The 124494-nt window shown below is 43.5% G+C and overlaps 2 protein-coding genes across 4 annotated transcripts; both read left to right on the top strand.

The window, feature by feature from the left end:
- The first annotated feature begins 11040 nt into the window (after positions 1–11040).
- Positions 11041–110760, top strand: ttc7a (tetratricopeptide repeat domain 7A). 3 transcript variants are annotated; one of them, XM_060925601.1, is made up of 20 exons: positions 11041–11326; positions 28613–28776; positions 29252–29420; positions 37243–37373; positions 37575–37699; positions 51328–51406; positions 51529–51698; positions 66749–66812; positions 67283–67420; positions 69905–69988; positions 79984–80088; positions 80619–80736; positions 80857–80914; positions 81052–81124; positions 85681–85841; positions 89864–89980; positions 90067–90173; positions 90295–90429; positions 99097–99299; positions 110074–110760. In XM_060925601.1, exons 1-20 carry the CDS (start codon positions 11056–11058, stop codon positions 110290–110292), a joined length of 2691 nt encoding a protein of 896 aa, XP_060781584.1. In that variant the 5' UTR covers positions 11041–11055; the 3' UTR covers positions 110293–110760. The 3 variants fall into 3 exon arrangements, with proteins under 3 accessions (XP_060781584.1, XP_060781585.1, XP_060781586.1); XM_060925602.1 differs by lacking the exon at positions 110074–110760 and having other exon boundaries at positions 90067–90198; positions 99097–99200; XM_060925603.1 differs by lacking the exons at positions 11041–11326; positions 28613–28776; positions 29252–29420; positions 37243–37373; positions 37575–37699 and adding an exon at positions 42299–42648.
- Positions 38143–42255, top strand: LOC132889279 (uncharacterized). The gene is made up of 2 exons (XM_060925605.1): positions 38143–39360; positions 42170–42255. Exon 1 carries the CDS (start codon positions 38315–38317, stop codon positions 39188–39190), a length of 876 nt encoding a protein of 291 aa, XP_060781588.1. The 5' UTR covers positions 38143–38314; the 3' UTR covers positions 39191–39360; positions 42170–42255.
- Positions 110761–124494: the final 13734 nt, after the last annotated feature.

The following is a 124494-nucleotide window of genomic DNA, read 5'->3' as shown; positions in this document are numbered from 1 at the left end:
GAAAACGAGACTGCGAAATCTCTTTTCTGCCGCCTGGAGGTTCAGTTTTCAGTGTTGTAGTAGTGTAGAAGCTTGTACGTTCGGTTCCCAAAACCTGTAGTTCACTAAATAGTTCCCTGTAGTACCCATAATATAGCAAGCTGTTTGTAATTTTAAACCAGTTGGCAATATTTTTAAACAGGCTTCTAAATGGCATGTAAGATATTCATATCACATCATGATCTGAATTTATAAATTATTCTTTTGCCAGATTATTTTTGACGAATATGTGAATTTGAGTTCAACACATTTTGCAAAAGTGCAAGGAAACTGTTAGTCCTAATCTGTCCACAAGGTGGCACTAATATCAAAAATAACACCAATAACTTTGTTTTAGTGCATGCAGAGAGAACTTGGCTTTTGGAGGCAGGCTTTTGTAGATATTTCCAGAGAGAAGCACAAAGATGCAATATAGCACCTAATATCTGTCCATGTGATACTGTCCACCCTGATCCTTCTTCTTATCTTACCTAATTTAATTACCTTAAGCCCTGTAATTATCCTCGTTAAGAAACCCATGGAAAGCTGTGCTACAAACACACATCGTAGAAGTCTGGCATTTCTTTTAGTAAATGTAAACAAGCTGATGTTTAATACCCTGGGTGAAGTGGGTAGATCTGAGTTCATTAAGGTAATTAATCTATACTCAGTGGCCATTTGATTAGATACACCTAACGTACACCTTCGTTTGTTGGTGAATATTTCAGGGCCACGCCACCTATGATCAGGGGTACAGTCAGTATCTTTGGATCTACAGCAAAAATAAAATACGGTGTGCATTTTAAGTGCCACTATGACAGTGTGAAGCTCCTAAACTCTGTATATGCTTTCTAAAAGTTTCCAAAAAACTTTTTGGTTCTCCAAAATGTAGACATTAGGGATGACATTATTTCATCTCCACTATTCTGTTGGAATGAAAACATTAAAGATGTCCAACAGAGTGTGACTCCACTGGCACTGGTCGTCTATCAAGCCTCACTTTAAATTGGCATATGATCCAATATTTTTTTGAATAAATACATTTTATAAATTTCATGTGTGATGGAAACACCTGAGGAAAAAAATGGCAAGAAGCTCACACGTCCTGCATTCATCATGAGTGTTTTATCATGGAAGGAAAAGCAAGAAGAAGAATCAAATGTTTTGATTGGTGATGACGAAATAAGATTTCAGTAGCAGTGAATAGACATTTGTTATTAAATACTGTGTATAAATATATTGAACAACCATGCTACAGTCAATGAGATCACTTTTTTCCCTTTCTGATATTTGATATGAATATTAAGGAAAGCTCTTGACCTGTATCTGCATGATTTGATCCACGAATGGCTGAACTGATAACTGTGAATAAGCAGATGTACGGGTGCACCTAATAAAGTGGCCAGTGAGTGCAGGGGAGAACAGAGTAAGTTGTCCTGTGGGAAAGTTGTCACACTGAGGCACTAACTTAAAAATGAAATAACTGCTTTGTGTGACTTAATGTAGTGAGGCCAATTCCCTGTATTCATGTAGTCAGAATTACTCTAATCGAAGGTGAGCAAAATGTTCTCAATTTTGTTCATTAAAATGTTCAAAACAATGGTCAGTGTTTTGGTGAAATCTGGGGACCTCCTCACTGACTTGAAAGGAGAGCTGGATTGTTCTTGTCTGCATAAAGTCCTTGTCCCCCTTACAAAAGTTGAACATGATAATGGTCATACGTATGCGGCTCTCGCCCCACCTCAATTCTTTCTAGTTGTACTTGGTTTTGAATTTGAAATGTAAACAAGTAGAACATGACGCTGATGGGTAGGGATGCCTCCTCCACCAACAAGTCTGAACTTTTGTGACCTAAGCCCTTCTGGATCAGTTCCAAACTCTAATCAGTTAATCTTCTGGTTACAATTATATAATTCTCCATAAATCCTGCAAACGTTCAACCACTTGTTGAGATTGTTGTTAATGAGAATCTCGAATAGACACCGACAAGTCAAAAGCATAATTCCTCCATCACCTATTGGCAGATATATAAAAAATAACTACAGTGGTGCTTGAAAGTTTGTGAACCCTATAGAATTTTCTATTTCTGCATGAACATGACCTAAAACCTCATCAGATTTTCACACAAGTCCTAAAAGTAGATAAAGAGAACCCAGTTAAACAAATGAGACAAAAATATTGTACTTGGTCATTTATTTATTTAGGAAAATGATCCAATATTGCATATCTGGGCGGCACGGTGGTGTAGTGGTTAGCGCTGTCGCCTCACAGCAAGAAGGTCCTGGGTTCGAACCCCGGGTCCGGCGAGGGCCTTTCTGTGTGGAGTTTGCATGTTCTCCCCGTGTCCGCGTGGGTTTCCTCCGGGTGCTCCGGTTTCCCCCACAGTCCAAAGACATGCAGGTTAGGTTAACTGGTGACTCTAAATTGACTGTAGGTGTGAATGTGAGTGTGAATGGTTGTCTGTGTCTATGTGTCAGCCCTGTGATGACCTGGCGACTTGTCCAGGGTGTACCCTGCCTTTCGCCCGTAGTCAGCTGGGATAGGCTCCAGCTTGCCTGCGACCCTGTAGAAGGATAAAGCGGCTAGAGATAATGAGATGAGATGAGATTGCATATCTGGGGGCGGCATGCTGGTGTAGTGGTTAGCGCTGTCGCCTCACAGCAAGAAGGTCCAGGTTCGAGCCCCGTGGCCGGCGAGGGTCTTTCTGTGTGGAGTTTGCATGTTCTCCCCGTGTCTGCATGGGTTTCCTCCGGGTGCTCCGGTTTCCCCCACAGTCCAAAGACATGCAGGTTAGGTTAACTGGTGACTCTAAATTGACCGTAGGTGTGAGTGTGAATGGTTGTCTGTGTCTATGTGTCAGCCCTGTGATGACCTGGCGACTTGTCTAGGGTGTACCCCGCCTTTCGCCCGTAGTCAGCTGGGATAGGCTCCAGCTTGCCTGCGACCCTGTAGAACAGGATAAAGCAGCTAGAGATAATGAGATGAGATTACATATCTGTGAGTGGCAAAAGTATGTGAACCTCTAGGTTTAGCAGTGAATTTGAAGGTTAAATTAGAGTCAGGTGTTTTCAATCAAGGGGATGACAATCAGGTGTGAGTGGGCACCCTGTTTTATTTAAAGAACAGGGATCTATCAAAGTCTGATCTTCACAACACATGTTTGTGGAAGTGTATCATGGCACGAACAAAGTAGATTTATGAGGACCTCAGAAAAAGCGTTGTTGATGCACTATCAGGAGGACACTGAACAACAGTGGTGTGCATGGCAGGGTTGCAAGGAGAAAGCCACTGCTCTACAAAAAGAACATTGCTGCTTGTCTGCAGTTTGCTAAAGATCACGTGGACAAGCCAGAAGGTTATTGGAAAAATGTTTTGTGGACAGATGAGACCAAAACAGAACTTTTTGGTTTAAATGAGAAGCGTTATGTTTGGAGAAAGGAAAACACTGCATTCCAGCATAAGAATCTTATCCCATCTGTGAAACATGTGGTGGTAGTATCATGGTTTGGGCCTGTTTTGCTGCATCTGGGCCAGGACGGCTTGCCATCATTGATGGAACAATGAATTCTGAATTATACCAACGAATTCTTAAGGAAAATATCAGGACATCTGTCCATGAACTGAATCTCAAGAGAACATGGGTCATGCAGCAAGACAACGACCCTCAGCACACAAGTCGTTCTACCAAAGAATGGTTAAAGAAGAATAAAGTTAATGTTTTGGAATGGCCAAGTCAAAGTCCTGACCTTAATCCAATCGAAATGTTGTGGAAGGACCTGAAGCGAGCAGTTCATGTGAGGAAACCCACCAACATCCCAGAGTTGAAGCTGTTCTGTATGGAGGAATGGGCTAAAATTCCTCCAAGCCGGTGTGCAGGACTGATCAACAGTTACTGGAAATGTTTAGTTGCAGTTATTGCTGCACAAGGGGGTCACACCAGATACTGAAAGCAAGGGTTCACATACTTTTGCCACTCACAGATATGTAATATTGGATCGTCTCATCTCCTTATCTCTAGCCGCTTTATCCTGTTCTACAGGGTCGCAGGCAAGCTGGAGCCTATCCCAGCTGACTACGGGCAAAAGGCGGGGTACATCCTGGACAAGTCGCCAGGTCATCACAGGGCTGACACATAGACACAGACAACCATTCACATTCACATTCACACCTACGCTCAATTTAGAGTCACCAGTTAATCTAACCTGCATGTCTTTGGACTGTGGGGGAAACCGGAGCACCCAGAGGAAACCCACGCGGACACGGGGAGAACATGCAAACTCCGCACAGAAAGGCCCTCATCGGCCACGGGGCTCGAACCCGGACCTTCTTGCTGTGAGGCGACAGCACTAACCACTACACCACTGTGCCGCCATATTGGATTATTTTCCTCCATAAATAAATGACCAAGTGTAATATTTTTGTCTCATTTGTTTAACTGGGTTCTCTTTATCTACTTTTAGGACTTGTGTGAAAATCTGATGATGTTTTAGGTCATATTTATGCAGAAATATAGAAAATTCTAAAGGGCTCACAAACTTTCAAGCACCACTGTAGCTCCAGTGAGCTGTGTTCTCATGAAGGCCTATTGAAAAATCAAGTGTGACATATACTGTATATACTAATGGGGCAAATTGTCACAAGTGCACAACCTCTATTTAATTCTCTAAATCTATACTCAAATAAGATATGAAGATATAATAAATACGAAACATTTATTTTCAAAGTGTGCCGTAGCACAAAAGTCTTGCAGCTAGATATGATTGTTAGGTTGTGGCTTGGTGGTTGCAATGGTGTTGTCAGGTGGTTGCTAAGGTGTTGCTAGTGGTTACCAAGGCATTACAAGACGGTTGCTAGGTGGTTGCTAAGCTTTTGCTCAGCAGTTGTTAGGTAATTGGCAGGGCTTTGCAAAGGTGTTGCTAGGTGGTTCCTAGGCTAGGGTGTTGCTAGGTGGTTGCCAAGGCATTACTAGGCAGTTGCTACTCATGCTACCATGTTCGAGGGAACCGACGTGCCATGCAGTCCGATCACAGTGTCAAATATGCGAAATCCGGATTAATGTTTACATGCTACCACCTCCGGGAGAGCCGATGCGCCGTCCAACCTGGTGATGGTGTCAAATGCAATAACAAGCAGACAATTTCGATCCTACAGACTGGCTCTTGGAGCATGGAACGTGAGAATTCTCATGGACAATACCAACAGTGATTGTCTGGAGCGCCTCACAGCAATAGTAGTGCACAAGCTCACTTGCAACAACATCGGTATTGCTGCTCTGAGTGAAACCTGATGCTCAGATGAAGGGCAACTCAATGAGAGGTAGGCTGGTTACACGTTTTTCTAGATAGGTTTGTCAGCAAAGGACAGGCGCATACATGGGGTAGGACTGGCCATCAGCAACAAGTTGCTGGACAAGCTATAAGATGTCCTGACAGCAATTAATGAAAAACTAATCTCAGTTTGGTTTTGTTTAGCAAAAAGCAATTCCTGACAATTATCAGTGCATGTGCACCAAATTTGGACTCCGAGGAACATGTCAAAGAAAGGTTCTACGAATTTCTTGACAAACTGATCTCTTCCACTCTAGCTACTGATAAATTGGCCGTACTCAGAGACTTCAACGCCCATGTCAATCTATGGCCTGCAATTGGTAGAAATGGGCCCGAGAAAATGAATTCCAATGGCCTATTACTTTTCACCAAATGCACCGTGTACAATCGAGTCATCACCAACACACATTTCTGTCAGAAAAACATTCAAAAAACAACCTGGCGCCACCCTTGATCAGGTCACTGGCACATAATCGACTACATGATTGTCAGAGCACGAGACCGCATAGACGTCATGATAACCAAGGCTGTTCATGCTTCTGACAGCTGCTGGACTGACCACCGACTAGTTAAGTGTGTCCTAAAGATGAGGCCCCAAGCAAATTGCAACTACTCCAACAATTTCAAACCCAAGATAAATGCTGAAGCACTGACAAACCCACAAACATCTGAACAGACCATTGTTGTTAGAAACCTCAAAAATTCCTCAACAAAGCAGAACGGTACAGATGATAATGAAACTGAGAATGAGTGGAACAAACTGAAAAAAAAATGCATCTCGGACTCATGTAAGGAAGCCCTCGGACACACCAAGAAGAAACACCAAGATTGGTTCAATCTTGACAATTAATTCAAAATTCAAAATTTTATAATTGCTGGAGTGCAAACATAAGGTTTTTCTCCCCTGGCAGCAGAATCCTAAAACCCAGACACGCAAAACTGCATTGGCTAAAATCAAACACGAAGTCCAACAGCGTATATGAGAACTGAAGGGCAAGTGGTGGAGAGAAAAGGCTGCAGAAACCCAAGTGTTGGCTGACTCTCACAATTCCAGAGCTTTCTTTGCAGCAACCAAAAGTCATCTCCAGCCCGCTGACTAATGGCCCAGCATCCGTAAGATCCAAGGATGGTGCAACCCTCTTGAAAGATATGGCTTCCATCCAAAACCGCTGGCAGGAGCACTTTGATGAACTGTTGAACCGAGATGTCACAGTCTATCCAAGTGCACTAGATGAGCTTGAACAATTCCCAGTGGTTCAGGAGCTCTCTTGTGAACCAACTAGTGATGAAGTGAATTCTGCAATTAAGCAGCTTAAGAACAATAAATCTGCCAGACCAGACAAGAGACCTCCAAAAGCCATCAAGTACTGTGGTGAAACTCTGGCACTGCAAGTTCACTCCCTGCTGGTTAAAGTGTGGTAACACAAACATGTACCATCCAACATGAAGGATGCATGAATAGTCAGCATATTCAAGAAGGGAGACATGTCCGACTGTGCAAACTATTGTAGAATATCACTGCTATCAATAATCGGAAGAGTCTTATCCTGGATAATCCTGAAACGCCTCACTCAGATTTCAAAAAGAGTTCTACCACAGAGTCAGTCAGGCTTTCATCAGTCTCAAGGCATGATTGATATGATATTTGCGCTTCACCAATGGTAAGAAAAATGCCGAGAGCAGCAAAGACCTCTATGCACTGCTTTCTTAGACCTGACCAAGGCTTTTGATTCTGTCCACTGAGACAGTCTCTGGGCAATACTGCGAAAATACGGATGTCTCATAAAGCCAGTTACTATTATCCGACTACTACATGAAGACATGAAAGCACCAGTACTGTGCAATGGCAGTGAGACAAGTGCATTCTCAGTGAACGTTGGCATGAAGCAAGGATGTATAGTTGTGCCGACTTTGTTCACCTTCTTCATGGGTGTTGTACCACAACTCACTGAAAAGAACATGCCAAACAGAGTAGGCATATGCTATAGATTCAACAGCAATCTGTTCAATCTGGGGAGCCTACAAGCTAGGTCAAAAATCAGCCACACCTCAATAGTAAAACTTCAATACTCCAAAGATACGGCTGTGTGCTCATGCTCAGAGGAGGGTCTGCAGAACCTAACTGATGCCTTGTCTACCACTTATAGCTGGCTTGTTCTCATCCTAAACACAAAGAAGACAGAAGTTCTCTATCAACCAACCTCTGCAGCCACTGCGAATGCACAACCATGCATCAATGTTAATGGTGAACCTCTACAAACAACCAACTGTTTCAAGTATCATGGCAGCCACATCTCATCAAATGCTACAGTTGATGATGAAATTGCACACAGAATCAGCAGCGCTGCTGCAGCCTTCAGCTGACTGAAAAATCGCGTCTTCCAAATCCACAACATCAGGCAGCGCACCAAACTGCTAGTCTATAATGTGATTATGCTGCCATCCCTGCTATATGGATGCCAAACCTGGTGGACTTACAGGCAGCATCTCAACATGCTTGAAAGGTACCATCAAAGATGTTTGCGGAAAATCTTGCACATCACCTGGACTGACAGGCATACAAATCTGAGCGTCCTGGAGCAAGCTGAGAGCACGAGCATTGAGGTTCTCATCATCAAAAGCAGACTCAGATGGGCTGGTCATATAGTCCAAAAAGATGATTGTTTAAAAAAAAAAAGGTTTTTACAGTCAGCTTGAAGTTGGAGAGAGAAAAGACGGAACACCGAAAAAAAGATTCAAGGACTTGCTCAAGGACACTCTGAAGCGCTGCAACATTGACATTAATAACTGGGAAGAGCTTGGCTGCAATGGCGGTGTGCAACACAAGAAGGCGTCAAACACTACAAAGAGAATCAACGATGGCACGAAAGCGGGAACTAAGAAAAAAGAAAAGCCGCCGCAGAACTGGCAGCTACAACAGTGATGGAACTCCCAAGCATCTACAGATGCCCGGTTTGCAGCTGCCTGTGCAGGTGGCGAATTGAGCTGCACTCGCATGAGCAGATGCATAGACAATGACTGTCTCTGATGACCCTTTCCTCGGCTTCGAGGAGGTTGTGATACTAGGCGGTTGCTACATATGTGGTTGCTAAGGTGTTGGTAGGTGATTGCCAGATTGTCACAAAAGTGTTTGGAGGTGGTTGCTTAGCTAGGGTGTTGCGAGGTGGTTGCTAAGGTGTTGCTAGGTGATTGCCAGGTGGTTGCTAGGCTAGGTGGTTGCAAAGCTGTTGCTAGGTAGTTGGTAGGTGATTGCCAGGGCATTGCAAAGGTGTTGCTAGGTGGTTGCTAAGGTGTTGCTAAGTACTTGCTAGGTGATTGCCAGGGTGTCACAAAGGTGTTTGTAGGTGGTTGCTTGGCTAGGGTGTTGCGAGGTGGTTGCTAAGGTGTTGCTAGGTAGTTGGTAGGTGATTGCCAGGGCGTCGCAAAGGTGTTTGTAGGTGGTTGCTTGGCTAGGGTGTTGCGAGGTGGTTGCTAAGGTGTTGCTAGGTAGTTGGTAGGTGATTGCCTGGTGGTTGCTAGGCTAGGTGGTTGCTAAGGTGTTGCTAAGTACTTGCTAGGTGATTGCCAGGGCGTTGCAAAGGTGTTTGTAGGTGGTTGCTTGGCTAGGGTGTTGCGAGGTGGTTGCTAAGGTGTTGCTAGGTAGTTGGTAGGTGATTGCCAGGTGGTTGCTAAGGTGTTGCTAGGTAGTTGGTAGGTGATTGCCAGGGCGTTGCAAAGGTGTTGCTAGGTGGTTGCTAAGGTGTTGCTAAGTACTTGCTAGGTGATTGCCAGGGTGTCACAAAGGTGTTTGTAGGTGGTTGCTTGGCTAGGGTGTTGCGAGGTGGTTGCTAAGGTGTTGCTAGGTAGTTGGTAGGTGATTGCCAGGGCGTCGCAAAGGTGTTTGTAGGTGGTTACTTGGCTAGGGTGTTGTGAGGTGGTTGCTAAGGTGTTGCTAGGGAGTTGGTAGGTGATTGCCAGGGCGTCGCAAAGGTGTTTGTAGGTGGTTACTTGGCTAAGGTGTTGCGAGGTGGTTGCTAAGGTGTTGCTAGGTAATTGGTAGGTGATTGCCAGGGCATCGCAAAGGTGTTTGTAGGTGGTTGCTTGGCTAGGGTGTTGCGAGGTGGTTGCTAAGGTGTTGCTAGGTAGTTGGTAGGTGATTGCCAGGTGGTTGCTAGGCTAGGGTATTGCTAAAGTGTTGCTAGGTAGTTGGTTGGTGATTGCCAGGGCGTTGCAAAGGTCTTGCTAGGTGGTTGCTAAGGTGTTGCTAAGTACTTGCTAGGTGATTGCCAAGTTGTCGCAAAGGTGTTTGTAGGTGGTGCTTGGCTAGGGTGTTGCGAGGTGGTTGCTAAGGTGTTGCTAGGTAGTTGGTAGGTGATTGCCAGGTGGTTGCTAGGCTAGGTGGTTGCTAAGGTGTTGCTAGGTAGTTGGTAGGTGATTGCCAGGGCGTCGCAAAGGTGTTTGTAGGTGGTTGCTTGGCTAGGGTGTTGCGAGGTGGTTGCTAAGGTGTTGCTAGGTAGTTGGTAGGTGATTGCCAGGTGGTTGCTAGGCTAGGGTATTGCTAAAGTGTTGCTAGGTAGTTGGTAGGTGATTGCCAGGTGGTTGCTAGGCTAGGGTATTGCTAAAGTGTTGCTAGGTAGTTGGTTGGTGATTGCCAGGGCGTTGCAAAGGTCTTGCTAGGTGGTTGCTAAGGTGTTGCTAAGTACTTGCTAGGTGATTGCCAAGTTGTCGCAAAGGTGTTTGTAGGTGGTGCTTGGCTAGGGTGTTGCGAGGTGGTTGCTAAGGTGTTGCTAGGTAGTTGGTAGGTGATTGCCAGGTGGTTGCTAGGCTAGGTGGTTGCTAAGGTGTTGCTAGGTAGTTGGTAGGTGATTGCCAGGGCGTCGCAAAGGTGTTTGTAGGTGGTTGCTTGGCTAGGGTGTTGCGAGGTGGTTGCTAAGGTGTTGCTAGGTAGTTGGTAGGTGATTGCCAGGTGGTTGCTAGGCTAGGGTATTGCTAAAGTGTTGCTAGGTAGTTGGTAGGTGATTGCCAGGTGGTTGCTAGGCTAGGGTATTGCTAAAGTGTTGCTAGGTAGTTGGTTGGTGATTGCCAGGGCGTTGCAAAGGTCTTGCTAGGTGGTTGCTAAGGTGTTGCTAAGTACTTGCTAGGTGATTGCCAAGTTGTCGCAAAGGTGTTTGTAGGTGGTTGCTTGGCTAGGGTGTTGCGAGGTGGTTGCTAAGGTGTTGCTAGGTAGTTGGTAGGTGATTGCCAGGTGGTTGCTAGGCTAGGTGGTTGCTAAGGTGTTGCTAGGTGATTGCCAGGGCGTTGCAAATGTGTTGTTAAGATGTTATAGGTGGTTGCTAAGCTGTTGCTAGGTGGTCGTAATAAAATGGATGGTGCGTGCGGGCGTTCCTAATAAATTCAGATGTACCGGAGGCTTTATTCTTTCACTCTCTGTGTGCCATTTTCTCCACTGAAATGTACCGCGCCCAAGAAATCTGAAAGTGTGGCGACCTGCCCCGACCTGCCCCATGAGTCACAAAGTAATGCTGTGAAGGTACTGTGTATCAGGACCCAACAGTGTATATACGGTATTATCATTACAGCGTCACACTGGGAAACAGTATTATATATAAACTGTTGGGTTTCTAACATAAAGTGATCAGGCCAAACTGAAAAGCACATGCAGTGCGCTTTGGTGAGAGATGATGTTTTCCACACGTAGAGCCGCCTCAAAAGTCGTGCCTGTGCAGTGCGCATGCTCAGTAGTAGTCCGCGCGCCGCACTTGTGAGAGTATGCCGTGCGCTCGTGTGTCAGTGCGCATGCTCACTGCGCTCTACTGTCCGGCAGAGTGCGGTGAGTCGGCGGGTGTCGGAGGGACCGCGGGAGCTGAGCGGGATGTCTGCGCGTCTCTCGCTGTCTCTGTACCGCCTGCAAGCGGAGATTGAGCGCAGCAGGGCTGAGTGCCAGTGGGACAGAATCCCGACTCTGGTGGAGCAGCTCGCGGCTGCTCGCTTCCACGAGGACGGTAAGTGATGGGCGCAGTGTGGCTGTAATGTGCGGCACAGTGCTGCAGACAGTGCTCCCTGTGAACTTTGTACTTTGTTGTTGTGAAACTGCTGTCAGTCGCATTGCTTCAGTTTTCCGCTCCACTGTGACACAAGTGCGCGTGTCAGAAGGGTGTTGTGTTTGTATAACTTAGAAAAAACTTTTTTTCCCCTTCCTGGTCTGTGTTGACTAACATGATGTGTCTCAACTGTGAACAGACTGACAGCATTTGAAACTTTTCAGTCTGATATGTTGCACAGGACAGAACACACACACACACACACACACACACATTGCTGTAGTTAAACAATACTGTCTCTAATTTCCGTGTTCTCGACATTTCAAAAATAAAAGGTGGTGGCGGGGGTTTGGGGGCCGCCTAGGCCCCCAACTGGCTCCAGGGGCCAGAGCCCTGGTAGAAAGAAGAAGAAACCTTTATTTGTCACATGCACACTTCAAGCACAGTGAAATTCATCCTCTGCATTTAACCCATCTGAAGCAGTGAATACACACACACACAGAGCAGTAGGCAGCCACACCAGAGCACCCGGGGAGCAGTCAGGGGTCAGGTACCTTGCTCAAGGGCACCTCAGTCCAAGGCCACCCCACGTTAAAGTGCATATTCTGGACCAGTTTCGTGTTTTTTTTTATATGAAAGTATGCCCCTTTACACACTCATCCAGAAGGGTAAGTTTGCACAAGGCCATCTGTCTACAGCAGAAAAACAAAAAAAACCAAAACGGGTCTGGAAAAATCCCAAGGGAGTCTGGAGCCAGATTCGTGACGTTACCTGCGGAAGCGCCAGCAGGCTGCGTGAGCTTTGCACGGTTTCAGTGCACAGCCTGTGTAGACCAAGCGCTCCCATTTCTCTCTCATTGTCCGGTCTTTTGGGAAACGATGAGTACTAATCCCATCATAATTGGTGTTGCTACTGTACACCCTCCTATGATACATCTGTTAACCATTTTAATAATTACGTGATAACGTTGAAGAAATTTGCAGAAAACCACCAGGTCGTTTTCTCATAAACAAACCAGCGCTGATGTACGGTAGGATTCAGAGGGATGCGTCCCGCAGATGACGTCACAAAAATCAATGTTTGCCGGGAAATCCAAATGCCAAGTTTTTTCAGAGGCGGACCAATTCGCCTCAAATGGCTTGATTTCAACTGAATTTTTCTGGTATTGCGCAAGGTAAAAAAATTGCAGAGAATGCAGAATGTGACAGATATTTGACCAAAGTTTAATATAAAATAGGAGAATTACATTGATCTTGCTCCTGAATTTACCCGTGATATGCACTTTAACCTAACTGCATGTCTTTGGACTGTGGGGGAAACCGGAGCACCCGGAGGAAACCCTCACAGACACGGGGAGAACATGCAAACTCCACACAGAAAGGCCCTCGCCGGCCGCTGGGCTTGAACCCAGAATCTTCTTGCTGTGAAGCGACAGTGCTAACCACTACACCACCGTGCCGCCCCATTGTTAAAATAATTTTACAAAAAATTAACACATTCTTACTGTACATATCATCTTTATTGTCAATGTGAGACTCATTTGACATTTCAGTTGAGACTGATGCGCATCCCTAAATTAATTATATGTTTTTCTGTGTGTGAAAAATAAATGAACTTCCATGCAGAAACAAAATACCCAATTACAATAAATGCATGCATTTTTTACAATACACATAATTAATGTTAATTGGGTGAAACCTCTACAATCCATGCATAAGCTGGTGCGCGTGCCTGAGACTGGCACTACAAAGCCACCCCGGCCTCCGTAGTTCGGGTCCTTTGACCCAGGAACCTGGAAGTCCTGCAGTAAACAACCACAGGGAGGCAATGGGAAAATACAGCTCTCGCCTACACAATCACAGATACGTAAAATAAAAGACCTGAACTTAACTTATGTGTGTGTGTGTGCTGTTATATGATTACCGTAACTGCGTATGGTCAGAAAAGACGATAGATAAGCGTAACCGTTGCACAATAACGCTACAAACACTCGCAAAGTTATTTAGCTGCTGGCTAGCTGCAGCTTGTAGCTTCCAGCGTTACTATGTGTCAGTATAGTGTAATGCGGTGCGGTGTAGTGTAACGCAGGGATAGACCTCAATCTGCACAGCTCTGTGTCACAATCTGTATGCAGCCAGCCGGATGGTTTTCTATTGCAATCGCGTGGCCACTTCAGGTAGCCCCGTATGCATTCGTTTAATGGTCTTCTGCGTGTTAAATAGTTAAAAATTATAGTAAAACGAATACTTTATGATTTATTTGGTGTATACTGATGAAGTTATGTGTTGTTGGGTTTTTTTTGGCCAAGGGAAGGGCGGCAGGCCAGAATTATAACATGGCGGTGCGCCACTTTTAAACGCGCCCGTGGAGAACACTGCAAGGGAAGAGTGGCGGGCCAGAATTATAACATGGTGGTGCGTCACTTTTAAAAGCGCCTGTGGAGAACACTGCAAGGGAAGAGTGGCGGGCCAGAATTATAATGTGGCGGTGCGCCACTTTAAAAGCACCCGTGGAGAACACTGAATTTGTAGAACATGAAGTACTGGAACGGGCAAAGGTGCCATAACTTATAGACACAACAGGGCTCCAAGTGCTTCACTTGACGCAGCGCAGTAGTGTTGAATGCAATCACAGACCTAGAGCTTATAGCGTAAGTAATGAAAACCAGAGCAAAGGATTGCATCCGTTTCAGTCATGCTGTGGGAGGACTGGAGGAGGCAACTAGAGAAGCCATTGCCTAATGGAAGCAGCTTTGGGAACAAAAGGTCACCGGTTTGATTCCCTGGACCAGCAGGAATTACTGAAATGCGCTTGAGCAAGGCATCTAACCCCCAACTGCTCCCCAGGCTGCCCTGGGTATGTTGTACATCGCTCTGGATAAGAGCGTCTGCTAAATGCCTGTAATGTAATGTAACTGGACATTCAGGATGTGTTAAGCTTTATCATATGCTTTCACACTCATAAAAAACATTTTGCTCAGCAAACTGGGTTTAACAAAAGCACATCATGCCTTTTAAAGAACGAATATCTTCTTCTTCTTCTTCTTCTTTCGAATGCTCTCGTTAGGGGTCACCATGGCGAATTATCATGAGCTACATATTTGACTTGGCGTAGGTTTTTACACCAGATGCCTTCCTGACGCAACCCTCCCCAGTCTATCTGGGCTTGGAACCAGCACTAAGTGTACACTGGCTTGTGCAACCCCAGTGGCTGGGTATTTTACCTCATTTGCATTTGTTTGAACTGTGGGAGGAAACCAGAGCACCTGGAGGAAACCCACACAGACACAAAGAGAACATGCAAAACTCCACACAGAAAGGCCCCCGTCAGCCATGAGATTCGAACCCGGAACCTTCTTCGACAGTGCAGACCACTACACCACATAACATGAATATAACAACGTGAATGCCATTTTCAATTTGTAAAAAATCACTTTCTTGCTTTCCTAATTATCCAAGTTACAGTGGTGCTTGAAAGTTTGTGAACCCTTTAGAATTTTCTATATTTCTGCATAAATATGACCTAAAACATCATCAGATTTTCACACAAGCCCTAAAAGTAGATAAAGAGAACCCAGTTAAACAAATGAGACAAAAATATTAGACTTGGTCATTTATTTATTGAGGAAAATTATCCAATATTACATATCTGTGAGTGGCAAAAGTATGTGAACCTCTAGGATTAGCAGTTAATTTGAAGGTGAAATTAGAGTCAGGTGTTTTCAATCAATGGGATGACAATCAGGTGAGAGTGGGCACCCTGTTTTATTTAAAGAACAGGGATCTATCAAAGTCTGAGCTTCACAACACATGTTTGTGGAAGTGTATCATGGCACGAACAAGGGAGATTTCTGAGGACCTCAGAAAAAGCGTTGTTGATGCTCACCAGGCTGGAAAAGGTTACAAAACCATCTCTAAAGAGTTTGGACTCCACCAATCCACAGTCAGACAGATTGTGTACAAATGGAGGAAATTCAAGACCATTGTTACCCTCCCCAGGAGTGGTCGACCAACAAAGATCACTCCAAGAGCAAGGCGTGTAATAGTCGGCGAGGTCACAAAGGACCCCAGGGTAACTTCTAAGCAACTGAAGGCCTCTCTCACGTTGGCTCATGAGTCTACCATCAGGAGAACACTGAACAACAATGGTGTGCATGGCAGGGTTGCAAGGAGAAAGCCACTGCTCTCCAAAAAGAACATTGCTGCTTGTCTGCAGTTTGCTAAAGATCATGTGGACAAGCCAGAAGGCTATTGGAAAAATGTTTTGTGGATGGATGAGACCAAAATAGAACTTTTTGGTTTAAATGAGAAGCATTATGTTTGGAGAAAGGAAAACACTGCATTCCAGCATAAGAACCTTATCCCATCTGTGAAACATGCTGGTGGTAGTATCATGGTTTGGGCCTGTTTTGCTGCATCTGAGCCAGGACGGCTTGCCATCATTGATGGAACAATGAATTCTGAATTATACCAGTGAATTCTAAAGGAAAATGTCAGGACATCTGTCCATGAACTGAATCTCAAGAGAAGGTGGCTCATGCAGCAAGACAACGACCCTAAGCACACAAGTCATTCTACCAAAGAATGGTTAAAGAAGAATAAAGTTAATGTTTTGGAATGGTCAAGTCAAAGTCCTGACCTTAATCCAATCAAAATGTTGTGGAAGGACCTGAAGCGAGCAGTTCATGTGAGGAAACCCACCAACATCCCAGAGTTGAAGCTGTTCTGTACGGAGGAATGGGCTAAAATTCCTCCAAGCCGGTGTGCAGGACTGATCAACAGTTACCGCAAACGTTTAGTTGCAGTTATTGCTGCACAAGGGGGTCACACCAGATACTGAAAGCAAAGGTTCACATACTTTTGCCACTCACAGATATGTAATATTGGATTATTTTCCTCAATAAATAAATGACCAAGTATAATATTTTGTCTCATTTGTTTAATTGGGTTCTCTTTATCTACTTTTAGGACTTGTGTGAAAATCTGATGATGTTTTAGGTCATATTTATGCAGAAATATAGAAAATTCTAAAGGGTTCACAAACTTTCAAGCACCACTGTATCCCCACAGTTGTGTAACTTAGTTTCCTTCCCATTTCACAGTTTGCTCTGCTCACTGTGGCAGTTAGGTGTCCTTTAGAAATCCAAAAATGCACACATAGCACACGGTTGAATTTTATCACCTCTTCTGATTTTTTTTTCTTCTATGTAATCACCTTTGTTTACTTCTTTAAGAAACAGAACCAGCTGCTATTTATCACCATATCCATGATGCATGATGTGATTGATGGTAAACTCTGATTATTTGTTACAGTTGGTTATTATGGAAAGTGTTACAGAGCTGCATTGCTTCATGGGGATCAGCCATATGCCCTCACAGTTTCAAACACTATTACATATTTATATCATTATGCAAACATTTGGTCCTTTACAAAGGGCTAAAATGCTTGCTTTACTATCTTGGTGAGGAATTTGCATTAATGAGCATTACTGTAGATCAGGGGTTTTCAAAGTGTGGGTGAGTCAGCCCCCCCTCAGAGAGCAAATAAACAACAGCGCTCCCCCTCAAAATTTTTGTTGTTGCTATACTTAATGTTCCATTCGTATTATTTTTTAAAAAATGGTTGTTGTACACGGGCGGCACGGTGGTTAGCGCTGTCGCCTCACAGCAAGAAGGTCCGGGTTCGAGCCCCGTGGCCGGCGAGGGCCTTTCTGTGTGGAGTTTGCATGTTCTCCCCGTGTCCGCATGGGTTTCCTCCGGGTGCTCCGGTTTTCCCCACAGTCCAAAGACATGCAGGTTAGGTTAACTGGTGACTCTAAATTGACCGTAGGTGTGAATGTGAGTGTGAATGGTTGTCTGTGTCTATGTGTCAGCCCTGTGATGACCTGGCGACTTGTCCAGGGTGTACCCCGCCTTTTGCCCGTAGTCAGCTGGGATAGGCTCCAGCTTGCCTGCGACCCTGTAGAAGGATAAAGCGGCTAGAGATAATGAGATGAGATGAGATGAGATTAAAATTGAGTGATATGTTAAATATTAAGTTATTACTGAAAAACTATTGATTAAAAAAACAGACACTGAGAAATGGTCCTATAAACAACTTTACCAATATAAGAGATTACCAAGACTACAAAAATGCAGAAAAATAGGCTTTACTTATCCAAATGCACCTCATCTCTCATCTCATTATCTCTAGCCGCTTTATCCTTCTACAGGGTTGCAGGCAAGCTGGAGCCTATCCCAGCTGACTACGGGCGAAAGGCGGGGTACACCCTGGACAAGTCGCCAGGTCATCACAGGGCTGACACATAGACACAGACAACCATTCACACTCACATTCACACCTACGGTCAATTTAGAGTCACCAGTTAACCTAACCTGCATGTCTTTGGACTGTGGGGGAAACCGGAGCACCCGGAGGAAACCCACGCGGACACGGGGAGAACATGCAAACTCCACACAGAAAGGCCCTCGCCGGCCCCGGGGCTCGAACCCAGGACCTTCTTGCTGTGAGGCGACAGCGCTAACCACTACACCACCGTGCCGCCCCCCAAATGCACCTGTTGGTTCAAAAGTTAAAGTGCATAGAACCTCACAGCACAACATGAAGTTACCTTAAAATATAATATAAATGCCTCAGCTTTCATGTAAGAAAAAAACACTATTAATACTAGTACTGTGTGCAGGCAGTCTCTCCTGAAGACTAGAAGCAACCAATCTGGCAACACTGCGCGCATGCTGCTTCTCTTGAATGTATAGACAGTTTTCACATGACGTCACAGAGTCGGGGATTCCCTGGTGGTGGCCATCTTGGAGGGCAAGCTTACCGTACGGGTCACTGAGCACACATTGTAGCGCGCGAGTTACATTCATTTATATATTATTTACATTTATTTAAAGCTTGCAATGGTGCAAAATTGTTGTATTCACGGCTGTCGTAATAGGTCAGATGATGAAGTCAAGCGGAGCTTTTATGGAATTCCCACTGTACGGGAGCACGAAGGCGAGCAAACAAAGAAACTCAGCATACAAAGGAGAAATCTATGGCTTGCGAGAATTAACCGCAAGGATTATCAGCCTTCCAAACACAGCAAAGTCTGCTCCGATCATTTTATAAGTGTTAAGTTGTTTAAATAAACAATCAATTGTGTTTAAGTTTGTTTTTGGAAACCAAAACATCATGTGAACAATCTCTGGAGAATGCCTGACTGGAACCGCTGAGTGTACGTTTACACTGTAATGTACACTTAATATCGCTCGTTTGTCACGTTTCTATGAAACTTGTCACTTCACTCACGCAAGGGTCATTTTTGAAAAACATTTTAGGTCTATTCTGTAGTCCTGAGTGGTGTGCAGGACTGCGCAAATGTGCGCAGCTTCCCGATTTAAACTGTTTTTTTCTCATCCTTATACTTCCTGTTTCATGGACTGTAACGGATTTGCTTATTTAGTAATTTTAATACAGAATTTACTTTGAAATTATAATCAGACACTCCAACGCCCCCCCTAAAAAAAAAAAAAATCGGATCTGCGCGATTCAGGCGGCATCCGCCAAAAGGCGCGCTGTGAATATATAAAGTTGTATATATCAGACAGCCTTTAAAGTTTGATGAAGTCAGTTTCAGGCTTTGGAGCAGGCTTTGGCAGTTTCAGGCTTTGGCAGCCCTGCATAGTCACTTGAAAATGCATCTTTGTCCACTTTGTAGGGGTCAAATTCCCCCAATCAAGGCCAGTTTGGCTGCATACCGTGAGATGTGTATCTATATACTTCTGTTTGCTTGATATTGCTGACATTGGTCTTTATTTTAGAAAACTGACTATATAACTTCATAAATTCGTCCGAGATAACGTAGCCGGTAGTGGCGATGGTCCGTTTTGTTTGCCCTCCAAGATGGCGGCTCGGGGGCGTTCCCCGGAATGCCGTGACGTCAGTGAAAACTATCTATACACGGAAGTAAGGCGGAAGGTAGTTTGTCGACGTCACCTCAAGACGACGCCAACGATTGGTCAAATTTGCGGGAAGGTTGCGGTGATTGGATATAATTGCAACGCCGCCCTGAATTCGCAGGGATTGGTTGAATTTGCAAATCGCAACATCGCAAAATCCTGGAGGCTCTGTTTTTTTTGCTCGGCCCAGACTCTGTCTCCTCACTCACTGTAGCTTTAGGTACTAAAAATCGATCCATTTTGTCTCTGGCGAAGGCTAGCTGAAGTTCGCTAAATGTCCGCAATAGTAACTTATTCTGGTTTATATTTCCTCACGTTGCGCCCCCCAGGGGAGGCGCGCCCCACACTTTGAAAAGCCCTGCGTCTAGATAAACATGGTACTGCTATTACTTCAGTTGAGGATAGAGTTTGTTATTGTAGTAGTTCTTTCCAGTTTTTGTATTTTCTTTTCGTTAAAAAAGCAATTTTCTCCACAGGGACCAAGTACACTACCGTTCAAAAGTTTGGGGTCACCCAGACAATTTTGTGTTTTCCATGAAAAGTCACACTTTTATTTCCCACCATAAGTTGTAAAATGAATAGAAAATATAGTCAAGACATTTTTCTGGCCATTTTGAGCATTTAATCGACCCCACAAATGTAGAAACTCAATCTGCTCAAAGGAAGGTCAGTTTTATAGCTTCTCTAAAGAGCTCAACTGTTTTCAGCTGTGCTAACATGATTGTACAAGGGTTTTCTAATCATCCATTAGCCTTCTGAGGCAATGAGCAAACACATTGTACCATTAGAACACTGGAGTGAGAGTTGCTGGAAATGGGCCTCTATACACCTATGGAGATATTGCACCAAAAACCAGACATTTGCAGCTAGAATAGTCATTTACCACATTAGCAATGTATAGAGTGGATTTCTGATTAGTTTAAAGTGATCTTCATTGAAAAGAACAGTGCTTTTCTTTCAAAAATAAGGACATTTCAAAGTGACCCCAAACTTTTGAACGGTAGTGTAAATGTCAGCACAATGGCAAATTTGTCATATACAGTGACCTCCATGATTATTGGCAACCTCTGTAAAGATTAGTAATAAGGGATAGAAAAAATTCACCTTTTGGTGAAGTCGCTTCATCTCACACTGAAAAAAATGAGAAAAATCCAACCTTTAATTGAAATAAATTTATTCAGAGAAAAACAAATCCCTCATCAAGAGATAATTATTTTCAACAAAAACACATGTCCCACTATTATTGCAGGGCTTTCCACTAAGGCTCATACTAGCCAGCCATGACAAATAAGTAGCCAGCTGGGGGGGGAGTAAACACAAAATAAACTCCTGTGCACGCAGTTCCCAGGATTAAATGTATTTTCCACAGACCATTTATTTATTCACTTTACTCAAATACAAAGTAAAATGGCAGTAAATCTTCTTTCTTTTCTTGCGTATTGCATCATGAGGCGTTCCTGGCTTGTAAATCTCTTATTTTCGGTGCATGACACATTCACGCGGGGCGGCACGGTGGTGTAGTGGTTAGCGCTGTCGCCTCACAGCAAGAAGGTCCTGGGTTCGAGCCCCGGGGCCGGCGAGGGCCTTTCTGTGTGGAGTTTGCATGTTCTCCGCATGGGTTTCCTCCGGGTGCTCCGGTTTTCCCCACAGTCCAAAAACATGCAGGTTAGGTTAACTGGTGACTCTAAATTGACCGTAGGTGTGAATGTGAGTGTGAATGGTTGTCTGTGTCTCTGTGTCAGCCCTGTGATGACCTGGCCACTTGTCCAGGGTGTACCCCGCCTTTCGCCCGTAGTCAGCTGGGATAGGCTCCAGCTTGCCTGCGACCCTGTAGAAGGATAAAGCGGCTAGAGATAATGAGATGAGATGAGACACATTCACGCAGCTGAGCATGCTATGAATTAACAACGACAACGGTCTGCAGTGGCGGCTACACAATTAAACACTCAGCGAACATTTCTCCATTTGTGTATGAAAATACACTCCAACAACTCAGTTTGGTTTCCTTTACAACCAACGGTGTCTTTTGATGCCAGCACGTAATTGAACGAGAGAAGACTGGTTTACCGGAGACAAAATAAGCGTTATCTCTGCTTCTGTTCCCTCCGACACACTACTGCCTCCGCCGAGTGCGCGCGCACACCGCATGTCGGGGCCGCGGATGAGTTACTCTCCCTTGATCAACGAAGTCTGCAGGGAATTTGTGGTTATTATCGGTACAAACAGCGCGAATCACAACTTAAATGAGTGCGGTTCAGTTTGACATTGTCAGTCCGTTAGATAAACATTTAATTTTATTAAAATCGAAAATTAATATTTAGAGCCTGTGGGCTACAAAAATAATAGCCATTAAAGTAGCCGGCTGGACTTAATTGTGTAGTTGGCTGTATGGCCGGCAGCCGGCGCTTGTGGAAAGCCCTGTATTGGCACCCCTGGAAATTATAGTGAACACAGTGTAACCCCTTTAAATTGTACATTTTTGAGTTGATTGGAGTGTGTAGGAACTTTCAAGCTGTAATTCATGACTTCCTGATTAACTGGGGAACAAATATGAGGTGATAGAAAGGCCAAATTCCCTTCGTCATCCATCAACATGGGAACGACAAGAGAACACACAAACCAAATGTGGGAGAAGTGTGTTGACCTTCATAAGTCAGGGAATGGTTATAAAAAAAAAAAAAAAGCTGCTGGACTGAAAATGCCCATTTCTACTGTTAGGGCAATAATAAGTGGACACCAAATGGAACTGTTACAAACTTGTGTAGAAGAGGACCCAAGTTTATTTTGCCCCCCCGTACAGTGAGGAGGAGGGTAAGAGAGGCAAAAAAATCCCCAAGGATGACTTGGTGAATTACAAGAAAAAGTAAAATCTTAGGGTTTCCAAGTCTCCAAAACCACCATCAGATGCCACCTCCATGCCAACAGATTATTTGGAAGGTTTGCCAGAAAAAAAGCCTTTTCTGTCAGTTAATCACAAATTTAAGCGGCTGAAGTTTGCAAAAAGCTACTACAACTTTGACTGGAACTGTGTTCTATGGTCTGATGTCACAAAAATGGAGTTTTTTTGGCAATAAACACTCAACGTGGGTTTGGTGTAAAAAGAAGGACGGTTCTAATGAAAAGAACCCGATCCCAGCTGTAAAATATGATGAAAGTTCTGTGATGTTTTGGGGCTGTTTTTCCTCAAAAGGCCCTGGAAACCTTGTTCGAGTACATAGCATCATGGATTCCATGAAATACCAGAACATTTTAAATCAAAATTTGTCTGTCTCTGCCAGGAAACTAAAACTGGGTTGTCATTGGATTTTCCAGCAGGACAATGATCCGAAGCATATGTCCAAATCAACACAAAAATGATTAACTGACCACAGAATGATGCTTCTGCCCTGGCCATCTCAGTCCCCTGACTTGAATGTCATTGTAAACCTGTTGGGGTGGGCTGAAGAGGAGAAGCACAAGAGAGGGCCGAGGACCTTGGGTGATGTGGAGAGATTGTGTAAAGAGGAACGGTCTCAGACGCCCTGCTCTGTATCTCCAACCTTCTAAAATGTTATAGGAGACTCAGTGCTGCTTTACTGGCAAAGGGAGGTGGTACAAAGTATTAAGTGCAGGGGTGCCAATAATAATGGTGCATGTGTTTTTAATGAAAATAATTATTTCTTGATGAGGGATTTGTTTTTCTTTAAATTAAAGGGTGGATTTTTTTTTCTTTTTTTCACTGCGAGATGAAGCGACTTCACCAAAAGGTGGATTTGTTCCGAACCCTTTTTACTCATCTTTACAAAGGGTGCCGGTAATTGTAGAGATCATTGTATTCCTGTTATTGTGAGGACATACAGTATGGTTCCTACTAAATGCTGAATGCATGCACACCACGCCTGTGTACTTCTCACCATTCATCTGGCTAAAGTAAACAAAGCTAATATTATTAGCCTCAGCAGTGTGATGCCTGTTATTATTCCAAACAATGAAGTGTCGAGCAAAACCTACAGCGTACACACCATGCTGTGTGATATGCTCCACTGCACTACTGCTGTGTTGGAAAACATATTTGACTTTAAGCATGGTCACAAACATCTCAGCTGTAGATGTCAAGCCATGCCAACATCAGTCGAACATAAAACTCTGAAATATCGAAACACTTTATTCTGCTGTTAAAGGAGTACGCCACCCCCAGGTGAAATTGAGTCAGTCCCTGCAGTCCCTAGAGTTGGATGAGTGAGCCAAAGCGTTTTGTAGCCGACCCAGCCATTGCCCTGATCTAGAAACGCCCCGGTTAGCTTTAGCTTAGCGTAGTCGCTGTAATCCGGCGTGTCCAGCTAGCATGTCGTTGCAAAAGTGAATCAAATAACTCAAGATTTTTTATAATTATTTCTCATGACCTGTACATTCACATCGAGTACACATATCAATGCAAATTAACACGAAGGGATTTACTAGACCAATTTATATCTGGAACTATTTCCGGCCACAGCACAGGCAAAGCACCGCTGCAGGCGCAAAGACACCACGCAGCACCTGAAAACCCTCAACTTCCGTCAATACAGCAGCGTGACTACTAAGTTCTCTGCTACTAGGCTGACACTGGTGTATTGACGGAAGTTGTGGTGCTGCGTGGTGTCTTTGCGCCTGCAGCGGTGCTTTGCCTGTGCTGTGGCCGAAAATAGTTCCAGATATAAATTGGTCTAGTAAATCCCTTCGTGGCGGCACGGTGGTGTAGTGGTTAGCACTGTCGCCTCACAGCAAGAAGGTCCTGGGTTCGAGCCCCGGGGCCGGCGAGGGCCTTTCTGTGCGGAGTTTGCATGTTCTCCCCGTGTCCACGTGGGTTTCCTCCGGGTGCTCCAGTTTCCCCCACAGTCCAAAGACATGCAGGTTAGGTTAACTGGTGACTCTAAATTGACCGTAGGTGTGAATGTGAGTGTGAATGGTTGTCTGTGTCTATGTGTCAGCCCTGTGATGACCTGGCGACTTGTCCAGGGTGTACCCCGCCTTTCGCCCATAGTCAGCTGGGATAGGCTCCAGCTTGCCTGCGACCCTGTAGAAGGATAAAGCGGCTAGAGATAATGAATGAGATGCAATCCCTTCGTGTTAATTTGCATTGATATGTGTACTCGATGTGAATGTACAGGTCATGAGAAATAATTATAAAAAATCTTGAGTTATTTGATTCACTTTTGCAACGACAATGCTAGCTGGACACGCCGGATTACAGCGACTACGCTAAGCTAAAGCTAACTGGGGCGTTTCTAGATCAGGACAATGGCTGGGTCGGCTACAAAACGCTTTGGCTCACTCATCCAACTCTAGGGACTGCAGGGACTGACTCAATTTCACCTGGGGGTGGCGTACTCCTTTAAAGGAGCAGTATGTAATTTTTGATGACTCCTGCAGCCTGCAAAGAGAATTGCAATGGCAGTGAGTGAGAACTCTGTCAAGCTTTCTCCTTTATCTCCACTCGACTCAGCTCTCTTCCAGCTGCGGGCTGGTCTAATTTCAAGTTCAGAAAAACGTACACAGAAGCCTTAAATGACGAAACGAGAGAAATCGACTCCAAGCTACTTAGAAAATATTTTTGAAATTTTATAAGCATAGATACACTTAGAATGACAAACTACACCTTTAAGCTGCACATTTGGTGGGAGAAGTATATGCCCCTGCGGGTTGGTGAATAGCGTTGTCGTACCTAATCTCGGAAGCTGATTACTATACTTGAGAGCGTCAATTAGTAGTAAGATTAGGCAGTTTGACGTGTGTTAATTAAATCTTCATGTAATTAATGGAATCTTCAGGAGTTTCACAGAGACACTTAGAAGGTGAGTAAGCTGATGGTTTAGAAGTGATTGAAGGAGCTCCATCCTGCTTCACTTGGTTCACCTGCAAGTTGATCGTGTGCAGTTATATGATCTTCTGAAAGTCGCTCTGGATAAAGGCATCTGCCAAATGATGTAAATGTAATATACTAACTGTGTTATAATCAGGCTTGTAGTACTCGAGTCCAACTTGTGCCCTAATTTTAAGGACTTGTGACTTGACTTGGACTCGGACTCGTAAATCGGAGACGAGGACTCGGATTTTTTTCTTTATTTTCTGTAACATGCCATAATAATCACGGTAGTGTAGTGGTTAGCGCTGTCGCCTCACAGCAAGAAGGTCCGGGTTCGAGCCCCGTGGCCGGCGAGGTCCTTTCTGTGTGGAGTTTGCATGTTCTCCCCGTGTCCACGTGGGTTTCCTCCGGGTGCTCCGGTTTCCCCCACAGTCCAAAGACATGCAGGTTAGGTTAACTGGTGACTCTAAATTGACCGTAGGTGTGAATGTGAGTGTGAATGGTTGTCTGTGTCTATGTGTCAGCCCTGTAATGACCTGGCGACTTGTCCAAGGTGTACCCCACCTTTCGCCCGTAGTCAGCTGGGATAGGCTCCAGCTCGCCTGCGACCCTGTAGAACAGGATAAAGTGGCTAGAGATAATGAGATGAGATGAGATGCCATAATAATTCGGCATACGTTAAGATATTTATATCTACATTAATTTTTGTACTAATTTCGTGCAAGAGTGTCACACCTGCGCGCCTTGGCGCGTGCATCAGATAGACTCTCGGGCGCGCTCTGGACAGTGCGCACACCAAGCAGACTCTCACGCATGCCATAAACGACTCGCACAGGATTAAGGTGCAATCAGCATGCCCATATAAAAACTGTGAAAGCACACTTACTTTGCGAAGTATTGAGTTGTATTGCTGACACATTACTGATCCTTATTTCCTTGTTTGGTTTCCTGATCCCTGATTTCCTATTTCTCGTCTTTGATTCTGCCGAGTCTACGATAGCCTGTTTGTACCTCGCTCGGCCTATTGCCTGTTTCACTGTTTTATGATTTTTCCTGCCATTCTGGATTGTTTACCCTCTTCACTTGTATTAATAAACACACCTTCTGCACTTACATCCATCTCCCAACCATCTCTGACAGAATACTTCGCACTCCCTGACAAAGAGAACGCACATTCACCTGTTCATACGTCATGTACTAACTAATGTTAATAGAATAGAATAGAATAGAATGCCTTTATTGTCACTATACACATGTACAATGAGATTAAAGCATCTCCAATAACAGTGCAAACAGCATGTAGAGAGAGAGAAAGAGAGGAAGGAGGGAGGAAAAAAAGGGGGGGTGTAAGGGGGGTAAGGTGCACAGTCTGAGGTGTATGTGTTGTGTTACACATTATGGAGTGAGGTATTGCACATATATTAATGGTGCTAAAACCGCCACTGTCAAAAGGTGCAGTTGGAGTGTTGGACTTGACTCGGATCAGTAGTAGACTCGACTTGAAATTTTTTTTAATGACTCGGACTTGAACGCTGAGGACTTGAGACTGGACTCGGACTCGAGGTTTAGTGACTTGACTACAACACTGGTTATAATCTTAAAGATCTTTCACCGCTGGACTTCAAACGCTACAAGTCACCCAGACTTACTACTAACTGTCTGTTTTGTGTATAATTTTTTGAGTTGTTGTGCCTCTTAAGTGTTAATGTCTATGAAACTACTGAAAAATGTTGATATTAACTTGATATATAACATCATGCGCTGTCTTTATTGCCGGACATACCAGTCTTCAGTGGAGAAGCGTAAAAACCTGGACTAAACAGGAAACACGATGTGTATACAAGAGCTCTACAATAGGGAAAAAAAAACATTTCAAAGTATGTTCTGGTTGAGCTTTGTATTTGTGCCAAAGCAAACACAACTGAAGTCATTAAATGTCATTAGAACACTCGCAGACTCTTAGCTTCAAGATGTCCTGGAAAAAAGCAAAGCAGCTTAATGGACAGTTTTTTATTATTATTATTATTATTATTATTATTATTTAATTTTTTTAATTATTATTTTTTTTAATCGGAGTTGTGTAGGTGGAGCTCAGCCATGCATTATAGGCCAGTGACTGCATGTCTCCGTAAGAGCAGAGTGGTGCTTGGGTGCTGACTTAGGACTGGATTCCTTTAATCTGATATTCATCTTTTAAAAAATGTTGAAGATGGCTGCAGTAAGAAATCACATGCATGTTGGTACTGTATTGTAACAAGGACATACAGCATTTCTTCTATTGTCAGAACGCAGGACGAAAAATGTTTCATACAAAATTATATAGAACGCAGCATCCATTATTGTGTCTTCAATTACTAGATGTTTTTATCTCATCTCATCTCATCTCATTATCTGTAGCCGCTTTATCCTGTTCTACAGGGTCGCAGGCAAGCTGGAGCCTATCCCAGCTGACTACGGGCGCAAGGCGGGGTACACCCTGGACAAGTCGCCAGGTCATCACAGGGCTGACACATAGACACAGACAACCATTCATACTCACATTCACACCTACGGTCAATTTAGAGTCACCAGTTAACCTAACCTGCATGTCTTTGGACTGTGGGGGAAACCGGAGCACCCGGAGGAAACCCACGCGGACACGGGGAGAACATGCAAACTCCACACAGAAAGGCCCTCGCTGGCCACGGGGCTCGAACCCGGACCTTCTTGCTGTGAGGCGACAGCGCTAACCACTACACCACCGTACCACCTAGATATTTTTATGATTGGGGAAAAAAAACTATATACGAGATTGTATCTCTTTTTAAGATTTTGTACTCCATGAATTAGATAACATTTTTACGTGTCATACACGAGGATACAATATATGTATTTATTTATGGACTGTTTAATTCATTCATTAACCCATTTTTGCCCAAAGATCTAATAAGTGCTGTCTGTTTTTATTTTGTTTCCTGATAGACAGTAATAGTGTATTTTGGTTTATTTTGCTGTAAGGCCACTGTGTGCCATTACTTATTCAGTCATCACTCATGCTTAGTAACACAAATAATAGAGTATTTGTCTTCCTTTTTTGAAAAAAAAAAGAGAAAGCAACTATTTCAATGAAAATAAAAATTATAAACCCACAAATAATAGATTGTTCTAGTCTGTGTTGTGCTGAATCACATGATCTCATTTTTTTCTAACTCTTTAAATTTTCATGAGACCCATTTTTATTGTACTTGTTTAGTCTTTCAATGACAATGGTTACTTTTTTTTATCCATAAATCTCACAAAGTGCAATTATCCAAATAAAAATACAAAAGTACCTTACAATTAAAATAAAAACCAAACCATGTTTTCAGATTTGGACTCAAGCTCCAGGAAAGAATGTCGGAAATAAAATTTCCAGTAACAGCAAAAATGGATCCTTCTCTCTCTCTCTCTCTCTCTCTCTCTCTCTCTCTTTCTCTCTCTCCCCCTCCATGGCGTGTGAAGATGACTATGGGTTGCTGCTCCAGGCTGAGGCTCTGTTGGAGGAGTGCCTTCTAGAGAACGTGGCTCTTCTTAAGAACTCCACTCCTTTGTCTGAACACAATCAACCCAAATTAGCCCAAGCCAAAGGCCATTTGGACAGTCTACTGAGCAGAGGATGCCTGGAGGTGTGTTACAGCATCGCATCACTGTTCTATACTGTACATACTGTATGTACGTGTGTGAAAGAGAGTCAGAGTTTATAGTCATAGTCTGTCATGTCAGTGCAATCAATGTGAACTGAACAGGACTGTTCTAGAATACTCCTTATCCATAAAACATCTATTATCTGTAACTAGCTGTACATGATTGTAAATTACTAATTATAGTGGACAAGATTTTAACCGTTAATAGCCATATAAACTCTATCTGTTCACATGATTCTTTGGCATATATTATAAATGAAAAGAAAATTTATGATACAGCATGGGTGCATCAAACACAAATATATCAGATCTAAGATTTGTTAAAGCTCTTTATTTTCCACCACCTCCAGCTTTAGTTCAAGTCATTCGATGGCATTTTTGAACAGAATGTAGTCTCTAAAGCTTCTATGTGTCAATCTTTAATATGTGGAAGTCATGTTTGTCTGTTTCTCCCCAGCCACACTACCTCAATGAAGCTTTACTACTACTGGCCAAGGTGCACTATGTACAGGGTCACTATCGAGATGCCCAGGGCATGTGTGCCCGAGCTGGCATTGAGGAATTCACCGCGGATGATAATCCCCTTTACCGTTTGCGCATGCTGGCTGAGGCTTTTGTCATCAAAGGTATGAACCGTTTAGAAATGATGCTTGGTTTTGTGAAGGCTCTGTTTTGCTAATTATATTGGATACAAGCTTAACAATCATGTAATAGGAGGTTGTTACTTAGCAGCAACAGTAACGTGTATTTACACTCAAACTAAATACTGTATTTTGTCTTTTTCTTTTTGCTGCATCCTACAACACAGCATTCATCCACGTAATCCAAGTTGCGACAAGTGCTGCAGCGGGTATAACATGCCGATACCCGTGTTAAAATGGCAGGGTTTTTTTTTTTTGTGATGTAAAGAAATGAAACCAAGATAAATTGTTAGAAACTGTTCTACCTTTATTGTGAAATTGCAGCGAATAAATCTCATCTCATCTCATTATCTGTAGCCGCTTTATCCTGTTCTACAGGGTCGCAGGCAAGCTGGAGCCTATCCCAGCTGACTACGGGCGAAAGGCGGGGTACACCCTGGACAAGTCGCCAGGTCATCACAGGGCTGACACATAGACACAGACAACCATTCACACTCACATTCACACCTACGCTCAATTTAGAGCCACCAGTTAACCTAACCTACATGTCTTTGGACTGTGGGGGAAACCGGAGCACCCGGAGGAAACCCACGCGGACAACATGCAAACTCCACACAGAAAGGCCCTCGCCGGCCACGGGGCTCAAACCCGGACCTTCTTGCTGTGAGGCGACAGCGCTAACCACTACACCACCGTGCCGCCCGCAACAAATAAATTCAACTGAAAAACAATAAGGATCATTTTAGAACAAAGAAGAAAACAGTTCAAAAACCTGGTTGCAAAGGTGTGCACACCCCTAAACTAATACTTAGTTGAAGCACCTTTTAGATTTTATCACAGCATTCAGTCTTTTGGGGTAAGAGTCATTCAGTTTGATCCGTTTTGCGATTTTTCCTTACAAAAGCTTTCTAACTCTGTTAAGAAGAAGCACTTCATCACACGCACACTTGTGAAATTCCTCTCTGCATTTAACCTGTCTGAAGCAGTGAACACACACGAGCAATGAGCACACACACATACCCAGAGAAGTGAGTAGCCATGCTAACAGCGCCCGGAGAGCAGCTGGGGGTTAGGTGCCTCGCTCAATGGCACCTCAACCTAAGGCTGCCCCACGTTAATCTAACTGCATGCCTTTGGACTGTGGGGGAAACCGGAGCACCCGGATGAAACCCATGCAGACATGGGGAGAACATGCAAACTCCACATAGAAAGGCCTCCATCGGCCGCTGGGCTTGAACCCAGAACATTCTTGCTGTGAGGCGACAGTGCTAACTACTACACCATGCCGCCCCTTTCCTGTGTTTTGATGAAGCCATTCCTTCTGTTGATTTAGAGGTGTGTTTCAGGTTGTTGTCATGCTCAAAAGTAAAATTCGTCTTCATCTTAGTTGTTTTAGCAGAAGCCTTAAGCTTTTGACCCAGAATCGACTGGGATTTGGATCTATTCATTATTCCATCCACCCTGATTAGCGCACCAGTTCCAGCTGAAGAAAAGCAGCCCTGAAGCATGATGCTGCCACCACCATGCTTCACCACTGGGGATAATGTTCTTTTGGTGATGTGTGGGTTTTTTGTGTTTGTTTTTTTTTGGGGGGGGGCAAACATATATCTTTTTGACAAAAAAAGTTTAACTTTGGTCTCATCAGACCACAATGCATTATTCCACATGGTTTTGGGAGATTGTATGTATTTCTTTTTTCAAACTTTAGTCAGGCTTGGATGTTATTTTTGGTTAAAAAAGGTTCCCGTCTTGCCACCCTACCCTGTTGCCCAGACGTATGTAGATTTCAGGAGATTGTTGTCACATGTAGGGAGTACAGTGGCATGCAAAAGTTTGGGCACCCTTGCTGAAAATGTCTGTTACTGTGAATAGTTAAGTGAGCAGAAGATGAACTGATCACCAAAAGGCATAAAGATAAAGATGAGACATTTCTTTTCAGCGTTTTGTGCAAGATTTGTATATTATTTTTGTTTTGTACAATTGGAGAGTGAAAAAAGAAAAGGAACACCAGGCGAAAGTTTGGGCACCCCAATGCATTTGAGTTCTCAGGTAACTTTTACCAAGGTTCCAGACTTTAATTAGCTTATTGAGCTGTGGCTTGTTCAAATTCTTCATTAGGAAAGGTCAGATGATGCAGATTTCAAAGCTGTATAAATTCTCTGACTCCTCAAACTTGTCCCTAAAATCAACAGCTATGGGCTCCTCTAAGCAACTCCCTCACATTCTGGAATATAAAATAATTGATGCTCACAAAGCAGGAGAAGGCTACAAGAATGTAGCAAAGTGTTTTCGGGTAGCTGTTTACTCAGATTGTAATGTTATTAAGAAATGGCAGTTAACAGAAACAGTGGAGATCAAGGTGAGGTCTGGAAGATGAAGAAAACTTTCTGAAAGAACTGCTCACTGGATTGCTAGAAAGGCAAATAAAAACCCATGTTTAACTGCAAAAGACCTTCAGAAAGATTTAGCAGACCCTGGAGTGGTGGTGCACTGTTCTACTATGCAGCAACACCTGAACAAATATGACCTTCTTGAGAGAGTCATCAGAAGAAAACCTTTCCTGTGTCCGAGCCACAAAATTCAGTGTCTGAAGTTTGCAAATGAACATCTAAGCAAGCCTGATGCATTTTGGAAACGAGTCCTGTGGACTGATGAAATCAAAATAGAACTTTTTGGCCACAGTGTGCAAAGGTATGTTTGGAGAAAAAAGGGTGCCAAATTCCAGGAAAAGAACACCTCTCCAACTCTGAAGCATGAGTGTGGATCGATCATGCTTTGGGGTTGTGTTGTAGCCAGTGGCACAGGGCACATTTCATTGGTCAATGGAAGCATGGATTCGAATAAATACCAGCAAACTCTGGAAGCAAACATCACACCATCTGTAAAAAAGTTGAAGTTAAAAAGAGGATGGGTCCTACAATAAGACGATGATCCAAAACACACCTCAAAATCTACAATGGAATACCTCAAGAGGCACAAGCTGAAGGTTTTGCCATGGCCCTCACAGTCCCCTGACCTAAACATCATTGAAAATCTGTGGCTAGATCTCAAAAGAACAGTGCATGCAAGACAGCCCAGGAAACTTGGAAGCCTTTTGCAAGGACAAATGCGCTAAAATCCCCCAGGTAAGAACTGAAAGATTATTAGCTGGCTACAAAAAGTGTTTACAAGCTGTGATACTTGCCAAAGGAGGTGTTACTAAGTACTGACCATGTCAGGTGCCCAAACTTTTGTTTCAGTTCCTTTTCATTTTTTGGTATTTTACGCCTGTAAATGATGGAAATAAAAATGTAATCTTGCGGAAAATATTAAAGAAATGTGTCATCTTTACCCTTATGCCTTTTGGTGATCAGTTCATCTTCTGCTCACTTAACTATTCACAGTAACAGACATTTTCAGCAAGGGTGCCCAAACTTTTGCATGCCACTGTAAATAGTACTTAATAGAAATTGCTGCAATTTGTTTAATGTTATCAGTTTCTCCTGGTCTTGTCATCAGCTTTAGAGGAACGTCGTGTACTTATTAATATCACTGTTGTGCCATATTTTCCCACTTGTTTATTATTGTCTTTGCAGTGTCGCATGGTATAGCCAGTGCCTTGAAAGTTTCTTTAGTAACCCTCTCCTGATTGATATTTTTCAACAATGAGATCTTGTACCTGCTTTGTAAGCTCTTTGTGGCCCATGGCTTTTCCAGTTGGATGTTATCAAATGGATCCTGTATGCAAGGATCAAGGCCACTTTACAGAAATGGAATGAGCTAAAACGTGTTAACAGACCATCGAATAAAGTTAACAATGAGAGTGAAATTCCTAACTACATGTGTGCGCTCTCGCCTTCTATACAGTGTTCAAGCATGGTCTCTGAAGGAAAGGGAACTGGATAAAATTGAGATTGTATGGCATGGTTTCCTGAGAAAAATGGTGAAAGGTGGATTTGAGTGTAGAAATGCACCCAGCAGGAAAGAACGGACTGAAGTGGAAGGCGAACTGGACTGGAGTTATAAAATCTCAAACAAACGCCTTCGCGAGATAACAAGCACACTACCTAGCCGCAACTTCTGCTACCACCAACATCTCAAATACATCGGACACATCTGCAGGCTTGATAATGATGCTCTCCAAAAGCAGATGCTATTTGATGTCAGAATGCCACGGAAAGTGTGGAACAATGTCGAAAAGTTATTGGGTATAGATACCCACCAGGCAAGGAGAATTACGATGGAGAAGACCATCTTCATGCAACTGATTGACGTAAGGATATCAGGAGCACCCCAAGGCCTATAAAGCGCCTAGTGGGAATCAGTGATGATGATGATGATGATGATACCAAGAAGATGTCAGGAAAATCCTATAGGAAGAGCTGTGCTTAATTTGGGTTTAATAAGTCACTGATGGCATGTTGATCAGTTGATGGCATGTGTATATTAATTAGTATTTAACATGAATTTGAATGTGATTGGTTGATTCAGAACACTTCCACATTCCCAGTTATAAAAGGGTGTGCACACTTGTTTTTTGGGGTTTTTTTTCCCTAAAAAGTTCTGTTTGTTTGTCACTTGAATTTTGTGTTTTCTAATTTCACAATAAAGGTGAAAAAGCTTGGTTTAAGGGTTTTAACCATTATTATTTAAACTAAGTTTACCTCCACCAACTTTGTTGGAGGAGGTTATGTTTTCACCTCCATTTGTTTGTTTGACTGACAATTCCCAGTGTAACTTGAAAAGTAGTGAATGCATTTTGATGAAATTTTGAGGAAAGCTAAGTCATGGACCAAAGAATAATTGATAGATTTTGATGCAAAGCCAGATATGTATCTGGATCCAGGATTTGTTTTTTTTTGTCTTTTCCCAATGTAACTCAAAAAGTAGTGAATGGATTTTGATGAAATTTGGTGTACAGCTGTAGTTTTATCCTAGGTTCGAGTGATTTGATTTTGACAGGGATGAGAGTTTTCCGCTTTTCGGCGGATTTCCGCTTTTTCTGAGTAAAAAACAACCTTTTTATATTATGCCAAATCTGTTGAGAATTTTTTTTTTATTAATTGAGGGGGGTTGGGGTATGTTCCTTCATGTTGTTCAAACTTAACTCCAACGATGTTTACACATTATTTGTAAGTCGCCATCTTTAGTCTCGTTTAATCTCGTTGAATGTGATGTAAAATTCGTGTTACAGTATCTACATTGTTATTGGTCAAAACATCGATGTCGAGACCATAATAGCCAATCAAAACAGTTTTTACAAAGACACCCACAGCCGCTTTCTTTTATCAAAACTTACACATGTTCGTGAGCTGCATATCAAAAATACGCTCCTCTAATCGGCGTGTTTTCTGAAGATGCCGAATACTATTGACAAGCGAGATGAAGCGAAGGTACGTGAAATTGATGCTGGTATAAAAAAACAAGTTTAGCAAAGCAAAAGGAAAGCAAGAGAGGAGTGTGAGAGAGAGCAGAAGAGAGCCAGGTTAGAGCATGTAAAAACACAGGAGGAGCTGGCTAATGAAAGAAAAAGGAAAAAAGAGAGGACTGATGAGCTTTTGGCTTTGGCCAAGAAGCTGAAGAAGAATTCTAAATGATCTAATGAAAATTTGTTTCAAAAATAACTGGGAACTGTAAACAATTTAACTGTAAAAAGTGTGAATAGACATATGCTCTTCCTTTTGAAGAAAACATACAAGTGATGTGGGCAATAAGATAAAGACAGTCCCCATAAAATATGCATTTGTTTGATTCAATACATTGAATATATAATAATTTGAATTATAGCTGACAGTGTTGATAACTGTAACTTTAAAGTTTAAATAGACATTGTGAAGAAATCATATACAAGTAATGTGGACATTAGGAAAAGGTCAGTCTCAATAAGATATATAAATGTTTTTATTTAATTCAATATATTGAATATATGAAAATTTGAATTATTAATGGAACTGTAAATAACTATGGATTTTAATGGACATTTTTTAGAAAAACAAGTGATGTTGACAATGAGTAATAACCAGTCCCCATAAAATGTACGTATTGTTTTGAATTAATGCAATACACACATTGATTTTGATACATATTGTTCTATATAATAGTGTTTTTATTTCAATAAGTATGAAAATGGGCATCAGGTGTTTTAATTAACTACAGCTCAGATTGCAGGAAATAGGGTGTGTAAGGTCTCATTTTGAAAAAAATTTCATGGGGGGGTGTCCCCCTGGACCCCCCTTATTACTTCGGGCACCTTCGGCGCCCTCAGGACATTTTACAGATTTTCTGCTTTTTTCATCAGGACCCACTGTCATCCCTGTTTTGATGTTGATAATATGTGGCTTGGCGGAGGTATGCAGTCTACTGAGTGCTCTTCTATTTTAACATGGCTTAACCTGCCATTTTAACAAGGGTTTTGTATACTTTTTTTTATCTACTGTATTTACGATTAAAGAAAATGAAGGAAAGCTACAACAGGGTGTCACTTGGCAGCACGGCTGTTGTATTCCATCATCCAGTAATTAGGTTTGAGAAATGGCAGACTTCCCAATCTGGAACACTCTTCCAAACGCAGCCAAGGTTTGAGCTGGGAGGTAGGGGGTGTGGTGGTGGTGGTGGTGGGGTTTAGTGGGGAGCAGGTACATTTCCATATACAGTATGAGCCTGAACTCCTTTCGGCTGTTTAAATGTTGTGGGGAAGTGCACTCGTAAGACTTGTGAGTCCACAGCTTAGCAGCTGCAGGATGAGGGCCAGGATATTTGAGATGAAAATATCCTGCGGTTATTCACTTCCATTTGTGCGTGTGAGTTTCTCCAAAATAAAACAAAACCCTGAACGCAGGAAGGAATGAGTAGAGATCTGCGTCACTTTCTGTAAATACTTGGCTATATATAGTTGTCCCAGAAACGTATATTGAAAACAGATGGGATGGAATGCTTATCATGAGTCATTTTGTTTAGAAATTAATGAATTAATGAACGATCATTTATGCCACAACTATACTAGAGTTTCTGTGTTGGATATTTGTGTATAAGACAAACATCTTCATTTCAATCTTTAAGATTAATCAGTTTTTAACCTTTTGACACCGTCTATAAGCATGCTTCATAAAGAATTTGCTTAAGGTATCTTTGAAATTATATAGTAAATGTGTGTTGTTGTTGTTGTTGTTTTTTTTAAATAGTTATTTTTAGTTTTAGCATAGGGTTAAGCTTTTAAATACAGTATATTATGTGAACATCATGGGTATGATCCAGCAAGGTCGAAGTCAAAGTAAAGTATTTTCATCACTGTTAAAATAAAGGCACAGTAATATGAGCAACACCAGATTTACCCTTGTATAAAATAAACCTGGATCCAGGCTCTTTCTGGTGCTCGATTTTGTGGTTTCTGGTATCAACAGCAAAGCACAGGCTTTCTGCTGTCTGTTTTCTGGCTGTGTTTTGCTGCCTCCGCGTTGGCGGTTGTTCCTTATTTGATTAAGCCTGATATCAGCACCCCTCCTCCCTTCCTGCTGCCTCAGAGTTATGTACAGATTTATTTGTATATTAATGACTCCTCTGGTGGAGGCATGTTCTCACACACTCTCTCTCTTTCTCGGGGGTGCAAAGAAATGTGACAAAGTACTAACAATTATTAACTACATGTTTACAGGACACAGGAGCTTGTGTGTGTTTTTTTTTTCCCCCTGTCCTTGCCTTTCATCAAATGTACTACAGTTCTCTCTCTCTTTTTTTATTCTCCCCATACGGTACATTCTTTACTGCTGAAAATATTATACCGTTATCAGAGACAGATGACACTTCTAAGTCTGTGTCTCTCTGTTTGTAGGTTTGTCTCTGGACCATCAAACAGTGTCTGCTGCCTCACGTGTTCGTCTCTCTGAGAGAGAGGAAGAATGTCTGTCCTGTTATCTCCAGGCCTGTGATACGGCTCTGCTCTACCTGCAAGAGTTAGACAAGGTCTTTTTGTTTAAAACGTAGATGACATTAACTCAACCTTTTTAAGTCTGCTATCTGCCTTTTGCTCTAAATTTACGTGATAGTTCTTTTTGTTCATTTCGACCGAAGTGTGTGCATTAAGGATTTCGTATGATAGCCTCCTGATTTTGTGCGATAAAATGTTCGTTGTTTAACTGTCTTGGTGTTTTGCTGCTTTAACAGGCTGTTTGCACAATGAGTAACAAGACAGCCAAAAGCAGTGTATCAGCGAGTCCAGTGGAGGTGGACCCAGGTTATTTCCTTCAGGCTGCTCTCCAGAGCGCATATCTCTGCCTGCTACACAAAGGGTGAGTAAGTGTGTGTGTGTGTGTGCTGTACTCCTGTCACTTTGTGTGTGTTAGTCTCAAATCCAGAGTCAAGTTCAAAATACCTAAACTGCTACTCAAGTCCAGTCCTGAATGGAAGAGAAATTAAGGCATTTTGAATTTACCAGTGGCACACTGTGTATTTTTATGACAGAGAATGCAAAAATAAGTCAAAGTCAAAGATTTCAAAACCTTCAAATCAGTTCATAGTCTCAGATCTAACAATCTCAGAAACTGGGACTTTGTGGCAGCGGGGGCGTGGTCAAGCGTCGGTCTGTGACCGGAGGGTGGAGTCAGGGAAGGTAAGTGGCAGAATCACTGCACCTGATGTCAATTAACGTGTTTGTGTGTCTGTCCCAGTGACCGCGCCCTATATAAGGAGAGAGAGAGCAGAGGAAGGGAGCTCTCTCCCCAACCAGACGACTGATGTGTGTGTGCATGTCTGTGTGGCTGGGAGATTGTGTCGACTGGAAAGTGTCACAATAAAGAGTTTTTGCAACTCAGTTCTGGCCTGCCGTACTTCTGTGCTCCACCCACCCGCTCAAAGTCTTACAGTGTTGCCGAAACCCGGGAACGAGCACAGAAGAGAACAGCCCCATGGAGTCCTCCCCCTTCGCGGACCTGATCCACGCCCTCACCACGGGCCAACAGTGCCAGCACCAGGCGCTGGTCGCCCTCCGAAAGGAGCAAGCGCAAAGGTTCGAGGCCCTGGTGCTGGCGCAACAGGAAGATCGTCAGGCGTTCCGGCACCTCCTCGCGTCGGCAGGGTCCACCACCTCCACCGCCGCGGGCCCTCCCCACCTCACCCTAATGAAGATGGGCCCGCACGACGACCCCGAGGCCTTCCTAGCACTCTTCGAGCAAGCAGCAGAGGCCTGGGGCTGGCCAGTGGAACAACGCGCGGCGCGCCTCCTCCCCCTGCTAATGGGCGAGGCGCAGCTGGCCACGCTACAGCTCCCCGCCAACAGCCGGCTGGTCTACGCGGACCTGTGCCAGGCCGTCCTCCAGCGTGTGGGGCACACCCCAGAACAACAACGCCAGCGCTTCCGGGCTCTATGCCTAGAGGAGGTCGGCCGCCCGTTCGCGTTTGGCCAGCAACTCCGGGATGCTTGCCGGCGGTGGCTGAGGGCTGACAACCGCGACGCCGAGGGAATCGTCGATCTGGTGACACTGGAGCAGTTCATCACCCGACCTCCCAAAGGGACCGTGGAGTGGGTCCAGTGCCATCGCCTGGCATTGCTGGATCAGGCCATCGAGTTGGCGGAGGATCATTTGGCGGCTGTTCCCACGGCAGGATCGCAGATCTCCTCTTCTCCTCTCTCCTCTCTCTCTCCCCCTCCCCTTCTGTGTCTCATCCTTGCCCCGTTCCCCCACCGCAGAGGCGGGGGCCGGCTCCACCCCAGCTGGCCCGCCGCACCCGCGGTGCCCTCCCGTTTCCCGCTTCCGTGTCTGTCTCTCTCCCCCCTCAGGTGAGTGAGCCCCAGAGCGCCAGTGCAGAGAGAGAGCCCGGGCCGGTTTGCTGGCGCTGCACGGAGCTCGGGCACCTCCAGCATCAGTGCTCAGCAATGGAGGTGGGCACGGTGGTCCGGATCCCCGACGCACCAGGAACCGCCCTCGATTGGGCTGGAGCGTATCGCATACCGGTGAGTGTCCAAGAGGATACGTATCAGGCTTTGGTGGACTCCGGCTGTAATCAGACCTCAATCCACCAAAGCCTGGTGCAAGGCGAGGCATTGGGGGGAGCACAATTGGTGAAGGTGTTGTGTGTGCACAGGGATGTTCACAACTACCCTTTAGTGTCGGTCCACATTCTATTTCGAGGGGAAAAATGTAGTGTAAAGGCGGCGGTTAATCCTCGCCTTACCCACTCGATAATTTTGGGGACTGATTGGCTGGGATTTCGGGCATTAATGACTCATTTAGTGAAGAGCGGGTCCTGCCATAGTTTAGCGGGGGGAGGTCCCGGTGTGGCATTGGTGGGAGCAACTGTCACAGAGCCGTCTACGTCATCACCGCGTCAGAGTGAGGAGCAGCCGGCTCCTCCTCCTTCTCTTGGGGAATCCCTCGTGGATTTCCCGTTAGAGCAGTCGCGAGACGAAACTCTGCGGCATGCGTTTGACCAAGTGAGAGTAATCGATGGTCAAACGCTCCAGCCAAACGCCCCCCCTTCCTTCCCCTATTTTTCCATTATGAAGGATAGATTATACAGAGTGACGCAGGACACTCAGACTAAGGAGTCGATTACACAACTTTTGATCCCAAAGAGCCGCCGGGAATTGGTATTCCAGGCGGCTCACTTTAATCCCATGGCTGGACACTTGGGGCAGGGTAAGACACTAGCCCAAATAATGGCCCGGTTCTATTGACCAGGGATTCGCGGCGATGTCCGTAGGTGGTGTATGGCATGCCACGAATGCCAATTAGTAAATCCAGTGGCCATTCCAAAAGCGCCTTTGCGCCCTCTACCATTAATCGAGACCCCGTTCAAAAGAATTGGGATGGATCTCGTAGGGCCATTAGATCGGTCAACACGAGGGTATCGCTTTATTTTAGTTCTGGTGGACTATGCAACGCGATACCCGGAAGCAGTGCCTCTTCGCAATATCTCAGCACGTAGTATTGCGGAAGCACTCTTCCATGTCATCTCCCGAGTCGGAATCCCCAAAGAGATTCTGACTGATCAAGGCACTTCGTTTATGTCATGCACACTGTGCGAACTGTATGGGTTACTGGGAATTAAGCCGATCCGCACCAGCGTTTATCACCCACAAATGGACGGTTTAGTCGTATGGTTCAATCGCACCCTCAAGAACATAATTAAAAAGTTTGTATGCGAGGACGCACGCAATTGGGATAAATGGCTTGAATCCCTGTTATTCGCAGTGCGAGAGGTCCCACAAGCCTCCACGGGGTTCTCCCCGTTCGAATTATTATATGGGCATAAGCCGTGTGGCATCCTAGATGTACTGCGGGAAAATTGGGAGGAGGGACCTTCACTGAGCAAAAATGAAATTCAATACGTTATCGACCTGCGCACAAAACTCCACACACTCGCACACCTAACCCAGGAGAATTTGCGGCAGGCCCAAGAACGGCAAATCCACCTGTACAACAGGGGTACGCGCCTTAGGGAGTTCGCACCGGGAGATAAAGTACTTGTACTGTTGCCCACGTCGAGCTCCAAATTGATTGCCAAGTGGCAAGGACCCTTTGAGGTCACATGGCGAGTCGGGGAAGTCGACTACGAGGTGAGGTGAACGGACAGGGGTGGGGCGCTACAGATTTACCACCTCAATCTGCTCAAACTCTGGAACGAGGAGGTCCCCGTGGCGTTGGTGTCATTGGTTCCGGAGAAGGCGGAGCTGGGGCCAGGGGTTCAAAAGGGAACATTGACATCGCTTACCTCTCCGGTCCCCTGTGGAGACCACCTCTCCCCAACCCAACTCACGGAGGTTGCCCAGTTACAGACCGAATTTTCGGACGTATTCTCGCCCCTGCCCGGCCATACCCGCCTCATAGAACACCACATTGAGATGCCCCCGGGGGTGGTAGTGCGTAGACGCCCTTACAGGCTACCTGAACACAAGAAAAAGGTGGTTCGGGAAGAACTTGAGGCCATGCTCGAAATGGGCATCGTCGAGGAGTCCCACAGTGACTGGAGCAGCCCGGTGGTCTTGGTTCCCAAGGCCGACGGGTCGGTCCGGTTCTGTGCCGACTATAGAAAAGTCAACGCGGTATCTAAGTTCGATGTATACCCAATGCCTCGTATTGACGAGTTGCTGGATCAACTAGCCACGGCTCGCTTTTATTCGACACTGGATTTGACAAAGGGTTATTGGCAGATCCCCTTGACTCCACTATCCCGAGAAAAAACGGCCTTTTCCACACTGTTTGGCTTACACCGATTTGTCACACTTCCTTTTGGGCTGTTTGGGGCGCCCGCTACGTTCCAGCGGCTTATGGACAGGGTCCTCCGCCCCCACGCCACCTATGCGGCCGCATACTTAGACGACATCATAATCTATAGTAATGACTGACTGCGGTATCTGCAACACCTGAGGGCCGTCCTTGGGTCGCTGAGGTGAACAGGTCTCACAGCCAACCCGAAGAAGTGTGCGATTGGGCAGGTGGAAGTACGGTATCTGGGCTTCCTCTTGGGCAATGGGCAGGTGCGTCCCCAAATTAACAAGACAGTAGCGATTGCGGCCTGCCCGAGGTCCAAGACCAAAAAGAGGGTGAGACAGTTCCTGGGGCTGGCTGGCTACTATCGTAGGTTTATACCTAATTATTCGGACGTCACCAGCCCGCTGACTGATCTCACTAAAAAGGGGGCACCAGATCCGGTCCAGTGGACGGAGCAATGCCAGCGGGCTTTCTCTGAGGTGAAGGCTGCACTGTCTGGGGGGGCCACTGTTACACTCCCCTGACTTTTCTCTCCCCTTTATGTTGCAGACGGACACGTCGGACAGAGGGCTGGGGGCTGTTCTGTCCCAGGAGATGGAGGGGGAGGATCGCCCCGTGCTGTACATCAGCAGAAAGCTGTCGGTGCTTGAGGGGCGCTACAGCACAATAGAGAAAGAGTACAATAGAGTGCCTAGCCATCAAGTGGGCGGTCCTCACCCTCCGCCACTACCTGCTGGGATGCCCTTTCACCCTCTGTTCGGACCACGCGCCCCTCCAGTGGCTCCACCACATAAAGGATGTCAACGCGCGGATCACCCGTTGGTATCTGGCACTCCAGCCCTTTAACTTCAAGGTGATCCACAGGCCGGGGGTGCAGATGGTCGTGGTGGACTTCCTCTCCCGTCAAGGGGGGGGGGGAGTTGGCTGCAGGCCAGACGGCTGCCCGGCCTGAGTCGGGCGGTGGGGGTATGTGGCAGCGGAGGCATGGTCAAGCGTCGGTCTGTGACCGGAGGGCGGAGTCAGGGAAGGTAAGTGGCAGAATCACTGCACTTGATGTCAATTAATGTGTTTGTGTTTCTATCCCAGTGACCGCGCCCTATATAAGGAGAGAGAGAGAGCAGAGGAAGGGAGCTCTCTCCCCAACCAGACGGCTGATGTGTGTGTGTGCGTGTCTGTGTGGCTGGGAGATTGTGTCGACTGGAAAGTGTCACAGTAAAGAGTTTTTGCAACTCAGTTCTGGCCTGCCGTACTTCTGTGCTCCACCCACCCGCTCAAAGTCTTACAGACTTAAATCAGACTTAATTCAAACACTCAGGCTCTCCAGCACTGTGTGTATTCAGGTACATCCAGGTTTGGATGTACCTCATGACTATATGTCACTCTTGCTCTTTTTACTATGTAATCTTGTTGTGTTGTCTTCAGAATATCCACATAGAAGTAGTTGATTGAAATACACAAGTTTGTTTTTTTCTTTCTAATTTTTCCAATAAAGTGTGCTTAAAATTTGCAAACGGTAGACTGACATTCAGATTTTTCAAGGGTAGCTCATAAAAGAATTTCCCCTGACACCCAGTTATTTTTGTTTAGTGGACCGAAAGCTACTGAATTCGAATCACAGATTTCCAATTTTATTAGGTTTTTAATTTTTTTTAAATAGAACAATTAATGAATTTATGGCCACATGGCCCTAAATTCTCCACTATTTTTTCCTGCTTCACCATGACCCAATACAAGATACTACATCATGCATCACGTGGTGGGCTTTCCCCATTCGCACAAGGCATTGCGGGATACAAATTTGAAACAGGAGAGAAAAATGATGGACATGAGTGTGCGAATGAAACGTGGAAGACTGACTACAGTAACGGAAAGTGAGAAGAAAAGACGTTATGTTGCGAAGGAAAGGAAACACAGGACCAAACTAGTAAATAGCGTCGGTCAGCGAGCACCTCAGTGTGATCAGCTGTTCATTTAGTGACAGAATGATGTAACTGTCAGTGCACGGTCAAGGTAAACCTGCACATGTGCACACGGACTTCCTCTGTCTGCTTGACTGCGCGAAGCTTGAATCTCCTCAAATTAAATAACGTCCCAACCACAGAATGGCCTGATATTTTGTGAGATATTACAGAAATAAACATATATCACAATGACCAAATTTCAGAGGGAACTAAATTTCACTGATTTTATGAAATCGAAAGGCCGTCTAGCTTTAAAGCCAAACAAAACCCAAAAAATAAACTCCTTTATACTGATAGATGATATCCATACAAGACATGTTCCATTATTACATTTTTTTTTCATATTTGTACCTATATACTGTGTACTGATTTATAATTTTTTTAATTTTTTTTAATAAAATGTCACTGGGCACTGCCATCTTACTCTCTCCAAGGTTTGAATATCATGCTTTGAGTACAAATTACACAAGAGAATCTGAGATTGTGACATCAGTTACTCGCCACATCACTTACCGAGGCTGAGATCTAGTGGATACGTCGCTTCTAAATTGTTGTAAACAACCCTGAAGATGTCAGAATGTCAAGCATTCGGTTGTTAAAATAATCCTGATCACTGAAGCAGTGAACACAACACACACACACACACACACACACACACACACACACACAAACGCACACAGAACAGTAAGGATGAGGCTGTTTTTTTTTTTTTATTAGAATTGGAAGCTTTTATTTGATAGCTCTGTGTTATGAAGGTAAACGGTGTGTCAGCCTATTTTTAGCAATATTGTAACTTTTAAAATGGGTAAATTGTTGTACAGTTTTAATTTTAATGTATGGGGGGCACTTGCCGTGATTGGGAAATGGAGTTAATTTTTAGGGTTTTTTGGCTTTAAAGTGCATATCACGGGTAAATTCAGGAGCAGGATCAATGTAATTCTCCTATTTTATATTAAACTTTGGTCAAATATCTGTCACATTTTGCATTTTGTGCAATTTTTTTTTTACCTTGCGCAATACCAAAAAAATTCAGTTGAAATCAAGCCATTTGAGACGAATTGGTCCGCCTCTGAAAATACTTGCCATTTGGATTTCCTGGCAAACATTGATTTTTGTGACGTCGCGTGCGGGACACCTCCCTCTGAATCCTACGTCAGCGCTGGTTTGTTTATGAGAAAACGACCTGGTGGTTTTCTGCAAATTTCTTCAACGTTATCATGTAATTATTAAAATGGTTAACAGATGTATCGTAGGAGGGTGTAGCAACACCAATCTTGATGGAATTAGTACTCATTGTTTCCCAAAAGACCGGACAATGAGAGAGAAATGGGAGCGCTTGGTCTACACAGGCTGTGCACTGAAACTGCAAAGCTCTTACAGCCTGCTGACGCTTCCGCAGGTGACATCATGAATCTGGCTCCAGACTCCCTTGGGATTTTTCCAGACGCGTTTTATTTTATTTTTTTCTGCTGTAGACAGATGGCCTTGTGCAAAATTACCCTTCTGGATGAGTGTGTAAAGGGGCATACTTTCCTATTAAAAAAAACGAAATTGGGGGTCACTGCTGAGCATGGATAGCGAGTAGACGTGTCCCAAACCAGCTCCTGAAACATTCGACAATAATTTAATGCAAATCTAATAGTTTATAGCTGTACACCTGCCAGTGTAAACCACAGTGACACATTTTACTAGTGAAATGTCAAAACCGAGAAAGACCACAGGGGAACACGAAACTTCGACTCTAACCAGGGCCAAAGCAGATGACAAGGCGAAGGCTAATGACACCGAGCCTACCTTGGCTAACGTGATGAGTCTCATAGAAAAGTTCAGGGAAGAGACTCATACCTCGATTGCAGCTGTACAATCAACTGTAATGTCTTTTGGGGGGCGCTTGACAGATGTTGAAAACTCGCTGGGAGATATAGACTCCAGAACATTACAATCGGAGAGCCTGTGTGCCAAGCTAGCTAAAGAAAATGCTACCCTAAGTGAGAGACTAGAGGACCTGGAAGCTCGCAGTCGCCATCAAAACTTAGGAGTGATAGGCATCCCGGAGGATACAGAGGGACCAAGGATTACAGAGTTTATGGAGGAATTTTTCAGCGAGACTTTAGACATGCCCAACCAACCGAATCAGCTGCCTATCTGTGACAGGGCTCACCGAAGTCTCGTTGCTAAAAACCCCAGGCGCCCCCCTCGACCGATCATTGTACGGGTGCATCACGACCAGGTGAGACAAGAAATATTTCGGCGATCAAGGGAGAAGGGTGCGCTGACTTTCCGAAACAACAAGATTCACATTTTCCAGGATTGGCCCCCAGACGTTGCGAAAAAGAGAGCTGCATTCAAGGATGTAAAAGCCAAGATGAAAGATCTCCCTGATGTATGGTATGGCCTGATTCCCCCAGCAAAGCTGCAGATCACCTTCCGAGGTAAGCGACAAGTTTTTGACAAACCAGAGGACGCGGAGATTTTCTTTGCCAACACTATCGTCCCTGCACTAGAGACAACTCCGGATGAAGCCATTGGGGTCGAACATGACAGTGAAATTGCTGACTGATGCATAATTAATACAATTTACAATAACATTACGCACGTCCTGTTAACTGCTGTCTAAGATGCGTCCACAATTCCACAATGAAGGGAGGATGGAAAATACCACATTCGGACACCAGATGTCACGTTGTTACTGTTGTTTGATAGGGCTCTAGTCTGTTAAACTCCATAGTGAGTAATGATTGATGTTTGCAGATTGATAATGTATATTATGTTAAGGAGCGCTGGTTCTAGTGCTAAATGCACCAACTTGTGCACTTCGACGGGAAGAATGGAAATGTCAGGGGGGAGGTGGGTTTTGTTTTTGGGGGTTTTGTTTGTGTGTTACTTCTTTTGGTATATGTTTTTTTCTCTTCTTGTTTGGACAGAACATTTTTATGTTGTCTACAGTAGAAATGGCAGATTGCAGGGTACAAGTGATTCTTTTAAGTGCACCACAATTATTTACTTCATTTCAATACGTCAGTATTGCTATAGCAGCCCTTAAGGTGTGCTCATGGAATGTACATGGCATTCATAACCCAATTAAACAGAAAAAAATCTTATGTTATCTCAAAAAGGAGAAGATTCAGATAGCTGTGTTACAGGAAACACATTTAACTGACTCAGAACACCTCAAATTAAAAAAAGACTGGGTAGGTCAAGTATATCACGCCTCTTTTAACAGTAGGAGTAGAGGCGTTGCCATTCTGATACACAAGTCCCTTCCACTGACTGAAGTGGAGGTTAGGACAGATAAATTAGGTCGATACGTTTTAATCAAAGGCCTTTTATATGGAGAATATACATCTTTTTTGAATATTTATGCCCCTCCAAACCACCCAATAACATTCCACACGCATGTATTTTCTGTTTTTTCAGACTGGTTGTTTCCCTCTTCAGTGGTGGGTGGGGACTTCAATTGTTGTCTACATCGTCTTGATAAGTCCCATAAGCTGCAACTTAGTTCTAACCTCAGTCACTCTCTCTTGCAATGCCTTTCTGAGTTAGGCCTGCTTGACACCTGGAGAACATTGCACCCCAATGCTAAAGAGTATACATTTTATTCAAATGTACACAAGACCTCCTCTAGAATTGATTATTTTTTTACACCTAAAGTGTCAATGGGGAAAATGATTTCATGCTCAATTGGAAATATTGTGATATCTGACCATGCACCAGTGTTTCTTGAAATTCCATGTTCGGCTGAGAGACAACATGGCGGGTGGAGATTTAAAAATTACCTGTTAAAAGACCCCTATTTCAAAATATTTGTTAGGGCACAGTTCCAATATTTTATGGCAGTCAATAAAACGCCCGAGGTAAAACCTCAACTCTTATGGGACACATCTAAAGCATTCATACGAGGGGGCATTATCTCATACATGGCACACCAAAAAAAACCTCAAGCCAATAAGCGCCTGGAGTTGGAAAATCAGTTATCAGATTTACAGAGGAAGTTTAATGTCAGTCCATCACCTGAAATACGGTTACAACTTGATGCAACTAAAACAGCCCTTGAGACCATTCTTACTTCAGAGGCTGAGAAATCTTTACTTTTTTGTAAACAGAGGATGTATGAGTATGGGAATAAGCCTAGTAGATACCTTGCAAACTTAGTACGCGAAAAATACAATCACAGGCTATACCAGCTATAAAAGACAAACACGGCAATAGACAATATCATAATAAGGACATTAATGCCATCTTCCAGTCCTTTTACAAGAATTTATACAAATCTGAGACAACACAGGAGTCCAAACAAAATATGATGAGTTTTCTATCTAACACTGAGTTGCCCTGTCTCTCTTCAGATCAGAGGAAATCACTCAACGACCCCATTACTAAGGAAGAACTACTTACTGCAGTAGGCCAACTCAGTAATAATAAGGCTCCTGGGCCTGATGAGCTCACAGCAGAATTTTATAAAGAATTTAAAGACTGCTTAGTAGAGCCACTACTTTCTGCACTGGAACAGTCTTTTGAAGATGGTACTCTGCCAAGCTCTGCAACTGAAGCTTGTATATCTCTAATTCACAAGAAGGGTAGACTAGCAGATGAGTGTGCATCATTCCGCCCAATCTCCCTGTTAAATCTAGACAGAAAACTGCTAGCTAAAATATTAGCAGTGCGACTCGAGACTGTGATGCCACAGCTAGTGTCTGCTGACCAGACAGGGTTTATAAAGGGTCACAACTCTTGTAATAATGTAAGGAGGCTTTTAAATTTAATACAGTATGGCACCAGGATGACAGACGAGGCATTGGTAGTGTCACTAAATGCAGAAAAAGCCTTTGACAGAATAGAATGGCCTTATTTGTTTCATATTCTAGAGTGTTTTTGGCTTGGGGATAATTTTATAAAATGGGTAAAAGTGTTATATGCTGCGCCAAAAGCATGTGTGCTAACTAATGGCAAACGTTCTAATGTCTTTCCACTTGGGCGGGGTACTGCTCAGGGATGTCCATTGTCACCCCTCCTCTTTGCACTGGCCATAGAGCCATTAGCAGAGGCTGTTCGCACAGATTCTTGCATTAAAGGTATCCAGACACAAATGAAGCAGCATAAAATTTCACTTTATGCTGATGACATCCTATTATATATAAGCAAACCCACGGACTCTATCCGTCGCATTATTGAACTCATCGATATGTTTTCTACATTTTCTGGATACAAGATCAATTACCGGCGGCACGGTGGTGTAGTGGTTAGCGCTGTCGCCTCACAGCAAGAAGGTCCTGGGTTCGAGCCCCGGGGCCGGCGAGGGCCTTTCTGTGTGGAGTTTGCATGTTCTCCCCGTGTCCGCGTGGGTTTCCTCCGGGTGCTCCGGTTTCCCCCACAGTCCAAAGACATGCAGGTTAGGTTAACTGGTGACTCTAAATTGACCGTAGGTGTGAATGTGAGTGTGAATGGTTGTCTGTGTCTATGTGTCAGCCCTGTGATGACCTGGCGACTTGTCCAGGGTGTACCCCGCCTTTCGCCCGTAGTCAGCTGGGATAGGCTCCAGCTTGCCTGCGACCCTGTAGAAGGATTAAGCGGCTAGAGATAATGAGATGAGATGAGATGAGATCAATTACCTAAAATCAAAGGCAATGTCTCTCTCCAAGCAGAATCCCTGTGTCTCTGCTGATGCCTCCCCATTTAAATGGTCCCCCTCAGGGTTTACATATCTAGGCATTCATATCACCCCTCTCTTACCTGATCTGTATAAGGCTAATTTTGTTCCCCTTATTCGCCGTATTAAACAAGACCTTGCTCGCTGGTCTGGTCTACCACTTTCACTTTTGGGTAGGGTGCACCTATTCAAAATGAACATACTCCCACGTCTATTATACCCCTTCCAAATGGTTCCAATACTATTGACACGCGCATCCTCTAAAGAGTTAAATAGTGCACTCATATCTTTTCTATGGCGCAACAAAGGCTCAAGATTGAAATTGGCAAGATTACAACTCCCAGTAGAGAAGGGTGGACTAGCTGTTCCCAACATTAAGTTATACCAATTGGCATGCCAATGCAGATATATTCGAGACTGGTTTCAGGAAGATCCAGAATCCACATGGCTGGATATCGAGTCTGAGAAAATATCCCCTATACCTTTAAAGAACATTCTATACACATCAAAGAAATGGGCAAGCTCAGCTGTCAAGGGAGATTTTCTTTTACAAAACACTCTTAAAGTTTGGAGGTTGATAAGGAAAATAGAAGGCCAGGATAAAGTCACATCTCTATTGACCCCACTACATTTAAATCCAGATTTCCCTCCCAGTCTTGAGAAAGGTTCTTTCAGTGTGTGGTATGACAAAGGCATTAGGACATTAGGGGATATATGGATAAATGGCTCAATGTTGAGCTTTAATCAGCTAACAACTGGAAAAGAAATACCAGCCACACAACTTTTTAGATATTTCCAACTGCGTAACTATGTTGTAAACACTCTCAAGCAGTGTCAGACTAGTTGTACAACTTCCTCTCTGGAGATTGGCGAAAATGACTCAAAATTAGTTACAAGAATTTATTCAGAGTTCTGCAAGATGATGAAAGAGAACACAACGAAAGTTCATTCAAAATGAGAGGCTGACTTTGGTGTTCAAATACAAACAGAAGATTGGGACGAGTTGTGGATTAATCTAAACGGGTGTTTTACCACTAATAAAGCAAAGGAGTTACAATTTAGAATCACACACAGACTACATATCACCCCATTGCGACGTAATAAAATGAACCCGGATCTATCAAAGTTCTGTAATAAGTGCAAGATTGAGGAAGGTTCATACATTCACTGCCTGTGGGATTGTGTACACGTTAATAAATTTTGGGGAGATGTACTCAAGAAAATCAATGTCATTGTGGGTAAAACAATTCACATCTCTCCTTTATTTTGTATCCTGGGTATGGACTACCCCCCAGATATCTCTGTTAACAAGTTGATACTTGTAAAAATTTTGCTTTTCTGTGCCAGAAGATGTATTCTGTTAAAATGGGTGTCAGAAAAGCCCCCCAATGTAACACAGTGGATAAATGGGGTATTGGAACTCATGCCACTTGAGGCCCTCAGCTTTTACTTAAAAGAGGAACCCTACAAGATTGACAAAATTTGGGGGCCATTTATGACTTACCTGGGCCCTGACTGTTTAGAGACACTGACAAAAGGGGTATGTGGGTTGGCTTGGAGAGAATAGATTGTGATGTCCATATGATTATGCCTGTACACTCCTTATTCTTATTGTACTGAATTATTATTGTGCCTTTGTTTGATGCCAATTGCCATAACATGTAATTCTGTCTATGTTAAATAAATAAATAATAATAAAAAAAAAAAACCCAGAAATTGGTCCAGGATATGCACTTTAAGGCCCCGGTCTGAGTTGGATGAGATATTATTATGTCCAGCAGGGGTCAGTGGCTCCCTATGGATGGAGCTATATAGGTTTGGGTCAGCTGAACATGTTTTTCATACTTCAGTGAGACATTAGAGGGTGTTCAATCTCTTCTGCCTTCATCTCCTTATCAGTATCTTGAACGTGATTCATTTCTTGTTTTCACAGCAGAGCTTGGTCTTGGTATCATCATCATCATCATCATCTTCCTGGCTATTCTTGTCTTCCTTCTGTACTCACAAGAGGAGTGTTCTATTTAACCTCTACTAAATCCTTCCTTCTGTCACTCTGTGTGTGTGTGTGTGTGTGTGTGTGTGTGTGTGGCCATTAGTCATTTGGTTCAGGGGACTAACCAGTTGCGTCAGGTCTTGAGGGTGGTGGAGAGCCGTGGGTCTCAGAATTTTCGGAAGGTGAGAGGTATTAGATCAGACAGCAAACCTAATAATAGAAAAACAGACTTTCCAACAAAACATGGTTTATTTTTACTTTTGGTGTCTTCCCTGTCTCTTACACAACACTTGTTATTGTGCAGACAGTAGCAAGGAAGCTGGCAGAGGTGTTGCTGAGTTCAGTCAGTGAGGAAAGCTACTGGGGGCCACTTTCACCTCCACCTCCCACCTGGCTGCACAAGGAAGGAGCCACACACCCAAAAGATGCCATCTACCCTTCCTCAAGACCACCACAATACTATAGCACAGAGGGGTGAGACACACACACACGTTCTTACACAGACATTAAAGGGGAACTGAAGGCAAATTGTTTATTATCAAAATTCTATTTATCTCATTTTATTAAATATAGAAATGCATTTTTGATAGCTATTCTGTCACTGCTATAGCAAGTTATGAGTGTTTGAAATACGCTCTGTAATATATCGGTCTATATGTCAAAGCAGTGGCCGTAAACGAGATTCGCTGAGACCTGTGCGAGAAATCATAGGACGGAAATAAAACGTACAGCGGAACTCAAAGTGACCAACATCTGCCAACGTTGTCAAAAGACGCGCGCGCCCTCTTTTGAATGCTGACGTAATCAAGCCGGAAGTTTTCCCTGTGTCCGAAATCGCTCCCTATTCACTATATAGGGCACTATATAGTGGGGACGCCATTTTGTAGTGCTGTCCGAAACCTTAGTGAGGATTATTTACACCCTATAATGCACTCAAAGTATCCCACAATGCATCACAAAAAGTAGTTTACAATGATGGTCACTAACCAAAGCGATATATCCCATCATGCATTGCGGTCGCACTGAAAGAAATCAAATTAAAAGTCTTAAATATGATTTAATAAAAGGCAGCGGCAAAGAAGAAAGTATTCAGCCTTGATTTAAAAGAACTGAAAGATGCAGGTACTTTGTATTGATTAATGTGGTAAATACACTCAGTATAATATGGATTTATCACAAAAAATACATGCATGTATTTATTATTTTGAAAACCCACCAGCCGACTGATCTGGCACGTTTTAATTGTGTGACAAGATTCATTGAAAGGACTTGATGTTACATATCCCAATATTTGCACCATTTGTAGGACGGGTGGGTGCTACACAGCTTTTACACCGGGACACATCGTCAGTTGTGTACCTGAGCATCACCGGGTGTTTCGGCCACTTAACACAATACACCCTCTGCTGAGGCAGGCCCACCACAGGTTGATCAGGCCTGGGTGTGTGTCCCGCTGCTAGCTGTTCCTAGCAGCCCAGATGGTATCGCCTCTCTTCAGCCATAACCAATGGCTTGTTCTCTCTACAGTGTTGGCCAGTTCTTTGATGGCTTGTCTGTGCGCCTGCCCCCTGACTCCAATCTCCCTAAGGAGCTTTGCTGTTGTGCTTGCCACAAAGCCCCTGCAGCCCACCTCCACTGGACGCACCCTTATCTTCCAACCTTTGTCCTCTGCCTCAGCTGCAAGGTCAGCATAACGCAGCTTCTTGCGCTCAAAGGCTTCTTCAAGGGCATCCTCCCAGGGAACTGTTAGCTCAATGATGTAGGCAAGCCGGCAGGAATTAGACCAGAGGACGATGTCTGGACGAAGGGTTGTTATTGCAATCTCTGGAGGGAAGATGAGCCTCTGGTCTAGATCCACTCTCATCTGCCAGTTCCTGGCTGCATTCAGTGGGGACAGATCCACGCTTGAGGGCCCCCCCCCCCCACGCTTATCGCCCTCCCGCACAAACAGTGGCTGGTGACTGTGCGCATTCTGGATGCTGACGAGCTTGCTGTTAGTTGCTACTCTCTTACACTCAAGTTTGTCGGCCAAACACTTGAGAACTTGGTTATGTCTCCAAGTGTATCTGCCTTGAGTGAGGCTAGTCTTGCAGCCAACCAGAATGTGTTTGAGTGTTGCAGGGGTTGTACACGGGGCAAGATGGGTCCTTTCCAAGCCACAGGTGCAGATTAGTGGGAGAGGGTAGGACATCATATGTAGCTCGGATGATGAAACTCAACCGGTTGGACTCCATGCCCCAAAGCTCGCTCCATGTTAGTTTCTTCCTCTCAACCCCCTCTCACCTCATCCAGCGGCCCTGTTTGGCTTGTGCCACAGCTTTGGAGCATCTGGCTGCTTCTTCCTGTCGTCGCACTTCCTCCACCACCAAAGTGCGACGCTCAGTTATAGATGCCTTCTGCCAGAGAGGTGTCATAGCTCCAAGGCCAAATCCTGCTCTTCCTTGTTGGACGTGGCCCACTACGTCCCGATGCAGGAGGGCAGATTTGGCCTGTAGCACCGCTGTGGCAGGGGTCCACTTCCTCCCAGTTGCTAGGGTAGGAGTGGCACCTCTTACCATGGGGTCCCGAGAGTCAGCAAGGGACATGTCCAGCCTCACCTTCGCACACTTAAAATCTTCCACCAGACTTGAGATAGGCAGTGACAGGGCTCCTTTACAGTACAGTCCAACACTGCTGACGCACTTCGGAAGCCCAAGCCATTTCCTCACATACGTGTTCACTAGCCTTTCCAAGCGATTGGCATGGCTAAGTGAAACCTCGTTTCACTAAGTGAAACACCACAGCTTCAGCTTCCCTGGCAGTGCAGTGTTGTCACTTTGCTTAAGGCCATTAGCCACATCCTGCTGAAGTTGCTGGAGTTGCTGAGTGTCTTTAAGGTCTGCATTATACCATCGCCCAAGGCTCTTAATGGGCTTCTTGAGGACTGTTGGAATTGGTTTCTCGCTGATGTAAAATCGCTCGCCTCTTAGTTGGCCTTCCACGATGGAGATGCTGCATGACTTGCTTGGTTTGAATTGTATTCTTGCCCATTCGATGTTTTCTTGGAGTTTATGGAGCAGTCGTCTGGTGCAAGGTTTTGTTGTTGTAATGATGGTCATGTCGTCCATGTAGGCTCTTACTGGTGGAAGACGCAGGCCGCGCTTGGTCCTCTCACCTCCCACCACCCAACGAGATGCCCGTATTATTAGACAGTAATGACGTAAATACCAGCGTGATGGACTAGTGTCTGAAAGCGTTTTTTTTTTTTTTTAATTTAACCAGTGGTTTGAAGTCGTATGGAATAATCTCCATCAATTATGAAGCTGGCAAATCTCGAAATTAATCTAAATTGGAATGATATGGCCATGTGGCTGCTGTGTAAACGGTTTTCAAAATGGCGGTGCTGATACTTCACGTTTGAAGTCTCGCACAAGTCTTGTGAAGATCGCGCGGATAAGTGATGCCTGCCGTGGACCATACGAACTACATTCAACATGGCTAAAAACTGAAAAGGCCGATAAGTGTAATATAATATGCCAATACGAGTCACGATATAAGGTTAATAAAACCGAAAACATAATTGAATAACATGTTAATTAAGAAATAAAGCAAGTTTAAAAAGTTTTGTCAGACAGATGACCCTTTAATGCTGTGGGGGGATTTCTCTGGCATGCTTTGGGTCTGTTTGTGATATTAGAGAGAAGAGTCTCTGTAAATCAATGCAAAGTGATTCTGACTGATCACCTTTGTATTATAATAAAACATTTCGACTCTGATGGGAGTGGTCCCTTCCAGGGGTTACATTGGGATTGGTTATGTGGGGGGGCTCTGCCTCGTACCCGCCCCTGCCCCCGCCGCCCTGCCCCAATATACTTTTTGGAAAATAACCCTCTAATTTGATAACCATATCATATTGCACAGAGATATACACCTTATCTGTGTGTTGTAGGCCTATGTGTGTCTTGTAGTGCCCCCCTACACATTATGGCAGTTTGAATGTAGATTGGTTGGCCAATGTAACAGATTGTACAGGTTGTTGTACATTGGTTTGAAGGAAATGATTAGTGGGGGGTCTGGGGGTCCTCCCCCAGAAGTTTTTTATTATCATACATGTTATTTGCTGAATTCTGGTGCATTTTAATAAGTTGTTAGCTGACTTTACAGAGGTAGGTTGAGCAATATCATGTTAAATCTTGTCACATGCCTACAGGTGAAAAATGTGAAGGAGAAATGTTCAGTGAGAAAATTTGAAGGCTTGCACAATCTTAAACCAAAACAGTTGATTTATTTTGGAGGATAAATGTTAAATATGCCAAAACACTGTCAGTCAAATTGTCAATCAAATATATTCATGCAGTGAATGCAACCAAATACAAACAACACTATAACATTGGAAGCATTTATTATTATTGTTATTATTATGTATTCAATTATTTATTTGGCATGTGGTGCTTTTTGTATTGTCTAGAACATACATAAGATGAGCATATTATAGCAGCAAAATAGAAGCACAATCATTTGAATGCAGCAAAAGTTTTGCTGCATTCAAATGATTGTGCTTCTATTTTGCTGCTATAATATGCTCATCTTATGTATGTTCTAGACAATACAAAAAGCACCACATGCCAAATAAATAATTGAATACATAATAATAACAATAATAATTACACTAATAATACACTAATAATATTAACAATAAATAATAATAAATTAACATTAAATTAAATATTAACAATAAATAATAAAACACTAATAATATTAACAATACAGTGAACATAATCATTATCATATTTTTTATTATTAAAAACAAAATATCAAATAATACTGAAGAGGGGAAAAATAATACTGATCTAAATATGTTGTGTTTTTATTTTTAGACAGTATGTGTTTTGCTAAACACATACTGTCTAAAAATAAAAACACAACATATTTAGATCAGTATTATTTTTCCCCTCTTCAGTATTATTTGATATTTTGTTTTTAATAATAAAAAATATGATAATGATTATGTTCGTATACAGGTAAAAGGGGAGACGGTGTACGGAGAAAATTATAAACAAGTCACAACACTGAAACACAAGCCCAAAAACCCGCAAACCACGACTTCTGATTTTTTTTTAAAGCGAGCTCACAAAAAAAGAAACCCCAAAGTCACTTATAAAAAGCGGAATTGGCAACCCACGCAGTGTTCCAGAAACCAGAATCTCTGATCGCAAGTTCTGTTCTAAATAGCTTTGACAGGTCGTCTTATCAGGAAAACTATGATCTATCTCATAAAAGTCATGGGTTTATTGATTAATAAAACGATATTTAATTATTCAGAACTGAAAATCGTGAAAAGGGTTTGTTGCTTTTGATGTGTGCGTGATCATATGCCATCCGCTCCGAGCTTATGTGCCGGGGCTCAGCCCCGGACAGCCCCGGCCCAATTAAACCCCTGGTCCCTTCCATGCTGACAGTATGCCTGTCTGATATGACAGTACTCTCCTCCACCATTTATAACTAAATCATTCATACATTCATTCATTTTCTATACTGCTTATCTATTGCGGGTCATGGGTGAGCTGGAGCCAGTCCCAGGTGACATTGGGTGAGAGACGGGGTACATCCTGGACAGGTCGCCAGTCAATCACAGGCTAACACAGAGAGACAGACAGCCATTCACACTCACATTCACACTTATGGGCAATTTAGAGTACCCAGTTGACCTAATCCACATGTGTGAGGATGGCTGTGAGAGGAACCTGAAGTGCCTGGAGGAAACCCACACAGGCATGAGGAGAACATGCAAACTCTACATAGAAAGGCCCCATTTGGCCGACAAGCAATAGTGCTAACCACTGCACAACTCTGCCGCCCCATAAATATATCAGCTGAGGGAATATCTTTTGGAAGCAGTGGTGGACTTGGCGGTATGGGTGACATGGGCAGCCATCTTGCCGGGACGCTCACATGAAAAAAACAAAACAAAAAAACCCAGAATGGTGACATTTGTACAATCGGTTTTCTGTCACTCATCTGTCATCATTGATATCATGTCACCATGTGGGTCAATTAACCTGTCAGAGTGGTGCCCTGATTCTAGTTTGTGAGCTAGGCAGGTTACTTCCTGGTCTCCCATTCAGTACGAGATGGGGCGGTAGGGGGGCGGGGGTTGACCAACTTAAGGGGAGGGGGGGAATTTACCTCTACCTTTGTACAGGACTAATACAGTTAGTAAAATCAGAGGAGAAATGTAAAAGATAAAGGTATCAATCTTTGTCATCTCTTTTATGATAATTTTCTGCATGTAATAAAATAGGCTAGTACGATACTTATATGTTGCTTGCTATTACACATAAGGAAACAATCTGTTTTCTGTCCAACTTGCTTACATAACACTGGATATAATTTCACACAGTTTGATCATGATGCCTGTAGCAAAATGATTACTCCTAATTAGTGCATTATTGATTATTAATTTCATTGAGGTGACATCATAAAGGTTTTCTCTGATTGTACTGACTAGGTCCTTAGTTCAGTAAGGCGAATTTAGTGCTGTACACTAAGTGAAACGACATCTATCTTATACTGATATTTTGTAGCTTTTGTGATATATTGAGTCTTTTGGTGTGTGTCTTATGCACTATGCCAAGGAGGTTGTACGGTTCGTTTGCATAATGACATGTATATGCAACAAATGTACTTCAGGTGGCGGCACGGTGGTGTAGTGGTTAGCACTGTCACTTCACGGCAAGAAAGTTCTGGGTTCGAGCCCAGCGGCCGACGGAGGCCTTTCTGTGCGGAGTTTGCATGTTCTCCCCGTGTCTGCGTGGGTTTCCTCCGGGTGCTCCGGTTTCCCCCACAGTCCAAAGACATGCAGGTTAGGTTAATTGGTGACTCTAAATTGACCGTGAATGTGAGTGTGAACTCTGTGTCAGCCCTGCGATGACCTGGTGACTTGTCCAGGGTGTACCCCGCCTCTCGCCCATAGTCAGCTGGGATAGGCTCCAGCTTGCCCACGACCCTGCACAGGATAAGCGGATATAGATAATGGATGGATGGATGGATGGATGGTATTTAGGGCGTCAGACTGCTATAGGTTACTGTGTTTCAATGCAAGTTCAGGGGCACTTCTGAAATATTCATAGTCATATAAGGCAGAACCACCACTGTTTGGAAGTATGGTGTTCATCCGTCTAGTTCAGCTCCAGTGATTTGTAGAATCTATGTCAAAGAGTGTTGAAGCTATTCTGGCAGTTTGTGGTGGCCTAGCATCTCACTAAGACACTTCACTTCAATTCAGTTCTGTTTTTTTTTTTTGGTACCACTTTTAACAGTATACATTGTCACAAAGCATCTTTACAGAAATCTGGATGTAAATTTAGATCAACTTGACCAACTGTTTTTTTTTTTTTTTTTTATTTTGAATTTGTCACCCATCTTTATTGTGTACACACTCGCACAGACACACAAATACATACAGTGGGGCAAAAAAGTATTTAGTCAGTCACCAATTGTGCAAGTTTTCCCACTTAAAAAGATGAGAGAGGCCTGTAATTTTCATCATAGGTATACCTCAACTATGAGAGACAAAATGAGAAAAAAAATCCAGAAAATCACATTGTCTGATTTTTCAAGAATTTATTTGCAAATTATGGTGGAAAATAAGTATTTGGTCAATAAAAAAAGTTCATCTCAATACTTTGTTATATACCCTTTGTTGCCACTGACAGAGGTCAAACGTTTTCTGTAAGTCTTCACAAGGTTTTCACACACTGTTGCTGGTATTTTGGCCCATTCCTCCATGCAGATCTCCTCTAGAGCAGTGATGTTTTGGGGCTGTCGCTGGGCAACACGGACTTTCAACTCCCTCCAAAGATTTTCTATGGGGTTGAGATCTGGAGACTGGCTAGGCCACTCCAGGACCTTGAAATGCTTCTTACGAAGCCACTCCTTCGTTGCCCGGGCGGTGTGTTTGGGATCATTGTCATGCTGAAAGACCCAGCCACGTTTCATCTTCAGTGCCCTTGCTGATGGAAGAAGGTTTTCACTCAAAATCTCATGATACATGGCCACATTCATTCTTTCCTTTACACGGATCAGTCGTCCTGGTCCCTTTGCAGAAAACAGCCCCAAAGCATGATGTTTCCACCCCCATGCTTCACAGTAGGTATGGTGTTCTTTGGATGCAACTCAGCATTCTTTCTCCTCCAAACACGACAAGTTGAGTTTTTACCAAAAAGTTCTATTTTGGTTTCATCTGACCATATGACATTCTCCCAATCCTCTTCTGGATCATCCAAATGCTCTCTAGCAAACTTCAGACGGGCCTGGACATGTACTGGCTTAAGCAGGGGGACACGTCTGGCACTGCAGGATTTGAGTCCCTGGCGGCGTAGTGTGTTACTGATGGTAGCCTTTGTTACTTTGGTCCCAGCTCTCTGCAGGTCATTCACTAGGTCCCCCCGTGTGGTTCTAGGATTTTTGCTCACCGTTCTTGTGATCATTTTGACCCCACGGGGTGAGATCTTGCATGGAGCCCCAGATCGAGGGAGATTATCAGTGGTCTTGTATGTCTTCCATTTTCTAATAATTGCTCCCACAGTTGATTTCTTCACACCAAGCTGCTTACCTATTGCAGATTCAGTCTTCCCAGCCTGGTGCAGGTCTACAATTTTGTTTCTGGTGTCCTTTGACAGCTCTTTGGTCTTGGCCATAGTGGAGTTTGGAGTGTGACTGTTTGAGGTTGTGGACAGGTGTCTTTTATACTGATAACGAGTTCAAACAGGTGCCATTAATACAGGTAACGAGTGGAGGACAGAGGAGCCTCTGAAAGAAGTTACAGGTCTGTGAGAGCCAGAAATCTTGCTTGTTTGTAGGTGACCAAATACTTATTTTACCGAGGAATTTACCAATTAATTCATTAAAAATCCTACCTGAAATAGACATGGCATATTTTTAGAAAATCAGCAATTTAACCACCATAACCCTTTGAAAAACTCTCTAAATATCAGCTAAAACTATCAAAGTTCTTAAATAATATTTAGGATGGCTATTGTTTTGCTGTTTTGTGGATTTTAGCATACATTTCTGTGGCTTGTGGCAATAATATAGAATTGTACATGATCAAAGTTGATTTTAGCTTGGGTTTTACATTATAAGAAAGAAAGACTGACAGTGACGTATTAGGTTGGTTACAAATTGGTTCAACTTATTCACATCTGTAAAATACAGGCCTAGGTGATATCTCTGGGAGTGGTTTTGATGTATTACATGTTGCTTTATTTTTGCATGGTGAGGTTGACATTTACATGGAATTGCCCACAATGTGATTTCCTGGATTCTTTCCCCCAGTTCTGTCTCTCATAGTTGAAGTGTACCTATGATGAAAATTACAGGCCTCTCTCATCTTTTTAAGTGGGAGAACTTGCACAATTGGTGGCTGACTAAATACTTTTTTGCCCCACTGTATATGGCACATTTAAGCATTTTTTTTTTAATAAGCAATTGATTTTAGAATGTTAATGCTGGATGTTATTCTGAGTGATAATTTTGCAGTTTAGTGTTTTAGTCTTTGTTTTATATATATATTCTTTTTTTTTACAGTGAACAAAGACAACAGAGGAATAAGAGCAATAAATTATTATTCCTCTTAATACAATATAACATTCTATATAATAATGCATATTCTTCTTCTTTTGGCTGCTCCCGATTAGGGGTCGCCACAGTGGATCTTTCGTCTCCATTGCTCCCTGTCTTCCGCATCCTTTTCTACCACACCTGCCACTTTCATGTCCTCTCTCACCACATCCATGTATCTCCTCTTTGGCCTTCCTCGTTTTCGTGTGCCTGACAGCTCCATCCTCAACATTCTCCTTCCCACATGCTCTAAATCTCTTCTCAGGATGTGCCCATACCATCTCAGTCTCATCTCTCTTAGCTTAATTCCCAAGCTCTCCACATGTGCTGTCCCTCTGATGTGCTCGTTCCTTATCCTGTCCAACCTTGTCACTCCCATCGTAAACCTTAACATCCTCAACTCCGCCACCTCCAACTCCGCCTCCTGTCTCTTCGTTAAGGGTACGGTCTCCAATCCATACATCACAGCTGGTCTCACTACTGTCTTATACATCTTACCACTTTTGCTGGGACTTTCCTATCACAAATGACTCCCGAAATCCTTCTCCAACTGCTCCACCCTGCCTGCACTCTCTTTCTCACCTCACTATCGCAGCCCCCATTTTCCTGCACGGTTGACCCCAGGTACTTGAATTCACCAACTTTCTTTACGTCTACTCCTTGCATCTTCACTACACTCTCATCCCCATTCTCATCGATGCACCTGTATTCTGTTTTGCTACTGCTCACCTTCATTCCTCTTCGTTCCACTGCATACCTCCATCTCTCCAAACCCAGCTCAACCTCCTTTCTACTTTCACCACATATCACAATACCATCCGCAAACATCATGTTCCATGGTGACTCTTGCTTCACTTCGTCCGTCAAGCTATCCATCACTATGGCAAACAAGAAAGGACTCAAAGCAGATCCCTGATGGAGTCCCACCTTCACCTTGAACCATTCAGTTGTTCCAACTGCACACCTCACTGCTGTTTCACTGTTCTCATACATGTCTTGCACCACTCTAATATACTTCTCATTCAATACCATAACTCATCTCTCGGCACTCTATTGTATGCCTTCTCCAGGTCTACAAACACACAATGTAGCTTTCTCTGGCCTTCCCTGTACTTCTCCATTAACATTCTTAAAGCAAAAATTGCATCCGACGTGCTCTTCCTTGGCATAAACCCGTACTGCTGTTCACAGATTGCTACCTCTCTTCTCAATCTCGCCTCCAATACCCTTTCCCATAACTTCATGGTGTGGCTCATCAATTTTATTCCTCTGTAATTACTGCAGCTCTGTACATCTCCCTTATTCTTGTATATTGGGACGAGCACACTCTTTTTCCATTCATTTGGCATTTTCTCATTCTCTAGGATCTTATTAAACAATCTCGTTAGGAACTCCACAGCCGTCTCACCCAAACATCTCCAAGCCTCAATCGGGATACTATCTGGTCCGACTGCTTTCCCAGTCTTCATTCTTTTCATGGCTGCCCTCACCTCATCCTTACTAACCAACTCTGCTTCCTGATTTGCGGTCTCCAACGAATCTGACCTTTTTTCTCTTGGATTCTCCTCATTTAATAAATCCTCAAAGTACTCTTTCCACCTTCTTAATACACTCTCTTTGTTTGTCAGCACATTTCCATTTCCATCTTTCATCACTCTTACCTGCTGTACATCCCTCGCTTCCCTGTTTCTCTGCCTAGCTAGTCTGTACAGGTCTTTCCTTCTTTGGTCTCCAGTCTTTTGTACAACTCCTGGTATGCATCTGCTTTCACCTTCGCTACCGCTCTTCCTCGTCTCTCTGATCATCCCAATTCTTCTTTGCTAGCCTCTTCTCTTTTGTAATTTCCTGCACTTCTTTGTTCCACCACCATGTCTCCTTGTCTTCCTTCCTCCTTCCCGATGACCACCCTAGCACCTTCCTTGCTGCCTCTCTTACTAGTACAGCAGCAGTATTCTAATCTTCTGGCAGACTTCCATGACCACTCAGTGCTTGTCTCATTTCTTCCCTAAACTCCTTCTGATGTTCAACCTCTTTTAGTTTCCACCACTTAATATATATAATAATGCATAATATATACAAAGTCTTCTCCAGAAGTGTTGGAATGGGAAGGCCAAACAGTGTGTTTTTTTGCAATGTACTGAAGTTTGGTTTTGACATCAAAAGGTGAATATGAGATAATAGATCAGCATTTCAGGTGTCATTTCCTGATATTTATATCTAGGTGTGTTAAACAATTTCCAACATGGCACCTTTTGTTTGAACCTACCCATTTTTCAAGAGAAGAAAAATATTTGGATCATGTGGCTGACAGGCAAGAAGGTTCTGGGGTCGAGCCCAGTGGCCAGCGAGGGCCTTTCTGTGCGGAGTTTGCATGTTCTCCCCGTGTCCGCGTGGGTTTCCTCCAGGTGCTCTGGTTTCCCCCACAGTCCAAAGACATGCAGGTTAGGTTAACTGGTGACTCTAAATTGACTGTAGGTGTGAATGTGAGTGTGAATGGTTGTCTGTGTCTATGTGTCAGCCCTGCGATGACCTGGCGACTTGTCCAGGGTGTACCCCGCCTTTCGCCCATAGTCAGCTGGGATAGGCTCCAGCTTGCCTGCGACCCTGTAGAACAGGATAAGCGGCTACAGATAATGGATGGATGGATGTAGCTGATGGGTGTTTCTTGTTGCCCAGGATTATTAGATTGATTTTGTAAACAATTAATAACTCGGAATGTCTACTCTTGGTCTGAGCTCTGGGTTTTGTTTTTGAAGCCTTTATTTGTTGTTTAAAAACGGGTAAACCAACATGAAGACCAGAGAGTGGTCAGTAGGAGAAAAGCAGGTCCTTTTGAAGCTGAGAAAAGAGGGAAAATCAATCAGAGCCATTGCACAAGGATTGGGCGTAGCTAACACAACTATTTCAAATGTCTTGTACAAGAAAGAAACCACTGGTGTACAAACAACCAGGCACTAAACAGGTTGGCCAAGAAAAACAAGAGCAGTTGATCACAGAAACATTGTGAGAGCTGTGAAGAAAAACACAAAAATAACTTCATCGTGGGAAAAAGTGGAGAGCCGTAACACTTCACTTTGAAGGATTATTTCTATAGTCACTAACAAGGAAATGTGATTTGGAAGGTTTTAGACTGGCCAGGTCATTCACCAGACCTTAGCCTAATTGTGCATGCATTTCAACTCCTGAAGAGGAGACTGAAAGGAGAAATGCAACAAAACAAACAACAACTGAAAGAGGCTGGTGTACAAGTCTGAAAAAGCATCACAAAAGAAGAATGCAACAGCTTGGTGATGTCAGTAGATTGCCAGCTTTAGGCCGTTTTCTGTTCCAATACTTTTGCTCACACAAGGATTGGGTGGACTATCACCAAAGGTGCCATGTTCTCATCTCATCTCATTATCTGTAGCCGCTTTATCCTGTTCTACAGGGTCGCAGGCAAGCTGGAGCCTATCCCAGCTGACTATGGGCGAAAGGCGGGGTACACCCTGGACAAGTTGCCAGGTCATCACAGGGCTGACACATAGACACAGACAACGCTAACGACAGCGCTAACCACTACACCACCGTGCCGCCGGTGCCATGTTCTATGTTTTTTTTTTTAAAAACACATTTAAATGTAAATATCAGGAAATGAAACCTGAAATTTTGATCAATCATCTCATATTCATCTGGTGATCTCAAAACCCAAATGTCTTCAGTGTATAGCAAAACCAGAAAAATTGGCCTGGCTGTACCAATACTTTTGGAAGGTACTGAATGTATATAAAGAATTGCCTGCAGAATGAATATTTGACTCCAAAACAATTTTTTACCCATATACAGTTGTTTTTAAATATGCAAATAAGTCAAAAGACATACAGAGACATGGGGAGCTACAACTTTTTTGCGAACAGGAAAGACAGTCTGAGAGAGAACCTGAGAAAAGAATATAGAAGAGTAAATAGGGGAATCGAATTTGCATGCTTCTTGTTTAGGAGGTACAGTGGTGCTTGAAAGTTTGTGAACCCTTTAGAATTTTCTATATTTCTGCATAAATATGACCTAAAACATCATCAGATTTTCACACAAGTCCTAAAAGTCGATAAAGAGAGCCCAGTTAAACAAATGAGACAAAAATATTATACTTGGTCATTTATTTATTGAGGAAAAAGATCCAATATTGCATATCTGTGAGTGGCAAAAGTATGTGAACCTCTAGAATTAGCAGTTAATTTGAAGGTGAAATTAGAGTCAGGTGTTTTCAATCAATGGGATGACAATCAGGTGTGAGTGGGCACCCTGTTTTATTTAAAGAACAGGGATCTATCAAAGTCTGATCTTCACAACACATGTTTGTGGAAGTGTATCATGGTACGAACAAAGGAGATTTCTGAGGACCTCAAAAAAAGCGTTGTTGATGCTCATCAGGCTGGAAAAGGTTACAAAACCATCTCTAAAGAGTTTGGACTCCACCAATCCACAGTCAGACAGATTGTGTATAAATGGAGGAAATTCAAGACTATTGTTACCCTCCCCAGGAGTGATCAACCAACAAAGATCATTCCAAGAGCAAGGTGTGTAATAGTCGGCGAGGTCACAAAGAACCCCAGGGTAACTTCTAAGCAACTGAAGACCTCTCTCACATTGGCTAATGTTAATGTTCATGAGTCTACCATCAGGAGAACACTGAACAACAATGGTGTGCATGGTAGGGTTGCAAGGAGAAAGCTACTGCTCTCCAAAAAGAACATTGCTGCTTGTCTGCAGTTTGCTAAAGATCACGTGGACAAGCCAGAAGGCTATTGGAAAAATGTTTTGTGGACGGATAAGACCAAAATAGAACATTTTGGTTTAAATGAGAAGTGTTATGTTTGGAGAAAGGAAAACACTGCATTCCAGCATAAGAATTCTTATCCCATCTGTGAAACATGGTGGTGGTAGTATCATGGTTTGGATCTGTTTTGCTGCATCTGGGCCAGGACGGCTTGCCATCATTGATGGAACAATGAATTCTGAATTATACCAGCGAATTCTAAAGGAAAATGTCAGGACATCTGTCCATGAACTGAATCTCAAGAGAAGGTGGGTCATGCAGCAAGACAACGACCCTAAGCACACAAGTCGTTCTACCAAAGAATGGTTAAAGAAGAATAAAGTTAATGTTTTGGAATGGCCAAGTCAAAGTCCTGACTTTAATCCAATCAAAATGTTGTGGAAGGACCTGAAGCGAGCAGTTCATGTCAGGAAACCCACCAATATCCCAGAGTTGAAACTGTTCTGTACAGAGGAATGGGCTAAAATTCCTCCAAGCTGGTGTGCAGGACTGATCAACAGTTACCAGAAACGTTTAGTTGCAGTTATTGCTGCACAAGGGGGTCACACCAGATACTGAAAGCAAAGGTTCACATAATTTTGCCACTCACAGATGTGTAATATTGGATCATTTTCCAAAATAAATAAATGGCCAAGTATAATATTTTTGTCTCATTTGTTTAACTGGTCTCTGTTTATCTACTTTTAGGACTTTGTGTGAAAATCTGATGATGTTTTAGGTCATATTTATGCAGAAATATAAAACATTCTAAAAGGTTCATAGACTTTCAAGCACCACTGTACTTAGACTCTTATTTATGAGTTTAACTACTGATCTCTGCCTTAAACAGAAGAGAGGCAAGACCAGATAAGACATTTTCAGATGGGATACAAATCCTTATAACCCCAGAATAGACAAAGCATGCTGAAAGGAAAACTCCAGAAGCAGCCAGAATGGTATAGAGAGAGTCTGAGAAACAATAGACACCTGAGAGTTTTCCATGACCACTGGAGCACTTCTCTATTACAGACTGAAACATGCAACCACACACACACACACACACACACACACACACACACACACACACACACACACACCTGCATGACGTCTTCTTCCTGTTTCCTGCTTGCAGAGCGTTCTGTCCACAGGACGTGGTGGAAGAGGCTGTGCTCCTGCTGCTCATCACCGAGTCAATGGTGAGGGACATTTTCACACTCCTCTCTCTGTCCCACTCTTTTTATACTGCTCTCCTTTACGTATCCATTCCCTCCCTTTTCATGTTCATTACAGTTGTGCCAGACAGCTAAACATCACTAGTGTAGTGTAGTATTTAAAATCTGTTTTTAAAAAATTGTGTGTGCTATGCAGCGTTTATGCTCTAGGATGCTCTAGGAAGGACTATGTCACAGTGCACATTGGGGCAATACCACTGTAATTTGCCTACTCGCCTCACTTGACTATAATAATTGTCAGCTTAAGCAATAGTTCCGTCATCCTGGACCATATTCCTTTAGTCAAATATTAAAGCTTACGCCGTTTGCAAACAAACATCTGGCCAGCCTGCAGGGATCTTCTGCTTATTTCAACATGCTGTTTGATAAAATATATTGACATTGCTCCACTAATTGATGTTGGTCTGAATGGGCTGTCTGTCACACCAATGTAGGCCAGTGGTGAGGCAGTGATCAGCCGCACGCCAGAGCACAAGGAGGCACGTGAGGCCAGCATCCAGGATGCTTCTTCTGTGTATGACCTGCTCAGCATCGGTATGGCCAGGAGGGGGCAATATGCCATGCTTTCTGAGGTAAGTCTAGATCACAGCTCAGGGATAACCATCTTTGCATGCCTGTGGGCAGAAGTGTGTTAGAGCCTTGATTTTCAGGGTTGATTTTTATGCTAGTGTGACTGTTCCTTTATTTGCTTTTCTTGTGTGCCAGATGGTGCCTCTTTACTTCCTTTACTCTTAATCTTTCCGCCTTTTCCTCAGGCTGTGTTCGTTGTAGACCAGGTGCATTCCAGGCCTCTCAGGTGAATTCAGGAATATTGATAAAGAATCTTGTTCTAACACAAATCGTCTAGACACCTTACTCATCTCATTGCACGTTGTTTATTTACTAACAGTGCTTACTGTAAAAGTGCTAAACATGCAGCCCTGGGGAACCCCAAGCTATTAAAATGCCATTAGTTCTTCTATTATGTGGCCCATATAAAACAGCTCCTTCATCTCATGATCATTTTCACATTTAAATCCACCCATCTCATTAATGTATGTGTATTATTGCATAATTGTTATTTTTAAAGATCCAATCAGGAATTTAGGACATACACCAATCTATGTCAAAACCAGTTTGGAATGTAGAAATTAGAAAAGCAGATTACATGTCAACTTTCAGGCCTAAATAATACAAAAACAAACAAACAAATCAAAAACAGTCAGATAAGCAATTTGGCTGGTTTTCAGTAATCACAGACAGTCAGACACGCTTCAGTTCTGGACATTTCATTCATAACATGACTTGAAGATTTTCTTAAAATCACTAAAGAACATGTCGACATAATATCCTGTAATTAAGGCCCATTCTGTCACTTTCGAGTATGACCCCTTTTTCCTCTAGACTTTCAGCTCATTTTTCCACCTTTTATTGTACATATTATTTTATATATTGTAATTTGTAATTTCTGGTTAAGGATTTAACAAACTATATCATATATATGTGTGTCTGTTTCTACCATTTTGCAATTCTCTATGTTAATTGTCAACATAATATACTGTGAATGTTATGCATAACAATGTTATATTGTATGTACACCGATCAGCCATAACATTGATTATCTCATTACAATGGCATCTGTTGAGGAGTGGGATATATTAGGCAGCAAGAGAACAGTCAGTTCTAGAAGTTGATGTGTTGGAAGCAGGAAAAATGGGCAAGTGTAAGGATCTGAGTGACTTTGACAAGGGCCAAATTGTGATGGCTAGATGACTGGGTCTGAGTATCTCCAGAATGGCACGTCTTGTGTGGTGTTCCCAGTATGCAGTGGTTAGTACCAACCAAAAGTGGTCCAAGGAAGGACAACCGATGAACCAGTGACAGGGTCATGGGTGTTGAAGGCTCACTGATTCGCATGGGGCACGAAGGCTAGCACATATGGTCCAATCCTGCAGAAGAGTTACTGTAGCACAAACTGCTGAAAAAGTTAATGCTGGCTAAAACAGAAGGGTGTCAGCATTAACTTTTCAGCAGTTTGTGCTATAGTAACTCTTCCATGGGATTGGACCATATGAGCTAGCCTTCGTGCCCCGTGTGAATCAATGAGCCTCCGACACCCATGACCCCACAAGATGTGCCATTTCAGGTGGGGTTTACATTAGACCGTATCAGCGGATCATCAGATTAACGTTTTTAAAACGATTAGTGTGCACACAACAACACCAATACACGATTCGCGTGCACACAGCAACACCAATACACGGATACGCTCGGCTCTGCAGGCATCCTGCGCTCCAAATCACTCCGCCCTGAACAGCGAGTGCCCTCTGGAGGGTGCGCACTCCGGCCCTGCGCAGCTCACAGAGCGCGCGAGTGGAGTGCACGAGCTGTGATTCGGGACTGAGCCGCTGTGTGTGTGATCTCAGTGCATATCACTTACCACTTGCAAGTGGAAGGATGGCAAGCCTAAAGACAATCATAACTACACAATGGGCAGTATTTGCATCAGTATTTGCAGTATTTTCATACTTTTATACTCTTTAATGAAAGGTGATACAAGGCGGAAGTCCGCGCCGTTTTTCAGCAGTCGCGTCACATGACCAACGCCAGCGAATCAGGAAGGTGGATGTCACAGTGACGTTGTCCAATGACGACGCCAGCTAGAGCTCAGCACAGCGTATCCGCGTATTCTCAATGTTTACACAGCACCGGAGCTGACACGATCTGGATTGAATACGTGGACCCTGGCGGATTCCCATTTCCAGGCATTTTAATGTAAACGGACAGTGCATCTGCGAAGAAAACGAGACAGATACGGTCTAATGTAAACTTGGCCTCAGAGATGCTCAGACCCAGTCATCTAGCCATCACAATTTGGCCCTTGTCAAAGTCGCTCAGATCCTTACACTTACCCATTTTTCCAACACATTAACTTCAAGAACTGACTGTTCTCTTGCTGCCTAATCTATCCCACCCCTTTACAGGTGCCACTGTAATGAAATGATCAATATTATTCACTTCATCTATCAGTGGTCATAATGTTATGGCTGATCGGTGTATGTCTGTGTCTGTGCCAGTGTTTGGAGCGGGCTATGAAGTTCTCCTTTAGTGAGTTTCATCTCTGGTACCAGTTGGGTTTGTCTCTCATGGCAAGTGGGAAGGTGAGATCTGAAACCACTTAATTTAACACACAAGACACAGGTATATGCTGCATGCTGGAGATTTTCAAAACCCCTCTTCTTCTGCAACTTCGATCACTAAAATGAAGTAAAGGGCCCATATTTTACACTTCTATGTTTTATGTGGTTTTATGTATGTTTATGTGACAATTTGCTAAACTAAATTTGATATCCTACAGCCTTAGACGGGCTGTTTGTATTCCTGTGCCTTTAAGATTGACGGATATCGGAAAAACAGAAATTTTAGCCACTCCTTTCTGGAAACTTATGCAAAGATAAATTTGCTTCCCAGCCACCAGGAACGGCACGTTTTGTGATTTACCCTCTGATCTTCTGCACCTATAGCTCTGCAAAAACAGACTGAGGTGACGGCGGGGCAAGCTGCTCTGGGCTAAATTGTCAGGCGTATATCATTGCATTTATAGTAGTGAACATATAAGCAATTTAAAATGATTTGTCCTTGCAGTGTAGTTTCCACCTATGAACTGTACGATCTTACATGGTATATCAAAATATTATTACTGTAAAGCAAGGAAAAATCTTGTTTTCCATAATATGGGCCCTTTTAAGCCTGGTTTAAACAGGTAATGGCCTAGCTGAAATGAGACTATTATTTAGACTGATGGAAACAAAAAGCTGACAATATGCATAGGGCATGAGGGATCACTGAATAGTTTGATGAGCATGAAAATGGTAAATAATTTCTGATATAAATCATGCTATTGCCTTCAAATTCACCAAATTGAATACTTATGGGAGATTTTGGATTTATGTGTTAAAGGGATCCTCCAGCAGATTTACTCTTAAACTTATGTTAAGTAAAACTATTCGTAGATTTCAACAGTCAAACATTCATTTTCGGAGATCAAATAGTGTTCTAGAAAAATTAATTTTTATTAATACCAGATGGGCCTCCTGCAGAAGTGATGTATGCGATGACGTGGCTTAGTGGAAGCTTGGAGCAACTCGGCTCTTTATATCCTCTGCTTACAGTGCGGTTTTGCTAGTAGAGTTTGAACGAATCATCTAATGAGACGCTTTCATCTCTCAACAAAGAATACTGGATAATTTCGTCTTTGGAGACAGCTGTCTCTGTCTGGATTTCAACACTGACTGGTTCATCTGTTTGCACAGCAACATCCCTCTTTCCGGTCAATTCACATTCCTAGCACATAAATGAAAATGAAACTGAAACTACCATAAAATAAAACTTCGGAAATTTCAAATGAGTGAGTTTCATGCAAAACGTTCTGAGTAATTCTCTTATCTGGAGTATAGTCGACCGTACCTGAAGCTCAATCCAATGCTCCGTCTCTTGATCCGTCGGTGATTGTTCTTTAACATCGGTATTTTCTTTGTTACCCGTATTTTCTTCCAGTATACGCTGAAGAGGGGCGGCACGGTGGTGTAGTGGTTAGCGCTGTCGCCTCACAGCAAGAAGGTCCGGGTTCGAGCCCCGTGGCCGGCGAGGGCCTTTCTGTGTGGAGTTTACATGTTCTCCCCGTGTCCGCGTGGGTTTCCTCCGGGTGCTCCGGTTTCCCCCACAGTCCAAAGACATGCAGGTTAGGTTAACTGGTGACTCTAAATTGACCGTAGGTGTGAATGTGAGTGTGAATGGTTGTCTGTGTCTGTGTATCAGCCCTGTGATGACCTGGCGACTTGTCCAGGGTGTACCCCGCCTTTCGCCCATAGTCAGCTGGGATAGGCTCCAGCTTGCCTGCGACCCTGTAGAACAGGATAAAGCGGCTAGAGATAATGAGATGAGGTGAGATACGCTGAAGAGCCTACAATGCATCGGAATGCTGATTACAATTCACCAGGTAAGATATTGATAATATACCAGGGATGGATCCAGACCAATGCACGGCCAGAAATATATGTGCACCACTTGGCATCGGTCATGGGGCGTTTGTTTACTTTACCGCTAGCTGGCTACATGGGGTATAGCCACGTTCAACCAATAGACCGGGCCAAGCCGCGGTCGTAGCGGGCCATGACTGCCCTCTTCGGAAAGGGCTCGGCGTGCTCTATGCCCCTGTAAAAATCCATAGCGATCTAGTAAAATTAGTGATAATATTTCTGCAAATGTGCATCTCTCAGATTCTTGGGCTGGATCCATCCCTGTAGACTACAAAGAATCATGGTAGAACAAAGTCGAAACTAATTAACAGTATGAATCAAAATGTTCGGAGCATAAGTAGGGCATCGCAGGCAGATTGTTTTGAGGTCTTCTGATGGCATGAATCCATTTCTGGTGAATAGTCAGACGATTCTGGCCAGGTAAACGGTGAAAAGATAGCTTCTCATCCTTCTTCTTTTTAGCATCCTTTTGGCATTTATATGCTGTGCAATGAGGCATACTTTACTTGTTTAAAAAACGATAAATTCAGTAAAAATACTTGTAAAACTAACAAAACCGCAATGTAAGCAGAGGATATAAACAGCCGTGTTGCTCCAAGCTTCCACTAAGCCACGTCACCGCATACATCACTTCCTCAGGAGGCCCATCTGGTATTTTAATAAAAATTAATTTTTCTAGAATACAATTCGGTCTCCGAAAATGAATGTTTGACTGTTGAAATCTACGAATACTTTTACTTAACATAAGTTTAAGAGTAAATCTGCTGGAGGATCCCTTTAAGACAGCACATTCCAGCATCCAGCATCAATACACCAACTGAGGGAATATGTTTTGGAAGAATGGCATTCATCCCTCCAGTACTGTTCCAGAGACTTGTAGAAAGGATGACGGTGTACATTGAGGCTGTAGCCCAACACCTTACACTTGGCTGTAAATATGGCTGTATACACATACAAAACAAATTACTTTCCTTTAAAATATACTATACTGTTATAGTATACTGCACAAATATCATTGTATTTATTTTATAGCAAGTAAATAACATGGACTCTCAACCAAGAACAAATTAATAGTATTTACAGTAATCAAATATACCATGCACTGAGAGGCTCTGGTTGAAATTATGGATTCTCTTGGGTGACTGGCATAGTACTACTTTACGAGGGCTGCAGCCCCGAAGAAAATAGTACTACGCCAGTCACCCAAGAGAATCCATAATTCCTGGTGCCTCTCAGTGCATAGTATATTTGAATTATATCCCGCATCAAAAAATTCCCAACTAATAGTGTTAACTACAAAAAATTAGAAATAAACCTGAAAAAAATATTAGAGGTCTAAGTCTGCCTCATTAGGCATGATCATGATACATAGATCTACACACACAAAAATGCTCACGGAGCCTCAGCTGTAACTTGAGTCGGCCGTTTAGCTTGAAATTGTGACATCAGTTCATGGCATATCCAGAATATACTATGACTAACTCACACCATATCCTTTTTTTTTTTTTTTTTTGGCATCACGAGATACATTGCTTAATCAATGGTGGAACTATTTTATGTCACATGAGCCATCCTTGCCCAATCCCTGCACGTGACTTTACTGAATAGTATGACAATTGTCTGACAGTTATCAGATCATTTAAACAGTCTCATTGACTTGAATGATATCTTAATGGTGTTACTGGATTTCAAGAGCACAGTGTAACATGGTGACAAAATGACCACTTTCCCCCTAAACCAAGCTCCTAAAAAATATTTATCAATGCACTAACTGCACGTTATATGACAGAACATTTGATTGATTATTGACTGGCTCATGTACACCCAAATGTGTACACTATATTGCCAAAAGTATTCGCTCACCTGCCTTGACTCACATATGAGCTTAAGTGACATCCCATTCCTAATCCATAGGGTTCAATATGACGTCGGTCCACCCTTTGCAGTTAGAACAGCTTCAACTCTTCTGGGAAGGCTGTCCACAAGGTTTAGGAGTGTGTTTGTGGGAATTTTTGACCATTCTTCCAGAAGCGCATTTGTGAGGTCACACACTGATGTTGGACGAGAAGGCCTGGCTCTCAGTCTCCGCTCTAATTCATCCCAAAGGTGTTCTATCAGGTTGAGGTCAGGACTCTGTGCAGGCCAGTCAAGTTCATCCACACCAGACTCTGTCATCCATGTCTTTATGGACCTTGCTTTGTGCACTGGTGCACGGTCATGTTGGAAGAGGAAGGGGCCAGCTCATCTCATCTCATCTCATCTCATTATCTCTAGCCACTTTATCCTTCTACAGGGTCGCAGGCAAGCTGGAGCCTATCCCAGCTGACTACAGGCAAAAGGCGGGGTACACCCTGGACAAGTCGCCAGGTCATCACAGGGCTGACACATAGACACAGACAACCATTCACACTCACATTCACACCTACGGTCAATTTAGAGTCACCAGTTAACCTAACCTGCATGTCTTTGGACTGTGGGGGAAACCGGAGCACCCGGAGGAAACCCACGCGGACACGGGGAGAACATGCAAACTCCACACAGAAAGGCCCTCGCCGGCCCCGGGGCTCGAACCCAGGACCTTCTTGCTGTGAGGCGACAGCGCTAACCACTACACCACCGTGCCGCCGGGGCCAGCTCCAAACTGTAAAAACAGTCTGCATGCCTAGGTGCTTGATTTTATACACCTGTGGCCATGGAAATGATTGGAACACCTGATTCCGATAATTTGGATGGGTGAGCAAATACTTTTGGCAATATAGTTGTAAGCGACCCTACGTGTGGGTGGAGCACAGAGGACGGCAGGACAGAGATCAGGTTTTATAAATTGGCTTTATTGCCACACTTTTCAGTCTAACAATACTTTTCACAGACACACACACAACCGGCGTCTGGTTCAGGGTTGAGCTCCATCTGCTCTCGCTCTCCCTCCTGATATAGGGCGCAGTCACTGGGAAGACACACAAACAGGTTAATTGCTCTCAGGTGACGTGATTCTGCCACTTACCTTCCCCGACTCCGCCCTCCTGTCACAGACCGGCGCTTGACCACGCCCCCGCTGCCACATACCCCCACCGCCCGACTCAGGCCGGGCGGCCGTCCGGCCTGCAGCCGACTCCCCCCCCCCCCCCCTTGACGGGAGAGGAAGTCCGCCACGACCATCTGCGCCCCCGGCCTGTGGACCACCTTGAAATTAAAGGGTTGGAGCGCCTGATACCAACGGGTGATCCGCGCGTTGGCATCTTTCATGCGGTGGAGCCACTGGAGGGGCGCGTGGTCCGAACAGAGGGTGAAAGGGCGCCCCAGCAGGTAGTACCGGAGGGCGAGAACCGCCCACTTGATGGCCAGACACTCTTTCTCTATGGTGCTGTAGCGCCCCTCACGCTCCGACAGCTTCCTGCTGATATACAGGACAGGGCGGTCCTCCCCCTCCACCTCCTGGGACAAAACCGCCCCCAGCCCTCTGTCCGACGCATCGGTCTGCAACATAAAAGGGAGAGAAAAGTCAGGGGAGTGTAGAAGTGGCCCCCCACACAGTGCAGCCTTTACCTCTGAGAAAGCCCGCTGGCACTGCTCCGTCCACTGGACCGGATCTGGTGCCCCCTTTTTAGTGAGATCAGTCAGCGGGCTGGTGACGTCCGAATAATTAGGTATAAACCTGCGATAATAGCCAGCCAGCCCCAGGAACTGTCTCACCCCCTTTTTGGTCTTGGGCCTCGGGCAGGCCGCAATTGCTGCCGTCTTATTAATTTGGGGACGCACCTGCCCGTTGTCCAAGTGGAAGCCCAGATACCGTACTTCCACCCGCCCAATCGCACACTTCTTTGGGTTGGCTGTGAGCCCCGCTCGCCTCAGTGACCTAAGGACGGCCCTCAGATGTTCGAGGTGCTGCTGCCAGTCATTGCTATAGATGATTATGTCATCTAAATATGCTGCTGCATACGTGGCGTGAGGGCGGAGGACTCTGTCCATCAGCCGCTGAAACATCGCGGGCGCCCCAAACAGCCCAAACGGAAGGGTGACGAATTGGTGTAAACCAAATGGTGTGGAAAAGGCCGTTTTTTCTCGGGATAGTGGAGTCAAGGGGATCTGCCAATATCCCTTCGTCAAATCCAGTGTCGAATAAAAGCGAGCAGTGCCGAGTCGATCGAGCAACTCATCAATACGAGGCATTGGGTACGCGTCGAATTTAGACACCGCGTTGACTTTTCTATAGTCCACACAGAACCGGACCGACCCGTCGGCCTTGGGTACCAAGACCACCGGGCTGCTCCAGTCACTGTAGGACTCCTCGACGATGCCCATTTCGAGCATGGTCTGAAGTTCTTCCCGAACCACCTTTTTTTTGTGTTCGGGTAGCCTGTAAGGGCGTCTACACACTACCACCCCCGGGGGCGTCTCTGTGTGGTGCTCTATGAGGTTAGTGCGACCGGGCAGGGGCGAGAACACATCCGCAAACTCGGTCTGCAACTGGGCGACCTCCGTGAGTTGGGTCGGGGAGAGGTGGTCTCCACAGGGGACCGGAGAGGTACGTGATGCCAATGTCCCTTTTTGAACCTCCGGCCCCAGCTCCGCCTTCTCTGGAACTACCGACACCAATGCCACGGGGACCTCCTCGTTCCAGAGTTTAAGCAGGTTGAGGTGGTAAATCTGTAGCGCCCCACCCCTGTCCGTTTGCCTCACCTCATAGTCGACGTCCCCGACTCGCCGTGTGACCTCAAAGGGTCCTTGCCACTTGGCGATCAATTTGGAGCTCGACGTGGGCAACAGTACGAGTACCTTATCTCCCGGAGTGAACTCTCTAAGGCGCGTACCCTTGTTGTACAGGCGGGCTTGCCGTTCCTGGGCCTGCCGCAAATTCTCCTGAGTTAGGTGTGTGAGTGTGTGGAGTTTTGCGCGCAGGTCCATAACGTACTGAATTTCGTTCTTACTTTGTGAAGGTCCCTCCTCCCAATTTTCCCGCAGCACGTCCAGGATGCCGCGCGGCTTTCGCCCATATAATAATTCAAACGGGGAGAACCCCGTGGAGGCTTGGGGGACCTCTTGCACTGAGAACAGCAAGGGTTCGAGCCACTTATCCCAGTTACGTGCGTCCTCACTTACGAATTTTTTAATAATATTTTTGAGGGTGCGGTTGAATCGTTCCACTAAACCGTCCGTTTGTGGGTGATACAAGCTGGTGCGGATCGGCTTAATCCCCAGTAACCCATACAGTTCGCGCAGTGTTCGTGACATAAACGTAGTGCCTTGATCAGTCAGAATCTCTTTCGGGATTCCAACTCGGGAGATGACGCGGAAGAGTGCCTCGGCAATACTGCGTGCTGAGATATTGCGCAGAGGCACTGCTTCCGGGTATCGCGTTGCATAGTCCACCAGAACTAATATAAAGCGGTACCCTCGTGCTGACCGATCTAATGGCCCGACGAGATCCATCCCAATTCTCTCAAACGGGGTCTCGATTAACGGTAGAGGGCGCAAAGGCGCTTTTGGAATGGCCGCTGGGTTTACTAACTGGCATTCGCGGCATGCCGTACACCACCTACGAACATCGCCGCGAATCCCCGGCCAATAGAAACGGGCCATTATTCGGGCTAGTGTTTTATCCTGCCCCAAGTGTCCGGCCATGGGATTAAAGTGAGCCGCCTGGAATACCAATTCCCGGCGGCTCTTCGGAATTAAAAGCTGCGTGACTCGCTCTTTAGTTTGAGTGTCCTGCGTCACTCGGTATAATCTATCCTTCATAATCGCGAAGTAGGGGAAGGACGGGGTGGCGTTCGGCTGGAGCGTTTGACCATCGATTACTCTCACTTGGTCAAACGCATGCCGCAGAGTCTCGTCTCGCGACTGCTCTAATGGGAAATCCGCGAGGGATTCCCCAAGAGAGAGAGGAGGAGCCGGCGGCTCCTCACTCGGACGCGGAGATGACGTAGACGGCTCTGTGACAGCTGCTCCCGCCAAAGCGACACCGGGACCTCCCCCTGTCAAATGGCAGGACCCACTCTCGACTAGGCGTGTCATTAAACCCCGAAATCCCGGCCAATCAGTCCCCAAAATTAGAGAGTGGGTAAGGCGAGGATTAACCGCCGCCTTCACTATAAATTTTTCCCCTCTGAAAATAATGTGGACCGACACCAAAGGGTAGCTGTGAACATCCCCGTGCACACATAACACCTTCACCCCTTGTGCTCCCCCCAATGCCTCGTTTTGAACCAGGCTTTGGCGAATTGAGGTCTGATTACAACCAGAATCCACCAACGCCTGATATGTAGCCCCTTGGATACTCACCGGTATGCGATACGCTCCGGCCCGATCGAGGGCGGCCTCTGGCGCGTCGGGGATCCGAACCACCGCGCCCACTTCCATTGCCGTGCACTGCTGTTGAAGGTGGCCCGGCTCCCCGCAGCGCCAGCAAACCGGCCCGGGCTTTCCCTCTGCACCGGTGATCTGGGGCTCACTCACCTGAGGTGGGGGAGAGACAGACACAGAAGGGAGAAACGGGAGGGCACCGCGGGTGCGGCGGGCCGGCTGGGGGCGTGCCGGCCCCCGCCTCCGCGGAGGGGGAATGGGGCGAGGACAGGACACAGGAGGAGGGGGAGAGAGAGAGAAAGAGAGAGAGAAGAGGAGAGAAGAGAAGATGCCATCTGCTGTCCTGCCGCCGGGACAGCCGCCAGATGATCCTCCGCCAGCTCGACTGCCTGATCCAGCGACGCCGGGCGGTGGCACTGGACCCACTCCGCGGTTCCGGCTGGTAAGCGGGCGATGAACTGTTCCAGTACCACCTGGTCGACGATTCCCTCGGCGTCGCGATCGTTGGCCCTCAGCCACCGCCAGCAGGCGTCCCGGAGCTGCTGGCCGAACGCGAACGGCCGGCCGACTTCCTCCAGTCGCAGCGCGCGGAAGCGCTGGCGCTGTTGCTCCAGTGTGCGCCCCACGCGCTGGAGGACGGCCCGGCGAAGGTCCGCGTAGGCCAGCCGGCGGTCTGCGGGGAGCTGTAGCGCGGCCAGCTGTGCCTCTCCCGTGAGCAGGGGGAGGAGGCGCGCCGCGCGCTGCTCCATCGGCCACCCCGAGGCTTCGGCGACCTGTTCAAACAACATGATGAACGCCTCAGGGTCGTCCTGCGGGCCCATCTTGGTGACAATAAGGGGAGACGGGCCCGCGGCCGGAGCGCTGGTGGACCCTGCTGACGCGAGGAGATGCCGGAACGCCTCGCGATCTTCCTGCTGGGCCAGCATCAGGGCTTCGAAGCGCTGCTCCTGCTCCTTTCGAAGCGTGACGAGTGCCTGGTGCTGGCTTTGCTGAGCCGTGGCGAGGGCGTGGACCAGATCGGCGAACGGGGAGGATTCCATGGGGCTGCTGGTTTGGTGCTCCACTGTCCCGGGTTTCGGCACCACTGTAAGCGACCCTACGTGTGGGTGGAGCACAGAGGACGGCAGGACAGAGATCAGGTTTTATAAATTGGCTTTATTGCCACACTTTTCAGTCTAACAATACTTTTCACAGACACACACACAACCGGCGTCTGGTTCAGGGTTGAGCTCCATCTGCTCTCGCTCTCCCTCCTGATATAGGGCGCAGTCACTGGGAAGACACACAAACAGGTTAATTGCTCTCAGGTGACGTGATTCTGCCACTTACCTTCCCTGACTCCGCCCTCCTGTCACAGACCGGCGCTTGACCACGCCCCCGCTGCCACAATAGTGTATGTTGATCCAGTTTTAGCTTGAATCTTTTTTTTTTTTCTCCAGTTATCAGATTATTCCATACATGTAAACATTTTATCTCAGTGACTGGTCACTCCTGAGCTCCACAACTGTTTCTATTGCAAAGAGAGCATTGTGAGTTGGAATTCTGCCAGTGCAACAGCCATTCAAGAGAGTGTAATTGTGTTGAATTGTGTTTACTGACTAAAAATCACTTTATTCATTATTAGAACCATATGGTTTCCATATATAATGTGTTTTCCACCATGGCTGATAAACTGTAATATCCTGATTTTATCAGTCAACCAACGTATTGGCCCTTATATGACCTGGAAGAGTCCATTTGAGCAGCTGAAAGTGGAAAATAATGATAAAGTTCGAAAAGATCAGTAAGTCAGTGTGGGTCTTTCACTGTCACAGAATGAAGGTGCCGTGTCTGTACTTAAAGAGTGCGCCAGGATGAATCCTCAGGACCCCACACCTCCACTGCTGGCAGCCAAAGTGTGCATTAACCAGCTGCACTGGGTAAACCACTTACACACAGAGCGCGTGCAAATCCATGCTTTGTAATTTCCCTATGCTACAGAATGGCCATTATGTAAACAGCACTATGTAATGATTCCATGCAATTACACTGGTTTTAGTACAGTATCCATCACAAGCTCACCCCAGTCTTCTAGCCACAAAGGAGAGCTTAATAAAGAAGAGATTAGTTTATATTTGCTGATGGAGCAGAGAGCAGGGCAGATATCTCGAGTACAAGACATAAGAAGCTTAACAGTGGCAGTAGACCTCAACTTTAGACAAAGTGCATGAATTAATAAGTCTGGCCAGGGTACTTCCAGATCAAAAACTAGAATTCTGCTACTGGCATATTAGAGGTTCAACTAAGGACACAAAGCTAACACCAGAATAATGAATTAAGGCAAGATTTTGCACAGGGTTTCTCTAGTGAGTTGTTAGCCTACTTTGATATGCAGCTGAGTTGATACGTTGACACCACTGAATAATAAACCCCTTTGCATGCGAGACGTGTATATCTATGTGCTTTATAGCTAGATGAAGCTGAAGCTCTTGCAAAAGGTGTGGTTGCTTTGGGTGAAGGAGCTGAGGAGTCGCTTGCCAGAGCACACCTGACCATAGGACTGTGCTATAGTCTACAAGCTTCAGATGGTAAATCTGTGTGTTTTCACTCCAGTGATCTTCACTCATTCAATCTATTCAGGCCTCACTTATTCTTCTGGCTCAATGTGCTCACATTTATTGTTATGTCTGACTTGTTGCCACTTGCAGCGATGCTGAAAGGTGAACGAGACGAGTTCAACAGAAGAGCTCTACGTGCACTGCAGACGTATGTTTAATAAGTAAGCGTGATGCTACTTTTTTGTTTTCACTCATCAGCGATGTGTTACTCTGTGTGTGTGTGTGTGTGTGTGTGTGTGTGTGTGTGTGTGTGTGTGTGTGTGTGTGTGTTCCTATTGTTCTCAGTGCTCATGCAGTGGATCCCCAGGACCCTCAGATTGCCCTCTACCTGTCTCTTCAGCTGGCTTTAGTTCGACAGGTGAGGCAGGCAATCTGTCCAAGGACATTTTCATGCTCTTTACTCCAGACAATGTTTTATAATACAGTATTTTCAACGTTTTGGACAGTAACAATGTACCGTGTTATGTTTTTATGCCTCCTCCATCTTAAGGTGCAGGAGGCATTATGTTTTCAGGTTGTCCGTCTGTCCGTGCATCCGTCTGTCCGTGTGCACGTCCGTGCCTGTGTCCGTCCCAAAACCTTGTGAACACGATATCTCAAAGGCTAATGAAAGGAATTTCACCAAACTTTCACCATTTGTGCGCTTTGGGACAAACATGAACTGATTAGATTTTGAGGTTAAAAGGTCACAGGTCAAGGTTATTGTGAGGTCAAATGTCCATCCCCAAACTTTGTGAGCACCATATCTCAAAGGCTAATGAAAGGAATTTCACCCAACTTTCACCATTTGTGCACTTTGGGACAAAGATGAAATGATTAGATTTTGAGATCAAAAGGTCTAAGGTCAAGGTCACTGTGAGGTCAAATGTCAGTCCGAAAACCTTGTGAACACAATATCTCCAAGGCAAATTAAAGTAATTTCACCAAACTTTCACCATTTGTGCGCTTTGGGACAAACATGAACTGATTAGATTTTGAGGTTAAAAGGTCACAGGTCAAGATTACTGTGAGGTCAAATGTCCATCCCCAAATCACAACTTAATAAGGCGTGTAGTCTACCAGGCAGAGGCATCCCCATCAACGCCGTTGGCGTCGAGTTCTATCTAGTTATGGAAATGCAGTGTAAAGATGGCTAATCAGTGCCATTTACACAGCCATGTAAACTGCAATAAAACAAACAAGAAAATAAACATTTATAGTGAATGATCAAGAAGTGGGCGGCATGGTGGTGTAGTGGTTAGCGCTGTCGCCTCACAGCAAGAAGGTCCGGGTTCGAGCCCCGTGGCCAGCGAGGGCTTTTCTGTGCGGAGTTTGCATGTTCTCCCCATGTCTGCGTGGGTTTCCTCCGGGTGCTCCGGTTTTCCCCACAGTCCAAAGACATGCAGGTTAGGTTAACTGGTGACTCTAAATCGACCGCAGGCGTGAATGAGAGTGTGAATGGTTGTCTGTGTGTATGTGTCAGCCCTGTGATGACCTGGCGACTTGTCCAGGGTGTACCCCGCCTTTCGCCCGTAGTCAGCTGGGATAGGCTCCAGCTTGCCTGCGACCCTGTAGAACAGGATAAAGTGGCTAGAGATAATGAGATGAGATGTGATCAAGACGTGCTACAATCCAGTCTGGTGGTATCACAAAAGTAGCTAATCTTCTTAATATACAACCCCAAATCAGAAAAAGTTGGGACGATATGTTGAAATTGAAATAAAAAACAAACTATGATTTGTAAATAATATTTGACCTCTATTGCACTCAAAACAATAGAACAGCATGTCATTTGAGGTTTTACCTCATGAATTTTATTGTTTTGATTCTTGCAACATATTTAAAGTTGGGACAGAAAAGCATTTACCGCTTTATAATGTTACCATTCCTTCTCATAACATTTAAAAGATGTCTAAGGACTGAAGACACCAAGTCATGAAGAGTGTCAGGTGTTATTTTGTCCCATTCTTCCTCCAAACAGATCTTAAGATGTGCAACAGTACGGGGTCATCATTGTCATTTTTTTTGTCTCAAAATTCGCTACACATTCTCTATTGGGGACAGGCACCCTCTGCTTCCACAGCCATGCTTTTGTAATGTGTACAGAATGTAGTTTTGCATTGTCTTATTGAATTATCCCTGGAAAAGATGTCATCTTGAAGGCAGCACATGTTGCTCCAAAATCTCAATGTATTTTTCTGCATTAATGCTGCCATCACAGAAGTGCAAGTTACCAAGGCGTCCATTCTTCCAAAAAAAGACCTGGAATACTGATTTATCTGTCCACAATACACGTTTCCACTATGTGATGGCACTTCTGCATAAGGCTTTCTTTTTGCATAGTAAAGTTTTAATTGGCATTTGTGGATGTAACTCTGCATTGTAGTGTTTGCCAAAGTAATCCCAAGCTCATGTGGTTATATCAGCTATAGATGAATAACGGTTTTTGAAGCAGTGCCATTTTAGGGATCGGAGATCATGAGTGTTCAGCTTAGGCTTGTGCCCTTTCCTTTTATGCACTGAAATTCCTCCAGATTCTTTGAATTGTTTAATGATATTATGTACCACTGAGGTAGTCTGGCTAACTCAACTTCAAAGCTCTGCGAGCATTGGTCTGGCAAAGATATTAAGCCCAACCGTTTCCCAAAGCGCGTGGTTGACCCGCCTCCCTGAAATGCCTCAGTTTGCTACTGGTCGAAGCCAGAAAAGGCTGTGACGAAGCTTAAACCAATCACATCACTCTTTCCTCTGACGTATGTGACGCGACGGAAACTGCTTGAGTAACAGGTTGCTCTTTGCTCCGTTTTCAATGAGAACTTCCCGTTGAATGCTTTCAATACAGCATCTACCGCTGTGTCAAAGGCTTGCCGCTGCTCCATGTTCGTAATGTTTCTAGTGAATGAAGCGCTTCCGGCATAGATTCTGTAAACAATCTATGGCTTCAGGTCGCAGTTCTACTACGTCACTGCCTTGAACACGCCTCTACCCAGGGCCGTTGGAGATGCTCAAAGTTGATTGGCTCCCGATTTTTCGGGAGCTTGGAAGAGCTGGAGATAGCTTGCCTTGCCAGACTAAGTTCGCAACAGCCCCCCGTGTTGCGTCACACTTAGGATGGGCGGGCCCAGGCTACCACTGAGGGTGAAATATCCAAATTCCTTCCTATCTTTCTTTGAGAAACATTGTTTTTAAACACCTCAATAATTTTCTCACACATTTGTTAACAAACTGGAGATCCTCGGCCCATCTTTACTCCTCAAACACTAAGCCTTTCCTGGATACTGATTTTGTACCAAATCATGATTATGATCACCTATTGACATTACCTGTTTGAAATCACATTATTTAATGGTTTTACCTCATTACTAGCCCGAAATTACCCCGACCCAGCTTTTTTAGAATGTGTTGCAGGCCTGAAACTCAGGAATGGATGCATAATATACCGTAGATATTTAGGCAGTGCCGTAAAGTGGCGCTCTTGAGTGTATGAGCAAAATATTTGCAAGGGCACAAAATCGATCTGAAGAGAATAATAATATTATAGCATTTGAACCATCGAACTTTGTACTGTATTTTGCATCAATAAATTGCTGCATTGTCTTATGACATTGATACCAATAATGAGATGCGCATCGCAGTTACGAATACATATTTATTCCTTTGACACCACATGCCATGCACCAGAAACAACAACATGACATTTATTATGGTGAGACTCTGCTGGGTGCCTGGTGGACAGCAGTGAACCAGCACTTTCGCTTTACATCATTACAATATCGTTACGATCCAATATCAAACTTGATATGTCAAACAGTTGTCTGGTTGCATCTTTCACGTCCACGCGCTTTGGAGCTTGGAGCAGATTGCGACGTGCGCGCACACCATTAGGACTAATTAGCATGCACCTGATAGAGCGCAATCACAGCACAAATAACACTGAGATGTTGTGAAAGCCTTGTATTTTGTATCACTTTTCTGGTTTTGACTCTGTTTGTCTTTTTGGACTGTGAGTATTATATTACCTCTGATATCCTGTCTGTGCGTCACTCGACCACTGCCGGTTTTTTGACTCTGCCTTTGTCTACATTTTGGATCTGTTTTCTAGCATGCTTTCAATAAAACTCTTCCTTCATTTACATCCGTCTGTCACCTTTCCATGACCGAAACTGTCAATTGTCCAACAAGCTAGTGGACTCATAAAATGGTTTTAACTAGTTTTATATGAAACTATCATGAATATGTAAATAAAGATACAAATTTCGTTGTCTGGTGGTCAAGTGTTAATGAGATACTTTGCCTTGCACTTACAATTGGGTTCCCTGTGGTGGTACATGTTCGACTTTTGTACATACGGATGTCGTACTATCAGAGCCATCAAAAATCAGGTTGATGCATTACCATATTCTCTTAAGTATGCGGCACGTGCAAGGAGTTCCACTATTAACAAATGAAATGAAGTTGACGAGAGAAAAGATGAAATATCTTGGGTTCATACTGTCTGCAGCGAAATGCAGGTCAAAGTAAATTTAGGAATCGCTGCTTTCTTTTTTTTATTTGCATTTTATATACCGTCCCAACTTTTTCTGATTTGGGGTTGCAAGTCACTTTATTTTTATTATTTCCCAGTCAGCTTTCTGTCTACTTTGTGGCTACGGTTTTACTGCATGGTAGCTGATAGTTTATGCTTGATAGATCCACACTGGTGGAAACAGGTGTGCAGTCAAAATGGCGTAATCATGGTTATTGTGGCTGCACTTTGGTGCTATGTGGACAGCCATAATATAGTTAGAACGGCCACTGTCCATAATAATAATACACCATTAGTGCATAGTAGTGTTGCATCAAGTAAACATTTCCAATGCACATATAGCAGTAGTTTTGCTCAGCTGCAATAGAAATATTTTTAAAAATTCACTGTTTTCTCTTTCTCCCTGAAAGGTATCAGCAGCAATGGAGCCTCTGCAGTTGGCCCTAAATCTACGCAGCGATGACCTGCACTCCTTACATCTTCTGGTGCTTCTGCTTAGTGCTCAGAAACACTACCAACATGCCCTAGACACACTCACACTCAGCCTCAGCCAGTACCCCGACAACTTCAAGTATGTGTGTTAATTCTAGCTGAGGATGCATACATCTAATAACTACAACTACTTTAAGCATGTCATTTAATTTATAATGGAGCCACTACCTTGTAAATTGAACACCCAGCTCAGAATACCAATCCATTCCCTTACAGAGCATGCATATTATTTAAAACTTTCCATTATTTACAACAAAGCAACTAAAGCATCAAAACTGGTTTTAATGAATGGCTACATGTTTGGTGTTGGTTGTTGGTTTCTATCCCCACCCTTTCAAAAAAAAAAAAAAAAGATGTTGAATAAAACATTGTTGTTCTATAACCATAACTACATAGTGACCTGCCAGCAATTTTTTTTTTTTTACAGGTTTGTCTTTGAGCAAACCAATGACTAGAATATTACTCTGTGCAGAACCATGGTCTGTTTGGTGTTACAGTGTCTTGATTCAGGAAGTGTGTACCGTATGTGTATAACCTCTAGGTTTGAATGCCAGCAGTAAGCAGAATGTCTCACTGGCTCCACATCCTAGTATTTATGTAGAAAGTTCAACTGTGGAATCGTGGTGCCTCTACTCTTGAGTTTAAATGGATTGATGCTATTTTAGATTAGTTTATTTGCACAGAGGATGATAATATACCGAAATCCTGATTATGGTCTATGGTGATTGCTGGACTTGGGATTTCTAGAAGTGAGAAAGGTGATGGACTTTCCTAATTGTAAACTGCCTGACAACACAAATCATGCTGGTATAATCAGTTTTGTTTGTAAGCGTGTCATAAGTAAAGGAATCCCCAAAAATATAGCAGTCCAAAACAAAAGTAATGAGAGCAGGATCTCAGGTCTCCAGAGTCTCCCTCCCCTGTGCCAGTGTGAGTCACTTCTTCCTTTCCAAACACTTATTATTCTCCCGGGGCAGATGCAGTGCCTTCTCAGTGGCTGCAGGTGTTGAAGAGTGATTATGGAACAATGATTACTAACCATGTAACAATAGGGTGCCTTTATGTGTGGAAACTACAACACGGCGTTGCTTTGGTTGAAGTCAGTGATTCATCAGTGGATTGTGTCAGCGTGGTTGCCATAGTTTCAGGAGTGACAAACAGTTTCACTAGAGCTCTAAGAGAAATATTAGCCTTAACTCTTCTCCTCGTTGCACCGGTGTTAACATGCTCGGCACATTTTAGCCATGTGGGGTCACTATTGTTTTCTGGGGGCATAAAGAGTGTCAGATAGACAGAAAATAAACAGGCCTAGTGTGCCTAAAATGCCACTACTCTATAGAGAGATATTAAGCACTCTGTAAAGAAGTATTCATCACACTATATAGGAATATAAAGGAATCTATAGAGGAATATGGAAGACTGTATACAGGAATATTGCCTACTCGAAAGAGGGATATTCAGGACTCTGAATGGCAGTGCCGAACTGATACTATTAGAGCTGGGACTTCCAGTCAGCCAAAACTTCACCAGACACACCAAAAAAAGCAACAGAGCAAAGGATTTTGCAAGGGATTAGCAGCAGGCTGTCCATGTTGATTTTAAAAGTAACTAAGTAAATTGCACAAGGAAATGAATACTTAAGTCTGAGTGAAAAAATACTGTGTCGAGCGTGCGTGGAAGAAGAGTCTGGAAACAGAAGTCTTAGTTTCTCAGTTGTTAGCCTGTGCTGCTTGCTCTCGATAGCACCGGCTTGACTGCTTTATTAGTATTCGCTAACACTACTGATGAACGCTACACTGGCTGGAAGATTACGTCACTGCCGTACTGACGGCGCCTGCTCACGTTGGCCTTCGAGAAGGCCTAGGGTGATAAAATTTTGGTCTCTCCCACTATAAATCAAAATCTGATTGGTTAATTCATCTGACAATTCCTACATAAACATACTTCTGTCCCGGCAATGAAGTCCTAACCAATGAGTGAGCCAGCTCTAAACTCTTCTCAGCCTAGAGACAACAAACAAAAGCAATCTCATTAGATAACTCAATTTTAGGGGGCGTCATGGCTCAGGTGGATAAGGCGCCATACCATAAAATCTGGGGACCCGGGTTCGATTCCGACCCGAGGTCATTTCCCAATCCCTCCCCGTCTCTCTCTCCCGCTCATTTCCTGTCTCTACACTGTCCTATCCAATAAAGGTGAAAAAAGCCCAAAAAATAGCTTTAAAAAAAAAAAAAGATAACTTAATTTTAATGTTTTCAGGGCATTCAGGACCCTTAACCCTTTCATTTCTGAAGCAAATGTGATAGAAAATGAGGCCGAATTAGAAGAGAATAATTATAATGAAATTATGAAAGCAATTAAAGAATGAAATAAATTAAATATAACATTTGAAATGCTGATATGTTTGGGCCTTCTCTGAAAACCTGCTGTATAGTAATACTCAGGATGCTACAGAGAAGTATACAGGACAGCTAAGGAGTCTTGAAGTTGGTATAAAGGAAAATTCAGTATGCTATAAAGGAATATTCAGGACTCCACTGAGAAATATTTAGCTTTTTCAAGCAAAGATTGTATAGAAGAACATTTAAATTGTAGTAATACAACTGTACATATATACCCCATAAGAAAAAAAAAATATATATATAGGCAGTACGGCGATGTAGTGGTTAGCACTGTTGCCTCACAGCAAGAGTTCAAGCCCTGGGTTCGAGCCCAGCGGTTGGCGAGGGCCTTTCTGTGTGGAGTTTGCATATGCATATATATATATATATATATATATATATATATATATATAAACAATTTACCATACAATATCATTTCGAAACACTTTACTTCTGATGATAAAATTGGCATAATGATTAGGAATCGCAGATTTTTGGTTTATTAAAGGTAAACCAAAGTCCATACATACTTTCCATGTTCTCCCCGTGTCTGCATGGGTTTCCTCTGGGTGCTCCGGTTTCCCCCACAGTCCAAAGACATGCAGGTTAGGTTAACTGGTGACTCTAAATTGACCGTAGGTGTGAATGTGAGTGTGAATGGTTGTCTGTGTCTATGTGTCAGCCCTGTGATGACCTGGCGACTTGTCCAGGGTGTACCCCGCCTTTCGCCCGTAGTCAGCTGGGATAGGCCCCAGCTTGCCTGCGATCCTGTAGAACAGGATAAAGCGGCTCGAGATAATGGATGGAAGGATATATAATTTTTTTTTTCTTTACATTTTTTTTTGCCCCATGGTAGTTCTTTCAGCCCTTGGTAATCTAAAGCGTGAACAGGGCTGTGTTCGCTGTGTTCTATGTGAGCCCAGGCTGTAGCCGTCCCCTCTCATATCATATAGCTCATATCACATGTCTTCTATGACACCGAGCTCAACTAGGTACACCATGACTGGCAGATTAGGTTTTGTTTTGCAGGGATCACTTTCTCTGAAACAGAACCCCAATCACATATGACCATATGGATGCTATTATACACGTAGGTACCTGTACAGTGCCATCTGCAAGTAATTAGACTTTGATACTTTTTTGGGTGTTTTTTTTTTTTTTGTTCTGTGATCCTATGTATGACAAGGCACTTTAACACCAATGGACATGTGATATCATCTGTGAAATAATTCATCATTATGCTGTTTTAGAAAGACACATGGAATCTACTCATTTTAAATAGCAACTAGTTTACCTCCCAAACAGTACTTTTGTTCTGTCTGTCTGTCTGTCTGTCTGTCTATCTATCTTTTTTAACACTGGTCTTCTACTGCACATCCCATGCTTGCGTTAATCAATGCTCTGGATACACACACCCCTCTCCATATATGACCCCATCCACCCACTGCTCAGCTGCTAGGGAGGCATGCTTGAGTGGGCGTATGGTCTTTTGCTGCCGCAGTGTTGCTCTCAGCAGAAGCCTGGAAGAGGGTTTTACACACTACAGGCAGCAGCAGCACCCACACATGTACTCATCATATTAGCACAGCTGAAGAGCTCATGTCCTTAAACAGATCACTGTGCGTTTTTACACTGACATGACTCAGTGGTCTTGTGTGTCCGGCTGCCTTGTCATCGGCCTACTTTATTAAAACGAGGCTTGTGTGTGTGTGTGTTGCAGCCTGCTGTTTACTAAAGTGAAACTGGAGGAGGCTCTGTTTGGTCCAGCTGTAGCTCTGCAGACATGCGAGGAAATGCTACACTTGTGGCAGAGTCGCTATGATTTTGCCCGGTCAAGGTAAATGTGTGTATATGTTTTGGTGATTGTAAGGCAGATATTGAGTGTAAAGATGCAGTGGTATGAAGCAGAACTTGTTGTTTCAGTGAGACTGATGACAACAGCAGTATTCCTCCTCCTGAGCCAAGCCCATTAAGCAGAAAGCCCAGCGGCCTTCATCTCACACTACCAGATTTCCAGGAGACAGAAAACGGTCCGTATTATTGTGCTGTCTGTAGGTGAGGGTGGGTGGATCAGCAGCTACTGAACTATATGTTTATTTGCCTACTGAACATAATCTTATCTAGCAGTGTGTGTGTGTTGTCTTGTATTAGGCTCTCAGAGTGCTCCGTCCCTGGCTGTGTCTCGGCTGGAGCAGGTCATGTCAGAAGTATCCGCAATCAGCTCCACCCAGAGACATGGCCCCGCCCACATCTGGACAACTTTGGAGCGCATCTGGCTGCAGGCAGGTAAAGAACTCATGACTGCTGCCTGACAATCAGTCACATGTTAACAGACACCAGAAACTTGAGAAGTCAGTCAGGCCCTTCATGGATGACACTCACTACGTTTACATGCACATAGAGAGAATCGAATTTCTGCCGTTGCTCGACTGAAATCGAAGTTCAAAATGCCATGTATACACCTTAATTTGGCTGAAATTGAACCGAACTTGATTTCTCGGAATCGAGCTACACGACCTAGTTTATGCGATTTCTGCCGAGCTTCTTTGTGCATGTATACCCTATCGAGCTAGTTGTCGAGCTACTTACTGCCCCTTCCGGAAGTGACGAGTGACGAGACCACAAGCGGGAAACACAACAGCCTCGGTCGGCATGACAACAGTAGTAGCGAGCAGCAGAAGAGGTCAGGAGGAACAAACGAAGAAGAGAAAATGGCAATGTAGAGCTCTCTGAAGTGTGGGTGGAGCACAGAGGACAGCAGGACAAAGCTTCTGGTACTAATAGGCTTTTTATTGTCAGACTTTTCAGTTTAACAGCCTACTTTTATTCTTGAGAGAAACACACACACGCGCACGCTGTGTTCTAGTCCCGGGATGAGCTGTCCCCTCTGCTCTCCCTCTGCCTCCTTAAATAGGGCGCGGTTACTGGGAAGACACACAAACACAGGTTAATTACCGTCAGGTGAAGTGATTCTGCCACTCACCTTCCCTGGCTCCGCCCTCCTGTCACAGACCGGCGCTTGACCACGCCCCCACTGCCACAGGCAAGCAGAAACGTGCACTTCTGGAGCAGTGAGGAGACAGAGTTCATGCTCATTCAGCTTAAGGAGTTGAATATATTAAAATTCATGGACGGGAGAAAAACGCGCAATGGAGAACACGGAACTGATAACTTTGTTTACACTCTTGAATAGCTCTTCTTCATGATGACAACCGGACGTTTTCCAACACGATGGGGCGTGTAGCGCCACCTGTGGCTCGGGTGCACAATGCACCTCATAACAATAGCTTGATTTAAACACTGTGCATGTAGGATTGGATTTCTCTGGCACCCTGCTGGGACCTTCAGCTCGATTACCGACAGCAGCTCGATTTGGATGTGCATGTAAACGTAGTCTATGATAGTCATTAATCACTAGAATACAACATAGTAATGTCGAAAGTGGTTTCAAGTTTTATAATGCTACAATGATCAATTAATTTAATTATCCAAGTAATAATTGCTGATAATTCTGTCAAATTTTTCATATGTTCCTGAACAACCATTAGTGCAGATCATGTAGCCCTGTGTACCCCTGAAATAACCCATACATTGTTTTAATGGTATTTGTATGCAGCTGTGTATGAAGTGCATTTTCCCAGGGCTTCAGCTCAGTGTCTATGCCCTCTCATTTCCATTCCCAACATTCCTCTGGCTTGGGTTCATTTCCTGCCTGGAATGGGCCACATACCTTTTTTTCTCTTTTGCAAAAACAGAAAAAAACAAGATCAATGCATGACAGAGCCAGGATGATGTAATACAGGAGCTACACTAAATACATTGCTCAGTTCATCTCGACCAGCATATTACATTTGGAGAAGTGAAAGCACTTCATTACTGATCACTCACAACTATAACATGCAGGCTATTATATCTGCCTTTTTCCTGTTCTTGAAGCTCGTTGACTAACCCTGGAAAATGTGACATGACGTAAATTAAGCTCCATTTATTCCAGAATTGTGTTGTATCGTACTAACCCTATTTCCAGAAAAGTTGGGATATTTTCCAGAATTCAATAAAAACAAAAATCTGTGATTGTTAATTCACACGAACGTTTATTTAATTGACAAAAATACAAAGAAAAGATTTTCAGTAGTTTTACTGACCAACTTAATTGTGGGTGGCACGGTGGTGTAGTGGTTAGTGCTGTTGCCTCGCAGCAAGAAGGTCCGGGTTTGAGCCCCGTGGCCGGCGAGGGCCTTTCTGTGCGGAGTTTGCATGTTCTCCCCGTGTCCGCGTGGGTTTCCTCCGGGTGCTCCGGTTTCCCCCACAGTCCAAAGACATGCAGGTTAGGCTAACTGGTGACTCTAAATTGACCGTAGGTGTGAATGTGAGTGTGAATGGTTGTCTGTGTCTATGTGTCAGCCCTGTGATGACCTGGCGACTTGTCCAGGGTGTACCCCGCCTTTCACCCATAGTCGGCTGGGATAGGCTCCAGCTTGCCTGCGACCCTGTAGGACAGGATAAATCGGCTACAGATAATGAGATGAGATGAGACTGACCAACTTAATTGTATTTTGTAAATATAAACAAAGTTCAAATTTGATGCCACTCAAAAAAAAAAGTTGGGACAGAGGCAAAATAAGACTGAAAAGTTTATAGGATATTCAAGTAACACCATTTTGGAAGACTCCACAATAAGCAGGGTAATTGCTATCATGATTGGGTACAAAAGGAGCATGCACCAAAGTGTCATGCTCCGCGCCGGACATCCACTCCGGAGATTACGGATTGCAATGAGGCAATGTGCCTCATTGCGTTTCATGGTTTTTCCCTCTAGCTTATTTTTCTAGTTCATGGTTTTTTGCACTAGCGCTTTTTCTTGTTCATGGTTTTTTGCTCTAGCGTTTTTGTCCTTACAGTACCTGTCTCGTGTTTTTCTCAAGTTTTTTGTCTCTTTTTACCCGGACTATTTTTGCCATTTGTGTTTTTGTCCTGTTTGTCTACCTTTTTGCCACACCCTTTTTCCCCTGGATTAAATCACCTTATTTATTGAATTACTGTCTTTGTTCTGCTTTTGGATCCTTATCTCACCACACCTCCACCACCCCTAACACCAAAGGCTCAGTCTTTGAAGTAAGGATGGGTTGTGGCTCGCTCCTTTGTGTCAAAATTCATGAGAGAATTGTTACTCCAATGTCCAAAAAGAAAATTTCTCAACGAATGATTTTAGGTCTTTCAAAATCTACAGTACATAATATTGTGAAAAGATTCAGGGAATTCAGAGACATCTCAGTGCGTAAAGGGCAAGGTTGGAAACCACTGTCGAATGTGCATGACCTTCGAGCCCTCAGGTGGCACTGCCTGAGAAACTGTCATGCTAATGTGACAAATATAACCACATGGGCGCGGGAGTACTTCGGAAAACCGTTGCCACTTAATACAGTCTGCTGCTGCATCCAGAAATGCAACCTGAAACTGTATTACGCAAAGAGGAAGCCATTCATCAATTCTATACAGAAACGCCACCAATTTCTCTGGGCCAGAACTCATCTCTGATGGACTGAAAGACAGTGGAAACGTGCTGTGGTCGGATGAGTCCACATTTCAGTTTGTTTTTGGGAAAACTGGACGTCGAGTTCTCCATGCCAAAGGTGAATACGACCATCCAGTTTATCATCAGTGAAAGGCGCAAAGGCATCTGTGATGGTATGGGGGGCATCAGTGGCATGGGTGAGTTGCGTGTGTGTGAAGGTACCATTGATATATTGGGATTTTAGAGAGACATGTTCATCAAGGCAACATCTCTTCCCGGGGCGTCAATGCTTATTTGAGCAGGACAATGCCAGGCCTCATTCTGCACGGGCTACAACAGCATCGTAGTAACAGAGTGCCTGTGCTTGACTGGCCTGCTGCCAGTCCAGATCTGTCTCCTTTTGAGAATGTATGGCGCATCATGAAGAGGGGAATCGGACAACGGCGACGGTGGACTGTTGAACAGCTGAAGTCTTGTATCAAGCAAGAATGGACAAAAATTCCAATTGCAAAATTACAGCAATTAGAATCCTCAGATGCTATACAATTAAAAAGTGTTATTAAAAGGAAAGGTGATGTAATACAATGGTAATAACACCTCTGTCCTAACTTTTTTTTTTTGGAGTGTGTTGCAGGCATCAAATTCTAACTTCGTTTATATTTACAAAATACAATTAAGCTGGCCAGTAAAACTATTGAAACTCTTTTCTTTGTACTTTTGTCAGTTAAGTAAAGGTTCATGTGAATTAACAAATCACAGATTTTTGTTTTTATTGCATTTTGGAAAACATCCCAACTTTTCTGGAAATGGGGTTAGTATATGAAACAGTTTTATTTTGAAGCAATGGCTTATTTGTGAGTTCCATTATTACATCTTATTACAGCTCAAAGTCACACCCACACTATTTTAATGGCATGTGGTAATGATTTATTTGCTTGTGGTAATGTGGTGTGGTGCAGCAATGACCAGTGATGAAGGAGTGCATATATTTAGGGTAACCCTTACTCGTGGCCTTATTTAGACACTGTGAAGGATACCCCACATCATTTTACATGTGTATGTCCACATTAGCTATGTGACCAGCCTCCCATTTTAAAATATCCAAGCATAATAGATTTACACAAACATCAAATAAATGTTATGTATATTATTTTCCATAAGTGAAGCAGTTGTTTATGACCTATAGTACCAGTCAGAAGTTTAGACATACCTGCTCATTCATAGGTTTTAATGTATTTATGGTGTTTGCGAATGCTTGACATGAATCAGAAGAAGCCAAGCCAAGCTAAGAAGCCTTTATTTGTCACACATACACTCAAGCACAGACTTAAGCACACGGTTTGCTTTGCATTTAACCCATCTGAGGCAGTGAACACACACATGCACACACAAGTGAGCAGTGGGCAGCTACACTACAGTGCCCGGGGAGCAGTTGGGGGTTAGGGGCCTTGCTCAAGGGCACTTCACCCCAATCTCAGCCCAAGGCTGCCCCATGTTAACCTAACCACATGTCTTTGGACTGTGAGGGAAACTGGAACACCCAGAGGAAACCAACGCAGACACGGGGAGAACATGCAAACTTCACACAGAAAGACCCCCATCAGCCGTTGGGCTTGAACACAGAACCTTCTTGCTGTGAGGCAACAGTGCTAACCACCACACCACCGTACCGCCCCAAAAGCACACAAAGTTGTAATGCTTTTATTTTCTCAAAAATATTTTTTTTAATTGTGGTGTACTGATTCACACAGTCGATAGAGCTTTATTTCATGACACATGCTTTACCATGCTGTCAGGCCTTTCAAAACATTTTTTACATACAGTGGTGCTTGAAAGTTTGTGAACCGTTTAGAATTTTCTATATTTCTGTATAAATATGACCTAAAACATCATCAGATTTTCACACAAGTCCTAAAAGTAGGTAAAGAGAACCCAGTTAAACAAATGAGACAAAAATATTATACTTGGTCATTTATTTATTGAGGAAAATGATCCAATATTACATATCTGTGAGTGGCAAAAGTATGTGAACCTTTGCTTTCAGTATCTGGTGTGACCCCCTTGTGCAGCAATAACTGCAACTAAACATTTCCGGTAACTGTTGATCAGTCCTGCACACCGGCTTGGAGGAATTTTAGCCCATTCCTCTGTACAGAACAGCTTCAACTCTGGGACGTTGGTGGGTTTCCTGACATGAACTGCTCGCTTCAGGTCCTTCCACAACATTTTGATTGGATTAAGGTCAGGACTTTGACTTCAGTTGCTTAGAAATTACCCTGGGGTCTTTTGTGACCTTGCCATCTATTACACGCCTTGCTCTTGGAGTGATCTTTGTTGGTCTACCACTCCTGGGGAGGGTAACAATGGTCTTGAATTTCCTCCATTTGTATACAAATGTCTGATTATGGATTCGTGGAGTCCAAACTTTTTAGAGATGGTTTTGTAACCTTTTCCAGCCTGATGAGCATCAACAACGCTTTTTCTGAGGTCCTCAGAAATCTCCTTTGTTCGTGCCATGATACACTTCCACAAACATGTGTTGTGAAGATCAGACTTTGATAGATCCCTGTTCTTTAAATAAAACAGGGTCCCCACTCACACCTGATTGTCATCCCATTGATTGAAAACACCTGACTCTAATTTCATCTTCAAATTAACTGCTAAACCTAGAGGTTCACATACTTTTGCCACTCACAGATATGTAATATTGGATCATTTTCTTCAATAAATAAATGACCAAGTATAATATTTTTGTCTCATTTGTTTAACTGGGTTCTCTTTATCTACTTTTAGGACTTGTGTGAAAATCTGATGATGTTTTAGGTCATATTTATGCAGAAATATAGAAAATTCTAAAGGGTTCACAAACTTTCAAGCACCACTGTACCTACAGTACCAGTCAAAAATTTGGACATGTCAGGTGCACTAGAATTTGGTGCACAAGTTTTAATTTTCTTTGGGTTTTCTGAAATCAACACAGGGTCAAAATTATACATACAGGGTCAAAAATTTATATACGCTCACTTAGATTATTAATTCAGAGGTGCTGAAACTTCCAAAATGTCTCTTATCTTGCCAAGGCCAAGGTCTCTTAACTTCCTGTTAATGATCATGATTTACTACAGCTGGTAGCTTCTCTGTGTCTTTATAAAAAGGGTTTGTTTACAGCACTCATTGGATTGACCAACACACAATACAATAAGAAAGTCCAAGGAGCTCAGTGCAGATCTGAGAAAGAGGATCGCAGATGTACACAACTCCAGTGTGTCTCTTGGAGCCATTTCTAAACAACTGCAAATTCCAAGATCAATTCAAACAATTGTATCCAAGTTATTGTGAGGTGTAGTCACTTTGCCAAGCCACTTGCTTCAAGAAAACCCAAACTGTCACCCTCAGCTGAAAGGAAATTGGTTTGAATGGTCAGGAACAACCTGGGAACCACCATGGCACAGCCCTGCCATGAACTGGAAGCAATGGATCGCTGTCTGCAGTTCAGATCACCATGGACTAAGAGGCTGCTATCCAAGAAATAACCCCCTGCTCCAAAATTGACACCTTCAAGCTTAACTAAAGTTTGAAGCTGACCACACAAAGAAAAAAGCCTTCTGGAGGATAGTTGTATGGTCAGATGAGACAAAGATTGAGGTGTTTGGCCACAATGAGCACCATGTACAGAGGGACACTGTACCAGCTGGTGGTGGTGGTAAGATCATCATGCTCTGGGGCAGTTTTGCTGCCAGTGGAACTGGTTCATTGCATAAAGTGGATGGAATAATGAAGAAGGAGGACTACCTCAGAATTCTTCAGCATAAACCATCAGAAACTTGCACACGACTTGGGAGTTACAACAGGACAATGAACCCAAATACGCATCAGAGTTGGTTGTGGAGGATAAAGCAGGCTAACATTAAGCTTAAAACAAGCCCTGACTTCAACCCGATTGAAAATATACAGACCATGCTTAGAAGTCGAGTCCATGCCAAGAAAAAAACAAATTTAATTGAACTCTACCAATTCTACCACGAAGAGTCGTGAAATATTCAACCAGAATTTGGCCAGAAGCTTGTTCATGGTAAACAAAAATGTTTGCTCAAGGTGAATCTTGCAAAGAAACATTTTATCCAAATATTAGGTGTACTGTGTGTATCATTTTTGACCCTGCGTTGATTTCAGAAAGCCCAAAGAAAATTCAAACTTGTGCACCAAATTCTAGTGTTTTTTTTAATTAAAGCTGTATGCTGTACATTCTGCCACAGAAAAAGAAGAGTTCAAAGAAATTACTGAAAGCCCAAATATTGCCATGACATTCATATCCAAGATGACATTCATGTCACTGTATGTAAACTTCTGACCACAACTGTATTATTTGAACAGAACCCACAAATAAACAAATTGTCAAAGTAATGTCATTTGAGAATGCTTTTGAAAAGATTTATTTGTATTTCATGAATGTGCCATTCGTAAAGACCAAGGACTTCTATCTGAAGGTTTAAAAATAGCTGTAACACAACAGTCAACAAAACATCTATATACTGTCAACAACCTGTCAGCTGACTGCCATCAATCTGCCTCTTAACCAAATCGAAACACGTCATCAGTTTATATATGTTGCTATTTAGTAGATAATCTATAGACACATCTACATGGTGATGGACAGTCAATAGACACTATAGACCATCAACATGCCCCATTTTTCTTTTACTTTATCTGGATGGTCCAGTTCATGATTGCTGGTGATTAGTAGGACATTTATAGGCTATAAACTTGTCCCGAATCCTATCACAATTCAGTTCATGTTGACTGTGTTGACATACTTTATGTCATGTTGTTGAAAGGTAGTTAAACATCATTTCATATGTTGTTGAGAATTAATTGATATGCTTCATTACAGTTTATAGACTTGCAGAGTACACATTCGACAATCCAAATAAAGTATTAGATAATTTGATTTTCATTATATTCAAGTTATATCCATCCATCCATCCATTATCTCTAGCCGCTTTATCCTGTTCTACAGGGTTGCAGGCAAGCTGGAGCCTATCCCAGCTGACTATGGGCGAGAGGTGGGGTACACCCTGGACAAGTCGCCAGGTCATCGCAGGGCCGACACATAGACACAGACAACCATTCACACTCACACCTACGGTCAATTTAGAGTCACCAATTACATAACCTGCATGTCTTTGGACTGTGGGGGAAACCAGAGCACCCGGAGGAAACCCACGCGGACACGGGGAGAACATGCAAACTCTGCATAGAAAGGCCCTCGCCGGCCGCTGGGCTCGAACCTGGACCTTCTTGCTATGAGGCGACAGTGCTAACCACTATGCCACCGTGCCACCCAAGTTATAGCCATTACTCATTATTGATATAGCGCATTGCCCACTCTGTGTGTGTGTGTGTGTGTGTGTGTGTGTGTGTGTGTGTGTGTGTTATAGGGGAGCTGTTCATGGTTGATAGAAGGCTGAAGGAAGCTCAGTTCTGTGTGCAGGAGGCAGGAGCACTGTTCCCCACCTCACACTCGGTACTGCTGCTGAGGGGCCAACTCGCTGAACGCAGAGGCAACGATACTGAGGCTAAGAGTCTGTATGACGAAGCCCTGGCTATCAACCCCACAGGACACCATATACTAATCCACCTAGTGAGGAACTCATACATTCTCTCTCTCTCTCTCTCTCTCTCTCTCTCTCTGTCCTACACACACACACACACACACAGATGCAATATATACAGCACGTTATACCATGGCCAAAACACTTGCTTCTGTCTGGTTTGCATTAATTCCTTACACTGGGATATCTGTAAAGCAGAAATTAGATCTTTTTTCACAGCCTTGAATCAGTGCTCATCTTACTGTGTAAGCCTACCTGAATGTAACCATGACAACCATTATATCTAACAATTTAAGCTAGGTGTAAACTATGTTATTTTACGCTGTTGTCTTGCTATCACAGTAGCAAACGAGACCGTCAATGACGGCGTAGCACACTCCGGCCCCATCTAGTCCAGAAGGAACGATCTAAAGTGAGCCACTTTGCGCATTTCTACTCTCAACCAGTCCAGCTCAAATATGTGCCAGAAAGAATCCAAAACAGCGATGAATTGACCGAGAAGAAGCAAATTTGTTGAACTGCTCATTAAGGCTTAATTAGTCCATAACGTCATTCATAATTGTAATTAAGCAAATCTGGGTAGAAGTTCTATGCACCCTAGGTACCCCTACCTTCATGCCAGAAAGAATCAAAATGGGTGAAGAATTGAGGGAGGAGAAGCGATTTGTGTGGAAACTGCTCGTTAGGGCTTAATTTCTCCATATCTTCATTATTAAATGCAATTGTGCAAATTTGGGTAGAAGCTACATGCACCCCAGGCAGACCTACCTTCCTGCCAAAAAGAATAAAAATCAGTGAAGAATTGAGAGAGAAGAAGCGATTTTCGTGAAACGTGGACGACGCCGGACAGACAACGGACAACACGATGGCATAAGCTCATCGTCTGTCGGCTGGATGAGCTAATAATAACAGCAGTCATTAGAAAAGTAAATGTCATGATTTTAATTTAAATTTATTCCAAAAACTCGTGAGGAATGGTAGAAAATGCGACACAGTTCAGGCTGATGCTTTGTTTGCTTTTTCATATCATTTAGTAGTAACCAAATATACAAAACATTGGTAAGTGGCCATGATGTAAGTGAGACAGCGCCTGATTATATCAGGAAATACAAACCACTCTGCTTCATGTTGTTGTGCTTTTGCCCCTGGCCTTATATTCGTGTATTGGTACACTTAGTGGGATGTTATCTCTTGCATATCAAGGTCTAATATCACAGGCACTCAGGCCATGCGTTTGCACACGCAATATCATCAGCACACATATGGACGTGCTCCATATGTCCCAAATCCACAAGATTCCCACACTGTTCTCTTCCCCAAGTTGCTCCATCGTGTTGAATCTCCTGAGGTAATATTCACACCACCACAGATTTATGTTGCTTCGTGAAATATGAGAGTTTGTGACACGCTTAGCACCATTGGTGGTGTCATCTGACACATCTGTGATACAATCTAAAGTGTAAATAAACATTTGTACTGTTAAGCAGCTGTTGAATGTAGGGATAAGCTCCTGATTAAATAAATAAATAAATAAACAAACTCGGTTATTATTAGGGTTTATAGCAAAGCCATAAAGTGAATTTCAGAGAAAATTCAGCATCTGGTCCACTGTGATCTTATTGTCAGTTGTGAAAAGCCAGTTGTTGTTGTTTTCACTGTCTTTTTTTTTTTTTTTATCATTCTCATGAGCTAATTCCAAAATTGTACACGAGTTACTTGAAAATAACTGATTCTTGTAACTGTCATAGTAATATACATCCTGCTCACTCTGTTTATGACGTAAATCACTTCTGGTTTTATAGTATCACTGAGAGCACCACAGTATGAACTGGGAACTGAGAATGCAAGTGTTGTGAATATACTACACTTGCAGTAATGTGTGGTGGCTGCATTCGCAGCCCACATGGAGTAGGTGAGCTAACATTAGCGCTGCCTCCACTCGTGACTCTATAATGTCAAGGTCTTCATTAGTCAGTGCTGGAGTAAGCGCTGCCGAAGCCAGGCCATTTTCTCCCTATATTTGGCCAATCAGAGCACATTTCAGTGCTATTTCTGGAGAACAGGCGTACTCTGTCAATCCCCAAAGGTAATAAAAACCTGAATCACTGCCAGCTTGCTCTGTCGAACATCATGTGCAATGTGTCTTCATTACGAATCAACAGCAGCGTTCGGCTCATAATGGCGAAGGAAGCAGCTGTATTGCCTCTTCAGCTCAGTGAGTTCTTGCAAATAGTGAAATTCACTGCATTCGAACATTAGCCTCCTGCTTTTTGGAGTAGGAGTATTGCTCAAACAAGAACCCAACTGCAAATACTTCAAGAATGATTCAACACGTCTCTGAGTCGGCAGAATGCTGTCACCTTTTCCTACCTCCTTGCTAATAGCTGTGCTAGTTAGAGGAAAATGTCTGAAGGGCAAACATGCTGAAGCGCTACAGTAAAGCATTACAGTGCAAAGTACTTTCAGATGTTGTTGTCTGGGCTGTCAGGCAGGGGACAGATCTCCAACCTAGTCAAGTCCATGGAAAAAAAATTTTTTTTTGGCCGATCCAGCTTTCATTACTCACAGATTTGCAGTAAAGTTAAAACTGATCTTGCCTCAAGAAACTGAGCTGATAGACAGTTAAAATATCTGTTTTCCATTCCCAGTGGTCTGATGAATTAAATGATTATGGTGTTTGCGAGTGCCTGACATGAATCAGAAGCACACAAAGCTGTAATGCTTTTATTTCCTCTATTATCGAATAACTTTTTTTTTTTTTATCCTGGTGTACTGATTCACACAGTCTGTAGGGTTTTATTTCACTACACATGCTGTAGATGCTTTACCATGCTGTCAGGCCTTTCAAAACATTTTTTACATGCCTACAGTAGCAATCAAAAGGTTGGACACCCCTACTCATTCATAGGTTTCTGTATTTTGACTGTTTTCTACATTGTAGAACAATACTGAAGACATCAAAACGATGAAATAACATATGAAACATGCATGGAATTATCTCATTCATCTCATTATCTCTAGCCGCTTTATCCTGTTCTACAGGGTCACAGGCAAGCTGGAGCCTATCCCAGCTGACTACAGGCGAAAGGCGGGGTACACCCTGGACAAGTCGCCAGGTCATCACAGGGCTGACACATAGATACAGACAACCATTCACACTCACATTCACACCTACGGTCAATTTAGAGTCACCAGTTAACCTAACCTGCATGTCTTTGGACTGTGGGGGAAACCGGAGCACCCGGAGGAAACCCACGCGGACACGGGGAGAACATGCAAACTCCACACAGAAAGGCCTTCGCCGGCCCTGGGGCTCGAACCCAGGACCTTCTTGCTGTGAGGCGACAGCACTAACCACTACACCACCGTGCCGCCCGCATGGAATTATGTGATAAATAAAAAGTGTTAAAACAAAATATGTTTCATATTTTAGATTCTTCAGAGTAGCCAGCGTTTACCTTGATGACGCTTTGCGCACTATTGGCATTATCTTAACCAGCTTCATGAGGTCGTCAACTGGAATGCTTTTCAATTAACAGTTGTGTCTCGTCAAAAGTTAATTAGTGCAATGTCTTGCCTTCTTAATGCATTTGAGATCAAACAGTAAACAATAATAATAATACAGTAAATAGCCCTATTCCACAACTGTAGTAATCCATATTACGTCAAGAACCGAACAACTAAAGAGAAACGACAGCCATCATTACTTTAAGTCAAGTCAATTTTTGTCAAGTCAGTTTATTTGTATAACACTTTTAACAATAGACATTATCGCAAAGCAGCTTTACAGAAAAATAAACATTTTAAACATCTCATTATCTCTAGCCGCTTTATCCTGTTCTACAGGGTTGCAGGCAGGCTGGAGCCTATCCCAGCTGACTATGGGCGAAAGGCGGGGTACACCCTGGACAAGTCGCCAGGTCATCACAGGGCTGACACATAGACACAGACAACCATTCACACTCACATTCACACCTACGGTCAATTTAGAGTCACCAGTTAACCTAACCTGCATGTCTTTGGACTGTGGGGGAAACCGGAGCACCCGGAGGAAACCCACGCAGACATGGGGAGAACATGCAAACTCCGCACAGAAAGGCCCTCGCCGGCCCCGGGGCTCGAACCCAGGACCTTCTTGCTGTGAGGCGACAGCGCTAACCACTACACCACCATGCCACCCATTTTAAACATATGAACTGATAAATTTATCTCTAATAAATTTATTTATCCCTGATGAGCAAGCCTGTGGCGATGGTGGCAAGGAAAAACTCCCTGAGACGACATGAGGAAGAAACTTTGAGAGGAACCTGACTCAGGAGGGAACCCATCCTCATTTGGATGATAACGGATAGCGTGATTATAAAGGACTCGCTTCTATAACTGTGTCCTATGTAGTCACAAAGTACAATTATGTAACCAGAAATTCATTATAGTTTTAGCATGAAGTCTATTTTGCTGAAGTTATCAACTGTTCATTGACGGAGACTTGAGTGCAAGACTGTTCATGACAACTGCAGTCCTATCATGGTAACTGTAGTCCTTTGCCATCGTAGCCAAACTGTAAGTGTCCAGAGATATCTTCTAAGTGTGTCTTTCGACTGTCCATATGGAGCTGTCTTCCACAGGAGCGATATGATGAGAACATCAGCCAGAAGTAGGTAGATCATGCAGGTTTGAAGAGCAGGAAAGGCCAACATCACTGGTATTTAAGACATGAAGTGTCTTTTAATTAATTACTAAAAATAAAGAAAAAACACTGAATTGGAAGCTGTGCCCAAACCTTTGCCTGGTACTGTGTATGGATTGGAGGTGCATGTGTGTGCGACTCATTGCTTTTTACAGCTGATCGATCTTAACTCAGTGACTGTGTCCACCATCATGTCATATGAGTTGAAGCACATCAGATCAGCCCTGCTGCCTCTCGGCACCTTAGTGTGACTCAGCACTGTGTCTCTCTGTCTCTGTCGTCCTGCTCGGTGCACACGCACATACAGCACACCATCTCACACAACCACATTCTCTCCTTCTCGCTCTCTCACTCTGGATGGGGTCGGCAGTGAGCTGATTAGATAATGCAAATACATTATTTATAACACTTCACTGCTTCTCAGGCAGTTATGGGATTGCCTAGCAACTGGGGGATTGTGTTTCACCACCAAGAAGTCTGCTAATAAGGGAGAGATGGCTTAGCGTGCTTAGTGTGTGTTCTTTCATATGCACATTTATTTTTGTGCATGTCTACGTATGTTTGTGTTCTCTCTACTGTGTTGTATTAGCTGGTGAGCATGGCTTCGGTAATGGCAGCTGTGTCACACATGGATCAGGTCAGCATGCAGCAGGATTAGCACATTCACATGCAAGCTGCACAATCTCAGCATTCATCCTCACCATGTGCTAGTGGCCCGATAAACACCAACACACTGCACTGGCTGAAAGCTCCCTGTCTTACGTCACTCCCCTTCATGGTCTGTCAGTGTTCTCACTGCCAGAGTGGCTTCAAGATAGAGCTTTTGCATGCATAATCGAGGGGTTTTCATGTATCGTAGGGGGCTTAATGTGGTTCAGGACTTATGGTATTAAGTATTCCATATCATATACCGAACAAAGCATTTTTAAGTGCCTAAACATGACACTTTCTAAAGAGAAACAAAAAGTCTCACTCTCCTGGAACCAGCTCACATGCATTTCCTTATGCAAATATACCAAACAAGCAAATCACCAGTGTAACCACCGGATTGATTTTAGAGCAGCGACGGTACAAAAATACTACTAACAACTATGAAATCTGACTTAGTTGCTAACAGACATCCTGTGGGGTCCACGAGCAACTGATTATAATATTTCAGATTTAAGAGCGTGTGTTGAACTTGAAATTATGCAAATCTAACCTCAGGTGTAAAGCAACGCACAACAGATTCCACCGTGTCATTATTTATTTAACAAAAATTAAGTGAAAAGGCAGAACCCATGTGTGAAAAAGTAAGTGCACCCCATGATTCACTTGCTTGTAGAACCACCTTTTGCAGCAATAACTTGAAGCAATCGTTTTCTGTATGATTTTATCAGTCTCTCACATTGTTGTGGAGGAATTTTGGCCCACTCTTCTTTACAACATTGCTTCAGTTCATTCATGCTTGAGGGCATTTGTTTATGCACAGCTCTCTTCAGGTCCTGCCACAGCATTTCAATTGGGATGAGGTCTGGACTTTGACTTGGCCATTCCAACACTTTTTTGATTCTTTTCTTTTTCAGCCATTCTGCTGTAGATTTGTTGGTGTGCTTGGGATCATTGTCCTGTTGCATAACCCAATTGCGGCCAAGCCTTAGCTGTTGGGCAGATGGTCTCACATTTGCCTCTACAATACTTTGGTATACAAAGGAATTCATGGTTGACTCAATGACTGCAAGGTACCCAGGCCCTGTGGCTGCAAAACAAGCCCAAATCATCACCACCACCGTGCTTGATGGTTGGTATGAGGTGTTTGTGCTGATATGCTGTGTTTGGTTTTCGCCAAACATGGCGCTGTGCATTATGGCCAAACATTTCCACTTTGGTCTAATCTGTCCAAAGGACATTGTTCCAGAAGGCTTCTGGCTTGTTCAGATGCATCTTTGCAAACCTAAGCCATGCTGCCATGTTCTTTTTCGATAGAAGAGGCTTTCTTCTGGCAACCCTTCCAAACAAGCCATATTTGCGCAGTCTTTTTCTAATTGTACTGTCGTGAACTTTAACATTTAACATGCTAACTGTGGCCTGTAGAATCCTAGATGTAGTTCTTGGTTTTTTTGCAATTTCTCTGAGCATTGCACGGTCTGACCTTGGAATAAATTTGCTGGGACATCCACCCCGGGAAGATTGGCAACTGTCTTGAATGTTTTCCACTTCTGAATAATCTTTCTCACAGTAGAATGATGGATTTCAAATTGTTTGGAAATGGCCTTATAACCCTTCCCAGACTGATGTGCAGCAACAATTGCTTCTCCAAGATCATTGCTGGTGTCTTTCCTCCTTGGCATTGTGTTAACATACACCTGAGTCCTCCAGACTAGCAAACTGCCAAATTTTCTGCTTTTTAAGAGATGGCCACACTGGCTGCTGCTCAATTAATCAAATTCATTTGATCAGCAACACCCGGCTGCTAAGTGCCTTCATAATTTCTATGGAAGCAGTAAGGGTGCACTTAATTTTTCACACACTGCTACTGCATTTTTGGCTTACTTTGTGTTAAATAAATAATGACAGGGTGAATATGTCATGTGCTATTGGTCATCTGAGGTTGTATTTGCCTAATTTTAAGACCTGGTAAGGACCAGATTATTTTTTATTATGTCCTGACACTTAAAACCTAGACTTGAAAGAGGGTGTACTTTCTTTTTCACATGACTGTATACACATATGTTTGTTGTTCTAGTACTTGTAAGTATATTTTGAAGAGGCATTTCATAAAACATTAAAAGACAGGGCATTGCACACTAATGCACTCCTTTTAATTACAGCCCCTGTTTGAAGAACATCAGTTCTGAGAACACTCCAAAGCATGGCCAAGTCTGTCATCACTCTCTGTTGTGTCAACAGGCCTTGGCCACCATGTCATACTGGTTTATAGGGGCGGGGCTGTGTATAGTAAACTGCAGGAACCCATTTCATGAACCTGATAATAATCCTGTACTCGCTTCCATGAGTAAATGAGTACCTTGCTTTTCATCTCCTCCCTCCGTCTCTTCTCTCTCTATACCAGGAGTTACTCTCTTCTGCTCTCAGCTTTTGAAGTGCCCGCATAATCAAGAGCCATCTGTTGCCAGTGAGAAATAGCAGAGCTGTGTGTTTTGTGTGTGTGTGTGTGTGTGTGTGTGTGTGTGTGTGTGTGTGTGTGTGTGTGTGTGTGTGTGTGTGTCTGACATGGGGGACAGTGTAAATGTGGGTAGACTGCAGTGGGTAGATGAGGCTGTTGCTGGAAGATTGAGAGAAGTTATACACAACATAAACTCATACATACACAATTATTTATGTACACATACCCAAATGCACACACAGAGTACGTTCATCCAGCTACAGTTACACACACACAGGGCGCTATCAAAGTCTGATCTTCAGAATACATTTGTGGAAGTGTATCATGGCACGAACAAAGGAGATTTCTGAGGACTTCAGAAGAAGCGTTGTTGATGCTCATCTGGCTGGAAAAGGTTACAAAACCATCTCTAAAGTGTTTGGACTCCACCAATCCACAGTCAGACAGATTGTGTACAAATGGAGGAAATTCAAGACCATTGTTACCCTCCCCAGGAGTGGTCAACCAACAAAGATCACTCCAAGAGCAAGGCATGTAATAGTCAGCAAGGTCACAAAGGACCCCAGGGTAACTTCTAAGCAACTGAAGGCCTCTCTCACATTACCATTAGCCAATGTTCATGAGTCCACCATCAGGAGAACTCTGAACAGCAATGTTCTTTTTGCTCTCCAAAAAGAACATTGCTGCTTGTCTGCAGTTTGCTAAAGATTACATGGACAAGCCAGGAGGCTATTGGAAAAATGTTTTGTGGACGGATGAGACCAAAATAGAACTTTTTGGTTTAAATGAGAAGCGTTATGTTTGGAGAAAGGAAAACACTGCATTCCAGCATAAGAACCTTATCCCATCTGTGAAACATGGTGGTGGTAGTATCATGGTTTGGGCCTGTTTTGCTGCATCTGGGCCAGGACGGCTTGCCATCATTGATTGAACAATGAATTCTGAATTATACCAGCGAATTCTAAAGGAAAATGTCAGGACATCTGTCCATGAACTGAGTCTCAAGAGAAGGTGGGTCATGCAGCAAGACAACGACCCTCAGCACACAAGTCGTTCTACCAAAGAATGGTTTAAGAAGAATAAAGTTAATGTTTTGGAATGGCCAAGTCAAAGTCCTGACCTTAATCCAATCGAAATGTTGTGGAAGGACCTGAAGCAAGCAGTTCATGTGAGGAAACCCACCAACATCCCAGAGTTGAAGCTGTTCTGTATGGAGGAATGGGCTAATATTTCTCCAGGCCGGTGTGCAGGACTGATCAACAGTTACCGGAAAAGTTTATTTGCAGTTGTTGCTGCACAAGGGGGTCACACCAGATACTGAAAGCAAAGGTTCATATACTTTTGCCACTCACAGATATGTAATACTGGATCATTTCCTCAATAAATAAATGACCAAGTATAATATTTTTGTCTCATTTGTTTAATTGGGTTCTCTTTATCTACTTTTAGGACTTGTGTGAAAATCTGATGACGTTTTAGGTCATATTTATGCAGAAATATAGACAATTCTAAACGGTTCACAAACTTTCAAGCACCACTGTATGGGAAGAGAGAGTGCAAGAAAGAAAAAAAGGCCAGTGGATACATTTATTTTCACAGTAGTGAGCATGCAGCTTTAGCTATTCAGCATTTACAAAAATGAACATTCCTGTTTAATGGTCCTGTGTGGGGCATCACTGTATGACTCAAAAACTAATTTCCTGCACTATGCAGATGACCTGATTGTGCAGTTCCTCACTAAACAGGTACTGCAGGAGAGTTCACATAATCCTTGCTGCAGAACCAAAAGTCCAGGGGGTGGACTGGACCTGATCCAACACCTTCTGCAAACCTACTCCCTCATCCATGTTCTCCTACACAAATAAAAACACCCTTATCAACAACACAAGTCCAGCCTTTTATATACACTCTGAGTTTTTGGTTTGACTCTCTGCCCAGGTAAGAGAAGCTAGATCAGGGCTGACTCCACCACCTGGACCTTTGGCTCTGCAGCAAGGGGTACTTGGTAGAACCTGGATCCACTACGATTCATTGTGAACACAGAGCAAGTATAGAATAAATTGACTTTTATCAGGAGTACTCAGTGTCATATATGAAGCGTGAGATACCCACACACACACACACATATATATATATATATATATATGTATGTGTGTGTGTGTGTGTGTGTATATACTTTTATTCTATCCACATTCACTGGATATGAGCAATCGTGCACTCTGATTGGCTACTCTACTACTAGGATATCAGCTCATATCCCATGAGTAGAGAAAAAGAAAATGGCAGAGCGTGTTGCTGAACAACCGAGGACGAAGTAAAAACTCTACTCGAAAACAAAACCCCCAAAAATACAACAAAAAAAGCAACAAAATATGGAATAAAAGTATTTGATGGTAAAAACATATCTTTTTTTTTTTCAAGAATAAATATTATTGTCGCATTTTTCACAAATTGCTACTCTCATTTCACCGGTTTGTTTACATTCTAAGCAGAAATGATTTTATCGGATGTTTTGTATAAAGTTTTTATTTATCGAATTTGAAAAAAATAAAAATGCTCTGTTTCTCAAAATCCAGTGAATGTGGATAGAATAAAACAGTTATTCCACTCAATCTCATCGTACATGGCTTATAGCCAACTTGGCTCTACGCACCTCGTCAGCTATCAGCTCATGTATGTCTCGACTTTGTGGAGTAACTGTGAAATAGTGCCATGGTGAAGTAGAGAGAATCAGAAAGGATAAGAAGGTGAGAAATGTCGAGAAAGAGAGTGAGCAGACCTGAGGTCATTGCACCTACATTTCAATTCAAATAAGTGTGTGAGTATAACTGCATAATTGTCTTAATATGTGTACATGAGTATGTGTTGCCTTAAGCTCTCATCATCTGGCTGTGTCTTATTGTGTGATTGAAGAATCAAACAGACAGGTCGTGCTGATGTAACCACATCGCCACACACACATACTGTATGCACACACTAATTCAAATATCCATCTCTTCTCTGTGTGCAGGGAAGGTTGTTGGTGCGTATGGGCCGGGTGGGTTTAGGAGAGAAGGTGTTACGGGATGCCGTGCAAACTCATAGTCTAGCCCATGAAGCATGGAGTGGTCTAGGGGAGGCGCTGCAGAGCCGTGGCTGCGCTCAGGCCCCTGACTGCTTCCTCACGGCCCTGGAGCTGGAGTCCAGCTGTCCCATCAGGCCTTTCACCATCATCCCCCGAGAGCTGTGAGAGCAGATCCCCAGCAAGTCTCTCACACATACCCTAACATTATTTCATGTTATATTTTCATCCTCTGTTTTTGTCACATTAAATAATTTATCAAGAAATTCCCTTTTTCAGAAATGCTGATCATAGGTACTGTGAACAGGTTATGGGTTTAGCATCTTGACTACGTTAATCAGAAGTTACACCAAGAATTTATAATCACACCATAAACAAATGCACATCATACATCTAATGTGCTTTTCTCATGTCGACACACATTTCAAATTCCAAAATGGACATAAATCAGCAGACATACAGCTGCCATACCAAAGAGCATGTATAACTGTACTGTATAACTGTACTGTATGACTATCACACATGCACACACAAGCATATCCATGTCAGACATATGACAATTACTACGTCACTTTATTGTTTGTATTTTAGACATGTGAATGCTGATCCTTTCTATAAAGAGTGATTCTAAGACCACTGTATGTGTTTGTAATTTGCTCCTTGACAGTCTACACAGTCCTGTAATTCAAGTGCTGCAGCTTGGTGATGTCTTGTGTAATAATTCCAGTGCTGCTGTAAAACTGTAATCCCCATTTACTTTCTGCAAGGCTGCTGTGGTTGCCTAGCAGCCAGCCCCTTATTCGAGTTACTGGGGAGATTGGGAGAGTTTCAAGTGTATGGGTCTTCCAACACTGAGGGCTTTTAGAAAAAGAAGGGGGGGAAAAAAACAAAAACCGCTGCACTTTGATGCAGAGGCTCATGCTGTTAATGAGAAAGAGGAATGTGTGGCAGATGAAGGAATTCTGTTATGTAAGAGCTGTAAGTGGGTTTCTTAAAGGAGAGACGCAGAACCTTTATTTTTAAATACATTTCTGAGTGGATATCTCTATCCTTGACTCTTGTATGCTGCATAAATGGGAGTAAAAGCAATATATTTTTGAGAGTTAAAATCGACCGCAAAGATGGCATTCGAGTTGCCCCGCTTAGCCAGCCAGCCCTGACTGTGTGATGTCATAGCGATAACCGGTTTTAAGGCCAAAGCCTTTGACAGCTATAGACCAAAGTCATTATAAATAAAAATTTACGGTGAAAGTAAGAAATAGCGTTACCGACTTGCTCACCTAAGACTGATTTGACTTCATTGATTGTGGGTTGACTCTCATTAAAACAGGATAGGTGTTATAACTTGTGCAACATACATGTACATGCATGCATTTTCACTGATAAAATGTAAAAGGCTAATTAAATAATCAGAAGCACTGAGACAATCACATTCTGAAGCAAATTAAATAATCTTATACCGGTAAGTTAAATATACAATGAAAGTTACATGTATTAGTCTAAATGCAAGTAAACAATGAATGTTGTTGTTTTTGTTGTTTTGTATCCAAATGAGAGTCGCATCTTACCCGTCTGTGTTCTCGCTTCTTGAAGGCTGACCTTGTGGCCGATTGTTTTGAAATAATTTGACTTTCAGTTGTTCGTTCAGTTCTCCATTCATTCGCTTCTTCCACGTAAGGGTGAGATATTGCTGCTGAGGCAAGCATATCCAGTGGGAAAAAAAAGCATATCCAGCGGAGAAATCAGATGGCTGGTCCACTCATTCTCCATTTTCTCCAGACTGAGTACTCCGCCATTACTGCTCGGCTCAGGCAATTACTAAAACCTGGGATGGAATGGGACGTCACCGGTTTTAGCAACAACCCTCAGCTCACTCCAGGAGAAGTGGTGCAACTGAACTCACTTTCCTTTTAAAAAAATAAAATAAATACTTTCCTTTTGCTGTAGTTTTCTTTTTCTTTAATTGTTGGTACTGCACCCTCTTTCAATACGGGCTTATAGCCAACGCTCCTCAATAGATCAGAGGTCTCATACGAGTCTTCAGTAAAATGTGCAGAGCAGAGGAGAGACGACTTCGTAGGCGCCCAACATGCCCGTGAACTTCTCGCAAAACGCATCCAAATCTTTGCAGTTTGAACATTCTTGGGCCATGAATGCAACGTAAATCCACCTTCTGTCATGTTGCGGCACCGTCCAGCAACACATCTACGTGGCATGGCGATAAATTAGCTCAAAATGGAGGATCGGAGTTGCAGTCAGCTCTGTGTTTTAGTGTAGCGGAAATGGCGATGAGACCGATAGACTTCCTGCTGTGACATCACAGATGTCAAGATCATTCACTCAAACCGCTACCTATGTGAATCATTTTAATCGTAAAAATTACTATATTAGATTTATTGTTAATGCTTAAAACTATTCCTGTGCCATTCTTGAGGTCTCAAGGCATTTATAAACAAAAAGTGAGGCCATAGTTCTGCGTATCTCCTTTAAAGCAGAATGGTTTCTTTCCTCTTAAACACAGAACATGGTGTATAAAGCAAAAGAAGGGCCTGAAGGGCAATAGGTTTATCATGTAGTGTTTATTATGGTCCCAGTTTTTCAGTTGGTGTTTTCATCCCCTGGTTAGAAGATACAGTACAGTATTACAGTATTTTCTTATGGTGAACCTTTCCATGCTGTTGATTAGAGCCTCTCTCTCTTTTTCTGGTTGACATGTACATTCACTCATTCTACTTCCTCTCACTTTCTTTACCTCTTTCTCATTCTCTTGCCTCTCTTGAGATGAATGGGCAAATGGTCACAGTGGATGATGTATTGGGCCGCATGGGGAGGTCATGACAGCAGCTGGTAAAAGGAGACAGATAAATGAATTGCATAGTCTGCCACTTTGACATCAGCTGATGAAGCGTGCTAGGCAGCACCATTCATCGTCTTCACTGTCTGAATAATTAGGCAGGCCAGCCTGGCAGGTCCCTCTGCTTTTCCCTCTTCACACAGCTTCCACCCAAGGAGAACAATCAGAGAGAAGGACAATACGGATGATTGGGCAGGAGAGATGGGAGGGTTTTGTGTCTGAATTCTTTTTGATTTCTTTTGAAACAGGATGTTTCTTACTTAATCACTTAATATCATAAAACCCACACAGTGTTGGGCGTCTAAAGGTGCACGTCTTCCTATTGATCTGCTTTGTTACTTGTTGTCATTCTTTGAATGTTTAATCTTTTTCCACAAACACCTACTACTGTATATTTAGTCATTTGCAATGCTAAAAGCAAATTTACATCTTTGTGAGCACACGTACTATACCGTACATGCTCTTCTAGACAGGCTGTAACTACTTAATATGCCAGGTCTCCCAGCCCTGGTTTGTGTGTGTGTGTGTGTGTGTGTGTGTGTGTGTGTACAGGTCGCTTCTCTGGTTGCCACCAGACAGCAGGGTGGCTCCTGGTTCCTTGTGCTGCAGCAGGAGGCAGGACTCTGAGCAGGTCAGGTGTCCTGACTGGGTTGCATGTCTGACACCAAGCAGTTCCACTGCTTAACTGATGAGTTTGTTTTTTGATAAGGGCAAACAGTGCTATGGTGTTGGAAGAAGGTTAGCCATATGTGCTAATACTGGGTTCATTTAGCATAAAGAAAGAAGCTGGAAGAAACTCGACTCTTACTGAGAGAAACTTGACTCCCTTGCCATTACCTGACACTTAATATCCTATTATCTAAATGATGGTATAATGAAGTCTCACCAAGCTCCCTACTTTTTGCATAATCTGATGAACAGTCTTTGCTTCCTGTGTGTCTTCAACAGCCATTCTGTAAATTTTATAGTACGACAATCATGCCTTAATATTAGAACGTTTATCTGCTCCAGATCCCTCATCAGAGTAGAGAGAAGCAAGCTAATTGTCCACAACCGCCTTGTATTTCACAAACAACAGGGACACTCTGCAATGAGGTCCATTGAGCTCTGTGCCTCTTCAAAGTTGCACGAGTCATTTAACAGGGCTCTGCTGTAACACTAATACACCTGTCAATGGTGGAGTCAAATGAACCGAGACCACACTGCAATTGTTTTGGTCTATAGGTGCTCTGAATATGACCCCAGTCAAAATGACCTGCAAACTGCCACACAATGTCCCGCAAACAAGGAGTAGAGTTTCACTGGCACACATTCTCTATTTAAGAAGCACAAGAATGAAAATGACAGCCATTTTAACAATGCATCATTTGTATCTTGCAGCTGTAGGGATGTTGGATTTTCCCCAAGACGTTGCGTTTGAAACAACATGCTCAAGAAACATGGAGTGTAAAAATAGGCAAAAAGTAATTCTATATTTTAAAAAAAAGGTCTCATCTCATTATCTCGAGCCGCTTTATCCTGTTCTACAGGGTCGCAGGCAAGCTGAAGCCTATCCTAGCTGACTACGGGCGAAAGGCGGGGTACACCCTGGACAAGTCGCCAGGTCATTACAGGGCTGACACGTAGACACAGACAACCATTCACACTCACATTCACACCTACAGTCAATTTAGAGTCACCAGTTAACCTAACCTGCATGTCTTTGGACTGTGGGGGAAACCGGAGCACCCGGAGGAAACCCACGTGGACACGGGGAGAACATGCAAACTCCACACAGAAAGGCCCTCGCCGGCCATGGGGCTCAAACCCAGACCTTCTTGCTGTGAGGCAACAGTGCTAACCACTACACCACCGTGCTGCCCTAAAAAAAAAAAGGTAAAATAAAAAAAGGTGTTCTATGTTTCCGCAAGAAAACAAATAAGAACTCTATTTAAAAATTATCCAGAGTCATGAATCTGTATTCACACTCCCAGTGTGTAACCCGTAGCGGTGGAATGATTCGGGACCTCACACACATTTCACTGTCTGGCTCAATTTGGCATTGTGTGTGATGACGAGAGTTGGAAACAGCTGTTTTATTGTGTGACAGTGACCCCTTTGTTCCAAATAAATGAGCTATGCGAGCGTGAGAGTCATCACAAAAGCTTGGGTATTATATGGATAGCTAGGCTGCATTCAGTGCGCTGCATAACTGAGATAGCTGTGAGGCACAGCAGCTGGACATGGAACAGAGAGAATAGAAAAGGTAGATAATGAACTACAGATTTTCCCCTTATGCAAGCAAAATATGACAATACTGGTTACTGGTATAATGATCCACTGAATGAGTGCAGCAATTAATTTGTCTAAGATAGCGTTCATTTTTGTGTGTAATGTAAAATGTGAGGAAAACAGGCAAATAAGGAACAGAGATTGTCTGGTTCTTTAATGCCAACAAAATAAAGGTGCATTAGTGAAATAATATTTGACTGACAGGTGAGCAGGCAACATTAAAATACATTATGGTAGAAAAGGCCATGGATGTGACACTCTGTAGTAATGCAAGGACTGATCTGCATTGAGGTCTCATAAGTGCCTGCTCCAGGAGTCCTCTGAAGAAAGTCCAAAGAAAAGAAAGTGGACAGTAGGACTCGCAACTTGCATGATGCATTTACAGAAATGAATATAAAGGTTTAAGTGTTGGGTAAACCAATGCCATTATTGTGACATTGATTTACAAAGACTTAAAGAGTTTTGAGGAAGGAAAAATGATGACGTAGCTAAAAGCATGCATTATGTAGAAAAATGTATCATACAGCCTCTCGATGGCATCAGATAAAAATAACGTTTGCGCGATTATCAGGAGATTGCAAGTTTGAATCCTGATGATGCCACAACCTTCCGTGGCTAGGAGTCCCCAGAATCATCCCTGGAGGAATGGTGTTACTCTGTCCCCTTTAGCAATACTAGTCAATTGTTGGAGTCTGTGAGCTCATGTATGCGGAACATGACAGATTTTCCTCTGTGTGCCATATGACATAGCATGAACAGCAGTTAAAAAAATGCAGTGGCTGACCTCAGATGTCTTAGAGAAAGCACATGCTAGCCCTCACCATCCCGCTTGTGTGATACGGGAGAATGAGCTTGTGGGTGGGCACTGGCAAATGACCAATCTGAGACAAAATGGGGTAATAATAATAATAATAATAACAAATAATGAAGGCGTACATACAGAGCATATGGTGTAAAGATGTGGGACTGTAGATCTGAAGCAAGCGCTGGGCTGTGAATCAGTGTGTAATGGCCAAGAATCAGTGTGTCATTCTATCTATCTATCTACAGTGGTGCTTGAAAGTTTGTGAACCCTTTAGAATTTTCTATATTTCTGCATAAATATGACCTAAAACATCATCAGATTTTCACACAAGTCCTAAAAGTAGATAAAGAGAACCCAGTTAAACAAATGCGACAAAAAGATTATACTTGGTCATTTATTTATTGAGGAAAATGGTCTAATATTACATATCTGTGAGTGGCAAAAGTATATGAACCTTTGCTTTCAGTATCTGGTGTGACCCCCTTGTGCAGCAATAACTGCAACTAAACGTTTCCGGTAACTGTTGATCAGTCCTGCACACCGGCTAGGAGGAATATTAGCCCATTCCTCCATACAGAACAGCTTCAAATCTGGGATGTTGGTGGGTTTCCTCACATGAACTGCTTGCTTCAGGTCCTTCCACAACATTTCAATTGGATTAAGATCAGGACTTTGACTTGGCCATTCCAAAACATTAACTTTATTCTTCTTTAACCATTCTTTGGTAGAACGACTTGTGTGCTGAGGGTCGTTGTCTTGCTGCATGACCCACCTTCTCTTGAGATTCAGTTCATGGACAGATGTCCTGACATTTTCCTTTAGAATTCGCTGGTATAATTCAGAACTCATTGTTCCATCAATGATGGCAAGCCGTCCTGGCCCAGATGCAGCAAAACAGGCCCAAACCATGACACTACCACCACCATGTTTCACAGATGGGATAAGGTTCTTATGCTGGAATGCAGTGTTTTTCTTTTTCCAAAAATAACGCTTCTCATTTAAACCAAAAAGTTCTGTTTTGGTCTCATCCATCCACAAAACATTTTTCCAGTAACCTTCTGGCTTGTCCACATGATCTTTAGCAAACTACATATGAGCAGCAATGTTCTTTTTGGAGAGCAGTGGCTTTCTCCTTGCAACCCTGCCATGCACACCATTTGTTGTTCAATATTCTCCTGATGGTGGACTCATGAACATTAACATTAGCCAATGTAAGAGAGGCCTTCAGTCGCTTAGAAGTTACCCTGGGGTCCTTTGTGACCTCACCGACTGTTACACGCCTTGCTCTTGGAGTGATCTTTGTTGGTCGACCACTCCTGGGGAGGGTAACAATGGTCTTGAATTTCCTCCATTTGTACACAATCTGTCTGACTGTGGATTGGTGGAGTCCAAACTCTTTAGAGATGGTTTTGTAACCTTTTCCAGCCTGATGAGCATCAACAACGCTTTTTCTGAGGTCCTCAGAAATCTCCTTTGTTCGTGCCATGATACACTTCCACAAACACGTGTTGTGAAGATCAGACTTTGATAGATCCCTGTTCTTTAAATAAAACAGGGTGCCCACTCACACCTGATTGTTATCCCATTGATTGAAAACACCTGACTCTAATTTCACCTTCAAATTAACTGCTAAACCTAGAGGTTCACATACTTTTGCCACTCACAGATATGTAATATTGGATCATTTTCCTCAATAAATAAATGACCAAGTATAATATTTTTGTCTCATTTGTTTAACTGGGTTCTCTTTATCTACTTTTAGGACTTGTGTGAAAATCTGATGATGTTTTAGGTCATATTTATTCAGAAATATAGAAAATTCTAAAGGGTTCACAAACTTTCAAGCACCACTGTATCTATCTATCTCACTCTATATATAGAGAGAAGACTATATATCAAACAACAAGTACAAATCAAACAAGTGCAAACTCATCAGCTCTATTACAATTCACTCAGGATACTCTTGTTTCCAAAGCTGAGAGGAAGAGTCCCACCGCCAGTTCCCACAGCCCTGACCCACATTACTTGGCTCTGAAAAAGCTGCCTACTATCATTAAGTGCTACTCGATTCCACCAGCAGCCTCAACATGATCCACCCAGCCTAAGCTGTGGCGTGTGGAGGGCTGAAGTGTGTTCGAGGTGTTAATGCAGCTGCATTTCCCGAGGGCTTTTTAAAAAGGACACTGCCTGCCATCCTAATGAACAGTGCACTGAATCGCTCTCTGCGGCATTGGCCTTATGCTGCCCTGCATTCTGCTGGCCCACTGCAGATAATTGCTTCATAGCATAAATGTCTGCTGAGCCATTGACCTTTCATTTCATTAAACAGAGGCAATGTGGCCAGGAGGAGCGTCACCCTGCACACTCTGGTTGCCCACAGCACATGAGCTTCCAGTACGTTATTTTTGTGGTATCAGTGTCACAGCTGGGCTTCACTGCTGAAGAAAGCAGGTCTTTCAGTGAATTCAGGCTTCAAGCTGAAAGGCTGCTTTGTGCTGGTCAAAAGTCTGAAGTTAAACAAGGCTGGGATGCTGTTGAGTCAGAGCTGGATACTGTGGAAAAAAACTACTTGCCATAACAATGCCTGACTTGTTCAGTGTGGTCATATGAAATCTGGGGAACAAGCTCCACCTTCGTTCATTTGGAAACAAATAAGGTCCAGTTTGAACCAATTTGGTAACTTTTAATCTGTCAACATGAGAATTCTGTGAGTCACTGGGAATGCACAACAAACACTGACACCAGTAATCATGGCCAGCTGGTATAAACGGGCTAGAAGGGCTATGCTCCCACTATATCAAGAGAAATAGATAAATACATACTGTAGATAAATAGATAACCAACTAGATAGATAGATAGATAGATAGATAGATAGATAGATAGATAGATAGATAGATCATCATCGTCATCATCATCATCATCATCCAACATCCAGCAGGCCGGTGACTTGCAGAGGTATCTTTGCCCAGGCCTGCATGTCGTCCATAGCCACTTTAAGGTGGTCACTCAGTAGGCCCATGTCCCTTTCAAGCACCATCTTCAGAGTGGTATGTGGCCGCTTTGCATCAGGCTTCCAGAGCAACACTTGTGCCACAGGTTGGTCATGCCACATAATGTGACTGCAAAGAGCAAGGCATTGTTTCCTGATCATACAGGAGAGGTGGGGTAAGTTGCCATAGAGCTGATTGTTAGACCATTTAGGACTCTTCACATCATACGAGTATAGGTACCATCCAGGGACTTTTTCTGAGTTTTGGTCAAGGACCAAGATTCTGAGCTATATAACAGTATGGACACGACTGATGCTTTAAAAAAACAGATCTTAGTTTCCCTGGTCAGAGTTGCGACCCAGACTTTGTTTAAGGCATTGAGGGCACCCCATGCTTTGGCTTTTCAATATTCGATATCATGGGGCGTACTTGTCCAACTGTCCAGGTACTTAAAGTCATCGACTTTCTCTATACTCAAGTTGTCGAGAGCATGAAGGGGGTCATTAGTTGAGGGGTTCAGATGCATCGCTTTGGTTATCTGCGCACTTACCTAGAGGCCAACAGCCTGAGAAGCCAACTTGATGCGATGAAGATATAGATTGATAGATAAAAGAGATAGATAAAAGTTGCATTTTTTTGTCATTCACCTTGTCTTATTTACTGTTTGGTTGGTTGGTTGGTTGGTTGGTTGGTTCGTTGGTTGGAACCAAATCCACAGCACTGCCAGTGCTCTTTAAAACACATGTATGAATTAAAGGTTGGGGCTGAATTCTTTATAGCCCAGACTGTAGATTCACAAAGCACAACAGTGTGTCAAGTGGCAAATGGTGGAACAGCACTAAAATTTTGTGTTCATTGTTGATCAAATATTTAAGCCTGCCTCACTGTGATGTTCATATCAGAATGGCAGAACTGTATGTTTTTTGTTCTTTTGTTTGGATGAAGAAAGCAGGCTAACAGCAAGTGTAGATTTTCTGTTTACTGTGCTTGCTATTCGGAGAGACAGCGTGATTATGGACTTGAAACAGTTGACTTAAAACAATTAGGAAGCACAAACAGTGCTGCCAATCTGTCCTTTTTAATGACTGTGTGTGTATGTGTGTGCGGGTGTGTGTGTTCTCCTATGTGTACACAATACACGATAGATCTGAAAGTTTGTGGACACCTGACCATCACAGCCATATGTGGTTCTTCCCCAAATAGTTGCCACAAAATTGGAAGCACACAATTGTATAGGATATCTGTTCATGCTGTAGCATTAAAATTTGCCTTCACGGAAATTAAAATGCCCGAACATGATCAGATATGACAGTGCCCCTGTGCACAAAGTGAGGTACTGTATATGACAACCAATGTTGGTGTGGAAGAACATGAGTGGCCTGCACAGAGCCCTGATCTCAACCCCACTAAACACTTTTGAGATGAATTGGAACGCAGCCCTTTTCACCTGACATCTGTGCCCGATCTCATGAATGCTCTTGTGGCTGAATGAACACAAATCTCCACAGCCACAGTCCAAAATCTAGTGGAAAGCCTTCTCAGAAGAGTGGAGGTTATTATAATAACAAAGAGGGGACTAAATCTGGAATGGGGTGTTTAAAAAGCACACTGTATGCATGTGATGGTAAGGTGTCCACACATTTTTAAATGTAAACTGTAGTTTCATGCCTATATGCAGAGGTGGACAGTAATGAAGTACATTTACTTGAGTACTGTACTTAAGTACACTTTTTGAGTATCTGTACTTTACTTGAGTATTTTTTTTTTTTGGAAACTTATGACTTAAACTTCACTACATTTGAAAGACAAATATCGTAATTTTTACTCCACTACATTTCTGTCAAGGTCCTCGTTACTCCTTATTATGAAGCAGCTTTGAAAATGGATGTTTTTTTTTTCTTTTCTAAAACGTGATTGATTTTTTCGCAGGTGACACTGAGACAGCCTGTCAGTAATCACTAGGGTCACGTCACGTCCATAGACTGTATAAAATCAAGTTCAGTGATTTCTCAGCAGCGTTATTTGAACACGATCAGTTGATGGCAGAATGGAAGGAGGCGGTTCTTCTGGGGAACGCACGCACTCATGGCCATACCTAGAACCCATGTTTCAGTTTTCTGAAAGGATTAAAGATTCGTTTCATTTTAAATGTTTGCTTTATTTGCCAAAAACAAACCATATCACAGCCTACAAAAACTCGCCGTCCAACCTGCGGAAGCATATTGAGGTATATAAACGTTTTATTCCAAGAGAAAGCTTGCAACGAAGTTGTCTGTGCTTTTAGAGCTAGCGATAACGTTGCAATAGCTATGCGGTCTGGTTAGTCAAATGACTTTCTATGGATTTGCCTGCCAAGTTGCCGTAGCCTTGTCCACGGCTAACGTTTACACATAGCTAGTTAACTTGGACACCGTTAGTTAGCATGTAAAAACGGAGTTATGCTACCATGAATAATGTTAACTTATCTGAAGTCCTTTCAGAAATATGTTTTAGCATAACCTTGCCAAATAAACATCTCATCTCATCTCATTATCTCTAGCCGCTTTATCCTTCTACAGGGTCGCAGGCAAGCTGGAGCCTATCCCAGCTGACTACGGGCGAAAGGCGGGGTACACCCTGGACAAGTCGCCAGGTCATCACAGGGCTGACACATAGACACAGACAACCATTCACACTCACATTCACACCTACGGTCAATTTAGAGTCACCAGTTAACCTAACCTGCATGTCTTTGGACTGTGGGGGAAACCGGAGCACCCGGAGGAAACCCACGCGGACACGGGGAGAACATGCAAACTCCGCACAGAAAGGCCCTCGCCGGCCCCGGGGCTCGAACCCAGGACCTTCTTGCTGTGAGGCGACAGCGCTAACCACTACACCACCGTGCCGCCCGCCAAATAAACAGAATGTAGAAATCTTTTTTTTTCCAGTAGCGTTAGCTACCCAATATGATTTTGAGTTTGAAAAGAGTTTGTTAGCATGTCAAGTGGAGTTTCACTGACTAGCTAGCTTAACATTAAGCCACCATGATGGCACAGCATGCGTTCATTTTGTGAATTCACATTTCTGTCTTTGGTAACGGCATTAGGTTTTGTCAGCGTCGTGGCAATAATGCAACAATGCGTTGACAGAAAATGTACTTTTAATACTTAAGTATTTTTAAAAGCAAGTATTTCAGTACTTTAACTTAAGTAAAAATTTGACTGGACAACTTTCACTTGTATCCGAGTAACATTTGACCAGTGGGATCTGTACTTTGACTTAAGTAATGAAGTTGGGTACTTTGTCCACCTTTGCCTATATGATAGTGCTCAGTTGTAATCATTATATAATTGTGATGCAGAGTTACTGAAAATAAGTTTTAGCCCTCCCATTCAATACCCAGACCAGCTGGTAATAGTAAGTGTTACTTGTTGATCCTTGATTATGACCTGACAATTTCATTTTCAGCAATTATGAAAAATTAAAAAAAAAGCTCAAATTTGAGCAACTTCACATGCTTCTATTGAAGCATCTGAGACATTGTCAATTAGACTCAACATTAAAGAAAGATAGCTGTATACTGAGCTCTCATTATAATTTTAATAAAGGCTTTGCTGCTTAACCTTTGACCACATGTCTCCCTTGAGATGAAACTCTGTTGAAACAAAGCAAAGCCTTAACATCCACCCTAATGACACTCAATAGGTGGCTTAGCACTCTCACTCTTCTATCAGTGTACAACAGCTGCCAGTCTGCCTCACATATCCAATCAGCATGGCTGCCTTTCATAGTACAGCAGCGTCACACATTGTGAGACTCAACGTTCAGAAAAAATTAGGCAAAAGTATATCCTATATATACTAACCTCAGTTCCAGAAAAGTTGGGATGTTTTCCAAAATGCAATAAAAACAAAAATCTGTGATTTGTTAATTCACATGAACCTTTATTTAACTGACAAAAGTACAAAGAAAAGATTTTCAATAGATTTACCGACCAACTTAATTGTACTTTGTAAATATGAACGAAGTGAGAATTTGACGGCTGCAACACACTCAAAAAAAAGTTGGGACAGAGGCAATTTACGCCAGCCAATATTATTTAAATATGTCGCTCAGATCCGCGATGTATTTCGTATGAAAAATACTAGCTTTTCAACACGAGAAGATAAACTTAATATCTTCAAGCCAACGTGATTTTCTTTTTATTATATAGACACATTCACAAACAAAAAGTACCCAAATTTATCAGAACAATTCATCAATTTCCTCACAAGTGACATATAGAGATTTACAGTTAGGTCCATAAATATTTGGACAGAGACAACATTTTTCTAATTTTGGTTCTGTACATTACCACAATGAATTTTGAACAAAACAATTCAGATGCAGTTGAAGTTCAGACTTTCAGCTTTAATTCAGTGGGTTGAACAAAATGATTGCATAAAAATGTGAGGAACTAAAGCATTTTTTAAACACAATCCCTTCATTTCAGGGGCTCAAAAGTAATTGGACAAATTAAATAATTGTAAATAAAATGTTCATTTCTAATACTTGGTTGAAAACCCTTTGTTGACAATGACTGCCTGAAGTCTTGAACTCATGGACATCACCAGACACTGTGTTTCCTCCTTTTTAATGCTCTGCCAGGCCTTTACTGCAGCAGTTTTCAGTTGCTGTTTGTTTGTGGGCCTTTCTGTCTGAAGTTTAGTCTTTAACAAGTGAAATGCATGCTCAATTGGGTTGAGATCAGGTGACTGACTTGGCCATTCAAGGATATTCCACTTCTTTGCTTTTATAAACTCCTGGGTTGCTTTGGCTTTATGTTTTGGGTCATTGTCCATCTGTATTATGAAACGCCGGCCAATCAGTTTGGCTGGATTTGAGCACACAGTATGTCTCTGAATACCTCAGAATTCATCCGGCTGCTTCTGTCCTGTGTCACATCATCAATAAGCACTAGTGACCCAGTGCCACTGGCAGCCATGCATGCCCAAGCCATCACACTGCCTCCGCTGTGTTTTACAGATGATGTGGTATGCTTTGGATCATGAGCTGTACCACGCCTTCGCCATACTTTTTCCTTTCCATCATTCTGGTAGAGGTTGATCTTGGTTTCATCTGTCCAAAGAATGTTCTTCCAGAACTATGCTGGCTTTTTTAGATGTTTTTTAGCAAAGTCCAATCTAGCCTTTTTATTCTTGAGGCTTATGAGTGGCTTGCACCGTGCAGTGAACCCTCTGTATTTACTTTCATGCAGTCTTCTCTTTATGGTAGATTTGGATATTGATACGCCTACCTCCTGGAGAGTGTTGTTCACTTGGTTGGCTGTTGTGAAGGGGTTTCTCTTCACCATGGACATTATTCTGCGATCATCCACCACTGTTGACTTCTGTGGGTGTCCAGGTCTTTTTGCATTGATGAGTTCACCAGTGCTTTCTTTCTTTCTCAGGATGTACCAAACTGTAGAT

The sequence above is a fragment of the Neoarius graeffei genome, chromosome 7 (assembly GCF_027579695.1).
Source record: "Neoarius graeffei isolate fNeoGra1 chromosome 7, fNeoGra1.pri, whole genome shotgun sequence".
In the NCBI taxonomy this organism is placed as follows: Eukaryota; Metazoa; Chordata; class Actinopteri; order Siluriformes; family Ariidae; genus Neoarius; species Neoarius graeffei.
This window is presented reverse-complemented; position numbering and strand designations above follow the sequence as displayed.

Bases quoted from the DNA above. Each gene is read 5' to 3' on its own strand.
- ttc7a (XM_060925601.1), top strand. From the start codon at position 11,056: ATGCTCAGTAGTAGTCCGCGCGCCGCACTTGTGAGAGTATGCCGTGCG. The intron at 80,737-80,856 runs GTAAATCTGTGT...TGCCACTTGCAG, and splicing joins TAGTCTACAAGCTTCAGATG to CGATGCTGAAAGGTGAACGA. The intron at 80,915-81,051 runs GTATGTTTAATA...TATTGTTCTCAG, and splicing joins GCTCTACGTGCACTGCAGAC to TGCTCATGCAGTGGATCCCC.
- LOC132889279 (XM_060925605.1), top strand. From the start codon at position 38,315: ATGGAGTCCTCCCCCTTCGCGGACCTGATCCACGCCCTCACCACGGGC.